This window comes from Taudactylus pleione, unplaced genomic scaffold, assembly GCF_031769625.1.
Source record: "Taudactylus pleione unplaced genomic scaffold, aTauple2 ptg000139l, whole genome shotgun sequence".
NCBI classification, from domain to species: Eukaryota; Metazoa; Chordata; class Amphibia; order Anura; family Myobatrachidae; genus Taudactylus; species Taudactylus pleione.
In genome coordinates this window covers 5,686,980-5,831,158 of record NW_028284541.1, presented here as the reverse complement: position 1 = coordinate 5,831,158, position 144,179 = coordinate 5,686,980, and the positions used below count along the sequence as shown (strand labels likewise).

At 43.8% G+C, this 144,179-nt stretch overlaps 2 protein-coding genes across 4 annotated transcripts; one reads left to right on the top strand and one right to left on the bottom strand.

The window, feature by feature from the left end:
- Positions 1-52,295: 52,295 nt before the first annotated feature.
- On the bottom strand, positions 52,296-118,441 carry SLC38A6 (solute carrier family 38 member 6). 2 transcript variants are annotated; one of them, XM_088473734.1, is made up of 16 exons: positions 118,119-118,441; positions 101,822-101,952; positions 91,814-91,887; positions 85,988-86,040; positions 85,549-85,588; positions 69,548-69,626; positions 67,535-67,617; positions 67,036-67,094; positions 63,658-63,723; positions 62,526-62,576; positions 60,728-60,807; positions 60,020-60,120; positions 58,160-58,284; positions 57,908-58,052; positions 56,553-56,647; positions 52,296-52,676 (listed from the first exon to the last, which is right to left on the bottom strand). In XM_088473734.1, exons 1-16 carry the CDS (start codon positions 118,200-118,202, stop codon positions 52,593-52,595), a joined length of 1,350 nt encoding a protein of 449 aa, XP_088329860.1. In that variant the 5' UTR covers positions 118,203-118,441; the 3' UTR covers positions 52,296-52,592. The 2 variants fall into 2 exon arrangements, with proteins under 2 accessions (XP_088329860.1, XP_088329861.1); XM_088473735.1 differs by lacking the exon at positions 118,119-118,441 and adding an exon at positions 96,557-96,803 and having other exon boundaries at positions 101,822-101,910.
- Positions 118,413-141,442, top strand: TRMT5 (tRNA methyltransferase 5). Of its 2 annotated transcripts, none has more exons than XM_088473732.1 (5): positions 118,413-118,518; positions 120,735-121,342; positions 128,199-128,323; positions 130,638-131,289; positions 141,274-141,442. In XM_088473732.1, the coding sequence occupies exons 1-5, from the start codon at positions 118,511-118,513 to the stop codon at positions 141,336-141,338; spliced, it is 1,458 nt and encodes a 485-aa protein (XP_088329858.1). In that variant the 5' UTR covers positions 118,413-118,510; the 3' UTR covers positions 141,339-141,442. The 2 variants fall into 2 exon arrangements, with proteins under 2 accessions (XP_088329858.1, XP_088329859.1); XM_088473733.1 differs by lacking the exon at positions 118,413-118,518 and adding an exon at positions 118,563-118,873.
- Positions 141,443-144,179: the final 2,737 nt, after the last annotated feature.

Here is a 144,179-nt window from a genome sequence, read left to right as displayed (position 1 = left end):
CATTCATACTAACACATTCATACACACACTAACACATACATACACATATATACACACACTAACATACATTCAGACTAACACATTCATACACATATATAATATACACACACTAACACATACATACACATATATACACACAAACACATACGGTATGTACACACTAACACACAAACTAAAACATTCATACCCATTTATACACACACTAAAATATACATACACATATATACACACACTAAAATATACATACACATATATACACACTAGATAATTACACATACATACTTACACTTTTAATGCAGCAGCTGCAGGTTGCTAATGGGGACAGGCACCTTGCATCAATAGGCCTCCGCCCCCTCGCAACATAATAATGCAATTTGTGGTGATATTTGGGACAGAGCTTGTCAGATTGGCTCCGTCCCCACTGCAGCCAGTTTAGGAGGAAATCGGTCTGTCAGGGGGGGGTTTCACATACACAGAAACCCCCCTACATGCGCTAGTGCAGAGAGTATCAATGTAGGACAAAATGTCACCCCAAAATGGCTGCCAGTAGCTGGGCATCCTTTACATAGGGCTGTGACCTGCACTGTGACATCACAATGCATGCGGGCAGCAGCTGGAGATGGCTGTAGCTTAGATCACCTCTGGGCCCAGATGCCCTGCAGCAGCAGTCTGGTGAGTATAGAAAAGCCAGGGCTCAGCAGATGGCAGTGTAGGGAGAGGGCTGGGCCCTAGAGGCGGCCTGGGCCCCGTAGTAGCCCCATTCTCTGCACGTACTTTAGCAATGCCCTTGCCTGTGGGTAGCAGTTGGTCTGCTCGTCTCAGCAGGAAGGGGGGACACAGAGTCTGGCAGCTGTAGCTCTGCGGAGGATGGGGGGGTGGTTTGGGCTGGACAGAGTCACCAGCGGGGTTGGTGGGTGGGCGTGCAGGAAGATAGGTGGGGGGAAGGAGTGTCTCTTTTCTCTAGTTGCAGCTCAGTCTCTTCTCAGCTTGTCTTGTGATAGTTTAGGGCAGGGGGCATGATGAATGCCTCTTAAACTTTATTTGAACTTGCAGTGAGTTCAAACCATAATTATCACAAGTGATAATTATGTTTTAATGAATGGGCTCCATAGTCCTTACCTGTAGATGTTATTCCATACCTCCCAACATGACCCTCTCCAGGAGGGACACAATGCTCTGGTCCTGGACTTCCCTGGTAAGAGGTGGGGCTGCAGCACAGTTCAAGAGTCAAATGGGGGAGCCACCCCAACTGTCATTTCACACACTGCCAAACATCACTGGCTGGGACTCACTGGCAGTTGGTGTGACTCCCCTATTTGAATTTTGGACTGTGCTGTAGCCTCCCCTCTGGAGCCTCCACCAATCATAAATTACCAGGGAAGTCCAGGACCAGAGCATCGTGTCCCTCCTGGAGAGGGTCATGTTGGGAGGTATGTTATTCAGATACATTTCCTGAAGATGTTGCTGTTTAAGACATTATTGGAAGATGTAATCTAAATTCCATATCAGTAGCCGTTACCCAATGTCACTTAAATAAAGCAGGAACTACTCAGAGAGTATCAATGTAGGACTAAATGTCACCTCAAAATTGCTGCCAGTAGCTGGGCATCCTTTATATAGGGCTGTGACCAGCATTGTGACATCACAATGCATGCAGGCAGCAGCTGGAGATGGCTGTAGCTTAGATCAGCTCTGGGCCCAGATGTACCGCAGCAGCACTCTGGTGAGAACAGAAAAAGTTGTGGGCTCAGGAGATAACAGTGTAACTCGGTGCAGGGAGAGGGTCAAGAGATTGGAAAACTGTGTATAGTGACACAATTTTTTCATGAGATTGTGTCAGCAGATGCAGATCTGAGATCGGATGCAAAATTGCACAGGTGTGGAGGCATATATAGGGTGTTAAATCTGCATCTAGAGGTGGGTACACATCTTTACAATCCTCGCCCTGTTCTTCCGATATTTGGAGAACGGACTGTCCTTTGTATAGGTGTGTACGCTGTGCTGACTCATTACCTTCGATCAACTAATGGCTTAAAATTATGTGCAACAGTCGGCCTCTGCCGGTCACATCTCATATTCTGATTAACTTTCAGGCATCTTTACATGGCCATATCAGAACAAAGTGCAGTGTGTAGGCACCTTCATCCATTCTTACAACCGTTCTTATGAGTGCCTTTTCGACTGCAGACAATAGCAGGGGCATCCCTGTGGGTGTGCCTGTCAGATGGCCTGCTATGTAGTCTTGTGTAAACGTTCGTACATCACTACACAAATTACAATAATCCTCTTTTTTTCTGTTGTCACACCTGTATGCTGTCAACCACATGTTTCTACCCTACCCTTCAGCTCCGCAGTGCAGATATATGCTGCATAAATAGTTATGTGATCATCATCATTACATCTATTTACCTTAATAAATAGAAATTGTTTAAAAAAAGTTCTCTTGTGTTTTTGTTCTCTAATCACGCCCCTTTCCAACCATTTATGGTCATTGTGTTTACATTATCCATGACTGTAACCTGAATCGGGAGGGAGTGTACAGTGGTATAATCATTTACTTTCGATATTTTGAACAAAAGGTAATTGAAGGTGGCAAGTAAAATTCTATAGGTGTGTATGCATGTATTAGCAATGTTTTTTGGATGAAATGCCGGGAGTGAAGTCGATCGAAACATCACTTCGAAAGGCTGATTGTATATATATATATATATATATATATATGTGTGTATATACCCACTTTCGGTCTCCAGTAGGATTGTGCCAACAGTCTGGTCTGGAGTTGGATCCCCAGAGACTGGACAAGCGACTGTGTAGCTACAGTATCTTAAGTCATGCAGTATCATATCAGATGAATAAGTCATACTTGCCTACCCTCCCGATTCGGCTGGGAGTCGGAAAAATCGGGTGCCTCTCCCGGCCCCACGGAAAGGCAGGCAAGCCTCCCTGCGGCCATCGTCCCATCCAGCCCCCCCCTCGCAGTTACAATATAACCCCCGCAGCAGTGGGTGCTGTGACGTGAATCTCGCTGAATTGAGTCATTGTGGCCCCGTCCCCTGCTTCGCAATGCTGAAAATCTCTACATTTTGTAGAGGGGGCGGGGTCAAAATGACAATTTTGTGTCCACGCCCCCCCCACTCCGCCCCCATTGCTAGGTAGTATCCCCGGCCATGCCCCCTCTGCCGCGTCATGCCCCCCTGTCCCCCTGTTTGTCCGACCTGGCTGCCCTCTCCCAAAGGGGGCTACCAGAATGTCAGCAAGCCTGGAATAAGTTGCTTTATCCATTGTTTCTAAATGAAAAACTGCAGATAAAATGAGGGAAGGTGTTTGAATGGGTAACAGTGACACTTGATATGTACAAAAGCAGGTGAAAATTAACATTTTCACCTGCAATTGTAGAAATTAAGTTATCAGGCCTTTCATCATGAGGGTAAAGCAGGAGATATCACAGATAGCTCCTGCTTACCTTGCTCTCGCTGAATGGCCCGCTGTCCCCATGCACTAGTATCACAGATATCTCCTGCCTACTTTCCTCTCCCGGAATGGCCCGCTGTTCCCATACACTAGTATCACAGATGTCGAAGCTGGATAATTGGCTGAGACAGAATCAGTTTAAAATTAGATTGGAACTACGCCATCTTGCGAATGGCCACAAGACACCATCTTAGAAAAGGAGATCTGCACGACGCCATTTTGCGAATGGCCGCCCAGCGCCATTTTAGAGAAACTCACACTTAAGTACATACGGTGACGCTATTATTAGCATCATGCGATCGCATAGTTCACCATAACCCATACACAAAAATTTAATTCATACAGTTGCGCTGTTAACATGACGCACATTAGCGAATGCATAAAATCCTGCAGGCGAACACTGTTTATTAGCTCCATGCGTATGCATCTTCCCTAAGTTACATATAACTAACTAGCGTCTTTTCCCAAACCCCTCATACTTACACACTGCACACTCACATAAAAGGTTCCATAGCTCCAAAGTGTAATATTCAAGGGTTATTCATTTATTACTAATGTTGTGAAATAAAGATTATTTGATATCTAAGGTATGGTGCATGATAAGTAAACCGTGTTTAGTGTTGTACTGATCTACTCTGTCTCAACAGCTTTCCTGTATCATCGGTGAGAAGATCGCAACATGCATTCTCAACATGCATTATGGACTGTAGAGAGTTAAAACACTAAATTGTACTTTGTAATATTAGCAGCTTAGATTTGCATGCGGCGGGAAAAAGGAGACAAAAGGCTGTCGGAGGCTGATCTGTGTCCATTTGAATCAACCTGTTAAATGTCCTGTAACAGATGCACGCGTACTGGGAACCAATGGAACCATGCCAAACTTTTGTATTGTGTTGCTTATCCCTGTAAGGGTATAAACGTGCGTACTGACTTCAATCCGGAGTCTTCTTGCTGATGCTATTGACGGAGGTCTCTTGTTGATGCCGGTAACTGCTTCCAGTGCGTGTACGTATGTATAACTGTACCTTGGGCCTGTATGATTTCTTTGCGCTAAATTGTCTTTAGATCACAGCGTGTAACTATCTGTACTTTTCTTGAATAATAACTTTTGTGCGTTGGAAACACATTTCTCAAAGTCTGAAGGCATTTATTTACTGTATGACTGTGTACGCAAATAGCGACAATTTTAGAAGGTATAGGCAGGATTTAGAAGGCATAGGCAGGATTTAGAAGGTATAGGCAGGAACGTGTAGAGGTTTAAATCCAGTATCGTTACAGATATCTCCTGCTTACCTTCCTCTCGCGGAATGGTCTGCTGTCCCCATACACTAGTATCACAGATATCTCCTGCTTACCTTCCTCTCGCGGAATGCCCCGCTGTCCCCATACACTAGTATCACAGATATCTCCTGCTTACCTTCCTCTCGCGGAATGGTCTGCTGTCCCTAGACACTAGTATCACAGATATCTCCTGTTTACCTTCCTCTGGTGGAATGGCCCGCTGTTCCCATACACTAATATCACAGATATCTCCTGCTTACCTTCCTCTGGTGGAATGGCCCGCTGTTCCCATACACTAATATCACAGATGTCTCCTGCTTACCTTCCTCTGGTGGAATCGCCCGCTGTTCCCATACACTAGTATCACAGATATCTCCTGCTTATCTCCCTCTTGCGGAATGACCCGCTGTCCCCATACACTAGTATCACAGATATCTCCTGCTTACCTTTCTCTGGCGGAATGGCCTGCTGTCCCCATACACTAGTATCACAGATATCTCCTGCTTACCTTTCTCTGTCGGAATGGCCCGCTGTCCCCATACACTAGTATCACAGATATCTCCTTCTTACCTTCCTCTCGCGGAATGCCCCGATGTCCCCATACACTAGTATCACAGATATCTCCTTCTTACCTTCCTCTCGTGGAATGCCCTGCTGTCCTCATACACTAGTATGGAGACAGAGTTCATTAAGCTCCGAAACTACAATATTTTTGGAGCTTTGATCGCGGGAGCATTCGCCATCTTCAGATGGTGAGTGCTCCTGCTACCCACTCCTTCCCTATGGGATGGAGTCCCGGGTCACGAAAAGGTATCTTTTTGGATCCCTCCGCCCCTGTCCGGCTCCTTCCACCAGACGTCGGGGCTCTTGTGAGCATGCCTGACCTGTAGGTCACGCATGCGCACTGTCTCACTGCTCCAAAAGGAGTAGTGAAAAGATTCACTGCTCCGAAAGGAGCAGTGAAGCCACTCGCAGAGACAGCTGATTTTCGGATCAGCTGTCTTTGCGCCGGAGCAATGATGAATAGCTCCAGTGCTCACGGCAAGTTAGTATGTTACTTATCAGTGTCCGTTCAGATCCCGATAATTAACATAATGAATAGACCCCCATAGTCCTTACCTGCAGATGTTATTCAGATTCTTTTTTTGAAGATGTTGCTGTTTAAGACCTTATTCAAAGATGTAATCCAAATACCATATCAGTAGTTGTTATCCAAAGTAACTTAAATAAAGCAGGAACTACTCAAAGAGTATCAGTGTAGAACAAAATGTCACCACAAAATGGCTGCCAGTAGCTGGGAATCCTTTATATAGAGCTGTGACCTGCATTGTGACATCACAAAGCATGCAGGCAGCAGCTAGAGGTGGCTGTAGCTTAGATCAGCTCTGGGCCCAGGTGCCCTACAGAAGCACTCTGGTGACTATAGTCATACATGCCTACTCTCCCGATTTGGTCGGGGGCCTCCCAAAAAATCGGGTGCTTCTCCGGGCACCCTGGAAAAGTAGGGATGCCTCCCGGCCCCTCCAGTCCCCCCTCGCAATACCTACCCAAACAACCACAGCAGGGGGGGGGCAAATGACGCGATTCTCGCTGAGGGTGGGGGGGATGAGTGGGTACTAATTACCTGGGCCCGGGTTTGCTGGAGAGGCTGGCGGGGGCCTGGACCCGGCGCAGCTCCTCCTTCCTCTTACATCACAGCAGCCCAGCACATGCTGCTGTGTGCTGGGCTGCACTGGGAGACTACTCGTGGCTGCTAAGCTGCAGCCACAGTAGTCTCCTATGCCTGTGGGGGAGCGATCACACTGATCGCGCCCCCCACTGGCTATGCGCTGGGATGAGGGGCTCACAGCGCCCCCTCCCCAGTGCGCATCGACCCTTTGTGACAATTACAAATAATTATTTATTTTTTCTCCTAAGGGGGTGTGGCCACACCTCCCGCAATTAGGTCACGCCCCCTTTACCCGAGCCCGCCGTGGCTATCGACTCGCCTGCCTGTAGGTGCCCCATTCACTGCACCTACTGTAGCAATGCCCTTGCCTGTGAGTGGCAGCTGGTCTGCCAAAGATTGGAAGAGTGTGTACGGTGACATAATCCTTTCAGTAGATTGTTTCAGTAGATGCAGATCTGAGACCTGCTGCAAAATTGGACAGGTGTGGAGGCATATATTGGGTGTTAAATCTGCGTCTAAGTGTCCAGTAGGATTGTGTCAACAGTCTGGTCTGGAGGTGGATTACTGGAGGATTGGACAAGTGTGTACCAACCTTATATCATGCAGCTTCATATCAGATGAATAATTTGCTTTATCCATTGTTTCTAAATAAAAAACTGCAGATAAAATGAGGGAACGTGGCTGAAAGGGTAAGGGTGACCAGAGGTGTAGCATGTGGCCAGGGTGCCCAGAGCACGAGCGTGCCACCGCCCCCCCCCCCCAAAAAAAAAAGTGTATGTGCTATATAATATAACTGCTACATATATACACATACATACAAACATATACACATACAGGAATGGTCACATACATACACATGCAGGGTCACACATTCATACATACATAGACACATACATACAGGCAGGGCCACATACAAACATACACACACATACATATATATACTGTATATACACACACACACAGAGGCAGGAAGGGTCACACATACAGTACATACACACACATACATACAGGCAGGAAGGGACACATACAGGCAGGAAGGGTCACACATACAGAACATACAGGCAGGAAGGGTCACACATACATACACGCATACAGACACATACATACACACATACAGAACATACAGGCAGGAAGGTTCACACATACATACACACATACAGACACATACATACACGCATACAGACACATACATACACACATACAGAACATACAGGCAGGAAGGGTCACACATACAGTGCATACAGGCAGGAAGGGTCACACATACAGTACATACAGGCAGGGAGGGTCACACATACATACACACATACAGAACATACAGGCAGGGAGGGTCACACTTACATATACACATACAGTACATGCAGGCAGGAAGGATCACACATACACACATACAGTACACACAGGGTGATAGACATAACCGGGGTATAACCAGGGCCGGTTCTCCCGTTACGCATGGTACGCAGCTGCGTAAGGCGCCACATAGTGAAGGGCTCCTCAGCTGCGTACCATGCGGGCCGCGGTGCAGACTGTGTCTCTGTGACACAGACTGCACCGCGTGTGTAGCGCTGACCGGACGGAGTTCAGTCAGCGCTACACGGCACAAACACACAGCCGCCGGCGCCGGCAGCTGTGTGTTTGCTTTAGCAGCTGATGAGAGTCAGACAGACTCATCGGCTGCTGCTCCCACTGCCAGAGCCGGACATCTTCCGGCTCCCGCAGTGGGTAATGGGAGTGATGTCATGACGTGACGTCACTCCCATAATGCAAAGCGGCGGACGGAGGAGCTGATATCGGCGGTGGGACCAGGAGCAGGAGCGGGTTTCAGGTAAGTGGGTTTTTTACATTTTTATTACGTCTCTACTGGGTGGTGGGGGGGAGGTGGATTACTACTGGGGGCACTACAAGGGGGGATTACTACTGGGGGCACCACAAGGGGGGCTACTACTGGGAGCACTACAGGGGGGGCTACTACTGGGGGCACTACAAGGGGGGGGAATACTACTGGGGCACTACAGGGAGATTACTACTGGGGCAACTACAGGGGGGGAATACTACTGGGGGCACTACAGGGAGGGAATACTACTGGGGGCACTACAGGGAGGGAATACTACTGGGGCACTACAAGGAGGGAATACTACTGGGGCACTACAGGGGGGAAACACTACTGGGGGCACTACAAGAGGGGGGACTACTACTAGGGGCACTACAAGGGGGGTGGCACCACTACTGGGGCACTATATAAAGGGCACTGCATAGGGGGTACCACTGCTTGTGGCACTGCATGGGGGGGAGTACTACTGGGGCACAAGGGGCACTGCACAGGGGGGATCACTACCGAGGGTACTGTAAAAGGGGCACTGCATAGGGGGGGGGCGCCAAAAAATGTACTCGCTTACTTAAAAACTTGGGCTAGGGCCGGCCCTGGGTATAACTTCTCTTACTTTAATGTGGATTCTGCAGCTGCTTCCTCGACATGCTGCTGTAGTCCCGCCCCTTGCTGGGGTTAGATGAACATGTGCTGAGCTCCACCAATCAGGGCTCAGCACAAGCTCCTCTAGTGACCAGGAGTCTCTCACTAGAGCAGGAAGGCAGGACAGGAGTTGCTGTTGCTGCTGCGGACCCGGCACAGGCTGTCAGCTACTTGACAGCTGCTCCGGAGTCCGACTGCAGGGCGCCCTCTGGTAAGTAAGGCGCCTGGAGCTCGCGCTCCAGTGGAACCGCCCTCCCTACGCCCCTGAGGGTGACAAGGACTATATAACAAATTTTGGCCTAACTAAAGATGTTATTCAGGGGCCTATTCATCATAACTAAAAATTCTCTGGATGTAATTAGGTGTAGAACTCGCATGGAGTTCTACCTAATTACCAGAGGAATTCATCATTCCTCCTCTCCATAACTATCTATTCCGAAAAGCTGTCATTTTTGCGATGACAGCTTTTCGGGAAATAGATATTTTTCCTTGTCTACACTACCTTGCTGCAGCTTTAATCAGTGCTGAGCATGCACCGTTACATCTGTAAGAGCAGCACATGCACAGCACTGCCTACAGCTGCGGTACTTCTGTCCCCCCCAACCCCCTCCGGTCACCTCCCCCCTGTCCCCCACTTACCTGGCCACTGCAGCCGCCTCAGGCTCCGTCTGCTGTGCTGACACTGTGTTCTCCCGGCAGAACACAGTAAAGTTTAGAAAAACCTGGCGCTTCTGATCGTGTTTATGGGCAATATTTAAAAGGGCAACGCTCTTACTAGCCATGTTAGTAAAAACATTGCCCGTTTTAAATATCTGGCATAAGCACGATCAGAAGCACGTGTGTTGTAAGGGTGCACAAAACAGACTGCAGATGTATATCTATCTATATATTTAATAGCGTTATTGGATGCAGCTTAAATTTGTTTTTATACTAGCGTTTTTATACTGTCTGACCTAAAATATGTCTCCACAGGGCATGATCCAGAGTCACACGCAGTGCCGATTCTCAGGGTGGTGAGTGATTTTCTGCTACTGCGCATGTGCAAAAAACTCTAAAAACTGGTACGGTACGTGCGTTACACAGTGTGTCCACACAGAGGCGCAGTAGCGATTCAGATGGGCGGTATTGGAAAATGAGGGCATGGTATGGGAGTGTGGCAGGCGTGTTGATGAAGTGGTTGTATACATAAGCCTTGGATGGAGATAAAGTGAACGGAGGTAAAGTACCAGCCAATCAGCTCCTAACTGCCATGTCACAGGCTGTGTTTGAAAAATGACAGGAGCTGATTGGTTGGTACTTTATCTCAGTCAACTTTATCTCCATCCAAGGCTTCGTATATAGACCCCCCGCAGACACTTAATCAGGTGGAAACTCTGCACCTAACATGGGAGTGGTGCAAGTTTTGATGGTGCAACTGATGGTGATGCTTAAAGACGCATCCTGCAGTATTGCCTACCCCCCAACATGACCCATTCCATTAGGTACAAGACACTCTGCTCCTGGACTTCCCACCTAATGTATGATTGCAGTCACCTGTGTTGAACTAGGTAATTGATGAGACAAGTGTTACATTTTGTACCTAATGGAACGGGTCATGTTGGAGGGTATGGTATTAGCGTCTGAACATCCTGAAAGTGGGCACCTCAGCCCATCAGGGAGGCCTGGCGGCAGGGTGGCACAAAGGGTATTCCTGCCCCAGGCACCAAAGTTTAGAGGGGCTCCCAAGATTCAAGGGCACAAAACGGGGCTACAGTGCCACCGGTCAGGGTACCCCTCCCGGTCTGGATGGAAAGGACACTGGCTTGAGCACGCGATGGGATATGACAACACTACCGTGTATCTGCTGTTGCCGCTGTGTGATGTGACTCTCCCCTCCTTACCATAGTCTGAGCTGCCCGATCCCCACTGTGCATGTTTGAGAGGAGGGGAGCCATGTATGCCTGCACACTGCCGGTTGCTGCTGTTGGGATGAAGAGCCAGGAGATGGTGAGCAGATGGGTTTCCCTGTGATTTTAGGCTATGTCCTCTCACACTCGACCTTCACACACACACCAGTGTCTTATATTTGTTGTTCCATATATTAGCTGCACATGCAGGGGAGGGATGTGTTGTTGCGGGGGGCCGAGGGTGGTGGGGTGTCTCCAGAGACATCAGTGTATGGGCCCCAAGATTTTTGCTGCCAGCCCTGCATTCAGGTGCACACTTGTACACCATATGAACATAGCAATAATCAATCAGCGAAGGATTTCAGTGTCCCTTTTCATTTTGCATACTAGTTCAACAACATTCAAATGTCTAAATGTCTGAATACAATTACATAGTCAAAAAGTTACATGTAGTCTACTAGTTCTATGCCATTATTACCTAATGTTCACATAAGTTCTCCGGGAGACGCAGAAGGCACATAATGGAGGTAGACGTGACTTAGTGACTCCATTCATGTTATCAAGTGGGCAGGGCAATGTGTATGATGACGCTGGTTGCATTGCATCCCTCTGCCCACTCAGTGTTCACTGAGGTGGTCCTGGCTGGCGGATGCAATTTGCATTATTACGGCAAGTACCTGGGCTGGCCACCTTGCAGACGAGCGGTGAAATTCCTGCTGGCTCTGGAGGAGGTCGCTACAAACTATGGGAGTCTCCCAGACATTCCAGGAAAGTAGCAACTATAATTAAAACACGTCCTGAGGGTGTAATGTTTAGTATTACTGGCTCGCAGCACTGAGTTTGTGGGTTCGATTTCCTAATTGTGTGGAGTTTGTATATTCTCCCTGTGCTTGCGTGGGTATCCTCCGGGTACTCCGGGTTTCCTCCCACACTCGAAAATGATACTGGTAGTTTAATTGGCTCCCACGAAAATTAACCCTAGTGTGTATGTGGTTAGAAATATAGATTGTAAGCTCCACTGGGACAGGGACTGATGTGAATGGCCAAATGTGCTCTGTAAAGCGCTGCGGAATATGTGTGCGCTATATAAATAGCTGGTAATAATAATAATAATAATAATAATAAATATTGGTCTATGTGGTCTTTGGAGTGCCACAGTCACCAGCAGGTCATGTATACCGAACTCCGGACTCTTAAATAATTATTTTCTCTAAATACAGTATAAGAGGAGATGGTCACAAGTAGAATTGTCCCAGTCCCTTCTCTATATTCAGCCTCTGTATTCTCCTAAACTCTATAATGGTGCTTATATGTAAAATATAACTTACACTTTTAAATATCAACCAAACTTTTTTCCATCATTTATATTTGGAAAGCAGTAATGAATAGACCATTTAAATTATGGAGTACAAATGAATCCTGCTGCCATTAAGTGCTCATATTATTTTTTTCCTTCCATCCAATAATCTTACTTTAAGCATGAATGCTTATCCCAGCAGGAGATGTTCTTGCAGGCATAACATGAGAGCTGCCAAAAGAAAATGCAAAGCATCTGACATTTTGGCTACTTGCTGTTAAACACACATATATGCACACTGGTATATAAATCAGGCCTACATCCATAATGCTAAGAAAAGCCAATAAAAATGCCAGGGTTGAAAGGTCTGTAAATAAGCATCATTTTAGTAGCAACTCAATCTACTCACTTGAATAAATTCTCTGTAGTGGAAAAATAAATGATGCCCTGGGCAATATTATTTTTACTGTAATTCACTCATTTTTTTTTTTTTAAATTTAGTGCTATTTACAAACAAAAATTAAAAATGTTGTACTTGTTAAAATGCAATGCACCCCATGTTTTGCTATTAAAAACACTGATCTTGTGCATTTTGGGCTTACGCACACCAGGAACCAGCGGCTTTTACAAGCCGCCACTTTGTAGTTAAACCTATAACCGTAAGGATCATTTATAAAGTACAATAAAGGCGGCCTGTACCACTGATCGCCTATTTGTCCGCGTCACAACATTTAAGGTACATTTGCAGGTTCCAAGTCCATATAGAAAGTGCATGGCGGAAAAAGTACCAGCGTAATTTGAAAGTCCAACCCACCACCACTTTAGGACCAGCCCCTCCCCTCTCATTCAGGGGAACAGAGAGTGGAGGGGGCTGGGAACAATTCCCTATGCCTATATGGGGGCCAGAGTCGGCCATCCCCTTCGGCAGAGCCGTAACTAGACTTTTTGGTGCCCTGTGCCAGAAAGAGCATTGGCGCCCCCTCATTTTTCAAAGGGACATAATGCACCGAAAAAAGGGCCATGGCTTCATGGGGAAGGGCCAGGGAAGAGATGGGGAGGCCAGGAGATGCTGGGGATGAAATAAGAGGAAGCTACAAGCAAGAATGATAATAAACAGAAATTTTACAGGCCCAAACAGCGCCCCCTGACCTGTGGTGCCCTGTGCCATGGCACCAGCCGCACTACCCTAGCTACGGCCCTGCCCTTCGGTGTTACAGCATGTACAACAGTTTTCAGTATTCACACCTATCTATAGTGGCACCAAAGATTTCATGGCAGCCCTGCCTTCAGTAGCATACAAATTATGTTTACTCCTAAAACTTTGGTTAGTCTCAAAGAGCCAGTCAGCTAGCATTTGACATGCATACAGAGCAGTAACTAAGCATTTCAGCACACCCAGGCGCAGATATATCAAAGCTAAAGGCTCATACCCACTAGCAGATAAATTGAACAATATGGATGATAACGATATTGTTTTCGTTCATAGCGTTCAATATCGTCCAGTGTATGCACAATATCGTTAACGATGCGCGCTCCTGCGGATGGTTAATGATTTCTTTCATCACCCGAACTTGCAGGACAACCTGACGATATCGTCAGACACTGCAAGTTCCTGGATGTGGCAGATGATGTCACTGAATGATATCGTTAACGATATCGTTCAGTGGGCCTGATTCACTATGGATCGCTATTCTGCTTATACGCAGGCACCGCAGTTGCTAATATCAGTGGTGATATTTAAATGTTTGCATTCACATTGCGATCACATCCTGACATAAGGACGCCCACTTCCCCTTACTCACATCCGTATACTAGGGGAACATAGCGAAACCATCGGTAACATCGGCCCCATATGCACACTTGCACAAGCCCTGACCTTACTCAGAAATTACTCACATCCACGCATGCTATCAGTGCTATGGCTGCTTATAGCCACGCAGTGGATAATTTATGCACACCCCTGCAACAGCGTTGAAACACACTGGCACGCCTGCGTTTGCCGATAACCCCCCGTCACCACCCACAAATGGCGCTTCCTGTCAATCACACAGCTTTGGGTCTACGTAGCCTCTGCAAATGCATTTCCCATCGCAATGGCTAGTTCTCGCACACGCAGTGCGATGCATACGCATGTGCAGTACGCAACAATCGACCGTGTGTATAAGCAACTGTGTGCCTTGGTGAATCAGGCCCAGTGTGTATGCTCCATGTCCTTCCCGACATTGAGCCCGGCAGTTCAATTTCAAACACTTAATGATATGCTCCATGAGCGATACCGTTAAGTCTGTATGAGCCTTTAGAGAAAGATAAAGTACCAACCAATCAGCTTCTAACTCTCATTTTAGAGGTTGTGTTTACAAATTACAGAAGGGGATTGGTTGGTATTTCATCTCTCTCCACGGTTTGATACATCTTCCCCTGAGTGAGAGAGCACTGGCGGGCTGGGGCAGCAGCCATGCCATGCCAGGGCATTGTGTTCTGGGGGGCAGCACAAATCTGTAGTGAAATTTTGGGGTAATGCTGGACAATTTATTTTACCATCATGGTCCACATCTGTACATTTAAGTTTTAGGGTTTACTGATCTTTCATCATTGTAAATTTCAATGTTTTATTACCTGATTGAGGTGTGCCTAAATATACACGGTCCTTATAAAGTGCACCTGGAAAGGTGCAAAGTACATCCCATTGAATTATTATATGATGGGGTCCAATATTTCCCACCTTTCTATGGCATGGGCGAATCAAGTCCTATCGAAGGGAGAAAAAGTCTGTGTAATCATCTGAGAACCCTCTCTACTCTCTGAATCTCAATTAAATACGTATTTAAAGGGATACGGTCAATATCCCGACTGCGGGGATTCCAGTGCTCAGAATGCCAGAACCAGAATCTCAATGCTTGTCAGAATCCCAGCGCTGGCATGCCGATCGCTTGAATCCCAAAGGTAAGTAACGGGTTGGGGGAAGGGTTAGCGTTAGGGGTTAGAGTTAGGCACTAGGGGGAGAGTTAGGCAGTAGGGGGGTTAGGCACTAGGGGGGAGGTTTAGGGTGCAGGGAGGGGCAGGTTAGGTTTAGGCACTAGGGGAAGAGGTTAGGGAGGGATACGGTTAGAGTAGGGAGAGGGGTAGAATACTGACCAACAAGTGTCTGTATTCTTTCTAACCCTGTTGGGATGCCAGCGTTGGAATTCTGACCGTCAAGATACTGAGCGCCAGCATCCCGTACCCGCCCCGTATTTATATAATCCCATCACCCAAACAGAATGGTGTGCATGAGGGCCTAACTCGTATTCACAAAGAATGTTCTGGCCTGCCCAACTACATTTTACACCCTGAGACTGCACCATTTCCACATGAACACTGCAGGGTCCACACTTCTGTACATGACCTTTGTTTTTTGCTTAGGAAAGCTTCGAGACATTAACTTCACCAACAAAAAACATATTTATGAGAAATTAGGGCATGATTAAAAAAATAATAATCTATAAACAAAATAAGCAAAATAAGAAAAAGTGTTGTAAGGAAGCATATATATTTTAGGTGACATTTATAATGACCGGTTGCTATTTATTTATTTCGCAGCTATCTGTGCATTGCTAAAATTCCAAAAGTCATTTTGCAAGTACAGTTTCAAAAATTATAGAAAAGATCTGCTAGATTATTTTATTTAAATTTTTTTTACAGTGACCTCTACAACAGATCTCCTAAATGTCCCCCACTGTTTTTATTATTAACAATGTATTTATTATTATGAAATAAAAATTTTAAATAAAGAAGCTGAGCAATAAGGGACCAGCCGAGAATATTGCAAAAACAAAAATACTAATTCATCCTGTCAACACGTCTATCTTTAGTATGATGCTTTAATGAACTCATCCCTCATGCGACAGGCTGTTTTAGCAAAACATGTTTGTAATCTTGCTCCTCAGCTGCGCCAATCAATCACCCATTTTTGTAATCCACCATTCAACATCTGTGGAATTTAATACATTTTCATCAGATCGAAAACAGGTTTTGGCAACGTCACAAGAATATGGTCTCCGAGAAAAGAAAAGAAAAAAAAAGAGAGAATTGCTTAAAATTCCTAATTTTTCTCCCAGATGGAGCGGATGAAACTTTGATGCACCAATTACAAAACAAATCTGTCAGCAGCGGGTTAGGGACACCATAGAGAGACCTTCTACCAAGTCCCATTCCACCCATTAATAAGGAACCCTGGACTCAAATTTTCCACTTATATTCCTATTGAAGTTACCCAGACTGGATTCATTCATTTATGAGAAGGATGTTTTAAAACCATCAATTACTTAAGTCAGGTTAATACAAATGGAATGGAAGTTTGGGAGGAGAGCATTTTGTACCAGGTGAAATGGATTATGCCGAATGGTCAGACGTTGCTGATTCCAGTAAAATTGAGTAAACCTTTTATTTCTGAACAAGGGAATTGGTTGTAATGGTGAGTTTGTCTCTCCTTCGCAGCTGTGGACGTGACAAACCAATTAGGCAAGCTCTAAGTTTGTGGAATGTCATCTCTATTACTGGAGAGGTTAACCATTTGTAACTAAAGCTCAGTTGTTTTTAAGTTCACATATTTAGGAATACTGTTCACCCTTTAAGATGCAGGTCTACTGTGCAAAGGATATTAATCAAACTCCAAAATTGTTACAAGATGTTTATGTTACCATAATAAAAAAAATAATTCTAATAACCGCAATGCACTGAAAAGAATAACAATTGTATGAATGTTTCATGCTAGCTGATATTTTTTTCATGGTCTCCAGGAGATCCAGTGGACGGTTATAGGTGGGACGCATGAGGCCCTACTGCTCAATTCCATGATTTGAGGCATCAAGCAGCAAGTCTTGAGTCCATGATGAAACAATTCACAGCCCCCAGACCGCCCACTTCACTGGGAAACCGAACCAATCCGGTGAGTAGATCTACTCTCTCGGGAGTCAGGGAGAGCTCATCAAAATAAAAGTCTCAGAGAAGGCAAGTATGGGATGTTTACATATTTGTAATTTAATATTGTGTGTTTGTCCTATATCCACTCTTTAACAAAAGGTCAAAAAGGGTATTTGCCCTGGGCCTACCATGTCAGGGTCGCACATCAGACATTGCTAATCTGATTGTAGGTCCCCAACTGATTAATAGTTTATTGATTTTCAGAGGCTCCTAAAGACTTCTGTCAATCAGTGGTGAGCCAATAAGACAGCAGCCCCCCCCCTTATTGTAAAGAGAAGTGTCTGAAAACATTAATTTGTACATTGCTTAGAGTCTCCTAAGATATTTTTGGTCAAATAGAAATATGTAAGGTAATGTTTTTCTTCTGCTCCATGCCTAAATCCCAATGGTAAAACCTTTATGAAGTTTGAAATAGAGTCGAGATCTTTCCTCCCAAACATGCAGGAAAGTCCACAACATCATTTGCACAAACAGTTTATATATATTTCCTACATCTGAAATCTAAAAGTAGATTTAATGTGATCTACTCAAATAAAGGTAGTTGTCACCTGTTGTACAAAGTCTGTGGGGCCACTATACTATGCCTGGAGGCAATTTATATCTTACAGTAACCCTTTGTCATTTGCATAGACTCTGGAAATAGGTCCATCCAATTATGTGACATCACTTGTTTTGAAATGGTTTCAAGAATTTGGGGTATGGTTGTTGAACTATAAGTATCAGCATGGCTTGCTACTCTACACTGGTGCGTCAAAGGTGTACTAGATGAGATAGCTGCCACTTCAGTTGACACCTCAGACAGGATAGGCAAAATCCCACCATGGCATAACACATAGCTATGATTTATAGCAAAGCTCATATACAGTATGTAACTTGTTTTTCCTCTTTCTTGCTTTCTTTTTTATTTTGTTATAATGTCTTACAGGTCGATAAAGCTCCTTCACCATATACAGGGGCCCATTTATCAGCGTGTTTCATCATACGCAATGAGTTTTAAAGCTCATTGCGTATAATAATGGTGCTCCAGCCAATCAGCTCCTAACGGTCATCTGTTTGAAAAAAAAAATTGTTACGTATGATAAAACGCGTCAGTAAAAATCACAGCAACACGATGTACACACATATACGCCAAAAGCTAAAAGATATTTTTATGCACCACAACAATACAAATATACAATAAATGATAGGAAGCATAAAAATAAAGTTGGTGAATGCTATTGTGAATTTGTAACATGAAAACTGATGTTTGGTTCGCCTACCAAAAGGTGAAAACTGGCGGTTCAAATCCCGACAGCGGCAGCCCGGCAAGGGTAAAGATCCCAATCGTCCCTAAGGTAAGTATCGCTAACCTAATTCTACCCCCTAAACCCTCCCTAGGGGTGCCTAACCCTAACCCCCACTTCCCTGCAGCCTAAACCCAAGTCACCCGGGGGGGGTGCCTAACCCTAACCTCCCCCGGGGGTGCCTAACCCTAACCCCCCCTTCCCCTAGCCTAGCCCTAAACTCCCGGGGGGGGTGCCTAATCCTAACTCCCCCCCAGGAACCCTAAACCTAACCCTCCGCCCCCCCGCGGCTGTCCACGCCGGGCTTACCTTCGACGTCTATCATTAGTACAACGCTGGGATTAGAGAGTCTGGAAGCCGGCGGTCGGCATTTAGACCGTCGGTTTCCAGACTACATCCCACTGGTAACTACCATGTACCAGGCAAATACAACGCTAATAAGGCTTCTGTTGTTGCATGGAGATTAATAGACACTCAAAGTTGGGAAACTAAAGAGCAGATATCAGAAGTAAGGACGGGCAGGACAAGATAGCAATAATTTGCCGGTAAAGCACTGCCCCAGTCATACTAATATTTACATCTTATTTATAGGACACCACAAGTGTTTCACAGCGCCGTACAGAGAGCCAAACAATAAGACAATACAGGGTAAAAACGGAATGGGATTGTATTGCCAGTGGCTGTATAGCCACCGGTTCGAATCCCGTCAGCGGCTGGCCGAAGGGAGAAAATCCCGACAGTGGAGGTAAGTACAGCTAACCCTCCCCCCCCCCCCCTAACCCTCCTTTAGGGGTGCCTAACCCTAACCTCCCCCTAGTGCCTAACTCTGACCTCCCCCCGTTAGTGCCTAAACCTTACTCCCCCTCCCTGCACCCTAAACCTAACCCTCCCGGGGGGTGCCTAACCCTAACCTCCCCCCGGGGTGCCTTAAACCTAACCCTCCCCCCCCGCGTGGCTAAGAGGACGAGTGCCCGTACTTACCTCATTCAGACCCGCGTTGTTCTGCATTCCCGCGTCGGGATTATGATAGGCGTCGGTATCTTGATGCCTGTCATAAATCCCTAGCCGGCATTCCGGCGTCGGGATTGTGACCGGCGGCCGCAACATAACCACATCCCAGTAAAAACAAGACAGTACAAATCTCCACACAGCCACTGATTAAATGTGTGCAAATGAAAAGTGCAGCACCAGCTGAAACCAGTAGCGGTCATACCACAAGAACCCACATAATGATCACTGTGGATTATAATGGTCAGAGAAGCACAGGTTAGCAATGTGTACACATAATAACAGAGGTGCAAATGTAATAGTTTTCGAGTTACGGGCCCAGGCAAGTGAGTAGATGAGCTTATAAAGAGGATCGATGCATGCTTGTGTCATTACACCATGCAGTCATGGGAATCTGCACAGCCATGGGCCTGATCCAGAGAAGTATGCTGATGCCATTGCATCTGCAATCTCGTTACAGCTGCTGTGTGCAAATATGCAAATGTAGTAGTCACCAGCATTTGTATTGGGACACCCACCGGCGGCTTTGCAAATCCAAGCATCTGCATACATGGACGCAGCATCGATTACAGATCATTTGATTATCACAGTTCTGAGTAACCTTGTTGTTACTCAGTACACCTGTGGGAACTGAGACGCTGGAGACATTGTTCTTGTGTGCAGACGCAGGCTATCACACACATGTGTTTTTTGCTGCCATGTCCCACAAACACACTGTCAATCACACTGCGAGAAAAAAGTCACTGTGCACACTACGGTAATGACCCTTGACACATTCGCAGTGTGCAGGGACATCTTAAGAGAGTGTGCATTCCCCGTCCTCTCTCCCCGGCGGACAGCAGCAGAACAACGTGGCTGGCCGGCCACTTCAGCATCAGTAGACTCTGCCAAGCGTCTACTGTGCATGCAAAGATCGCTAGTGAAATGGCGCGGCCGTAATTTTCCCGGCGATTTCCTATCTGCGCATGATGCTGGAAAAATGGTCGCGGCACCCATTTTCCGGCGTTTTGAGCAGTGCTAAAACACCCGGCGCAGGACCTCGGAGAGGTAAGTTTTAGATAATATGGGTGCAGGGTGTGCACCCATTATAGATACGTCCCTGGCAGTGTGACCTCGATACAGTGTCACTAATCACTCAACTGCATAAATATCTGTATAGTGTACAACTCTGGGGATGCTGTCAAAATGCCGACAGCCGGGAAGCCGTCTGACTTAATCCCTGCGTCAAAATCCCGACGCGGGACCAAAGACGGGTGTCAAAATCCCAACGCCCCTCTAGAACCCGACGCCGGAATCTAGACAGACAGCTTCCCGAACGAAGGTAAGTCAGGCAGTGTTGGCGCTTAGCTGCGGGGTGGGGGGGGGTTAGGTTAGGGAACCCCTGGGGGGACTTAGAGTTAGGCACCACCCCAGGAGGGTTAGGTTTAGGGTGCGAGGGTTAGGTTTAGGCATCACCGGCATTACATGCTGATTCCCAACTCTGAATCAGGCACCATGTGTAGATAAACTTGAGCACATCTCTGACGGAGAAGAGAGCGCTCCTTATTGGCTGGTCATCTATTTGTTTGTAGAACATCTGGACATTAACTCATTTCACGCCTGAGAACTTTGTCCAACAGTTCATTTTTTTTTTTTTAATCAACGAATTATGTCAGATCAAAACAAGGAGAACAGTGCAGGTAATTCATAATGCCACTACACTACAGAAAAATGAAGGACCATTATAATTATTATAACAATATGGGGACCATTATAATCTAAATATAAATAGGGAGCATTACAAGAATGATAAAATATATGGGGGCATTATAAATATAAAAAAAATATAGTATTCAATTTTATTACAATTTTACATTACTGTGGGTACTTATTTTATTTCAATCAAATACAGAATACAGTGAGGAGTAGCTTTTTAAAATTAATTAATTTATTTTTACACAGGCAAAATAACTGCTTGCGGGTTAAGTTATCTTGTCTGTCCCAAGCAATTTTTTTTTTTTTGCTGAGGTTTTCCAGTGTCTTGCCAAACCACAGACTGATACATTTTGAAGCTTGGGTTTTTATTATGAAAAAAAAAAATTGATGCGATTTTTAAAGAGATGATTTGTAAAATAACGATTTTTATGCATTGTCTAGTGGTTTAACATATCTAATGCGAAAAAAAGATATAGGATGAAATAAAAGTGCACACAATGAGAAAAACACCTCTTAAATGCATCTCTATAAATACCATGGAAGTCCACAAAACCTTGAAATAAACAGCATATAAAACAAAAGATGGGTATTATTTTTTGAGTGCAAACAATGTTCTCACAAATGTTCTTTTCACCACTGGTAAACAGTAGAATCCAAATCTTGTAATATTTCCTCAATCGCAGGGATAAAGACATAAGAAACATGTCAGAGTAATATGTTTTAAATACATTCTTTCACAACCCTCATGTCACGTTAAAAATGACTACTACAGTGCAAAGCCCATATCTCAGTAGTGCCTTTACAGTGAATAGAAAAATTACTTGCCTGTTAGTATAGCCAACATACCAGGAAAAGACAGAGGTTCCAAAGTGTTTAATCGAGGTGACACTAGACAGCTTCACCTTTACTTTAAATGAGATAGGAAAAATATCAGAACATAAACTTCATTAGAAGAAAATAAGGGCATTTTTAATGTAATCATTTGTTATAGATGTACAAATCAGTGTTTTAAGACAAGAGTTACCCTTTGCACCTGCCAGCCACCTTAATGATATTGACATTTTTACAGATTGTAATAAATTTATCCAACGACTCATAACAAAAAGTAATTTTGCTAAACAGAATCTTACAGATTATCCACATCTAAATCTGGTTTAAAACTACAATCTAAATATTTTCCCTTAGAGTCTAAATGGTGGTCACAATGAAATATTTTATCAATTAGCTAAAGAAGATTTATGCCAAAATATATCCCATCATACGAGAACTAATTTGACCAAATCTGAAAAAGAATCCTTAGATAAATGATCAAATAATTCTGAAATAGTAATAAAACATACTGACAAATGGAGGGGAGGGGGTTAGTTAATATGAATAGAGTAAACTATATTGAACAATTAAAAAGACTCCTGGGAGATGCATATTGCCATAAGTTATTAGAAAAATACCTTTAAAGGAGGAAATAATTGTTAACAATGAATATGATATTTTGTACAAAATATTACCATTTTTATTTTCTCCCAAAAATGAATAAATACCCTCTGGATAGGCTTATTGTGGCTAGGATTAATTCTATGACTTTTCATCTCTCAGAGTATGTCAACATCTTTCTCAAGAAATATATAGAAAAGTTACCTTCCTACCTCAAAGATACAACTAAAAAACTTCTAGATAACTTTGTGCATTCAAAAGGGATTTTTGAACCAAATATATATAGGTATGGATCCTAGTCTAGATGATAGACATAAGGAATTTATTTGCACTTTAATATTATTCTACATCACAACTATTTTAAATGTTTAGATCAAATTTTTATCCAAATATTTAGGACCACCATGGGTACCATCTTTGCACCCAATTATATGAATTTGCATATGGGAGTTTTGGAACAAGAATCTATTTATAATAATAATAATCCATTTTACAAAATATAGCTTTTCACAAATGATACAAAGACAGTATTTCAATAATGGAGATAAATTATGGTATAACAGATGCTAAAGCCAAATAAAATTGAATACGTATACATAAATAAATGAGTTACATTACTTTCCTGTTTTACCCTTCAACACCAAAAACCAAGAAAACTTATTTGTAACTAATTGCAGTACGTATATGATAGTGAGGTGGTAATTCTCCTCCAGATGTTTCCCTCGTGCCTCAGTCTCAATAGCAGGATATGCAAATAAGATAGTGTAATACACATTTATTAAGACATAAATATAAGGTAAAGTCAAAATAGACACAGATGTCACAACATAGGGAATGTCCAAGACTAATACCAGATGTCTGATGGTTTTGCACATGTAAGAGTTATAATGAGATAATGGCCGCAGAATCTTCCTCAATGGATTCCTTTCTGGTAATGTGCAGTGAGTCCCCTGGTTCCTCCCTAAAGCCAGTACAAATTTTGTGCTGTGTTAAGTAGTGGTGCCAATGGTAAGGGAGCACTAGAGGCGCTTAAATCTATCTTTGTTTAGGGAAAAATCTTTTCGATAGAACACGGGTTCCCAACCACAGTTTTTAAGGCTAACAGTCCAGGTTTTAAGGGTAGCCAAACTTGAGCACAAATGTCTTAGTTAGTTCCCCAGTTATTTTGATTCAACCATCTGTGCTTATGCATGGATATCACTAAAACCTGGACTGTTAGTGTGCATTGAGGTAAAATCCATGCACATGCTCTATTTCCAGTTTTGGCACTCCTGCTCCATTACCAGAAGTGCTAAACTTCTGGTTATGATTGTGTGCCGAAATTATTTCCTAGAGATCAATAAACAACATGCAAGAAGTGGGGAAGTGTTTGAGTACTCTCCTGAATAAATAGAATTGAAAGTAGGTCCATTAGGGTACTGAAGATATATGTCAGTAGATAAAGTGCACAGTAAACATGTAGATGAGTACTTTCTTGAAGTGAAGGTTGTCGAAGGTTGGATAATTGGCTGAGACAAGATCAGTTTAAAATTGGATCGCAGCAACGCCATCTTGCAACTGGCCACAAGACGCCTTCTTGGAAATGAGATCGCAAGACGCCATTTTGCGAATGGCCGCCTAAGCGCCATTTTAGATAAACTCACACTTTAGTACATGTGGCGATATTACTATTAGCATCATGCGATTGCACCTTTCACCATTTCTCCTACACACATTAATACGCACCATTGCGCTGTTAACTAGTCACATATTAGCGAATGCATAAGATTCTGTATGAAAACGCTGAATATTAGCTTCATGCACACGCATCTGCCCCAAGTTAACTATCGTCTTTACATCAAACCCCACATACTCACACATTACATATTCACATACAAGGTTCCATAAGCTTTAAGGTATAAGATTCAAGTATGCACATTTATTATAATTGCTAGGAAATAAAGATTATTTCGTAACTAAGGTTTTATATGTGATAAGTAAGCCATGTTTGGTATTGTACTGATGCGTACTCTCTCAACAGTATTCCGGTAATATCGATGGAGAGATCGCAACATGCATTCTCAACTTATGGACCGCAGAGACTTCAAGCAACAAAATGTACATTATATGAACAACTGTTAGGATTTGCATGAGGCAGGAAACCAGAGACCACCAGTTGTTAGAGGCTGGACTGTGTCTATTTGAACCAACCTGTTAAATGCCTTGTAACATATGCCCTCTCCTGTAGGACCAATGGTATTAGCAACAAACTTCTCTATTGTGTTGTTTATTCCTGGGGGGTATAAATATGTGTGCTGACCCTGGGTTGCTGGCCTTCGTGCTGAATGCTGATTGATGAGGGGTTTCTTGCTGATGCCTACATCTGGACCAGAGAGCGCTGCGTATGTATAATTGTACTTGGGTCTGTATAATTTCTTTGCGCTAAGATTATATCATAGCGTGTAACTGCTGTACTTTTTACTTGAATAATACTTTGTGCTTTGGAACCACAGGTTCTAGGTCTGGAGTCTTTATTTACTGTATGACTGCGTACGCACAATAGCGTCATCCTTAGAGGTTTATAGGCAGGATATTAGAAGGTATAGGCAGGGGTATATAGAGGTTCAAAGGCAGTATCGTTGGTTGGGGGCTCGTAGTGAAGTCACTTATCCACTCACACGGCACTTACGGTTATCGATTTCTCACCAAAGGGTGGAGTGGCCACATGCAGGGTTTACCTGCAACCGCTCAATTCTGAGAGATAGCTACCCATTTACATGTGAGCCAGGGACGCTGACTAGAATCCAGGGACAAGAGAGGAAAAAGTTTGTTTTCCTTTGTTGATAGAACCTAACATTTAAAGGGGTGCCGCAGTATTGAAAACGCGGCTGAGTCGCAGTTTTGCACACAGTAAAGACGCACTTTTGTGTACGCAGCTAAAGGTTGTCATACGGTTGTGTGGTAGTCGCATTATTGTGTATGCGACTGGTCGCACAATAGCATATACGTACTTCCGGTTGTGCTGCCACGTGTTTAAACAAAGCCGTTGAGGTTTACATTATTTTCAATTGTTGTTAATATCTGGGTTAGCGTGTGTTTTTCTGCGCAGGAAAAAAGTGTGTAACAGTGAGGATTTGTTGGTAGGGGTAACTTGTTCCCTAAAGTTAGAGGTACCGTATGATCTTTAAGGGCTAAGTGCTAGCCGCTCGGTAAGCAGCATACCGTTCTATACACAGTAGCAGGTGTACATGTTGTCTTTGTTGTAGAGAGGTGCGTGGAAGTAGCCGGCTTAAACTTCCATAGGTGTGGAAGTTGCCTTCTTAAATCTTATCCGGGTGTGTGGAGTAGCCTTCCTCAAATCTTCACAGGTATGTGGGCGCTGCCGTTTAAATCGTCCACAGGTAAGTGAAAGTATTTTGACTGTCTTTCACCAGTTTAAATATTTATTGAAAAACGTAGGAGTTGTCTCAGAATGGGAGCCATGCAAACATTAGAGATGTTAGACAATGATGTGCTGCTAATGGAAGCGCCGTTTGGATCGGCGCGCCCTATTATTCATACTAAGTACGGTACTTATGCAATAAGGTATTGTGATGTATGGTTTAAAATGACGATGAAGAGTTTTAGACCGTTTCCCAGAATTGGTAGTTTTGATAAAGATGTAAAAGATAATGTCCGGGATCACATCAGTCTGATGCGCTCCCGAGAGAAAAAGGTCAAATATTATGAATGTTTAAAGTTGTGGCAGCATGAAGGGGATGCGTGGCTTAAAAATGCGCAAGCGACGCAAACCAGCGTTGCGAGCACATTGCCAGAGAATACATCTGCGACACTGAATTGCAATGCGGGCGAGCCGCAAAATGGCGCGCACGTGCAGCAGGGTAGCGTTGTGGAAGGTATTGGCAGCAGTTCATGCTAACCACCCCCACCTTAAACCCCCAGCCAGGTAACAAGGTCAAAGGTAGCAGCGCTACGAGGGAAGTGGTAATGCATTGTCCTTGGACAAGAGCAGAACTAAATTCCATCATAAATGATTTGCCCGATCCCAAAAAAGAACTAGCCAAATGTAAGAGATTTTTGAGGAATTTGGGTAGTTCTCATGAGCCAACTAATAAAGATTGGCGTGTGGTGTTAAGGGCCTGTCTACCACGCAATACCGACGTGACAAAATTTATCACAGATTATGTATTGGATGGTGACGTTCCCTTAACAGACCAAGTAAACCAAGGTAACATTTCCCGCATTATAACTCAATTGGGTATATATTTTCCGGTAGTAGTCAACTGGAACAGAATTTTCACCATAAAGCAAAAGGAGAGTGAATCTGCAGAAGAGTATTGCGACCGGGCTCTGCAGGCTATCACCGAGTACACTGGGATAGAAGATATTAAAGATAGCACTCACCACAGGGGAATGATAGTCACAGTACTCATGGATGGTCTTAAGGAAAACTTAAAGACTCGGGTTCAGACCTCACAACCTGGCAGAAGGGGAGTCACAATAGGTACACTCATAGAATCTGCCATAGAACATGATAAGAGCATCTCAAAGAAGAGAGAGACCCAGATCAAAAAACTAATTGCTGTCAGTATTCAAGCTCTTGAAGGAATTACGGTAACATCACAGCCAACAGACGCACTTGCATCTACACACACCTACACCTGAACAGTTATATGCCCTCATTAACCCTACCACAACCACAGGTCCCACACTACTCACAAACTTCAAATCCCCCACAATACCCTTATCCTCCATATCCCTACCCATATCCACCACCCTTTCCCCCTGCTCAAACCTCACAACAACCCGTGTCTTCATCCGATCCATGAATATGTTTTAATTGTAACCAGCCAGGACATTTAAGTAGAACCTGCAGAGTAAAAAGAGTAGGGTCCCCAAACCAGACAGTACCTGGATATCCACATAAGGGATATGCACAGAGACCAGCAAATATTCAGCAAGCACCAGCTCCAATTGTGGCCATTAATGCTTTATTGGAGAATGGTAGCCAACGCTAGGGGTCAGGTCATACCTGTAGTCTACAGTTAGTCAGGTAAACGGGAAGAACCGGTCATGATGGTTGATGTAGCTGGTACTGAATATCCTTTTCTTGTAGACACAGGGGCGACAAGGTCAGTGATAAAATCTCCCGTTAATTTACAGGTGACCAATGAGACAGTACCAACAATGGGTGTAACAGGTAAAGTGCAACATTATCCTTTAACAAAGTCCACAGAGGTTACTATTGGGCCGTTGCATACCAGGCATTCTTTTCTTTTGGCTGCTGCGGCTCCTACTAACCTGCTGGGCAGAGACTTGTTATGTAAAATGGGATGTGTTATATATTGCACCCCTGATGGTGTATATTTAGATATCCCCGAGAGAGTTGCGCACAAACTGCGGGATATGTTGGACACTCCCCAAAGGATAATGTATCACTCTACCAGTTTAAATGAAAATCCATCTCAGGTAGATCAAATGTTGTCCCAAATTCCAGATTCCCTTTGGACTAAGGATGGACAGGACACTGGATTAACGGCAAACGTAAGCCCCGTAATGGTAAATTTAAAAGGCGGTGGGCAAGCTCCAAAAATTCCCCAGTACCCACTAAAACAGGAGGTAGAATTAGGGGTTTTTCCAATAATTGAGCGATTATTGCAACAGGGAATTTTAGTTTGTACAGCTAGTGTAGCCAACAGTCCCATCTTTCCGGTGAAGAAGAGTGGTGGAAGGGGTTACAGGCTGGTATAGGACCTTAGAGGTATTAATAAGGTAGTAGAGAGCCAATTCCCTTTAGTGCCATATCCAGCTGTCATTCTTATGCAGATCCCTCCAAACGCAACCCATTTCACTGTCATTGACCTCTGTTCTGCTTTCTTCTCTGTGCCTCTCCACCCTGACTGTCAGTATCTATTTGCATTTACATACAGAGGTGTGCAATATACATGGACACGGTTGCCCCAAGGTTTCATAGACAGCCCCAGTATCTTTTCCCAGGCATTGCACGACTGTTTACAATCTTTTCAACCTGCAAATGGATCTGTTCTAATTCAATATGTGGATGATTTATTGCTGTGTTCTGATTCGTTTATGTCATGTTTGAAAGATACTAAACTTTTGTTGCTTCATCTCTCGCATACAGGACACAAGGTGGTTAAGGACAAACTACAACCGTTCCAATCCAGAGTAAAATATTTGGGACACTGCCTAACCCAGGGGTTAAGACATCTCACAAATGATAGAATCCAGGCCATACAGAACATGACACTGCCGCAGAATCAACAGCAAATTCGTACCTTCTTGGGAGTGTGTGGATACTGTAGAATGTGGATCCCAGGCTTTTCTATTTTGGCCTTGCCTTTGCAGGACTTAGTCTCTTCCTCAAAGCCCGATCGTGTCATACACACAGAGGAATCAAAGCAGGCTTTCCTTAATCTTAAGGATAGTCTGACAAAAGCTCCTGCATTGGGAATATCTGATTATGAAAAACCTTTTGATTTGTATTGTACGGAAGCCGATGGTTGTGCTGCAGGTGTCCTTACACAAAAACATGGTGATGCCAGTAGGCCCGTAGCATACTACAGTGCCCAATTGGACACTGTGGCAAGATCACTCCCCACCTGTTTGAGAAGTGTAGCAGCTACCACTTTATTGGTGAGTAAAAGTGAGGACGTAGTATTGGGTCATGATATGATTGTATACACTCCCCATGCTGTTTCTGCTCTGCTGAACTCTGCCCAAACCAGACACGTCTCTTCGGCTAGGTTTACCAAATTGGAACTAGCTCTAATAGCACCTGCAAACATCACTGTTAAACGATGCAATATGCTGAACCCAGCAACGTATTTACCATATGTACAACATGATGTACAAAGGGTGGAAGGAGACGAATTGCTGGCGGGAAGTGAGTTCAATTGACATAGTGATGCACATGATTGTATGGAATATCTGAATCAGACCTTTACTGCACGACCTGACATACGTGACACACCTTTAGAGAATGTGGATGTGACATTTTACATGGACGGGAGTTGTCATAGACAAACAGACACAGGTGAATTATGTACAGGTTATGCTGTTGTAAATGACACAGACATCATAGAAGCCAAACCTCTTGGTCCTCCTCATTCAGCCCAAGTGGCAGAGTTAGTAGCACTAACTAGAGCGTGTGAACTGGCAGCAGGCAAATCTGCTAACATTTACACTGACTCGAGGTATGCGTTCGGGGTGGTGCACGATTTCGGGGCTCTATGGCGTCTGAGAAATTTTATGACAGCAGCAGGCACACCAGTTGCACATTCCCGACACATAAAACATCTTTTAGAAGCAATCCAACTGCCCAAAGCGGTGGCAGTAATCAAGTGTAAAGCCCATACATGTGAGGATGACCCGGTGTCACTGGGCAACAACAGAGCCGATGAAGCTGCAAAATGGGCAGCAGGGTTAAAAATGTTTTCTCCCACTGAAAAAAGTATGTCTTTCCAAACAATTGATATGCTGAAATTAATTGAGATGCAAAATTTGTGTTCAATTCAGGAAAAGTCCATTTGGAAGTCCAAGGGATGTGGCCAAGAGTCCTCCGGGTAAGCCAGTAGCCCCCAAGGCATATTACCCCAGCCTGGCTGAGGCAGCACACGGTCTGACTCATCTGGGAAAGCAAGGTATGTGCAAGTTGGTGAGAGCATACTGGTGCGCACCAGGTTTTTCTTCACAAGCAGAAAAGATAGCAATGTCCTGTCTGACCTGCTTGAGGAAGAACATAGGGAAAGCGATCCCTACTGAACCGTCCCACATTCCACCGACTGATGGACCTTTCCAGGTGATACAAATAGATTTCATCCAATTACCACCCTGCAGGAATCTTAAGTATGTATTAGTGTGCACTGATTTATTTTCTAATTGGGTTGAGGCCTACCCAGCGTCCACTAATACTGCTGCGTTTACTGCCAAGAAAATAGTTCCGGAATTTGTATGCAGATACGGTATCCCTAAAATCATCGAGAGTGACAGGGGTACTCATTTCACAGGTGATGTTTTTCAAAATATGTGTAAGCTGATGGGTATTAATAGTCGACTTCACACCCCCTACCGACCGCAAACCAGTGCCAAGGTAGAGAGGATGAACTGGACTATTAAAAAGAAGTTAAGTAAAATCATGGCAGAGACTGGACTAGGTTGGCCAGAAGCATTACCGTTGGTCCTGCATAGTATAAGGACCACTCCCAGACCCCCTCTAAATCTGTCTCCCTTTGAAATACTGTTTGGTAGACAACCTCATTTGATTATAAGTCCACAGGAAGACTTGAAAGGTAACAACGAGGTAACTGTAAAGTATCTTATATCAATGAGTAAGCAGTTAAAACAACAGCAGCAGAAACTGAAATTGTTGTCCAATGATATGCCTGAAACTAACTGTCATGATGTTGAACCAGGAGAATATGTTATGATCAGAAATTTCTTGCGTTCAGGTTGTTTGACTGATCGGTGGGAAGGTCTGTACCAGGTGCTGCTGACAAGTACTACATCTTTGAAGGTGGCTGAGAGAGATACCTGGGTCCATTCCACTCACTGCAAAAAGGTCAACCAAACGGTGGAGAAATGAGTCGGAGACAAGGCTAATAGCGTGAACCTGTCGCTCGTGAGCTTGTTCCGGGAGGATTGAAAAGGTCGTAGTGAGATACCTGAACTAAAAGAAATCTGCAGGTCTTGTTGTGGCAATGGACGGGACTGCTGTGTTCATTTTCATATTCTCTTTTAGAGTGTTCACCATCCTGGTCGGTTCGGGAATGTCCGGTTTCTATGAAGATTGTGGAGAGGGGAGTTGATGGCAGTGCTGATGGAGTGGAGTCAGAAGGAGTGCAATGCCAATCGGGGGAGTGTCTGACCAATCTTAGTACTGTTATTGTTAAGAGAGCTGTTATTCCGGATACTCGGGGATGGTGTGGAGGTTTATCGTCTGAAGATTCCTGTATTTGTGAGCTTTGTGGGTCCCTAGTTGATGAGAATTATATCCAATGGTGCCAGCCTAAATATAACCCGTACTGGGGTGGGTATCCTTTAGAGGATTATCATAGCATGGTAGGCAGAGTGTTAAATCAAACTGATTGCTGGGTGTGTTCACATGTGCCACAGGGACAACATAATGTAGGGCTGGTGCCATTTCCACTGAATATCATGGAAGTTTTAGAATTACAGGAAGGGAAAACATTGGATGGAAAATTCCTCTCATCCAAACCACCTCATTTCAAACTCTATCATTTCCAAGTAGATAGATCACTTTTGTGTTTAAACATAACCAACCCCAATAAACCCGGGAGTTGGGAAGTGACAGGGAATAATCAGACGATGACCTTCTCACAAAGAGCTGATAATGAGTCCATAAATCATGATCTGTTATGCTCAATTAAATCTAGTGGGAGACATTTTAGGTACCGGTATGCATTGAGTTCCACCAAAGAAATTATTGGTAAGGTGCCAGATGGTTATTGTGCTAAAATAATACAGCCAGAAACTTGCATGTACCAGATGGAAGACCCAGAAATAGGATTGTTTGCAAGGGAAATGTGCTTAATGATAATGATGCATACCATTCCTTATGTTCTCCCTGATGATGTTTATTTTATATGTGGAAGAAAAGTGTATAAGTGGCTCTCCCTGAGTTCCGAAGGTTTGTGTTACCTGGGAAGAGTAGTCCCAGAAGTTATGACCCTCACACATGTTGAAATGCTTGGTATACATAAAAACACACCGTCACCATATCTTCACACACAATATGAACACAGAGGCAAACGAAATATGATACCTGGTGACGTGCACAAAGCCACTCAGTTAAATAGTGAGACAACTGGCTTTCAAGTTTTAGTCGCATTGGATCCCACCAGGATCGCTCGGGGTACATTAAATTTTAGATATATTCAGGAACTTGCTAAATTGATAGATAATATCACCAAGATGTACGATGACACATTCAGGTATACAAGGAGAGAATTGCAAGCGTACAAGAAAGAACTGGTGCAACACAGGCTAGTGTTAAATTATTTAACTGCTGTTACTGGAGGGTATTGCGTAATGTTGGCCACCCAATTTGGAGTAAAATGTTGCACCTATGTTACCAATGACCATCGACCCTAAGGAAGTGATAGACCGGAAGATGGATGAAATTCTGCAGCAAAAATGGGAATTTCGTAAGAACCATAATGCTTCAGTGGCTGAAGTAGGGGAGAAGATAGAAGGATGGGTTTCATGGCTGAACCCAGTGAAATGGTTCTCAGGTCTAGGGGAATGGGTCCAGGAAGTGATCGCCAGCATCGGCAAATTCTTAATCCTTATACTGATTGTCATCATAATAATTGGCATATGTGTCCGGTGTGTTCCTATTGTGTTGAAGTGTGGAAAATGTAAAAATAGAGTAAAACGAAAGAACGAAATTATGATGGTGGTCAGTATGAATACCAAGGTAAATACAGAACTGCATTACAACCCTGAACTAGGAAATACCATCATTTAATGTATTATATTTAGACCTGCGTAGAATGTATTATTGAAATGTTATTTTGAAACACCTCAGATAATGTAGTCTCAAATTTCCCCTTCAAGACTGCCTTTATAGGACTTTCACATGATCTTCCAAGATCCGCGGTGTGCGTATAATAGTAGTTTTATGTCCCCACTCAGAGACACTTTATTGATGGATTAAGAACCACCTTGTGCCATTCCATAATAACACTAAATAGTATATAAATGTAAGCCTATATTATATTTTAAAATCAGATTGTGATAGCATGTTGTTCGCTATCAAAGGGTGGACTGTCGAAGCTGGATAATTGGCTGAGACAAGATCAGTTTAAAATTGGATAGCAGCGACGCCATCTTGCGACTGGCCACAAGACGCCATCATGGAAATGAGATCGCAAGATGCCATTTTGTGAATGGCCGCCTAAGCGCCATTTTAGATAAACTCACACTTTAGTACATGTGGCGATATTACTATTAGCATCATGCGATTGCACCTTTCACCATTTCTCATACACACATTAATACGCACCATTGCGCTGTTAACTAGTCGCATATTAGCGAATGCATAAGATCCTGTATGAAAACGCTGAATATTAGCTTCATGCACACGCTTCATGCACACGCATCTGCCCCAAGTTAACTATCGTCTTTACATCAAACCCCACATACTCACACATTACATATTCACATACAAGGTTCCATAAGCTTTAAGGTATAAGATTCAAGTATGCACATTTATTATAATTGCTAGGAAATAAAGATTATTTCATAACTAAGGTTTTATATGTGATAAGTAAGCCATGTTTGGTATTGTACTGATGCGTACTCTCTCAACAGTATTCCGGTAATATCGATGGAGAGATCGCAACATGCATTCTCAACTTATGGACCGCAGAGACTTCAAGCAACAAAATGTACATTATATGAACAACTGTTAGGATTTGCATGAGGCGGGAAACCAGAGACCACCAGTTGTTAGAGGCTGGACTGTGTCTATTTGAACCAACCTGTTAAATGCCTTGTAACATATGCCCTCTCCTGTAGGACCAATGGTATTAGCAACAAACTTCTCTATTGTGTTGTTTATTCCTGGGGGGTATAAATATGTGTGCTGACCCTGGGTTGCTGGTCTTCGTGCTGAATGCTGATTGACGAGGGGTTTCTTGCTGATGCCTACATCTGGACCAGAGAGCGCTGCGTATGTATAATTGTACTTGGATCTGTATAATTTCTTTGCGCTAAGATTATATCATAGCGTGTAACTGCTGTACTTTTTACTTGAATAATACTTTGTGCTTTGGAACCACAGGTTCTAGGTCTGGAGTCTTTAATTACTGTATGACTGCGTACGCACAATAGCGTCATCCTTAGAGGTTTATAGGCAGGATATTAGACGGTATAAGCAGGAGTATATAGAGGTTCAAAGGCAGTATCGTTAAGGTAGACCCATTAGACTGACACAACCTTTATCAGACTTTCCCAGAGGAAAAGCTCAAACCATGGTTTTTCTTTGCCAGTGGTGGTCGCGCTACCGCGGTCTCATGCACTAGAATGCCTTTTGCAGAAGCGGGGGCCAAACACAGTCAGGCATCTTCTGTATCCTCACATGCACCACCTTCTTACTCTGAGTCTGAATGATGATATTAACAAACACTGATGAGGATGATAATGACATATTGGAACTGTCGAGATGATACTGTTAGCCATTGGTAAATGGTTTCTTTGGGCCCCAACAAAAAAAAGTTCTTCAGCCACAAAAGTAGCTGTCCCTGTCGCTGAAGTGCTTGGTTTGTTAAACTGTGCATGTCCTTTTTAGTATACATTTGTGGGTGTGTGGGAGGGCCCATGGACAATTGCATTTTGCACCACTTTTCATTATGGGCTTTGACAGGCAGTGTACTGTATATTACTGTACTATACAGGAGCATTCATGTTCTTTTGTATCTTGCAATGCCATCCATCACCAGCTTCTCATCCAGGTCTATAGACCCCATTACCTGCAGCTTCTCAGCATATACAGACTAGTATTATCAAATAAGAAAATCATACAGTTAATAATTAATTATTAAATTTGAGTAGGATGTTACTCTGCCTTGAATCCTGAGGAATCAATCTCATTGGGATTTTGGATGCTTGTTTTTTGATAGTGTTTTCCATATCTCTGATCTGTTTTCCTTTATAGTTATATACTGTAATCAATCAACCAAATCAATCAATCTTATTTGGATTCTTGTATTTTAATAGTTTGTTCCATTTCAATCATTTAATCAATCAATCAACCAATCCTTTACCTGACTTCCACTAATAGTACAACCTCCATTTACTTGTGCTGGCCTCGGGCTTCTGATCTAGTTATGATTAATGTAAAAAAATCTATGGCATCATATAATTTATATTAAACTGCCATCCTGTCTGCCACTACAGTAATACAATTTCCTAGATGTGCTATATTCTTTTTTAAACTGCCATTTGTTTGTGACGCTGCTCTGTCGCTTAGTTTAGCTAGTCAGCTTGCTGCAGCCTTTGGCCAATCTTGGATAAAACTGAAAACAATACTGTGAGCTGTGAGGTGGTCAAAACTGACTGGAAATTAATGTTATTGATGTTAATAATACTGTAGGAACAAAAGCAGGTCCCAAAAACATGATTTTAGCTGTGTTTATCAATTAAAAAAATATATCAAGATCTGAAACCAAAACACTTGAGGATGATTTTGTCAAAGCCAAAATGAATTAGAACCAAAACACAGGGGTCCAAGCACATCTCTAGTAAATACTGGCTGCGTTTGAATGTAGCCCACAAATCCTGGACAGGTTTATTTTTACACTGCAATTTAGATTTCATTGTGGACACGCCCCTCCTGCAGTTCAACATGGATTTGCCAATGTGCAAAGTTACTTGCTTGGTTTTACTTTGCTCCCAACTCATAAACAGCCCTAATACATGTCATAATAAAGACGTAACACCCTCCCCCCCCACTGTACAGTTTCACAGTTAATAGGAGTCCCCTTGGATTTTTTATATATATTATATATGATGATAATGGTGGTGTAAATATGTATTTTTCCTTTATTATATGTGTCTCACCAAATCACTAAAAAACAGTTTTACTTTATGGAATACAGCGTTCAGCTGTTCTGTTTGAGTTCTTAGTCCTTCGGACTCAGAGTTCATTAGTGATGTCATCTGCTACTTTTATATTTCAACAGCAGGAAACTTAAGATAGATTTATTGTGGTGGGCAAATGAAGGTTACAAATCACCTAAGGGGGGAAAAAAAAAAAAGATTGATTTAAAGAAAAAAAATTAAGTAACCGTAATGGAATTATCCACACACTGGGAACATTTATTTAAGGTACAGGAGCATTATAAAAATAAATTCAGCTCAAAGAGGCAAATCTCCTCACATAGAAAGCGAGTGGCTTCTGAGTTTACCGTGCCCTGGCTCCAGAATTAGGAGGACCAAATATAACAAGAGACGACAAGCACAGTTTAAGCATATGCCTCATACCATACGTGCAATTAAGTCTGCAAGACAAGTGATTACTATGTTCTTTATGCTGGAAAAATAGGATGAGAAGTTTTCCTCTGAAGCAAAACTCATCAACCTCTGTCTTAACCCTGGCAAAGCACAATCACTGCATTAAGCTGTCAACCCTTCTCTAAGTCTATAATTCTACGTCTTTCCTCTGAGTTCAGTAGAAACTTGTGCTGTAACCTTCCAAATTCTTCTCTCCCTAAGGAACCATAGACATAGAACATTTATTTAACTGGACTCTGCCAATGGAGAGTTTTGACCTTACTGAAAGGTTGTCCTCGTGAAAAAGAATTATTCCTTATACAGGCTTGTATATAAAGCATCATAAAAACCATCTTCAAAGGGCATTTAATGAACCTAGACCTTCTTGGACTCTAAGGAATACAGCGCAGCACAAATCCGGACTACTGTTTTCATGGCAAAGAGTAAAAAAAAAAAACCAGAAGAATCTTTCTAAGCAAAGACTGTTACATATGATTCGTACATTCTACAGAACACTACTTGTAACTCAAGAATGGAATGATCTGACTACAAAGAGAAAGTTCCTTGGGTTTTTAGAACTCCCCAGAGTCCATTTAAGAGCATATTCCAAGTTGCAGGTGGGACAAACGTTTCATGGACATTTATATGGTTGCTTTCAAAATTGCCTGATAGAGCCTAAGAGTTTTCTTTTTTTTACGCCCCCCCACCCCACCCCAAATCCTTTCGCCCCCGCCGGTAAAAACATAAGAGATATATAAAATTGAAAATGATTTATAGTCTGCTCTCTGATGGCTCAAAATGCATCGATGTGTAAGGTTGAACGTGCAATTAACTTTTTAAAGCTCTCTATTTTAGGCTATAACTTTTGAGATTTAGAACACAAGATCTCTGTCCAATCCCCTCCAGGCCCATAAAGCTGGTTATACTTTTGTAGTTTTGCTGAGGCAAAAAAGTGTTAAAAAATAAACATTCTCCCTATAGCTGTTTGCTGGAAAATGTGTGCTCACACCTACGGGTAAAATACAAGGTTGTGTTTCAAGGAGCTTGGCTGGGAGGGGGGCTTACAACCTAATGAGGTGCTTTAGATAGTTTGAAACTAAATATTAATTTCTGAGAAAGAAAAAACCTTTGATGAATGCATTGATGGTTCCAAATCAACACCACATATTTCTGCTCTGAGGTTTCTACACATTTTCCTACACCGAGCCATACTGTTTAGATTCACTTTTATAAGCAAGTGTTCCTCAGCAATCTCTGATTGGCCATTTGATCCACCAATTGGGCCTAGGTACGGAGAAAAGGACCAACTATAGATAACTGATATTTCACTTTGATGTATGAGTACAATTATAGTAACAACAATGAGCCAACTTGATATTAGGACAGGGATTCTAACAAAATCAGAAAAGTACTTTTGGAAATACCGGTTTTATCCTTTAAGGAAAGTTTCTAAAGTTAATAAATAGCCATCTGGCTTTTTTTTTTTTAAAAAGAGAGTTGTTTTTATTGAAGCATGCTGGAACGCTCCTGAATGTATATTCCTCCCTTTTTCCCTCTTGCCGGGCAGAGGTTCGATTCACCTAAACAGACTGCAACATGGTTTGCAGCACACAAAACACACAGAAAAATTCCTCCTGTCCATATTCCCGGTTACCGCACTCCCTGACTGCAGGAGGAAGAGCAAGTTTCCTTCATTCTCCTTTGCACTGCCTCTGCTAATGCTGTGTGGTGTCTGGGAAGGTATGGGAATGCAAGCAGGAATAGACTGGAGGATGAGATGGAATAATGGGACTTGGGATGACATTCCCATATCTCTTCTTGGGTTGAATAGCTTTGTTACAGGGTAATGCAGACACCGATACCCATTTGGAAAAACATCTGGGGAAACTTTCAAAGGAGACACAGAAGGCTGTACAACAAGGCCATATAATATATAGTTTTTACTTTTCTACTGGTACAAATCATTTGTATAAAAAAAAATTTTGTACAGAGTTTAGAATTTATGGAGCAAATTGTGGTCGATCAAAGTTAGAGTGAGGGTTTAAGGTTTGGAGTTCAGTTTTGGTTTATGTTAGGTTCATGGCAAAGCAAGTGTTTTTTTTCTTTTTACCAGCTATGAACTAGGCTGGTATCATTAGTTACAGTTGGCAGCACAAGCACAAGTATGAGGAGATAGTGGCTGAAGTCCCCATTACATATTAGACACAGGGGTGCAAAATTATATAGAGGTCAAATAGTGCTGTAACGTGCACTAGACTGAGCAAATCAAATATTTAATGAATTCTAAAGGTGCATAGAACCAGGCTAGTAAGAGGCCCAAAAGTGTTATTTTTTTAATTATTATTTTTATTCTTATTATTACAATGGTCAGATACATTTTTATTAATCTAGTCTAGACTTTTCACAACTTTTGAAAGAAATATACACCTTTTTTTTTTTTTTACTAACTTTAACGTATCTTTCCATTATCAATAGTAGAGCATCTGGGGGCTTCAATGCTGGGAAAATTTCAAAAGATGTGAAGCTCCCATCTCAGAAATCTGCAGTCAACAGCCCCCAATTACTGTAGATAGTGTATTGCAAAGTCAAAATATGGTGGGGGTTCCAATATCCAGTTAGGCATCTTAGTGCTTTTATTTAATGTTGTAACTACCATAGGTGCAGCTGCAATGGGGCCACAGCTGAGGGGGGGGGGGGGCATCTTCTCTGTTAAAGGTCCATGTGTTATACATTGATTTTTCACCATTGGGTTGTACATAAAGGACCTTACCAACAGATGCTATAAGGCCCACAAATATCTAGTTATGCCCCTGCCTTTGAAGACTATATTTAGGGACAGTTTTAGATGTTAGTACTTACTGCAAACATGATTAGTAAACGCTAATTGTATTATTTTCATGGAGCAATTTCAGAACCCAAATAAAACCTCTCAAAGGTGGTTGGGACATTAGATCTTTATTTATTACTGAAATCCACATCTTCAAATGTAGCTGCTTCATTTAGATACCCTCTGCTGCTTTGCCTTCACAAAAACACCCACCTCCCCCCATCCTCCCACTGGCAGCGAGCATTTACACCTACTGAAAAAAGCCTTTTAAAAAAATTCTTTGGCTTCTCCCTCTAGTATAAAAGCAGCGGTTCCCAACTTTGCCATTACAGTCCAGGTTTTAAGGAGTCCAGATGGTTAAATCAAAATAACTGAGGTACTAATTAAGGCACCTGTGCTCAAGCACGGGATGTAGTCAGGAAGCCGACGGTCTAAATTCCCACTGCCGGCTTCCTGACTGTCAAATCCCGTGAAGGTACATTTAATGACAGGCGTCGCAATCCCTGTAATTAGACCTATGCGGGGAGCCCGACGTTCAGCATACCGAACGAAGGTAAGCCAGGTGTGGACAGACGCGCGGGGGGGAGGGTTAGGGTTTAGGGCTCCCAGGGGGACTTAGGGCTAGGCACGGCCCCGGGAGGGTTAGTTTTAGGCTAAAGGAAGGGGGGGTTAGGCACCCCCGGGGTGAGGTTAGGGTTAGGCTGTGGGGAAGGGGGGGGGTTAGGGTTAGGCACTCCTAAGGGAGGGTTAGGGTTGGGGGGGGGGAAATAGGGTTAGTTATACTTACCTAATTAGCAATCAGGATCTTCACCTCTGCCGGGCTTCCGCTGTCGGGATTTGAACCGCCGGCCATGTGCCCGGCGGTAATACTACACCCTCAAGCACGGATATCCTTAAAACGTGGACTGTAATGGCGGAGTTTGGGATCCTCTGGTATAAAGTCTTGTTCAGTGTCCGTGGAGTAACATGAATTGTGCAACCTCTATTTGTTCTTCACAAAATTCATTATTCATTAAAGTGACTTAGAATCTGTAGATAGAAAAGAATAATATTTGTATTGGATTAAAAATGAGGCCATGATATACTCAGTAATAATTCTTGATGAGAAGATGTTGTCATTAATTCTCTTGGAAACTTATATTGCTTCATATTTCCAGAATGTACAAACCACACAATTTTTTTTTGTCTGCATAAAAGTCCCAAAACAAAGCTTTGTCTGGAATATATTATTTCATGGTATGGATGCAGGGAGAGGGGGTGATCTGAATGTGGAGTGGATCTGTAGATTGGATAGCCAAGAACTTGTCAAGGCTACGTAAATCGCCAAAACATAGAAATGTTTTATATATTACCACAGGCTCATCATGTGTCTATTGCACAGGAAAGTATGAGTGGTGATTCACAGGTGAGATTGCTCTCGACAGAAAGACATATGTAAGGACATACAAATAAGACAATTATAACTGTTACATGTATAAATACATTATTTCTACAGTAACAGCATATTAAAGTAATGGAATGTGTGTTGTCCCTGGTGGGTATGAGTGGGAGGGGAAAAAATATTTAAAGGTGTGGCTAAGCAGCCAATGATGGTGGACACGTTTTGTGGCAGGTCTGCTCCAGCTCATAGTAGGGAGAAGTCAAGTAATGTAAAGACAGGAGAAGTGAAAAAAGTACGAAGCTACCCATAACAACCAATCAGCTTCAAGGTAACATTTGTCAAGTACATTCTATAAAATGGCAGGTAAAACACATCCACTGGTCCACTTCTACATTCTTTATCCTGCTTGGTACGGGATGCTTTTATGATGCCGGCGGTCACTATGCCGACCGCCGGCATCTCCACTACAGAATCCCGGCGAGGGTTAGTTAACCTACGCCGGGAGACCGGCGCCCGGTATCCAGATCGAAGGGATGTCGGGCGCCGAGTGCGGACAGACGATTTAGGTTTAGGGTTTTGGGGGGGGGGGACTTAGGGTCAGGCACCCCCCCGGAGGTTAGGTTTAGGCTAGGGGGAGGGAGGGTTAGGGTTAGGCACCCCCGGGGGAGGTTATGGTTAGCCACCCCACCGGGGGACTTAGGTTTAGATGGCGGGGAAAGGGGGGGTTAGGTTTAGGCACTTAGAGGGGGGGGTTAGGTTTAGGCACAGGGGGGAGGTTAGGGTTAGGCACCCCTAAGGGTGGGTTAGGGGGTAGATTAGGTTAGATCATACTTACCTTATAGACGATCTGGATTTCCATACACGTCGGGCTGGCGCTGCAGGGCTTTGAATCGCCGGCCATGCAGCCACCGGTGAAACGTATGTATTCCGCTTGGTACATCCCCCCCCCCCTAAATGTCTGATCATTTGTATTCTCTGAGCTAAATTGGTAGCTAAAGTAATACCCCAGGAGTCCTGGGCTCTCAATATCTCCACCAAGGTGTTTATTTTGTGTACAGTCAGTCAAAGAGAGGCTGCATATCATCGGGCCTACTAGGAGAGGAAGGGTACCAGGCAGCCAAGTGGTACCTAACATTGATTGAGGAGGGAGCCTGCACAGTAACTAGAAGAAGATCTACTGTAGGAGTTAGCCCTTTTACACAAGGCCTCCTGTGGTCCTGCTGATCACACAGTTGCAGCACAGTAAATGCAGAGCAACCACTGGCCCATTAGCGCACTCAAGTCCTCCCTGGTCAACAAAAAACACAACTACCAAGTTCCCACAATGGGAGCTTTACTGAGAGGAAGAAGATAGAGATTGCTACTGAAGAGTCTCCCTTTTTAGGCCCGTCATTTTTTTTTTCTATAGCAGGCAATTTCAGGAACTTGGTAGACAACTATAGGAGCTGGGTAAGGCCACCTAAGTAAGCCTCTTGGCCCTATAGCAATGGTACTACCTCCCTCCCTCCCTCCCATAAATTAAATAGAGGAAATATTACACAGATAGTCCATGTCCAGAATTAATATTGCAGCCCGATATATCTAGCAGTGATCATACAATCGTTACAACATGATGGTAATCTCTTAAGGAGTAAAAACAATTTGTCTCCTTCAAGTAGGAACAGAACATTGTTTATGCTGTAGCTAAAAATAAAGAGGGATTCTGAGATAGTGAGAATAAGAGATAATGTAAGGAAAGAATTATACAAATACTGCAAAGTGCATCATACGTCAACAATGTTTAAGCAGAACCAGGTGGAGAGAGTACTCTAAAGTCTCATGTAACGTAAACTAGGTCTTGAAGTAGTAACAAAGTAAAAACAATCAAAACTAAAATACTAATAACACATGACCAATAAAAAAAATAAAACAAACATAAAAACAAACCATTTTGAGAAGACTTATGTTCTAAATTACAGTATAAAAATTTTTAATGAATAGGTTTTTAGAAATGCGCCATTATAGTGTATCCAGTTGCATATACAGTGTAGGCAGCCAATATTCATGAGGCTGCAGCTGATAAACTTTTTGGAGGTAAATTTTTTTGAGGTAAAGTTCCTACAATGGAAACATGGAGGCATTGCTCATGGCAGCCAATCAAATTTAAGCTAGCACGTTTTTTCAACTGTGATGCATAAGTGAAATCCGTAACGTATTTAGTTGCTATAGGCAACACATCCTCCTCTACTTTTTTTAGTAGTTTTAGTAAATTTTCCCAGGGGCAGTTTAAGAGAGGTGAGTGTCCGTGTGTAGATGGGCCCCCTCCTCTTTGGCAGCACTGTAGACTCTGGCTTGGTGGCAGAATCTACTGCAGAGAAGCTTGCGCCTTATTCCTTGGGACATCTCTACTGAGCATGTGCAAAGTACTGGGAAAATTGCTGCCGGCAGACGCAGGACTTCCGAGACTGTGGAGAGGTAAGTATAACACATATATATATATATATATATATATATAGATAGATAGAGGTGCAGGGTGTGCTGTGTTTACCCCGCTGGACCAAAGGGCCCGTCCGTGTGTACCGGACACCCTGCACCCATTATAGAAACGCCATTGAATCCACCCCTGGTCTGTGAATTTTAGTTTGGCCTACAAAATGGCTGCATCCACAGGACGTTGTCATCTCTTGCACTTTAATTCCGTTGAATAACATGGCATATTTATCTTTTTTTGTGCATCAACTTGTTTAGGTAAAAGGCCAAGAAACTAGACAGCGTGAATGGAAAATGTGAGATACACTGAACGAATCATGTCAAATGTTAACATTTAAGTTTTTTTTTTCCTCCTGGAAATATTTCTTCTCCAGCCACTGTCCCAACCACAAGGTCACTTATCTCTCTGCAGCACAATTAGTCATCTGCAGGCAAATAAACAAAGTTAAGACTTAACTTTGTTGTGGTTTATTTATAGAGCATCTGCGGCTCCCCACTGTATGAGAGCAATGTCCGGTGGTAGTGTAAGGGCAATCTATGGGAGGTACGGGGTTTATTTGAAGTCCTGAACATAAACCATATAGCATCAAAACATGCGGGCAAGTGTTTCTGTAAAGATCTCCCCATTTTTTCCCCAAAGTTGCAAAACCAAGAACATGTAGATCTAGCATGCTACTTCCATGGACAAAGCTAAATGCGATATCATCTAGAGGCACAGCGTACCTCATGTCTCAGTGATGTCACTAGTGAGTTGATAAAGTGCAGTGCACCCCACTAGCCAAATGCAAAGGCCGTAAGGCAGCGTAGGTGCCGCCCACAGAGCTCTGCGCGATGTCACCGCTCGCACACCATTAGTTACGGCCCTGGAAGTACCCATTATTATCGTACATGTAGGGTTCAGTATGATATGTCGACATTAGAATGTCAACATGGCCATAAGGTCAACATTCATGTTGACCGTGATGAAATGCCGACATATTGTCCCTGGTGGCTCAATGGTGAATTACCTGCTCCCAACATCTGCATTGGCGTTTTCTGGGTCCTAGCAGTCATGTGACTTCCAGGTCAGACCTCTGATCGCCCCAGCATTCGGGTATTTCTCCCTACCCTTTGTCTTACCCTAATGTTGGCATTCTGACAATGTAGACATTTCACCTGTCGACATCATAACTGTCAACCTTTTTACTACCTTCCATATATGTACAGTGCATGGCCACAGCATCCAAAAAATCGGGTACCTTCAACACCTTGAGAAGTCACAGCATGCATTCCACATATCTCCAATTGTTATGCCTAGTCCAGAGGTTCCCAAATGCGGTCCTCAAGGCTCCGCAACAGTTCATGTTTTAGAGATATCCATGGTTGAGCACAGGTGACTTAATTAGTACCTCAGTCAATTTGATTTAACCACCTGTGCTCAACCATGGCTATCTGTAAAACCTGAATTGTTGGGAGCCTTGAGGACCACATTTGAGAACCTCTGGCCTAGTCTACACTATGACAAGTGACTGTCATAATGGCGACAGTTTCAGAGTACAGATCTGCAATGTAGTACTAATGGTGGTAAGGGTTCTGCTTATTTATTTTTTCAGACACATAGCAGAAGCTTGAATCTTTTAGGCTGAGCTAGTGTTTGGGTAGCATGGTTGGCACAGTGGTTAGCAATACTGCATCACAGCCCTGAGGTTGAGTTCTATTGTTGACCAAGGCAGTATCTGTGTATAGTTTGAATGTTGTCTCCATGGTTGTGTGGGTTTACGCCAATTTACTCCTACACTGTAAACACCAAAGTGTAGGTTATCTGACTTCTGGCAAAAAATTAACCTTAGTGTGTATGTGTTTCCATGGGGCAGATGTACTAAGTTCTGGAAAGTGATAAACTACCAACCAATCAGCTCCTGTCATTTTTTCAAACACAGCCTGTGACATGACAGTTAGGAGGTGACTTCTGGTAGTTTACCACTTTCTAGAGCTTAGTACATCTCCACCAGGCAATATAGATTGTAAGATCCACTGGGGAGGGGACTGATGTGAATTACTGTCATATTCTCTTTAAAGAGCTGTGTATTATGTGTGTGCTATATAATTGAATAAATAAATAAATATTATTTAGCCTGTCGATTTTCTCGGTACCAGTGACATCACTGAGGATCTGCCTGACTGGTTCCTAGTGAATTGATTGAACTATTATGAGAACACAGTCTATCAGTCAGAAAATTGACACCTCCACTAGGTGATACACCCACACCAGAACAGTGGTTAGCATTGCTGCCTCACAACCACTGGGGGCATGTTTAATTCCCTCCAAAGTACTATATGTGTGGAGTTTGTATGTCATCCCTGTTTTTTTGTGGGTTAACTCCCGTTTCCTCCCACAAAGGTCCTGATTCAGAATTGAGGATTGAGTAAGATAGAGCAAGTAACTGTACCTGGACAAACCATGTACAATGCAAGGGGTGCAGATCCATAAAAACAATTTGCATGCAGGGAAATACTGGCTGCTTTTGCATGTAGCCCACAAATGCTGGTCACTGAAATTTAGATTTCAGCTTGAATAAAATCTAAATCTTTCTGCATGTCTTACATCTGCCCCACCTGCAGCATAGTTTTACCAAGGTGCTCAGTTACTTGCCCTTTCTAAAGCTACCTACAAACTATACAATTATTGGGGCGATTTGTGAATAATTGGGTGATGGTCCTGATTTATTGTATAGTGTGTATGAACAATCGTTTCAGTGTTTCACCGACAAAATGGTTAGAAAACATCCACAAACGCATTCCTTCCATTAGCTGATCTGTCGGTCAAGAACGAAAATCTCCGATATTGAGCAGAGTGTGTTTGTGTGTTTTCAATAACATGCCCATAGTCACTGTGTCATCATCCTTGTGGGTGAATATATGCAGTGTCAGTGTGGTGAAAAATCGGTAGCGTCTATGGAAGAATAGGGTAATGTGTAGCACAGATATTGGGGCATTCAATTTTCCAATGAAACGTCCCATTCCTCGTCCCAATTAAAAATATCTGACAGTGTGTGACTAGCTTTACTCTATTTCCAATGCAGAATCAGGCCCAAAGTCCAAAATACAAACTGAATTGACTTTAAATACAAATGATCCTAGAACAGTGATAAGCATTTAATGGGCTGCATTGTGTGGCTCTCTAACCTTCAACAAGGGCTGCACATTGCTCCTAATCTCAATAGTACGTAAGTTATTTTAATGTATTTAACCAAGGAAAGAGACCTAATCGTAATAATATAATCAACAGGCCTTTGAAACGTCTTTTACAATCTATAACAACCAAGTATCACAACAAAGCAGGAAGGAGCTGGGAAGTGAAGGCTTACAGGCCATGAACCACTTGTTGCCCATCATCGCCTTAGCATGTTGCATGTGGTTGGTAATTCAGAGGGTGATTTATCACACCACCCAAAGAGGAGGAGTGGAGATGTTGGTCAAAAGGTCAATATGCAAATGGTCAACACGGAAAAGGCGACATGGTTTTTCATGATTTTTTGGGGTTAAGTTTAGGCACTTGGCGGAGAGCTAGGGTTCGGCTGCTGAACGGGACGGTTAGGGTTAAAATAACAAGAAAAAAGTGTCGACATTTTATATGTCGAGCATTTGCATGACAACTATTTGACCCTGTCGACTATTAACCTGTCGACCTTTTGACCGAAGTACATGTCAACCATTCCCTTTCTACCGTCTGGTGTCTGTCTAGTTACGGTTATCAATCCACACCTGACGCCACTATAACACGCCCATAAGGCGGTACCATCTCCTCGCATCTGTATAGCCCCCTTCCAGTCTCCGTGCGGCTCTAACTGTTCTGCGACTGTGTGCGCACTGTGTGAAGCCTGCGCCGTTCCACTCTTTAGGGATTTAGTCGCGGTCGTGGTCTCCAAAAAACGCCAGCAACGTGAGCATGGCAATCACATCCAGCTCACATTCAGCCTTTTATACTCTTTCAAAGCATTTGTTACCATAACTCTCACCTAAACTAGAGATTTGCTCAGGTTATTATGTGATTAGTGCTGGGATGTCATCTTTTTATGCTTATATTTATTGCAGGACTTGGGGGGAGGGGTATAAATAAAGGAATGGATGGTAACAATGATATATTGATAATAAGGGGGGGTGGGACTACTGTAGGTTGATATAATGTATGAGGAGAGTGGTGATTGGGCATGTGTTATATATAATGCCGGACTTAGTCATGTGATGCAGATCTACTCAAAGAATCAATTTAGTTGTACAGTGTGGCTAAGTGGGTTTAAATGTATAATAAATGAAATATGATGATGAATAGTATGATATACTGGATACAATTACTACAGATTGATCAGTAAGTAGATAATAAATGGTAAATGATAGTATATAAAATTGGGGGAAGGGGAGTATGATATTGAAAATTAGCTGAGTGAATGAGAGAATGATCTATTGACGTGTGAGTGTTATGGATTATTAGTCCTCCTGGTCAGAAATTTAGTAGGTCTCCTTGCAGTTTGGAGTTAATTGTATTCAAGTCTAAAGCTTACATGTGTCCCAAAAATTTTGGGACTTGGTTCCGAACCCCTTGGACACCCCCCCCCCCCCCAAATGACTAATTAGGCAAAAAGATTTTTTTCTATTTAGCTTAAATCGGCCAATAACGATATGTCATTTTTGGGGTGAAAAAGTAACAAAAAGTGTTGGGAAATGGGTAAGTAGTGGGATTGGTATTTGGGGGGAGGGGGGGGGGTGTCTATGGATGGGACGGGTGTTATTATAGGATTGCAGGTGCATGTAGCAGGAGTACTTTCACAAGTTTTCAAAAATGCATTTTTGACACAGACATACTAGCACCCACTTTAATGTACCCCCAATTTAACATTTATTTAATATATATTGCTAGCATTTTTTCACTCTTAGAGAAACATGCATATAACAGCTATTTGACACAATTTGAGAAAACCATTTGATTATGGCCCCTGAAAGTCTTCTATAATGTTACCCTATCTTAGTAACCTTTTTTTTAGGGCACAGGCAAATTTCCCCATTTTCTGCTGTACTTTTCACAGCTAACACCAAGGTATTTTTTAGGGCGAATGCCGCATCACGTCTTTTACAATACGATTGCGCAAATAACGTCAGACACGAAAAGTGACACATTCGGATGAACAGTGCACAAAGTGTTTGCGTCAAATTGTATACAGCCCTATGACGTTAAAACTTTATGGCTGATTGTTGTGATGTGGTTTTGTGTTTGTTAATGCTTATTAATCATGTGTTCCAGCACTGCATTTTATTATTTATGTCACATTTTAGGCATTTACATGGGATGCTTTTTCATATTTCGACCAATTTTCCATTTTGATGGTTATACATTTGAAATATCTTCTGGTTGTGTTGTATTTACAAGCTTTGCAGTCCCTTCTGAGGATTCACGGTATTATTGTAATAAGTGGTAATGTAGTACAGGTGTTATACTGTAACCGACAGATAGTTAGCCTCTCGTCTTTCTGGGTGTTAATGAGGTTTATCAGGTAAAGTGTCATCAGTCATATACATACAGATCCAATCTCCAGCAGATGTTTTTAGTAAATGACACATACTTTCTAGAAATGGAATTTTATTTACAATATTACATACACAAAAATACAACATTATACTTTCTTTAGCAGCAAATATTTTTTTTCTTTTGTTCATCTATTATTAGTATATATATATATATTTTTTATTTTTTTTTAGAAAAGTCCTTGAATAAACGGATATAGATGTATGTGTGTCTGTCTATCATATATATATATATGGAGGTATGTATAAAGTAAAGAACATAATTTTCAGAATTAAGCTGTATATAAAAGTGTATGGACTCTGTAAAGTCGGTTCATATCAGTACAACTGAATTCTGCACAAACAGTGTGGCCAAACCTCCAACCGGTATGTCGACAGACAAACATAAAAAGTCATTATAACCACTTCCTCATTGCAGACACTAAGAATTTAAGTGATTTTAAATATACTTTAAAACAACTAAATGTTTGTTAGAGGCATAGTTGGATTTGCAAAATAAAACCAATCAAGCGTTTAAAATTAGGCTTAAAAATGAAGATAAACAAAAACGAAAAAAACAAACAAAAAAACAAACAAATATATCACTTAGGTATTAAGTTACCTAGTGGTGAGATTGAATAGAAAAAAATGTCAGACTACCTTATTGAATTCCAGAAGCTTTACACATGGTGAATGATTTGTGCTTTGTGCAAGGATTGGAGACAAACACAATAATGAAAAACACATAGACAGTTTACTTTGACCAGAGTACTCACAACATGTGATGTTCACATAGCACCAAGAAGAATTCTCTCTCTCAAGGTCAAATGGACAGTTCTCAGCTGGCCTTGGTATGGCGGTATATGTAATCCAAAGTAAGTCATCAGAGATTTGCCTTACTTAAAAGGGATAGGTGATTGGTTGCTATTAGTTACATCACATGTGGGGTATTTTTGCACCACATAATTAGGGGTCTATTTACTAAGTAGTGTTAGGAGGCAGAGTGAAAAGTGATAAGGTGCCAGCCAATCAGCTCCCAACTGTCATTTTTCAAACAACCTGTGAGATGGCAGTTTGGAGCTGATTGGCTGGCACCTTATCACTTTTTACTCTTAGTAAATAGACCCCTTAGGAGACAGAGTGAAAAGTGATAAGAAAGTGATAAGGTGCCAGGCAATCAGCTCCCAACTGTCATCTCACAGGCTGTTTGAAAAGTGACAGTTGGGAGCTGATTGGCTGGCACCTTATCACTTTTCACTCTGCCTCCTAACACTGCTTAGTAACTAGACCCCTTTAAACTGGGTACACACTGACAGATATATCTGTCCAATCTGTCTGGTGGAAAGGAAAATCTGGTCTCCTTTCAGGGTTTTGGAGCAAATTTTCTATTGGTATTTGCTCCGATACATTACCAGATTTTCCTTCCCACAAGACAGATTGGACAGATATATATCTGTCAGTGTGTACCCAGCTTTAATAAAGTTTTGTATACAAAGCTTGTGATTTGTAGACCAGTTGCAAATAGGAGATTTGCAGATGCAGCTATCACCCTGTATGCAGTCACACTGCCTAAATGGTTATTGTAATGTAAATACAGCAACAGTTATCCCAAGAGATCTCAAAATGAAATTAGTCTAAAAAAAATAAGAGTTATTTTGAATGGATTTCTCAGACTATCCAGCTCTACTCTAAGTGTGAGCTAAATTCAGATGTCTCAGTATAAACTGATAATATTTGTGATGACTATTGCGCTCACATTACGATTTGAATGTAGCACTGTCTATCTTAGCCAAAACTTAGGGGTCAATCCAATTAGGTGCGGGTTTGTTTCATGAAACTCGCAGTCTTTGCACAAATGCGTGCACCCAAGAATTTTCCAATCCAAGTCCTATTAGGCATTCAAGTACTGGAGCTTTTTAAATGGTGTTAAATGGCTGATTAAAATGAAATAAAAAATGCATAAAGTAAAAAAAAAATGTAAAAAGGAAAAAAAACTTTTTTGTTAACTTTCATACGAAAAAACGAAAATGCAAAAAAGTAGGAAAACTTGTGCTTTCGGGGTATTCTGAGGTAACATTTATTTAAAGAAAAAAAAAATACTCTTAATTAAATTTGGATTACATAAAGCAACGAAAAAAGTAGATTTTTGGGGCAATTTGAGGCCAATATCTTAACCCCCCCCCCCAAAAAAAATAAAAATCACATGTAATTAGTAAACTAATTAAACCAATTAGAAACTTCCAATTAGCTAATTAGTCATTAGGGGATTCTGCACAGTGTCCCCACATTTTAACCTTAAAATAAAGATTTTCCCTTCCATCTCTCACCCCCAAGGAGGTGCGAAAGGAAAAATGTGAGTTTATTCTGACTGGTTCAATGAGTGTTACTAATTGGATTGCAAAATGATTTCACAATGCAAATTTCAGAAAACGGCAACTTGCACCTAATTGGATGGACCCCTTCGTGTTGTCTTTGCAGGCGGGAAAAACAAATACAGTTTTATTTTACTGGCACACCAGGGCTGAAGCCAGGGTATAAAGGACTCTTAACTTTGGCCCATTCCTTGATCTACTATAATCACAACAGGTCTAAAAATAATACGTCTCTCTGTATAGTATAGATTTGCTGTAGGCAGGTATGCGAGTAAGTGCATGCAAGTAAAATGTCCCATCAAACTCATTTTAACTTGAATACACAGATAAAATCAGAGAGGTAGAATACTTTGAGCACCAATCAAGTGAATTTGAACCCACAGAATAATCTCTACTGGGTGTGCGATATGTTCATGGTTTTAAAACATTTTAAACAAAAAGAGAGGGCTATTAAAGAACCTGTTATCATTCAGCAATCATGTGACAAGTGTGTCATTTCATTTGTAAACTGAGTGGTTTTTTTTTTTTGGTACTACAAATCCCAGAATGCATTGCTAGACTCTAGCTACAGAGCCTCCTGCAGACCATCAAACGGTCTAGAAGTCATAGATATATCTGTAATAAAGCAGATAAAGATTGGCTTTGAGAGTAGCTGGCTACACACCTGGCCAACGGGTCAGCTGACCTATCTAATGACAGGTAAGTGCATACACACTTACCAATCATCCACCAGATGGCTCTGCTGGCCTCAGACACACATTTGAATATGCCCGCCCACTTGTGATGTCATATTCAATGGCTGCTGCTGCTGCCGACATATCGCTCGGTTGGCCGTACAGACAGCTAGATGAAACAACATATCTCTTCAACAGCTGTGCTGCAGGGCCGACCAGATATGTCTGTGAACAACGCCGTTTACAGACATATCGGGTGTACACACCCGCCGATGCACCATCAATTTATCGTCCCTTGCTCGAACGCATGATATATCGTTAAGGTGTGTACCCAGCTTAAGACAATTACCAAAACAATGATGAAGGGGTACTTTCCTCTACCACCCCGTGTTCCTTTTATTTTAACTAATTAGTCAATTTAAATTAAGACATAAAAACAAACAAACAATAAAACAACTGGAAAAAACAATAACTGTGATTTAGTATATTAAAAAGGCATTTTTGCAGTTATTCCCCTATCCGGAGCTAAAAGAACTAAAATATTAATAATTAAAGCATCTACTTTTGATGATGAAAAAAAAGGCTCACCCATTTTATTACTGACATAAAGGGGCGAGCAGTCACTGTAAATTTTGGTCATGTAATAAAAATAAATTGCACTCGACTTTTTTCCCTTCAAAAAACATTGTTACTCGTCTCCCCCCATTTTAACCAGTGACCAGTTTTGTTTTTCCAGAGGACCCAAAGGGCGAAAGAGTAGTGTGTTCTTAACACAAACTATTTCTCAACCAATTTCCCCTGAAACTGGATATCCTTGGCTGTAAATCGTTGCACATTCTGTTCAAATGTAAACTCCAGCGTGTTTCTCTCATTCATTGTAAGCCCAGTTCACGGTAATTAGTGTTAAACTGCAGGCACCAATACAAATACCGAGAACAAGCAGCATACAGGCCTGGGAACACAAGAGAAAACAAACAGAAATTAGTACTTGTGGAAGGAATCAATTTTCACTGTGTGAGAACAGCCAATCATTCAGGAATCAGGTCAAATCATTTCCCCATTGTTGGTTTGGAAAAAACAGGTTGATGGTGGCAATTAAGAGGGATTGTGTACTAAACGCTATGGGTTATCAAAGTAGAACAAGTTTATGCAGGTTGTTGGGAGAACATTTCGGTAGATGAACTACACTGGGTCATGAAACGGGTCATATGAGCAATGCTTCAGCTACTTTACAACAGATTAATAGAAAGGTATAATTGCTCTACTCACTTCATCTGCCAGCCAGACGAACAGCAATAATTTGCATGATCACAGAACACATCCCCTATTATTAGGAATGACTGGGCACCTTGGAACGAATCAGTGTGATCGGGCACATCAATAATCACACATTTTAAAATAGAAAAACAATTTGCAAGTTCAAACTGGCACAAAATAATGGATATTCTATAGCCGTGGTTCACAAATCCAGTCCTCAAGTATGACTAACAGGTCATGTTTTGTGGATTTCTTTATTCATGAACAGGTGAGTTACTCAATTCTGCTGAGCCAGTAATTATCCCACCTTGAAGTTGATAACCATTGCTCTATAGCAGTGGTTCTCAAACACTGTCCTCAGGACCCCACACAGGTCACGTTTTACAGGTTACCTAGTAGGAGCACAGGTGTATTCATTACTCACTGGCACATTTTAAAAGATCCACCGGTGAAGCTAATTATTTCACTTGTGATTCTGTGAGGAGAACCGGGGGGCCGAATTTGAGAACCTGTGCTCTATCGTATACAAATGTATCCGCATACATCTATCCTCCATGCGCTACAAGTCACGCCACACATACCGGTGAGTTCCGTGTGCCTCGGTAGAGCAGAGCTCCTTTTGTGTGACTTTTCACCTTCAAAAGCGTCTTATTCACACAGTGATGCAAATAACTAGCACAAGCAGCTTCTGCTGATTAAAATGATATGCAGCATGTCTATGTTCTCTGTGCGTTTGCGGGTGTAGCATTTCACATGCAGATACGTTACAGTGTCAGCGGCTGTAACACTGTGACGTAGCGTTTTGCATGCAGATACACCCACAGACACACAGAACATAGGCATGCTGCATATCATTTTAATCAGCAGAAGCTGCTTGTGCTATCTTTTCACATCACTGTATGAATAAGACGCATTTGAAGGCAAAAAGTCGCACAAAAGACACTCAGCACTACCGAGTCACACAACGGCATGGTGCGATTAGAAGGGCTGTTTAACGCGCAAGTTGGCTAGATGTATGAGGATACATCTGTATGCTACACTGTATGGCGCGAGTTGTGCACTGAGAACCCATGGGATTGAATGGTGTGAATGCAGCACAGGGCAGGCATACCGTGGCGCATGCAGACTTGGCAAATCGCATGGAGCAATGCGTGCGGACGTTTGCAGCGCGAGCAGCAAGGATGCAAGAGGACAGATCTGTATGTAGACTCACTATGGTTGTGGATATAAAATAAAAAGTAGGAAAAGTATTAACTCCCAACCTCCTCACAAACATGGTAGAAGCTGGGGTTGGGGCTGTTTACACCGAGACAGTATGACTGTTATTACAGAATAAATTAGGGGAAAACAAATCAGGGAGGTACAGATGTGTCCACAGACCCCTATCCTCAGATTGCTCCAGATAGCTCCATTTATCGCGCCACAAACTTTGCTACTTAGCTGCGCCAAAACACTGATCCTAAGTACCTAGTACACTATTTGTGATCTAAGAAGCAAAACTGTGGAAAAAGTAGCAAAGTTGGCGAAAACGGGCCGTCGCCATACATCATTATGCTTAATCTGCGACTTTATACCTCCTTAGCCATCTGCGACAAAAAACCTAGTACACCATTTGTGATCTAAGAAGCAAAACTGTGGAAAAAGTAGCAAAGTTGGCGAAAACGGACCGTTGCCATACATCATTATGCTTAATCTGCGACTTTATACCTCTTTAGTCATCTGCAACAAAAAACCTAGTACACCATTTGTGATCTAAGAAGCAAAACTGTGGAAAAAGTAGCAAAGTTGGCGAAAAAGGACCGTCGCCATACATCATTATGCTTAATCTGCGACTTTATACCTCTTTAGTCATCTGCAACAAAAAACCTAGTACAGTATTTGTGAACTAAGACACAAGACTGAGAAAAGAAACTGACAGGAATAAGTAGCAAAGTTGTGGAAAAAGTAGCAAAGTTGAGGAAATATTCAGCATGGGAATCATATGGCTGAAAAGGGATAGGTCTATGAGAACATAACATAAGTTCGGTCACCATCCACTGTAGGCTCCAGAGACAATCCGGAACTGAATTTAATACGGTTTCTAAGTTGAAGAGGAGAACTGGCTTCAAAATATTATAAGATATAATAAAGATCATCATGATTCTAAATTTGCTTCAATGACATAAACAAAAGAGCTGAAACAAGAATAATATATAAATAATAGTGACAATACTGGGACTAAGGCCCTCATTCAGACCCACTCGCGAGCGGCTGTCCGCTCGCAAGTGGGTCGATGGTCTGCACTGCGCATGCGCACGATGGAGGGAGCTCCGTCGTGCGCATGCGCGAGACGCGACGAGCGAAGGACTTTCCTTCGCTCGGAGTGTCTCATCAAAGGGGGCGTGCTGTCGATGTTGACTGACAGCACGCCCCCTTTGGTGGGCGTGCTGGGGGCGTGCCTGCCAGACGGAGGCGTTCCCAAGGGAACGCCTACCGTCTGAAGCCGGCCCCACTGACATCACTAGTGATGTCAGTGGGAGTGATTTTGGCTCTGATAGAGAGAGCGGGGCCCCAGGTGGCAGCGGTGCAGATATGCACCTGCAGCCAGGGAGAAACAAACTGATGCAGCCGGCACTTTTCAGTGTGACCGCTCCTGATTGGCTGCTGGTCCGCAAGCTGTACTTGCTCGCAGACCAGCATCCAATCAGGAGTGGTCGCTCCTGATTGGCTGCCGATCCGCAAGCTGTGATTGGCTTGAGGCCGGCACCGTATATCTGAAAAGTGCCGGCGGCAGCGCTGTTTGCTTCTCCATGGCTGCCGATGCATACTGCATATCTGCCCTCCCAGTCCAGCCAAGTTGCCCTTGTTGCAGTGTCCGGTGTCACGGTGGAGTACTGGGAGAGCCCCCTGAGCAGCCGGCCCGATACTTTGAGCAGACTCCGGAGCAGCAGCGGCTGCAGGAGCAGAGACTTGTGCTCAGGTCCCGGACCAAGAGGGAATTCCAGCTCAAGCTCAACGACCTCTATAGGATGGGCCTGATGGTGAAGAGGGGGCCACACTGGAAGGGTAACACTGAGGGGAAGGAGGGGACCACACTCATACTGAGGGGAAGAGGTACGGGTCACACTGAGAGGAAGAGGAGGGGCATCACCAGGGCCGGCTCCAGGCACCCTCAGAGCGTGCAGCTGCACAAGGGCGCCGGGGTCCGGGTGTAAAAGATCCCCGCTCACCCCCCATCCACTGCCGTAATTATTAATCTCAGTGGGTGGGCGCAGTGAAGGAAGGGGCGGAGGGAGAGCGCGGGACGGCGGTGGGTGCCGAGACACATAGTGCCGGCACTGGGCATCACAGTTAGGGGGGGGTGGAAGGTAGAGGGAAAGGACTGGGGGGGGGGTGCCTGCCCTGCTTGTTTTGGCAGTACTGGGCCCCACAATTTCTGGTGACAGCCCTGGGTGTAGCCTACACTGGTAACGCCAGTAGCACCAATGCAATAGATACAGACACTCCAGGGGGCGCTGCAAAAATATTCAGTGTAGGAATAGAACCATAAACAAGTTACAGCTCTCAGAGGAAGCAGTCAAACAGCACATACCCCGAGTTTCTGGCGGGATACCAAGTCTTCATAGCTAACCTTCAGGTAAAACAGCCCGGGAAACACAAACAGCAGACACGTTGAAGTGGTGGCTCCTAAACAGACAAGGAAAACAGAATTTGAAAAGTGCTTTTTCCCTACTGACTTACACAAAGTGGACCTGTCAGAACACATCTTAATGTGACTGCCCTCAAAGCCAAAATTAAATTAGGTTTTAAAAGAAAACCTCTAAGTTATCTAACTGGTGACTTCCACATCTCCATACCAAATACCACCACCAGACAACGCCGCTCTACATTATTACATCTCTGACCTCATCTACCTTCACACTCCCGCCCGCCCACTTAGCTCCACAAATACACGCCGCCTCTCCTGCCAAAGGATTACTTCCTCCCGCCTCCAAGAATTTTCCCATGCTGCTCCCTACAACTGGAACTCTCTCCCTCTCCACCTCTCTACTAAACTTCAAACCGGCTCTCAAAATTCACTTCTTCATCAAAGCCATCCAGCTCTCATCCTAACCCACTGCTCCTTGCTCCCTTCCTCTCGGTCTATCCAGTCTGTATCACCCCTGCCTGCCTGCTAATTCCCTTTAGATTGTAAGCTCTCACGAGCAGGGCCCTCTTCCCTCATGTGCGTCTCCTTCCCTTACTTACACTATCTTATACTCCATACAATGTCACCTAACCTTTGGTTATTGCTGCCCTGCTGCTTATTTCAGTGTTATGATCGCTATTGCAACAATGTATATAAACCATGTCCTTGTCCTGCATTGTTTTGTCCTGTTAAGTCACCGTTTTCTTGTTTTGCTCAATTGTAAGGCGCTGTGGAACCCTCGTGGTGCCACAATAAATAAAGGATAATAATAATATTCACCTGGCAGCAACACTGCCTGCTGCTCGTCTGATCTGGCAACCAGTGGGATTTAAGAGAGGAGCTGGACACCTGTAGAGTACACTAGTACTTTCTGAGCAAATGCTACAGAATAATTATTATTATTGTGAAGCTTTTTTTTAATCGTCAGAAAAAAACCCCCCCAAATACTGTTATCTAGATAAGGCCACATAAGAAGTTTATCTTTGTAACCACAATTATTATAATACTGCTCTGTGTCACCAAACCTGGCAATTATAGAATGTACGCCAATAGCTGGTTACCGTGACAGGATAGCGATCTTTCCTTAGAAGAGGAAATATAATAAAAATTGGTCTAATAATGGTATTTAAAAATATTTGCACCCGAATACAAAAGTCTGTCGGATACGGCAAAGTCTGTAAAGTGAGCTTTATATTTTGGAGGACAAAGTAAGAAAATTGCAGCTTTGTCTGCAAACAATGCTTATGGCAAATGCTTACCAACCACACCAAACACATTCCTTATATCTGGCACATATATGGCAAGGAGAACGATGATTATATTGAGGGTCAATGTCACCAATATATGATGGAGGTATGAGAACGGATAGCTGGAGAAGAACAACATCATGAAAGCCTTTCTTGCCTAAAATAATGGGAGGGGAAAACAGGGTGAGAAAAATAACCACTATTCTGTATACTCTTCCCCCCCATTGCCCAATGTAAGAAAAGTAAGAACCTCCCATTACTTACAGGAAAATGGATAAGTGGAACAGTCAGAAGTACAGCAAGTAGAATAGCCAGTCTGACCGTCATGATGAGATTATCGTTAGGCAGGAATCTGCTGTAACCCTGCAGCAGCTCAGACTGCACCTTATCTAGAATAACAGAGGATCATTATGGTAACGCTGTATAACAAACATACGAATACTTCAACCTTCACAGACGACCCAGATAACCAGTGACATCGCTGAGGCACAATGGAGACGTACAGAGGTGTCCTCACCAGTCTTTGCTGCAGTCGCGCCAAACAGCCCCACTTGTTGCGCAAGACTGTGCTAGCAACGGACGGATTATTTTTTTTTTGCCGAAAATGTGCGTAGGACGCACCAGGAGACTGTGCCGATTACTTTTATATGTGACACTTGTATATCTGTGCACCACCGAGTCTTTCAATCAGCATAAGAGGTGCTACCATGCAACGGCCACAGCTGTTCCACACCAAGTGCCATTTCCATTCTCAGGTGCACACAGACACACATATCACATTAATCAGCACAGGCTCCTGGGGTGTCCTAGACACATCGCATTGCAACTTAGAATCATTATCTCCAAACAAAGACACCCGGCGCTAGCAGAGTTGCACAGGACCTGGCGACTCACTCAGGCTTGGCATATCGCGCTACATGGCGCACGGAGGCTAAATGAGCAAGGACACCTCTGTACCATTAGTGGCCATGATAACTGGGATGTAGCATGAAAAGGTCAACATTCAGAATGTCAACAGTCTGAATGTCGATATGAACAAAATCGACATTCCCAAAATGTCGACATTCCCAAATCTCAATATGTTCATAATATCAAAATTAGCATGTCGGCATCAAAATGTCAACTTACTGTTTCTTTGTTTTTTGTATATTTCAGCCTAACCCCAAAAATACTGGTGTTAACATGTTAAATGTTGACATTATTTGCATGTCATATATAATAACTATGTTGACATTTGTGAAAGTCAACATTTGGCTTGCCGACCTTAGAGCCTGATTCAGAGCCGGACGCTTTTTAAGAGCGCTCGCTCTGAATCAGGGCGTTTTTTTCTTGTTTTTTTGCGGCCTCCTGGCCGCTCGCTAAGCTGTGGGTGACCACTCACAGCTTTTGCAGGTGGCCAGGTGATGGTCGCAACCATTGGGGCTTGTGACGAGACCCTTGTGGTAGGGTCTCGATCATCGCAAGCCCCAGAGAGCAGGAAGCTCTCCATTGACATCACGTGTGATGTCAGTGGTGCCTCCCACAAACGGCAGGCGTTCCTTTGGGAACGCCTCCGTTTGTGTAGCCACTCCCCCCTCCCCGCCTACAAAACGGGGCGAGTTGTCCATCAATATCGCCAGCCGCCCCTTTTGTAGCGAGAGAAGTTCTCTCTCGCTCCGTGGGTTGCACGTGGCGCGTGCGCAGTACCCCCCCATCGACCCGCGTGCGAGCGCGTCTGAATCAGGCTCTTAGGTCCATATTGACAATCTGCACCTATGGACACTCTGGCCGGGTACCATGATAATGCAGCCTTAGTGATGTCCCAGGTTACTAGTGAATATTAAGGCTGTAGTCTCATAACTATGGGATCAGGATGCAGAACGGCTGCCTCCACAATGTATACACAAAAGGTGCACTTTAAAATAAAAAAATATTCAGAAATGAGTTTTTGTTGGGCAGTTTTAGTATTTACAGAAAAGAAAGAAAAAATAACTCAAAATTAACAACACAGATATTTGTTTAATTTAAATGCTATAAAGTAATTCCATAAAAAAAAACAAAAAACAATATAACGATTTCGGAGCAGTTTATTGAAAACCTGGAACTACAAAGATGGTGAGGAGATTAATTTCAGTAAATATATACCATAAAAACTGAGATATCCAAACAATGCAGAAATAAAATAGATGAGGAAACTCAGGGATATCCCGAGGTTTGCAATATTCTGCATCCGGCTCTTTGATGGGCTGCAAATCAAACAGGCACAACATGAGAAATAGTAATATCAATGACAGAATAGGTCAAGGGCAAAAATATGGGCCCTGGGACATAACATGGGCAAATAACCAGAGTATATACAAGCCAACCTCACACCCTGCACAGTGTTAATCTTCTTATAGGAGTTGGCAAGGCTTCAGTATAAGGAGTCTGCTGGTTGCTGGATTGTCCAGCTACAGGCCGGGGCTAAAGTACAATGTGATATAATCTGGAAGATACCATTGGAATATACCAACAGGGGTGTGAGCAATTAAAAAAAAAAAAAATACAGGACGAATCAGGTATTAAATTAAATAACTGCCCCAAACGGACTTATTTCAGGAACAGACTAAACAGGTCAGCAATACAGAATGTACATTTTGCCGCAAAAGGGCGGCTTGTTTCAAATCTATAAATATACATTTCACATTGATTAAATTAAATGTGTACTTTTCCATTTCGATAACCACTTACCTAAATTAACATAACAAGAACACTGACGAAATGTCACTGAGCGATCTAAAGATTAATGTAATGAAAGCAAAAGGTTCAGCTGTTTCAATGTATGTTTTCCAGCCTTGCGTGTGACTGACTTACCTTTTAAGCTCACAGTAGATTGGTAAAACGGATGTGTGGCAAAGAAATGAGAAGGCCATAGTGGGCAATGCAAACGCACTCTAAAGAAAAGAGAGTAAGGAAGGTAAATATGAAAAAGTCACACTGGAAACTAAACATGGCTGCAATACACAGGACTCAGAGATAAGATATGGGGTACCCGTCGCCTGGGATGGTGCACCCTTCCAGCGTATTGCTACATGCCATGTTGGTTTAGCCGACAACATGGTCGCAAGATTTAACTAAAAATGTACCACCCCTTATAGCTGAAAAAGCCGTTTGGTATTTAAGGCACTTCTATGTTAGCATGAAGTGAGCTTTCAAACATTCTTTTGAAATCATTGTTAATATTGGGAACGGGGGACTGGGGTTGATATGAATCACAATGATTAGAAATGCAAGCGAACCTCTAGTTCATTGTCAAATGCATTTGGAACTCGAGTGAGGTAACTTTATCAAGAACTGTGCAGCTTCCTACGTAGGAATTATAATATTCAAGGTGATTGTTGGTGAGAAAGAAAGAATTGCTGTTTCTTTTTCCCACATAGGAAACCCACAAACATATGGTGCTCGAGCTACTGTTGAACTCCCAGCATACCCTGCACAATATGACTGGCAATTCACCAAAGATCATAGATCAGCTTTATAACATTTATGTAAATTTTGCTTTTCGACAAATCCAACAGAACCTAAACGGTTTAAAATTGAGATTTTTAACATTCCTTTGTGTAATTTTTTTTGGACAGATTATTTTAACACTAATTACAATGGACATTCAGTGGACTTGTGTTTTGAACACTGTATTCTGAGACATTAAACCAAGAATAAAAATGACTGGAAGAGCGAACACAATTCCTGTGCCTGGGCAAACGGCTACTTTAACAATAAGCGTTTAAGACAACAAAATAGCGTGAACACAACCAACAGAGGGAAAGAAAACAAGCAATTTCACACTCAACCTATCTTGATGTGATGTGATCTTAGCAGTTGCCATGCACAGGTAGCTAAATCCCATACAATAACCTAGGAGAGACACTTCACTCTGTTGTGTTTGTAAGCCGATACGGCTATAAAATGACCATGGTTAAATCAAGCTTGACAAGAACAAGCATCCTCGGATTACATTTTTAAATGTCCCCAATATATTACGCCAAACCATTGGTCAACCTTGGTGAAACCCTAGCCTCCCTTGGGACCTATTATCCCTCTAGGATGGTGCCAGCTTTTGAAGTTCAGAAGATCAGAGGGTCTCTCAGCCATGTGATTCCATATCAGTACATCATCGTTATGCCAAGGACCTCTTAAAATGATCTATTAGTGGGAGATACACTGATTATTTTTCCACATCCACCAATGTCTTTACTGGGCAACCTACTGCATCAATGTTACAGACCGGAAAGTTAACTCAAGTGCTGTATATTAAAAATAAACACATTCAGTTGTCTAGCACTCTTTGGACAAAAAAACAAAACAAAACAAACAAAAACAAAACAAAACACTACTTTGCTAAGAAAGATCCAATAACAAAATTCTATACACAGTAATAGGTTATACACAGTAACCAGCAATTTGTAAGTAAAGATATTAAAAACATCTTCCGGTTTGGCGTCACTAGCCAGAATATCTAGATGCGTGGAAGTAACCAGCGGCTTTAACACATATAAATTCTTTGCAAAACAAAAGATCATTAGGAGTAAATGAAAAAAAGAGCAAAAAAGAAGATTTTCCACATTGTTGATATGACAAAATAGCATTTTACACAACTCTTCTAAAAACTCACCTCTTTTGAAAATTCAAAAAGTTTTGCTTTACATTCAGAACTATTGGAAATCTGAAGGAAATAAAAAGAATAAAAGGATTACATTTTTGACTATGAAATGCTCCGAGCATTGCTGTAATCACCGGCGATTGTGGCCCCGCCCCATGTGACACATGGAGGGGAGTGACCTGCACCAGGCCCGCAAATAATATTATATATATCAAAATGGACCTTGGCAGAAAAAAGGTTCCCCATCCCACCATTAAGAAATTGTGAAAAGGGGCATCCATCCAGAGACCTTCTGCCCTAATACTCGCTCTGTTCTTTGTATCATTCCTTTCATGTACAGTAGTTTTCAAGTTCTCCAGATAGAGGTGACTGTAATATATATTATGGCACATCCTGCAGCAGGTTGTGATACACAACGACGGCATTTTGTTGGTCCAACCCATATGATGCGTATCAATTTTCCTAGGACCGAGTAACATCACTGAGGCATTGCCAAAATGATCTTTAGGAGGCCCTGACTTATATTAATGAGGTAGTGATGGGCTCGCAAACTGGATGCCTACACAGTGTGCAAGTGATAGATCCAATGTATTAAACAAACTATGGGAACAAATGAAATAAGTACAACAGTGATAAAAAAAAATTAAAAACATGTAACTGTAATATCATACAACTATTTGTAGCACACCAATGCCAACAATGCACAGCTTGTGCCCTAACCAACATAACACTTTATACAGCCTGATAATAAGCATAATAACCTAATGCCCAGCGTACGTAACTTTAGCACATAGACCCTATCTCTTACCCCACCCCCAACTTCCCCACATTACCCCAGTGTTCATATGTTCATACCCGTTTTATCTGTCTCTGGGTAGTGAGCATTCCCACCACAATGACAGAGATGAGACTACCCTGGTAATGCATAGAGCCAATAATAAAAAGTGAAACCGCTGCACTTTCAAATTTAATAACCATCCACAGCACTTTATTTCTACCTTTTTTGGCATTGGATCCAATTTGTAGTATTACAATATGAATCAATTTACTATACTATATTGACAATGGATTTGGAACATGTTAATAGATTAATTTCACCAGCATTTCATTCTGCAGTTCCCAAGTCCATAGTAAACGCGGTTACCTCCATGTATGTCAGCGTGTGATTCAGCGGCAGCGGGCAAGGAATGGACCATTTTTTTATCACAATCTGGAAACAGAAAACAGATGAGGGATCTAGTTAGTGATGGAAACAGTAGTATAAATACTAGTGCAAGTTACTGGGGGCAGCTCCGCGGGGTGCGGTATGAAAAGTCGTCATGCAGAATGTCGACAGTGAAAATTTTAACAGGTTCTGACTGTCGACAGTCAAAATGTCGACATGGAAAAATGTCTGCATTTTCATAATGTTGCCAATTGCCATGTCGACACCAGAATGTTGACATACAGTTGTTTGCTTTTCCTTTAGCCTAACCTTAACAATATCACAAAAATGTACAGTCGTTTGTTGGGTGTCGTCATTTTGACCATGTCGACATTCTGAATGGAACCCGCTCTGCAAATGTACAGCTGAGCAGTTAGAATGAGATAGCATCAATCACTGTACACAGACAGAGATGGAGGAATACATATAAAGAAAGAGATTTTTAGATTAGATGTACAGTATTTGTAATAAGATTAGAGAGAGATTACATAGAGATAGATAAGATTGTATTTTAGAGAAATAAAAACCAGAAGATAAAAAGTGGACAATGCACAATAAATAAGCTCAGGGTTAAAAAGATCTTATGCCGGAACATTTCTCTAGTAAAAAAAAATAAATAGCTCATGTACCCTGAACACATCTGTACCCATACAGTCTGAGAGTCCAGTGCACGGGCATCTTGTGCAATATATGTACCATACCATGTCATGGTCTATGGCTGTAATCTCCTTCTATGTACCCGTTGAGAAGATCTTGTGGATTTCTGTATATTTCACCACAACCGTAATTAGGGGTGTGCGAGCAGTGCAGCCGCTCAGGGCGCAAGGCCGAGTTGCGGCGCCATTGATGTCCCTTGTATTTGGCTTGCCAGGTGCCTGGAATGGCACCTTGCAGCCTGGAGAGCGCCCCCACTTTGTGGCATCATAGAGTCACATGTGCGGGGAGAAGGGGCCGGCCAGGGCGCATTAGAGACCTGGGTCTGTACTGTATATCACTGCTGTAGTATTAGGATACATAAATATAGCCATCTCCATTTCTGACAAAGGCCCGTATTCAATTAGTTTCACGTCCGCTATAAAGTTTCACCTGCCCGACTTTCCGCCGACATAGCGTGTTTTGGACGCAGAAACTTATTGTGCGCGCCCCTGCTTTTCGCCATATTCAATTCTAAACCACGGAAAAACGGCAGGCGGCGAAGTCAGAAGAGGCGGAAAGTGGTGTCAGAAATGGGGAAATCAGCGTGAACCCCCCAAAGAGATGCAGTAACATTGGGGATCAGTGTAGATGTGCCCGAAAAGCCCTAATAAAGCTATTTGGGGTCAGTAGCTTCTTATTAGCGTCCTCGCACAAGTGGTGAAGAATGGCATTAAGCAGTATTTTTTGGTGAAAATAAGTAATCCAGGCAAATTTGGGGTACATGAAAAGGGGTGCTAGCATATTTTATGTCTCTAAAGTGATGTTTAAAAAAAAAAAATTTGAAAAACACACCTGCAATCTTAAAAACACCTGACCCATCCTTGCAGACCCCCAAGAAGTCTATTTCGCTAGTTTTTATGCTTGTCCCCCCCACTTTTAACTTTTTCACCCCCCAAAATAAAATTACTTTTTTGGGGTGTTCTTAAGTTTTTTGGGGGGATTTTTTTTGACACAGTTGCCCTTTGGGGGGGCTGTCCCAAGGGTTCTGAGTGGTTTCCCCACCTTTGCACCCCCAAAATAAATATGCGCACTTTTTTTCTCCTGCTATTCAGAGGCGAATCTTATTAGCCTATTACATTGCATTGACTTTCCGCGTACGCGAAAAGCGTCTAGAAGTGAATACGGAGAGAAGTTTCCGTCACGCGAAAAGCAGAGATCGGCGATACTTTTCTACAGATCTCGGCTTTTCGAGTCTAATTGAATACGGCCCTAAAAGTGAAAAAAATATTTAGATCCTACATTTGCAGCCACACCAAGACTAATTCTTCTCTCATCGATAATCACCAGGGAAGTAACAGTGTAATGCCGGCCATAGACTAGTACGACCAGCATAAGATGAGATTCATCTTACCATTTCCCTTGAACTCCCCGGTATCTCCCTGGCAGTCCCGGCCGCATGATTGACACACGATGTACATATAATCTCACGATACGATCGATCTGCAGTTTAGGATGGAAGGCCATTGAAAGAACACAAACTTCTTCAAATTGTAACTCAAATGACGCCGGTCGGATGTACGATGCATCGCATGCACAAATACACGGCACGATCTGCATACGATTACGATAGATAATATGGGCTGCACATCTGATCATACGATACGTTTTAAGAGAAGCGGGAGCGTGCATCGGATCGTAACCTACCTAAATACTACACGATTTTGACATAATTCATTGTACGACGCGTCTAAAATCGGGCAATCGGCCCGAAATCGTGCTAGTGTATGGCCAGCATTAGAGCAAATGATCTCTCTACCATCCTATGTACATTGTCCGCAGTAATAGCATGAATTTAGGCCGCAGGAAGCTGATGCAGACACCATTGTCTCAGTGTCTTATAATACAGAGGTATTATACTATCTATTATCCCTAATTAGGTGTAATCTGTCGCCTACATACACCAAGCCTGGCCAACTGAGAAAAAAAATGGAGCAGTAGCCGTCACCTGGACCTGGCTGCTGTGCATGACTCTTGTAGAGAAACAAAAAATGATTTCTTAGTAATTCTTGAAATCTTAAAAATGTTATCCAAGCATGAAGACAAAGGTGTGGTAGCGAAGTATTCAAAAAGAAAGCACAGGAGAGGAAGGACCACCACCTCCCAGTCAGGACCTGAGGGGTCTACACTAAACCAACACTTCGGACATTTACTTGACAGTAGTAGAAAAAGTTGGGTTTGGTAACATATATAAAAAGGTAAATGCATTGGTAAAAACATGTAAAGCCACAACTTTGACAATATTGTGGACACAAATACAATTTTACAGATTTTGAAGTTCTGGACGCAATAGTGCATAGAAGTCTACTAGACAACTGGGTGCTGCACCACTTACATTAAAAAGGTGAAAGACTTGGGTGTAGACCAAGTTAGAACTTTCTCTTTATATTTATACAAGGTATAAAATAATATTTGTTCTCTAAGGGTATATTAAACTCTAAAGACTTCCTAAAAGTGGATTATGAAAATTCATTTGTGCACAATATTTCTCTCCTGTAACCACCGTGACTTAAAACACAGGACGTTCCGTTCAGCAAGGACCCATTAAAACTAAAAAAAGTGAAAAAGGAGTAAAAGTCATTTTGGCCACTTAAGCCCCCCGAAATAGTTATTTTAAGAACTTACCACAATAGCAAAGTAGACCATAAAGAAAAATGACAAACTACTTGTGTAGCCAAGAAAGCCTGTAAAATAACAGTGAAATAAAAAGCTATTTATATGGAACCTGATCTTAATGCAAAGTTAAGGGTTTACATTTCTGGTATATTTTATTTTACAGTGCTTGGTACCTGGAGCTTAAAGCTCAGAATAACACAGAATAACAGTGCCTGTCACAGATCATTCATGTCGTTTTGTAGGACCGAATTAGGACGGGCTTTACCACTAATGGAATACTTTAAGTAAGAGCTGCCCTTTAATGTTCTCCTGTAAAGATTTTATTTTTGTATAACAGACAACACACTACTGCAACCCAAGTAATGGCTTAACAAGCCAGGCCCCCTGGCTGAAGCAAATTAAAATATCCCAAATAAAAAGGTCCCTTTAACTTCCACTAAGGCCCCTTTACTTTGCCACCCCAATAACAGGGATTTAAAAAGGTTTTTGTTCTCTCTTTGTTCCTTACCTATTCTGGTAAGCATCGCCAGTGGAAGCACAATGCATACAGATGTCATTATTAATAGCAATCTACCATCAAGGTACCAGGCCCTGAGAAAGCATACACATAGGTTTGCATCACTTCATTTGCAGGTTATTGGATACAAACACAAATCAAGAAAGAGTACGTAATTCACAATTAGGTAGAGTACAGTTTGTGCACCCCATCCTGCTCCACTGCAAATTGCCCTGCGGTTCCATGCAAGCTGGAGAGACGCATTCGGCCTTCCTGTGGTGCAACATGTAAAGTGCTTCAAACACGGCCCATCGCAAGCAATTTAAACTAAACTTGGCATGTAATACAATTGCTTTTATATAACACAAGCAGTGCCGGATTAACAACAGGGTGGCAGGGCAGTCGCCCAGGCGCCCCCCCCTCCCTCACATAGCTACATCACCAGTGTGGGGGCAAATGTGGACTTGGGCTTCTGTGTGGTATAATATGAGGCATTACATTGGGCTTAGTACATTATGGGCCTAATTCAGTGTCGGATGGCGCACACCGGTGGGCGATGTTGTAAGTCTGCACGAGCGTCCCGATGGTTAGCGCAGGGAGATGAAAATTTATTTCGCACGCAAGAGTCGTGGATTTAAGTGGACGTGTCTGTGAAGTAATATGGCATCTATTCACTGCTGCTTAGCTAAGCAGAGCAGTGTGTGAGAGTCTCCAAAACCCCCCCTCCCAACCACACTCCGGCCCACGACTGGGACCGCGGGACAGTGTCCAAACATCTGGACAATCCCGCCAAAATCGGGACGGTTGGGATGTATGTATTAGTAACATTAGCAACCAATCAGAAGTTTCTTTTCATTTCCAAAAATCACACTAGTGAAAAAAGATAATAGCTGATTGGTTGCTATGGGTAACATTATTTATTTTACTTTACACCTGTTCTTAGAAATGTCCATAGACAAGACTGGGTGCCCATCAGAGAGGCGGCTGGGCTACCCTACAGACTTTTCCCTTCTTATGGGCCTGACTCAGAGATGGGTGCAATGCCCTACGCTGCTGTGATTCCGTATGAAGTGGACGTGCGAAAATATGCGAATGACTCAGTCGCCATCATGTGCGCAGATAATGCCATCTCCGGTGTCTCACACCAGCCGCTTACTTAGAACAGCGAGAACATCTGAGACATCGGTCGTACACCGAAAGGAAAAACAATGGTCCGCGATTGTCCTTATCGTTAGATAGACTACAATCGCTCCCGCTTTATACCACAACATTCATTTTCCGACAGGCTTTTTTTTCTTAACAAAAGTACACTAAATCTATTCCTATTATAATGGAAAAATTCTATACAGGTTGAGTCTCTCATATCCAAAATGCTTGGGACCAGAGGTATTTTGGATAACGGAATATTCTGTATTTTGGAACAATTGCATATCATAATGAATATCTTGGGAATGAGACCCAAATATATACACAGAAAGTAAAGTTTGTTTACAGAAATGAAATTCATTTATGTTTCATATATACCTTATACACACAGCCTGAAGGTAATTTTATACAATATCTTTAACAATTTGTGCCTTAGACAAAGTTTGTGTACATTGAACCATCAATAATCAAAGGTTTCATTATCTCAGTCAGGGCAAAATTATTCTGTATTTCGGAATATTTGGATATGGGAGACTCAACCTGTAATGTGACAATTAACAAAAACAATAGTTTTGGTCTGTGTCCTAAGCAGGCCTGTTAGTGGGAGGGAAGATTATGTAATAAAAATACAAGGCAGTTAAATGATGTCAACTTACCCTGCACAAAAATCAACAAAAAGTTGATTTTATACCACAAGCCAACAACAATATAGATGCCGGCTGGATAAAACAAGGTTAGGAAATGCAGATTTCGCATGGATGAAATACCTGGAGGACACAGGATTTTCTGGATTGGGCGAAGAACATATGCAAAGGAAGAAACAAATCCCTACGATTCAGAGCGACATGTTATTAGTGTCCTGGAAAGGCTGACGCTTACCCGCTGTGGTCACCAGACAAGAACCCGGATACAGCGGCTGGTAACTCAGACTTGATAATGAAAAGATAGGACGCCATTGCTGCAAGAAAGAAAGAAAAACAAAACATAGGTTATTTCAAACTTTGTCCAGAAGAGATTATAGAAATGATCATCAAAGCCGAATTATAACGCACCGTAAAATTCCGCAGCGCCAGGCAGGCACAGGATAAACCAAAAAACTTACAAGTCAAAGACCCATGAACGTACAAGTCACATGACAACGTTTTGCGACGCCAATATGTGTGTGAGTTCTTAGAGCTGGTGTAATTATACGATTCAGAAAAAGTGCAAATCGTACAAGTCATATAACGATCATACATCTCAAAGGATGGAAAGGGAGCCAATGTGTAGACACAGAGGAACAGACGGGAGACATAAGGTTCAGGGGTAGCTCCCCGTGAAAGGAATACTCTGAGAAGACGTGCAGTCAAGCTGCAACTAGATATTGGATATGCCTGACACACACACACCATAAACTATAGCTCCAAATAATACACGCTACACAACTAAACCAAACTACAGAGAAACTATGGATTGTTTATGCATTTGTGTTGTGTTTTGCATTTCATAGATTTTTTTTTTTTTTTTTTTAAATAACCAAAAATGTTGATGTTTATATAGAAAGGAGGAGACAGAAGGGGACTAGGAGCATGGAGGTAAAGCAGTAAGGAGAGGGAGATGGGGTGGTAAAGGGAAGGAAGAACATAGATCAGAATTAAACAATGCAAAATGCAGAAACTGAATTAGATCACAACAAACCTAAAACCACAGCATGTCTAGACATTGCCATCCAAGGGACCAAGACCTCTACTCATCCAGCCAAAATAGTCCCTTAGGAGGGAGAGAGGAAGAGCAAGAGAGAGAACTAGAGAGACGAGGAGGGGGGAGGGTGATTATTACCATGTAGTAGTGTAAATATTTGCACGGCAGCAAACACTAGGTAAAGTTCCTATAGGCAAAGTGAGCAAAGCTATCCAGGGGAGGGGTGGTGGGATCATGTCTAATGCCTTTAATGTTATGTTGCTAAACTTTGGCTAGTTCTACAGCATCTTTTGGTATCTATCTTCCTCACCATTTTATCTGTGTATACCCCCCCTCACCTTCCCTATTTTCATCAGAAGAACAGTATGCAGTGATCTGCAATGGTGCTGAGAGGAGGCAGGGATTTGCAGCCATTCCCAGTCAGCGGCAGCCTGGTGACTTGTGTGAATATAGAAGTAGAGATAGCGCTGGCGGAGACAGAAACAGCGCCGTGATTTATATGGAGGTATTGAGCAAAAAACAGACTGGTAGTTACATACTGGAAGGAGCAGGGTCCCCAGGAAGGACAAGGAACGTTTTCTTGCACATGTCAGAAAAGCAGCAGACACAAGTGGCTACGCAGCTGTGCGCGATTCCGGCACTTACACTCATCAGTGATTTGGGAGGGCGGAATACAGTAAAGACGCGTATGTACAATAAGGGGCGCCGAGAGGGGGGGAGCGGGTACAGATTACCCGGGCCCGGGCTTCCTGAGAGGCCCGGGTCCGGCGCCACTCCCCCCCCCTCACAGCAGACCAGCACACAGCGTGTGCTGAGCTGCAGTTGGAGACTGCTCGTGGCTACTGAGTAGCAGCCACAGCAGTCTACTATGCCTGTGCGGGGGAGCGATCACACTGAAAAAAAAAAGATTTCACGCTGGGGAGGGGGGGCGCTCTGAGCCCCCTCAGCCCGGCGCAAAGCCAGTGGGGCTTTGCGCCGGGCTGAGGGGGCTCAGAGAGCCCCCCCCTCCCCGCACAAAATCTTTTTTTTTTCTCGGCAAGGGGGCGTGGCCACGCCTCCCGCGATTAGGCCATGCCCCCTATTACCGGGGCCCGCCACGGCTCTTGGCAGGCCTGCGTACAATTACGGACAGATGCCAATCGGCACAAAGATGCTTACATGCTGGTGAAAGCTGTATCTTTGGTTGCTAGTCATGGGCAGGTGCAGATACACAGTGATCATTACTAGACGGAGGACACACTGCTGACCCGGAGAGGTGCTCTCTTCTTAGCTGGTCCATATATTATTTTTGTGTGCACATCTAAGCTATTTTTATATTATTTTCTTGCTGCTATACAAGACTGAGGGGTAAATTTACTACAGTGAAGTTTTAGAAGTGGAGATGTTGCCCATAGCAACCAATCGGATTCTAGCTATCACCTTCTAGAAGGTGCTAGTTAAATGTTAAGTAGAATCTGATTGGTTGCTATGGGCAACATTTCCACTTCTAAAAACTCTCACGTTAGAAAATATACCCTAGAGTTGTTCCTACAATATTAAAAAAAGGATTTTTAAGTTCTAATCGAAGCGTAATAGTGAGTGCAGAATGGTTACAAAAATGGGTTTGAGTGTATATGAAGTAAACTGGTGCCAACCTGCGCTAGTTGCAGCTTTACATGTGCACCAACATCTGGACCAACGTGTTTAAATAAAATAGGACTATTATCCTCATGTAAAACCACATTCACTTTATAAATCACACAATATTTTTATTTTATTTTTTTTAAACTACATCTCCATTCCGTATCTAAAATCTACCCATGGAGTAACCAACATCCTTACTCTTCCGGGACAATAGGACAGTGTTAGAATGTGCTCTACACTCATTTGCATAGAATTCCGCTGGTCACCAAAGGAAGAGAGATACCTAAAGAGTGCAGCAGCTCTGCAGCAAGAACATGCATGTAGTTTATGTGTCAATAAGCCGTACTATGTTTGTGTTGACAGCACCACTTTAAATGTGTGTCCTTATCCTTAAAGGCCTCTGTTTTATTTACACGACTTAACCCTTCTCCTGTTGCAGGGCCCTGGAATTCAGCCTTTCCATCCTCCTTCAGAGTACAACAGGGCTAGACAAAGGGATATTTTTATGTTGCTCCGCAAAGTGAGAGTATATTAATTATGTTTTCACAAAACCAATATTCATTAGTCAAAAAAAAAATGGTTCATAGAATGAAAGAGAAGCCCAAGGATGTTATTCCATAGGAAACGTGAAATATTTGAATGTTAAGTGTCCGATATCTAACAGAAGGTTAAATAGAAGCAGTTGCTGGGTCAAGAAAAAGAACGGAGATATCCCCGCTTTGTGTGGAATATTTTACACTAGGAAATCCCTCAGCCATTTGCTGCCAGGCTAACACAGCTGCTGCCTAGTGCTCGGCAAGACATCTATCCCTGTCCTTACCTCCCTTGTTATGGGGAGAACAGCAGGTCTGCAAAGATGAGATTGGGTTACATGAGATTATGCACAGGCTTAACCACTTCAATGCTGGCCTCTAAATCGCAATGCAACTTTTTTTTTTTTTTATCCTTGCTCCAACTTTGTATTGTACTTTGGTTGATCTTGCTAAGGCGGCACAAGGGTACTCTGTTATTATAGCGTAGAATAGCTCAGTGACCGGCTGCTGGAGGGGACTGCTGGAGACCACTCTGCGCCTCTTCCTGACTTTGTTAACGTTCTTTCCAGAGCAGCAAAAGATTTTTTATACTAGAACATAGAAGTGCAGCTCATAGCTTCCCCACAGAGCTCAATTTGAGAACGGTCAGCCTACGTTAAATAATACACAATCAATCTAAAGAACAATATTCAAGCACAAGGGAACCAGTCCCTGAGACATTAGTACAATGCTCAGGGTCATTTTTAATATATGAAACATTTTTAATATTATTTTTATTTTATTTTTTTTTAGCAATTTATCCGATATACTTTTATAAGCTGTCACTTCTCTGCTGGTTTCAGGTGAAAATTTAAGTGGCACTCACATTAAGTATAAAGAAAGCCGGGGTTTACACTTAATATGAGTGCTGATTTAAATTTTCAGCTTCGTAAATGTAGCCTTACAACTTGTATTAAACTTGGCTTTGGTTGAGAACTTCAAAAAAACCCTATTGACCAAGAACCTATTATCTAGAACCATTATTTCAATTTCCTGGATACTGATCTGCTCCAATGATTTGAAATCTGCCATTGGGACATCTCATTAACTACGCTTAAATTGGGCGTCCTGAGCAGTTAATGACTTACTCGTTACAAAAAAAAAAAAAGGAGAAGTTGGACGTGTTTTATGGAATTCATAGTTTAACGTAAGCTGTAGATTACTGGATCTGGGATCACAGGTCTGTAATAAATCTGCTGTGCCCCAGTTACATAAACCTTACCCTCTATATTGTATATACCGATAGAATGGTTTGTGGAAATAATATTTTAATAATATTTTGCTTTACAGCTGCTCATATTAATGCTTTATCTTACATTGTGCATCATTTCTCATTCTCACATTTTACACTAAATCATGCTTAGGAGGTCTCACGGCTTCCCATTTATATTTTATTATATTTCACAGATTGCGTTTATAAACCCCATTTTTTCTACAGTGGACAATCATTTAGTAATTTTACTTTTTCGCTACTTTATTATTTTATTATTAATGTGTGCCCATCTGGTTCACAATGGCGATTACTTTTTTTTTAATCAAATTCCAATAGTGTATACTTTGGTAATGGATGGGTTTAGCGCTTGTAACCTTGCAACTCCTTTTTTTGCTTAGTCTGCACCTATAAAAACAAAATATTATTTATTAACAGTCATCTATATAGCGCACACATATTCCGCAGGGCTTTACAGAGAACATTTAATAATTCACATTGGTCCTTGCCCCAGTGGAGCTTACAATCTATATTGCCTACCGCATGTACACACATATATACACCAGTGTAATTTTCTTTTGCCAGAAACCAACTAACCTACCTCTATGTTTTTGTATTGTGGAAGAAAACTGGAATACCCACTCAATCACATGGAGAACAGACAAACTCCACATATATAGCCCTCCCCTCCAGACTGTAAGCTATCAAAAGCAGGGCCCTCTTTCCTTTTGGGGTCCTCCCCTGCTCACATAGGCACCAAACCTTCAGGCTCAACAGGCAGCTCTACCTCTGTGGGTACTGTGACTTCATACGAAACAATGTTTATATAAAGTAGCTTGTATCACGTGTTCTGCAATGTTTAGTATGGTAAGCCTTTTGCAATTGTTTTTGTTTTGTTTGCACGGTGTATGCTTACAGAAGGTGCTGTGGAACCCTTATTGCGCAATATTCAGCACTCATCCTAACCCACCTCATGCTCTTTCCTTCCTATCTTCCCCTTCTGTGTCACACTTGTCTGTCTGCCTCTCCCCGTTAGAATGTAAGCTCTCCTGAGCAGGGACCTCTTCCCTCATGTGCTTCTCTTTACATTTTCTTCTACTCTTTACTCCCCATTAGGGCACCTAACACATGACTGCCAACTTCCGGCTGCTTATTGTGAGTTCTTTAATCGCTATTGCAGCAATGTATATAAATCATGTCCTTGTCCTGCACTGTAATGTACTGTAAGTTACTTGTTTCTTGTTCACCTATTAGTTCTATGTACTATGTAAGGCACTGCAGAACACTTGTGGCGCCATATAAATAATGGATAATAATAATAATAATAATAATAAAGAACAAATAATAATAAAAATACTAGGTCCCTGATGGGAATCAAACTCAAGACCTCAGTTCTGTAAGGCAGCCAGCTAATTATTGCGCCACCGTGATTGTAATCTCGGGTACAGACTATAGTCTGTAGTGAACAAAAATCCCAGCTGATAAATAGATTATATTTCACATTTAATCCGTCACATTTCTACTTCAGAAAGAACATAAAGTGTTTACACTGAATTAATAAGACAATCAGACTTTCAACACTTGGGGGAAGACTGTCAACTACTTAAAGGATTAATTAGCCATCACTAAACAAACTGATGTATGAAGGGAGGAAGTTGCCTGTTTATCCTGCAGCTTTGAGATTCTTTCATTTATATAATAAATGTTTGGAGGGCATGACTGGTGATGACAGAATGTGTCAAATTCCTTCCCTGCCTGCAAAATAATGGACTTCCTATACCCAATATATATGATGTGTGAGAGGGTCTCGCAGGAAAAGGGAATAAAATAATGTTGCCAAATATTAGGCTTTCGGCAATGTCACCGTCACATAGCGGGGGCAGCCATTTTGCTGGCCGAGCCAAATATTTATTGGAATGCTGACCATCAATTCACTAGAAACTGGTGACATCACTGAGGCACAAATCATTGTCACCAGCTGCTTGAGAATCAACAGGCTCAATAGTAATCACTGTAAGGTACACTTTAAATAATATAGGTAAATAAAATATAAAAGTATATAGTGTAATATATATATCTATCTGTCTATCTATCTGTCTATCTATCTGTCTATCTATCTGTCTATCTATCTGTCTATCTATCTGTCTATCTATCTATCTGTCTATCTATCTATCTGTCTATCTATCTGTCTGTCTGTCTATCTGTCTGTCTGTCTATCTGTCTGTCTGTCTATCTGTCTGTCTATCTATCTATCTATCTGTCTGTCTATCTATCTATCGCCTTATTCACGATCTGGTCACTCAATTTCGCACATTGCCCTGGTGGAATGTGACCCTAACTGTTCCCAGCCCTACTCAGAGTAAAACACACAGCAGAATTAAATGGCTTATATTGTCCCAGCTCTATTTATAAAATATAAAGTGAAATGCAAATATACAATTACAGTGCAGAACGGCTATCTCAGTAGAATAGTAAAGCAAAAGCAGAACTCAAAAAGATTGTATCACTGACACTTTGCATTTCTACAAAATGTTCTCTTACACTGTGAAACATGCTTTGCAAGTGGTTTCGTTGCAATATTCATATCTACTTGAAAGACACTCTAGAGGGCTGACCTGTGGCCAACTTGCCAGCAGATGGCGCTGTGGCTTCACATCTACTGTAGAGTTCACGGACAGTAGTCTGTCATCATAGACTGGAGTGAATTTCCAATGTAAAGCATCAAGTTTCTTTGGCTTGAGTTTATGTATATGAAACAGTGACAATACGGGTGATTTACTGACACAAGTGTAGTATACCAATAACTAATCACACATTAGCATTCGGACTCATTTAGTTACATAGTTAAATCCCACTGATCCGCAACTGGAACATGAAGAAAACTATGATAAAATTTAAATACACACATCTCTCTCTCTCTTATGGCGTTATGGACTCCACAAGGCCTCTGAAGGTGTTCTGTTGGGATGTAGTTTAAATCCTGGCTGTCAGGATGCAGGCACTCAGAATGCCGGCGCCGGAACCCGACACCAATGAGAATTCTGGTGCCAGCTTCCAGGCGGTAAGTAGCAGGGTTAGGGGGAGGGTTAGGTGTTAGGCACTAGGGGAGGAGAGTTAGATTTAGGTTGCGAGGGGAGGGGAGTTAGGTTTAGGCTGTGGGGAGGGCAGGTTAGGTTTAGGGGTAGGGTTGGGATACTTACCGGCAAGTGTCGGTATCCAAACCCTGTCGGGACTCTGACCACTGGGGTCCCTAGTGCCGGCATCCCGTACCCAACCCATCGTGTTATCTGGCACCAATATGTTATCAGCAGATCCTTCAAGTCCAAGGCTCGGACTTCTTTTTCAGCACATCCCACAAATGCTCGATTGTATTGAGGTCTGGGGAATTTGGAGGACAAGTCAATACCTTGAGCCATGCACCAATGAGCCTTGGGCGCCCATGGCCCTAACGCAGGTACTCCGGTTTTCCTTCCATGGACCACGTTTGGTAGGTACTGACCACTGCATACTGGGAACACCCCACAAGACCTGCCATTTTGGAGATTCTCTGACCCAGTCATCTACATCACTATTTGGCCCTTGTCAAAGCGGCTCAGAGCCTTACACTGGCCCACATTTCCTGCTTCCACTTAAAGCACTGACTGTTCACTTGCTGCCTAATATATCCCACCCCTTGACAGGTACCATTGTAGAGAAAGAGTATCTGCACCAATATATGACGAGTTATGGTCATGGATAAGGCCCCATAGTAATTAGCAACCAGTAATGTTCAATTTATGGGGGTGCAGCCCTAATCCAACCAAGTTAGACTATATTAAACAAAAAGAGGCTAGGGGTTGTTAGAGATGGGCACCCACCTCTAGCCTCTTATTGTTTAATACAGGTACCGTTGTAACAAGATAATCAATGTAATTCGCTTCACCTGTCAGTGGTTCAATGTTATGGCTCAACAGTAATACATAAACAGCACTGTGTAACATATTGGAGTTAAATAAAACTAAGGTAATAATAAGAATTACATTCTGAGCACCAAATAGATCAGTCATGTGCACTATTGGTTTCATACTATTGGCCAAACACACATAACAATGGAAACTAAAATTTTTGTAGTCCAAACCAAACCAAGTTGTTAAAACAAAAAATACAGACACACCCAAAAACATAATACAGTTTTAGTGGTCAACGCAGACAGATGGAGAAAGCCAAGAGTCTCGGGTTTCTCACACACACAGGCTGTGGGGGGAAGGAGAGGTCTGCAAGATTTTAAACAAATTTAGCAAGGAAGGTGTTAATTAGGTGCTAGAGATTTTGTGAGGAAAGATAATTAACCCTGTTCATTGAACAAGAGATGTGTATTACAGAACAAGATCAGTTATTTACAAAGAGGAAAACACAAAGACAAAAAAAGGTTCTTAAAATTTTGTGACATAACGTCACCGACAAATCGGAGGCAGAAATATGGAGCTAACCGAGCTGCTTACAGGCGTGCTGTGATGCCACAGGAAAGGGACTTCTGCTCAGAGCAGAAAAAGCCAATTTTAAAACGAAAGAGTCACGGCAGCTAGCAGCATGCAGACTGTATATCTGTCATTAAGCAGCAATCAAAGCCAATGAGCAGGAACATATAATCCTCGGTGGGGGTAGTAACTCAACAGATTTGCTAGTGGGGTTAGAAACTTCAACGCTACTCAGAAATAAACAAACATGTTGCGTAGTAATAGCTGTAGACTAGTAATGGCAATGAGCGATATGACCAATCATGCATGCGGCATTGTGACGGGACGTAGTCAAAACGCTGACAGTAACCATGTCGACAGGCAACTGGTCGGCAGATGAAACGTCGACAGATGAAATACATGCATTGTCAGAATTTCGACATTATGGTTAGGCTGCCGACGGGATGGTTAGGCTGTGGGAGGATTCAGGATTAGGCACTAGAGGGAGGGTTAGGGTAGCGTTTGTTATAACGGAGAAATAATTACCGGAACACTGGAGAATCGGAGGTCTGACCTGGAAGTCACAGTCACATGATTGCCGGTCACTGCTGGAGCTGCTGCGGCCGTCAGGAGCAGGTACGTCACTGCTAGGCCTCCAGGACAAAATGTGTTTTTAACATGTCGACATTTCATCATTGTCTACATGATGAACGTCAACAAAATTAACGTCGACATTTCGTACCCAACTCTGTTCTGACAGTGTAACTGCTATGGTGTTACAGGGACCAGCAATAATACATTTTACATTATTGGGGAAGTTTAATTAGGGACAATAGCCACAAATAGCTGGGAAATTGGTGGGAACATAGGCACCTTGCGGCCACCATATGTGCCCCCGCACAGAACAGAGGTGCGCAGGTAAATGGGCGCAGAACGCAGAGAAGGGGCATTCCGCTTTACAATTCCTCTTTAGATTTCTGCAGATTCTTGGTCAGAAAATCGCGGCATTGTGATCTGACGTTCCTCCAATAATTGTACATTAAAAATTAGAACTTAAGGCCGGGTACACATCAGAACGATGTGTTCCCAGACGATCTGGCGGTCGACAGATGGCACAGTGCGTACACACTGCACGGCGCAGTGGTACGTCGGCGGAATGTACAATGCCATGCAGCATGGCACTGTGCACAATATCTTCTGAGTAAACGTGCAGCATGGCCAACCAGAAGATATCGGAAACGACCCGCAGTAGCGCACAATTGCTGAACGATCTTCACGATTTGCCATTTCAATTTGCCTGGAAACAACAAATCGTGAAGATATCGTTCTAGCATGTACCCGGCCTAAGCGTGGCTCAAACATGTGATTGTCAAATGTGACTAATTATTTGCCTGACCAGTGGCTGCTATTCCCATAGTTTCCACAAGGAGAAGAACAAGTAGCGAATAATTGCAGCTATAGGAGCAAAATAACGCTGCCATCTTTCCAACACAGAACCAAGGAATAGAAGTGCCATGGAATTGTGGGCAGAGACACAGAACCTCATTGTTTACAGCACATTGGCTTAGCTCGATGTAGACTAGTGAAACTTTGCAGCCATTTACGCGAGATACAGGGGTCTCTCCATTAAGCACTTCAGTGCGAATTTACTATCCAACTCGCAGCAGCAGTGAATACTAAAATCCTGGAAGAATTTAACACTGCTGCAGTGCGGGGACAGCGGATCGCACACCCGTCTTTCCCCACGATGCATATCACCGTTACTTCCGTAGTAGTGAAGTCTGAACTGGATTCACACCTGCATACGGTGTTGCCCAACAGACTGCAGAGAGATTTGAACGGGGGTGGATGGATCCGTTAGGATCCCTTTTCGCAACCAGGACCTCCTCCCCATAGGAAGTAGCGGCGGTACAAGAATGGTCGCCATATAAAGCTGGTGTCAATTAACGCGGTTGAGCACCAAAAATGTAGCATTTGCGGAGCTTGATGGATAAACAGTCAGGTGCATAAATATTGGGACATTGACAGAATTTTCATATTTTGGCCTCTATTCACCACCACAATGGCTTTGAAATGAAACAAACAAGATGTGCTTTAACTGCAGACTTTCAGATTTAATTTGGGGGTAATTACATCCAAATCAGGTCAACGGTGTAGGAATTACAACTGTTTCTATATGTGCCTCCCACTTTTTAAGGGGCCAAATGTAATGGGACAAACTAAACAATCTTAAATCTAACTTTCACTTTTTAATACTTTGTTGCAAATCCTTTGCAGGCAATTACAGCCTGAAGTCTGGAACGCATAGACCCAATATTTATGCACCTGACTGTAGGTCCCCATAATACTGTATGGGGACATTGGGCCACATCGGCACTGAAAGGTAAGCAGGAGATATATCCGTAATATCTCCTGCATTACCTTTGGATTGCATTGCCCCATCTACCAAAGTAGGTTTCAAATTTTAACACGCATGGGTCCGTATTCAATTTAAAGCGTTAAGTTCGGATCCGCGTTAAGTTACCACCGATGACGTCATTATCGCCTGTTTTGATTTTACCCTGTATTCAATTTGAAAGACTTTCCGCCTAGGCGGAAAGTCAATGCAATGTAATAGGCTGTAAAGTATCGCCTATTAATGGGAGGCGGAAAAAAGTGCAGAATTGGGGTTTTGGGGTGCAACGTTGCGGGAACCCCCGGACAGCCTTCACACAGTCCCCCAAAGGTAATCTGTATAAAAAAAATAAATAAATAAAAAACTTAAGGACACCCCAAAAATTGACTTTGAAAAAGGGGGCAAAAAAAAAAAAAAAATGTTGGGGTACAAAGTTAAAAACTAGTGAATTTGACTCTGGGGGGGGTTCCCCAAGTATACCCAAAGTGTTTTATGGGTTGCAGGTGTTTGCGGCAGGTGGATTTTTCAACGTCACTTTTTCAACTTTAAATATGCTGACCCCCATTTTCAAGTACCCCAAATTTGCTGGGATAAGTTATTTTTGGGAAAAAATACTCCTAAATACTATTCTGCATCAGGTATAGAAAAACGCTATTTAGTAGCTATTGAGCCCATTTAAAAACACCAAATACCTTCAGTAAGCCATATCGGGGGGTACCATAGTGAACCCCCATGTCAGAGCATCATTTGGGGGGTGACAGGCTGATTTCCCCACAAATTACAGTACTTTCCACTTGTTACAGTATCGCCGGGTCCCGTTTGCGCGTACTTTGAAATTGAATACGGGGTAAAGCGGGCACACGCGCGATACTTTAACGCCTACAAAACAGGCAAAGTCGGCGTTAAGTCCAGGCCGCGTTAACTTAATGCGGCTCGGCTCAAACTGAATACGGCTCATGGTTGTTCAGAGATCGATAGTAATGTCTAGCAGAGGAGAAGATAATTTAAAAAATCGTTCAATCGTTCATAGCTGAAGGAAAATCTGACCTATCCGACATGTTTGAACGATGAACGATGCGCATTCCCGTTGGTCAGATAACGATATCTGACACCTGATGTGTTTGCAGTCAGATTTGGACGATGCCATTCATTTTAATGCAGTCAAAAATTCATAGTTCAAATCGTTGGTCAAATCGTTCAGATCGTTCATTTGACACATCTGACAAATCTGACAGTGTGTATGCTCCATAACGCATTTTACAATCGCATCCATGGAGTATCATAAAGGAGGTCTACAGACTAGTACAGTTTGCAAGAGCTCGATGATCATTTAAGGGATAGTGGCCGTAACTCTCTATTCAGAGCCAAAGCAGACACCCCTTTGCTTTTGTTAATGAACCAACATCTAGTCATATAACACTAAGAACATTTTTATTAGAACGTTTTATTTTCAACTTCATCTTCCTTTAAATCTTCAGTAAGGCATAAGGACAGAAAGGGTTAAGTACATACAAACTCTCATTTCGCCACATCTGTGCACTTCATTACTGGAGTTGCCCATTGGCAGAACACACTAGCAGCAGTCAGTGACGTTCCACTAAGTACGACTGGTGGCACTGCTATCAGGACTAAGGTGACTAATGAACTGGACACTGCGGTATTTCATACCGATCCCCGGCGTGGGATGCAGTCAGGAAGCAGACGGTGAAAATGCCGACCACCAGCTTCCCGACTGTCTAAGCCCGGCACTCAGAATGGTTGGGGTACCCGAGACACAGGAGCTTTGTTCTCTGCGTACGCAGACGCTGGCTAATACACGCCCAGGAAACAGCCCCGACGTGCCCGCGTTTTGGTCAGAACTCCCTGTAACCACCCACAAGACGGTCTCTTCCCGTCAATCAATTGCGAGTAAATCCTCAAAGCGAGCGCGATTCATTCACAGCGGGTGCGCAATGCGGCTGTGATGCATGCGCAAGCCGCCAATAATCGCTCAACTGCGTGAACCATGGAATAGCGTCCAACTCCATCAGGCCCTATGTCGACGGGAGAATGCCAACACAGTAGTAGTGCTATAAAAAGCATTGTAACTGTGTCGGCGTTATAACTTAAAACATGATCGTAAAAGCATCACATTTAAAGTTATTAAATCTAAACGGTTAAAATGCTTTAAATAACATTATAACCGTGTTGGCATTTTCCAGTCAACATAATGCTGTCAACATTTTGACTGTTGACAGCATTACTGTCGACCAAACGACTACTTCCCATAGAATGCAGTATCATGAACATTGGCTCAATCATTGGTCCCTAGTCCACTGATCATTCGCTTGCATACGGGCTTGTCTCCACTGTAGAAAACTATAATATTAAGCATATCAGGTGGAAGGGAAAAGTCTACTAACGTTGCCACTGTAATGTAAAACTGCAACTATCCTTGTCAGACCTTTACCACCCAGATTACTGGGACTTGCCTTTTTCAGACACACATGATTCTAGTTAAAGTAGCTTATGTATGAATGGAATATTGGGTGGCTATACCCAAGACACGATCTAAGGTTTTCTGAGGATAGTGCTGAGAAACCACTGTAAACAATGAGTTTCAGAACATGCGTTTATAAAGTGTAACTAATGGAATGGTTCAGTCTGGGGGCTTGACTTGTTCTGTTTCCGTCTAAAAGGGAGCCAGTAACTAAAACTTGGGCTAGCCAGCCGTAAAGGTGTTGGCTTCATTTTCGCTTGAAAATGTTCATAAAAAGAATTACATGGTCTACTGAGTTTGCATTTAGAGCCTCAGAATTTCACAAATTAATCTAAAAGGAGACGTTTAATGGAACACATACAGGATCGCGAAAAGAACATAGTTTTAGAGAACAAAAAAAAAGTTTCCCAATTAAATTAAATTGGGAAATGTTATATCTATATTTAATTTATTATTAATATTAATAGCTCAAACATAAACATCTCTAAGATTAATTAACAAACATTGCAAAAGGGCCTCAATTAGAGATAAGCACAAATCCATTTGTTCCATGTAAAAACTTGATTTGCATAAAATGTTGAATTTGCGCTTATGTAACTTGCGTGCATTTTGACTGTATCTTATGCATGGTCTCAGTTCAGTATAGTAACAGCTTGCGCCTTAGATAGGCGTCAGATTTTGACTTGCAGTACATGTGTCTTGAAAACGCGCTCAACCCGCTGCTGCAGAACACGTTTCCACGTGGATGACGGACGCATTTTTGCGAAGGGCACTATTCGTGTAACTCAAAATATATCCGCGGAAATGTGTTTCCGTAGATTTACATGGAAGCTAAAGTCACAACTTTACATTTTATTTTAATGTTGACGCAAGCTGTGCACCAAACTATTGTAACCAAGTAGTTACTTGTGCTACAAAGATAAAAGCTAATTACAGTTTGATTTGTGTTAAAATTGTGCTTCTAAAAGTAATGTTTGTAAAGGTTACCATCTAAGCAAAACAAAGAGGTGAACAATCAGATATTAGAACAAAATTAAATTTTAAATAATATTTTAAATAATATCCATATAATTTTAATAATATCAGTATAACAGAATAATACCAGTATAATTTAATTTTAAATATCAGTATAATTTAAATATTATCAGTATAATTTTATGTGTGGAATTGCAGAACGAATGAGAAATAAATAGGAAGGAATAAGTTAGTAGAACACTGGAACTGAAATAATGTATCTGTCAGTGGTGGATAAGTTCCAATAACAGATCTTATATTAATTCTGAGTATATGTAATCCACAAAGCCCGGCACTCAAGCTAACTCCCTATTCTGTCTTTGTGCCTTTTCTGAGTAAGAATACAAATGGTTGGAAAAGGACTTCATCAATTGTGAGAAATGAAACGCGCCAGGTGGATTTCCGCAATACAAGTAGATCAAGGTCTATTTAGATATTGTGCTCCCGATGGGCAATACAAAGAGAGGCTCATATACATTGGGACACAGAGGAGACCTCGACTGAGATATCAGATGAGCGCTAATAAGTGTCTATGCTTTGGCTGCGACTTATATGTAATTCTAAAGTACCATATTGATACACTAGTTAACTATGGCAAAAGGCAACATTTGTATTATACTGCATTGAGGTTTAACAGGGGGTTGGTTGGGCTCTTTGCCATTGCTTCAAATTTCTACTGTGTCACGGAATCCATTTTGTTCCTCAGGTCCACCCCCTTTTAAACAGCAGCATATTAAGCCCACTTCCTGCCTCGTCATTATGTCTTCCAACAGGCCGATACAGGTCATAGTGTTGGCTGGTTGAACGATTATAACATGGCAAGAGGAAAGACCTAAGATTGTGCATCCCACTCTGCAGAATGTACCTCCCTTGTATAAGCAGGCTTTCATCAGGGATCCCACTGTGCAGAATGTACGTCCCTTGTATAAGCAGGCTTTCATCGGGGATCCCACTCTGCAGAATGTACCTCCCTTGTATAAGCAGGCTTTCATCAGGGATCCCACTCTGCAGAATGTACCTCCCTTGTATAAGCAGGCTTTCATCAGGGATCCCACTCTGCAGAATGTACCTCCCTTGTATAAGCAGGCTTTCATCAGGGATCCCACTCTGCAGAATGTACCTCCCTTGTATAAGCAGGCTTTCATCGGGGATCCCACTCTGCAGAATGTACCTCCCTTGTATAAGCAGGCTTTCATCAGGGATCCCACTCTGCAGAATGTACCTCCCTTGTATAAGCAGGCTTTCATCAAGGATCCCACTCTGCAGAATGTACCTCCCTTGTATAAGTAGGCTTTCATCAGGGATCCCACTCAGCAGAATGTACCTCCCTTGTATAAGCAGGCTTTCATCAGGGATCCCACTCTGCAGAATGTACCTCCCTTGTATAAGCAGGCTTTCATCAGGGATCCCACTGATCAAGAGGCTCCAGAAGTCCATTTTTCTAAAAACTGATTATAGCTGAAGCTCTTACCTCCAATGTTCTGTATGAGGATTGTGCTTGCCACAAGGATCTGTACAGAAAATAACAAATAATATGTAATATGAGAAATGAGTAATTAAGTCTGGCTAAACTGGAAGGCTGATGGCAATAACTGCAAATAAATGACTGTGGTTATTTCCTCTACAGTGTAACACAAATGATCATGCATTCTCAGAGCACAAATTACATGTGGTTACTGTGGTTCTTACTGGAAATAACATTATAATATATGTTCTACTTTAGCAAATATTTGGAATCATCAATATAAATGTAGAGAACAATTGTGTATTTGTTTTTGTGATGTGAAATAGTCTAACTAGAATTTACATCTGTTTTTGTCAAATAAAATGGAGTTTAAGACCAACATAAGAAAAAAAAAATGTAATACTAATAATAATACAAATAATAATAATAATAAAAATAATAATACCTTTCCAACGGAACCAAAAGCAAAGAGACCAAGGTCCTCGTAGGATGTCACAGCTGTAGACAGAAGGAAATGTTTTAAGTGATTTGACGGCTACAAAGTACACATTGTTATATTCATAATATAGTATTAGCTCATCTAATACTCTATCCAAAAAGTAAAAAAAAAAAAAAAAAACCCATCATGATGGATTTTTTGTTTTCTGGCATCTAACTAAAACACAGAAGCTGTGATGTCACGTCAGGTCTCTCTGCACTTAAAGCCAAATCACAAACCATAACCTGGTCTTGCTTAATACAGGGCAAAGCATATTCTAGACATAACATTTGTTTTCTGTAACCTTTTTGCCTGTTCAGTCATTTTTGAAAGACTCACGCCAAGTGATGTCATCCCACATACCAATCAGGTCCGACTGATTCCCTGCCCTTTGTACCACACACACAAAAGGGGTTGTACTGCTAAAAGATTATTACATATCGGTAAGACTGTCAGGAGGATTTTGGGAGGCATTAGCACAAAGACAATGCTTCTGCTCTGTAACCAAGTTAAAGCACAGGATGGAAACACTAATATAATACAACCATTTTTTAAGAATTCCATTAGACACATAAATAACAAGAAAAACAAGATGAGTAACTTCAATACTAAAGAGTAAGCGTAGGCAATGACAAAGCAAATGAGGGGAGGAGGAAGTTTACTAGTGACCTCTGGCCAGATTGATCTGACAGCCTACATCTCAGCCCCTGTGTCACTTCCCTGCTAAATGTCATGCACATAGAATATGCAATGTCAGCGTACAATAGATTGTAGGAGCCTGTGATGTCACCACACTCAGACAAATAATGCTGTAGGTGGAGAGGGGAGGATACTGCTTTGTCGGTCTGTTATTACAAAAGGAGAATAGGAATATTGTAGTGGTCAGTACCCTAAAAATGAATACATGCAATTTTATCTGCCCATGCCGCGTTCCAGTTTTTGGCTGGTACATGGAGAAGAGACCAGTGAGATGAGAATTATGTACAAGTATCCACCTATACAGACCGTAGCTCTGGTGTGCAGGCACCTGCCTTTTATTTACCAGGAAGGAAAAATACATTATGCAGGTAGATTAAAGTCACCTGTTTGCACCTATTCTAAATGTTTTAGCAATGATTTCTGGTGCCACTTGGCAGGCTGACATGAACGGTTTCCTCTCCTGTGAACGAGCGGACAGCCGCACGGGGGGGAAAGGTTAGGTTTAGGGCACCTGAGGGGGGACTTAGGGTTAGGCACCCCCCCGAGAGGGTTAGGGTTAGGCTAGGGGGAGGGAGGGTTAGGCACCCCCGGGGGGGGCTTAGGGTTAGACACCCCCCGGGGGACTTAGGTTTAGGCTAGGGGAAGGGGGGGTGGTTAGGGTTAGGCACTTGGGGGGGAGGTTAGGGTTAGGCACCACTAAGGAGGGTTAGGGGGTTAGGTTAGTTTATACTTACCTTAGCGACGATCGGGATTTCCAGCGCTGTTGGTCTTCCGCTGCCAGGAACTCTGCTTTTGGCGGCCAGGCGCTGCCGGGAAACGAACCGTAGGCCATGAAACAGTCTGTATTTCATACCGATTCCGTTGAATGGATCCCGTATCTGCATAAGGAATCCATTCAGGAGGGAGGATGTAATAACTACAAACATTAGACTTTTCTGGCCACTGGCTAGGCCACAAACTGGATGTCTCTGGCCACTGGCTAGGCCACAAACTGGATGTCTCTGGCCACTGGCTAGGCCACAAACTGGATGTCTCTGGCCACTGGCTAGGCCACAAACTGGATGTCTCTGGCCACTGGCTAGGCCACAAACTGGATGTCTCTGGCCACTGGCTAGGCCACAAACTGGATGTCTCTGGCCACTGGCTAGGCCACAAACTGGATGTCTCTGGCCACTGGCTAGGCCACAAACTGGATGTCTCTGGCCACTGGCTAGGCCACAAACTGGATGTCTCTGGCCACTGGCTAGGCCACAAACTGGATGTCTCTGGCCACTGGCTAGGCCACAAACTGGATGTCTCTGGCCACTGGCTAGGCCACAAACTGGATGTCTCTGGCCACTGGCTAGGCCACAAACTGGATGTCTCTGGCCACTGGCTAGGCCACAAACTGGATGTCTCTGGCCACTGGCTAGGCCACAAACTGGATGTCTCTGGCCACTGGCTAGGCCACAAACTGGATGTCTCTGGCCACTGGCTAGGCCACAAACTGGATGTCTCTGGCCACTGGCTAGGCCACAAACTGGATGTCTCTGGCCACTGGCTAGGCCACAAACTGGATGTCTCTGGCCACTGGCTAGGCCACAAACTGGATGTCTCTGGCCACTGGCTAGGCCACAAACTGGATGTCTCTGGCCACTGGCTAGGCCACAAACTGGATGTCTCTGGCCACTGGCTAGGCCACAAACTGGATGTCTCTGGCCACTGGCTAGGCCACAAACTGGATGTCTCTGGCCACTGGCTAGGCCACAAACTGGATGTCTCTGGCCACTGGCTAGGCCACAAACTGGATGTCTCTGGCCACTGGCTAGGCCACAAACTGGATGTCTCTGGCCACTGGCTAGGCCACAAACTGGATGTCTCTGGCCACTGGCTAGGCCACAAACTGGATGTCTCTGGCCACTGGCTAGGCCACAAACTGGATGTCTCTGGCCACTGGCTAGGCCACAAACTGGATGTCTCTGGCCACTGGCTAGGCCACAAACTGGATGTCTCTGGCCACTGGCTAGGCCACAAACTGGATGTCTCTGGCCACTGGCTAGGCCACAAACTGGATGTCTCTGGCCACTGGCTAGGCCACAAACTGGATGTCTCTGGCCACTGGCTAGGCCACAAACTGGATGTCTCTGGCCACTGGCTAGGCCACAAACTGGATGTCTCTGGCCACTGGCTAGGCCACAAACTGGATGTCTCTGGCCACTGGCTAGGCCACAAACTGGATGTCTCTGGCCACTGGCTAGGCCACAAACTGGATGTCTCTGGCCACTGGCTAGGCCACAAACTGGATGTCTCTGGCCACTGGCTAGGCCACAAACTGGATGTCTCTGGCCACTGGCTAGGCCACAAACTGGATGTCTCTGGCCACTGGCTAGGCCACAAACTGGATGTCTCTGGCCACTGGCTAGGCCACAAACTGGATGTCTCTGGCCACTGGCTAGGCCACAAACTGGATGTCTCTGGCCACTGGCTAGGCCACAAACTGGATGTCTCTGGCCACTGGCTAGGCCACAAACTGGATGTCTCTGGCCACTGGCTAGGCCACAAACTGGATGTCTCTGGCCACTGGCTAGGCCACAAACTGGATGTCTCTGGCCACTGGCTAGGCCACAAACTGGATGTCTCTGGCCACTGGCTAGGCCACAAACTGGATGTCTCTGGCCACTGGCTAGGCCACAAACTGGATGTCTCTGGCCACTGGCTAGGCCACAAACTGGATGTCTCTGGCCACTGGCTAGGCCACAAACTGGATGTCTCTGGCCACTGGCTAGGCCACAAACTGGATGTCTCTGGCCACTGGCTAGGCCACAAACTGGATGTCTCTGGCCACTGGCTAGGCCACAAACTGGATGTCTCTGGCCACTGGCTAGGCCACAAACTGGATGTCTCTGGCCACTGGCTAGGCCACAAACTGGATGTCTCTGGCCACTGGCTAGGCCACAAACTGGATGTCTCTGGCCACTGGCTAGGCCACAAACTGGATGTCTCTGGCCACTGGCTAGGCCACAAACTGGATGTCTCTGGCCACTGGCTAGGCCACAAACTGGATGTCTCTGGCCACTGGCTAGGCCACAAACTGGATGTCTCTGGCCACTGGCTAGGCCACAAACTGGATGTCTCTGGCCACTGGCTAGGCCACAAACTGGATGTCTCTGGCCACTGGCTAGGCCACAAACTGGATGTCTCTGGCCACTGGCTAGGCCACAAACTGGATGTCTCTGGCCACTGGCTAGGCCACAAACTGGATGTCTCTGGCCACTGGCTAGGCCACAAACTGGATGTCTCTGGCCACTGGCTAGGCCACAAACTGGATGTCTCTGGCCACTGGCTAGGCCACAAACTGGATGTCTCTGGCCACTGGCTAGGCCACAAACTGGATGTCTCTGGCCACTGGCTAGGCCACAAACTGGATGTCTCTGGCCACTGGCTAGGCCACAAACTGGATGTCTCTGGCCACTGGCTAGGCCACAAACTGGATGTCTCTGGCCACTGGCTAGGCCACAAACTGGATGTCTCTGGCCACTGGCTAGGCCACAAACTGGATGTCTCTGGCCACTGGCTAGGCCACAAACTGGATGTCTCTGGCCACTGGCTAGGCCACAAACTGGATGTCTCTGGCCACTGGCTAGGCCACAAACTGGATGTCTCTGGCCACTGGCTAGGCCACAAACTGGATGTCTCTGGCCACTGGCTAGGCCACAAACTGTCCCTAGTTACTGGCTAAGGCACAAATTGGATGTCTCCGGCAACTGGCTAAGCCACGAACTGAATGTCTCTGGCCACTGGCTAAGCCACGAACTGAATGTCTCTGGCCACTGGCTAAGCCACGAACTGAATGTCTCTAGCCACTGGCTAAGCCATGAATTGGATGTCTCTAGCCACTGGTTAAGCCACAGATTGAAACGCATGATACTTTCTTAACTACCAGTTGTTGAATTACAGTTCTGGACACGGATAGGGAGATACTACTTTCTGGTCCAAACGTGTTAGTCAAGGTGTCGGTGACTTTACAACTTGGCAATATCACAGGTAACTTGCCATGGGTCATTGCCCCATTAGAGTCCAATAATAATATTACAATTCATTAGCGACTTTTTCCCCACTTATATTAATAAATACACATTTGTGAATGATTATAGTTTGTAGTGTTGTACAACCGTTCTTTATAGGTTTTACTAGTGCACAAGTGAAAAAGGAAAGTTATATACACAGTAACTTTCACAAAAAACAAATTACAGTATATTAATGGGAGCATGCAAAAAAATATGTACGTGACCTGCTATTAAATTCAAATGTTTTGGCAAGTTTAGCAGGAAGGGGAGATATACAGTAAGAGCATGCCATAGAGACTACATAAGGAACAGGTCACGTAGTAACCATGGCAACACCTGCTTCCATGCTCATGTCTGATAAGTGTGAATGTCCCACTATGGGCCTGATTCAGAGATGTACACAATGCGATTGAGTGATTATGGCTAAACCGTGCATACGTAAAAGTCACACTGCGCATGCATCAAGGTCCATCACCGTAGTCGTTCGGAGCAACTTTTTACTCGCAGTGTGATTGACAGGGAATGTGTGTGGGAGGTTAAGCGGAGTGGCGGCAAAAAACACAGAGGTGTTGCGACCATTTACGGGGGGTGTCACAGCTTGCATCTGCGATCCTGTATGCAATAAAAATGTCTCCAGAGTCTCAGTTCCGGCTGCCATTCTGAGTAGCCACCCCCTTTACCTCCTAGGGACACACACCCACTATAATTTCCAGACCCTGCATCCGAGCTGTAAAGATATCTTTAACGACTTGCGGGAGCACGCATCGTTTGTCGTTCACTGCATACGCACTGGACGAGATTGAACGCGATGAACAATAACTATATCGTTATGGTCCATATCGTCTAGTGTGTACGCGGCTCTAGCTTAGATCATTGGGATGCATGAGCAATAGGAAAAAAAATATCAGCTCTGAATCAGCCCCATATCCTTTGCTTGGAGCAGGTTAGAGCATCTATGTGACATCGGCATTAAATGCTCCTTAAAGAGTTTCATACTTTATACTAAGCTACATTCTTCATATACTAAGTGAGATTCTAATCAACTTACCGGTCTGAATGCATAATCGAAGCAAGAGGTGTATAGAGTAAGCAGCCAGAAGTGCGACTATTAACAGCAGGACACTAAAGGATAAATAGGAAAACAAATCAGCATTTTTTATTTTTTTATTTTTTTTTATTAAAGCTTGTTAATTTAGTCATTAAACAAACCATCATGATGAAAACAGACATTTTTGAAGCGAGAAGACTAAAACAGTGCAGCGAAACTCAAAGAACATTTATGCATAGTTTATGTGAGGGATGGACAGTAGGACATAGTTTGTGTAAGGGATGGACAGTAGGACAGTGTGTGTGAGGGATGGACAGTAGGACAGTGTGTGTGAGGGATGGACAGTAGGACATAGGACCTTATTCAGAGGCGGCCGTACGGTCTACGACTGCACGGCCGCCTTGATGTTTGCCCAGTGCGCATGCGCACGAGGGAGCCGGCTCCCTCGTGCGCATGAGTGAGCCCGCTACGACCGACAGCGCTGGTCGTAGGGGGTGTCTTTCCAAAGGGGGCGAGCTGTCAATGTTGATTGACAGCTCGCCCCGTTTGGAAGACAGGCCGGGGGGGTGGCAGCCCAAACGGAGGCGTTCCCATGGGAACGCCTGCCGTTTGGGGGAGGGCCCCACTGACATCACTAGTGATGTCAGTGGAGAGCTTCCGGCTCTGACAGAGCCAGAAGCTCTCCGGGGCTTACGACAAGTGAGACCCTACCCTAGGGTCTCGTCGTAAGCCCCGATGGTCGCGATGGTCTCTGACCATAACGACCATCACCCGAGCGGTCGTTAGAGCTGTGGGTGTAAACCCACAGCCTAACGACCGCAACAGAGGCGGGCGGTCAGGATGCAAGTGGTCGCCCAGTTTCTGAGCGACCGCTTGCATCCTCCGACCGTCTCTGAATGAGGTCCATAGTGTGTGTGAGGGATGGACAGTAGGACATAGTTTGTGTGAGGGATGGACAGTAGGACATAGTTTGTGTGAGGGATGGACAGTAGGACAGAGTGTGTGTGAGGGATGGACAGTAGGACAGAGTGTGTGTGAGGGATGGACAGTAGGACAGAGTGTGTGTGTGAGGGATGGACAGTAGGACAGAGTGTGTGTGAGGGATGGACAGTAGGACAGAGTGTGTGTGAGGGATGGACAGTAGGACAGTGTGTGTGTGAGGGATGGACAGTAGGACAGTGTGTGTGTGAGGGATGGACAGTAGGACAGTGTGTGTGTGAGGGATGGACAGTAGGACAGTGTGTGTGAGGGATGGACAGTAGGACATAGTGTGTGTGAGGGATGGACAATAGGACATAGTATGTGTGAGGGATGGACAATAGGACATAGTGTGTGTGAGGGATGGACAATAGGACATAGTGTGTGTGAGGGATGGACAATAGGACATAGTGTGTGTGAGGGATGGACAATAGGACATAGTGTGTGTGAGGGATGGACAATAGGACATAGTGTGTGTGAGGGATGGACAATAGGACATAGTGTGTGTGAGGGATGGACAATAGGACAGTGTGTGTGAGGAATTGATTGACAGTAGGATTTATGAAAGAGCAACTCACAAAGTTATGGAAAATGTCACACACAAACTGCTGACCAACTTCCTCTTCCATTATAGTTGCAGACACCCTTTTTGCAATGATTAATTTATTAAACTGAAGCACAAAATCTAAGTCAGTGTTATTAGAGTGGATACTACCTATTCAGCATTATACTGAACACTCTATTATCATCATGATGCCAAGAGAGACTTGACAAACACAGGTAACATGTGAGATCACTTTGTATTGTTCTTTATCTATATAATAATGGAGAATGGCAGCTCCCTGCAGAGCATCCCGCCAGAGAGCCCGTTACACTAGTGATGGGTAGTATACTAATAACATAATATAATCGGCAAGCAGAGGGATTGTTAACATGTTGTTTTTTGCTGACAAATCGTTGATCATTGTAGTCCACCGATCAGCGGAGCGGGGAATCAGCATTTAGATGTAAGGCCTGCAATAGACACAGTGAGACAGAGAATGACAGCTACAACAGCCTCACTCACTGTCTCACTCCCACTTGCCTTTTAGTTCTTGAAGCTGGAAAAAGAGAGCAAAAACCACAACACAGCCCAGCAAATACAGATCTAATAATCCTAATCTGCCTATACACAGCCCATGTGCGAGTGAGAGTATCTGTGTCTGTGCGTGTGTTCATGCCTCTCACGCTTTTTGTGATAAAATCACTGTCCTGTCAGTCCAGCGGAACAAACTCGTGGCCCCCTCGCCCCCATCCAGCTGTGATAAATATGCTACTAGGTTGTAGGTGCTACTGCAGCTGCACTGCTATTCAGCTCTCTCATACATTCCTCATGAGTCACACAGGGAATATGTCTGTTGCAATCAGACATATGCACTGCATGGAACTGATTGAACTAAATTGTCATGAGTCATTCTCCTGGCATATTAGCTGATTAGTTCACAAGTCACATGATACAGAATGAATGACAAACAGAAATAGACTCTGAATGTAAACCTCCCACAGACGCAGTAAGAGGAATGGTCTTGAACCTAAGTGGCCCTCCGGTGAGGAAATTGTCCAACGACACAATGGAGAAAGATGCCTATTCGTGCTACTCGCAGCAAGTGTGTGCCAATTTTCTAGAACATGTGACTTGGGAGAAGCTCATGAGAAAGTGGGGAGACCATCCAGGACCATAAAAGTGTGACATGGTTGTTAGCAGAATCATACAGAACAGTGGCATAACTAGGGTCTTTGGAGCCCAGGACAAGATGAAAAAAGGAGCCCTCTCCCCCCCCAACTCGTGCCAAAAGGTGGGTGTGGCCACATGTCACAAGGGGTGTGGTCACTAAAAAATGGGGGCGTGTCAACATGACACCACCATTTCTTGTAACTCTGGGAACATTCCTTTCCATTCCATATGCACCTTAATGCCCCCAGTAGTAATGCCTCTTATGCAATGCCCCCACAATAGCAGTGCCCCTTATGCAGTGTCACCAGTAGTTCCCTTTATGCAGTGCCCCTTATGCAGTGCCCCAGTAGTGTCCCTTATGCAGTGCCCCTTGTGCAGTGCTACCCATTAGTGCCCCTTAAGCAGTGCTCCCAGTAGTGCCCCTTAAGCAGTGCCTCCAGTAGTGCCCTTTATACAGTGCCTGCAGTAGTAGTGGCCATTATACAGTGCCCCCCAGTAGTAGTGCCCCTTATACAGTGCCACCAAATCAGTTTCCCCAGTAGCCAAGCCTGCTGCCTCCTTGGCATCACCCTGGCTTCCAGTCCCTCACTCTATCCTGCTGAACGTCTTCTTTGCAACACTAGGAAAAAAAACACCCCTTCTGGTCACAGAATGTGGCCGAAATGCTAATTCACTTCTTCATCATCTCCTGCATAGATTACTGTAACCTGCCATGAGCTGGCCTTCCCCACTACTGGTGTCCCCTTCCTACATACTGCAGCAACATTCATCTTTCTCTCTTGTCGCTGCACCACTCTGGCTCCCCTTCTACACCAGATAGTCATATCATTACAATGACTTGTACTTTCAATGTCTCTCTTGCTTGATTCTGTTGTTTCCTTCGATGTCCTGCACTGCGGAACTTGTTGCTCCTTATAAATGTACTTTGATGATATTTTCTTATTATTCTTGATTCTACCAACTGTTTATGCAAATGTCATAAATGATTGAAAATAGCATAATTAGCCAATTCTGCTGAATATGAAAAGGAAAGAGCTTAAGCCCGTAAAACAGTGATAATTAGTGTCTCAATCTGGCAACTACATGTGTTGAATACATAGATAAATATTGGAAATTTGGGGATACTGTAGGATTGTCTTTCTAAATCATTTAATTGATACAATGTTTACACAAAAAATATCATGTGGGCAATTAGTACTCTGTACTACTGGAAAATCCCCTGAAATATGGAGACGAGAAAAGGATCTTCTATGTTATAAGACCATCTGGATCTTTGATCAGGCAACGCTGGGCAGGGAAGCAGTCACAATAGTGGGATCAATGGAAGAGTAGTCTAGAAGGACAGAGCGATAATGTGATAGAACTAAAATCATAAAGCAACAGAACAGACATAGGGCCTGATTCAGAGCCGGACGCTATTTGCGCTCGCTCGTTCAGAAAAAAGGGGCTGGCTATTTAAATTAACCGTTCGCTCTTTGCGGTCTGTTCACGCCTCTATGTCTGAACGAGCGAACAAAACATGCGAACGTAATTTTGAAAAAAACGCCCCCTGGCCACTCGCATCATACGTCATGTCCGCTATTTATTAGATTAATCGAGTACATCGGACGGCGTATGAAATGCTCGCTATTCTTGAGGTTGATTTTTCCAGTTCTGACTATAAAACAACCAAGTGACGTGGTCGATGACGCTGCTTTAGTAATTATGCACACCCTTAAAACGCCCGTTTTGACCTTTAGGCACGCCTGCGTTCGGATCACCACTCCCCGTTTTCAAGCACCTTCCCCTGTTACCACCCACATACGCCTCACTCTTGTCACTCAAAATAGCAGGCCCTCGCTATTTAGCGAGCACACGATTTTCGGCCGCACTGACTTGTGCGCGCATGCGTATTACAATCCGTACGCATGCGCAGTTGTGCGAACATCGCTCGGAACGAACGAGCGGCTCTGAATCAGGCCCATAGTACAATCAAGAGGTCAGTACAGTTGATAGATGGACAATAACAAGAAGTAAAAACAATTGTGTATAGCTTTAATATAGCCACACACCTTGGATCAAGCAAGAACACATAAAAAGGAGATAGGTTGAAATAGGTTCTGACAGCATCCAATGTCACCGCTGAAAGACAGAAGCCATCCCGAAAACCAAGATGGCCACTGAGAACAGAAGACCACAGAAAGGAGGTTGATAAATAGCAGCCATTTAGGGAGGGCATAGAAACAGAGGAGCAATGTTAGTGTCTGCAGGTGTAGATAGCGATGTGCAGAGACCCGAGTGGAGACAGGAGAATGGACTCTGGAAACAGAAAGTGAAAATATGACAATTAGATTCTATATAGGACAGATGGAATTACAGCATGTGCAGGAAATGTAAGTAAAAGATAAAGCACAATAACAAAATGCAGTATGCTAGTGATCACCACTCACTGCACTGGACTCCGGTTCTATTTTATGAAACTGCGCCTGCCTCAGAGCGAGCGCAAAAAGCACTCGCTCCGCCGCTCGCATCCAAAAGGGACGGCTATCGATGTTGATCGACAGCTCGCCCCGTTTGGAAGGCGGGGAGGGGGGGGGGGGGGGTGGCTGGGCAAACTGAGGAATTCCTGCAGGAACACCTGCCGTTTGTGGGCGGCCCTACTGACATCACTCGTGATGTCAGTAGGTGGACTTCTTGCTCTATTAGAGCAGGAAGTCCACTGGGGCTTGCGGCCACGAGACCCTACCGTAAGGCTCTCGTCGCAAGCCCGATGGTTGCGATGGTCTTGACCATCGCGACCATCACCTGGCTGCACGCATAAGCTGTGGGTGGTCACCCACAGCTATGCGAGCGGCCAGGAGGCTGCAACTTAAAAAAACAAGACCCCACCCTGATTCAGAGCGAGCACTCGCTTTTTGCAAGCGGCTCTGAATCAGGCCCACAGTATCGCAGTCAGTAACTCGCCATGGCCAGCTGCAGGTAACACAGTATCACAGTCAGTAACTCGCCATGGCAAGCTGCAGGTAGCACAGTGTCACAGTCAGTAACTCACCATGGTCAGCTGCAGGTAGCACAGTATCACAGTCAGTAACTCGCCATGGCCAGCTGCAGGTAGCACAGTATCACAGTCAGTAACTCACCATGGTCAGCTGCAGGTAGCACAGTATCACAGTCAGTAACTCACCATGGTCAGCTGCAGGTAGCACAGTATCACAGTCAGTAACTCGCCATGGCCAGCTGCAGGTAGCACAGTATCACAGTCAGTAACTCACCATGGTCAGCTGCAGGTAGCACAGTATCACAGTCAGTAGCTCGCCATGGCCAGCTGCAGGTAGCACACAGTGTTACAGTCAGTAGCTCGCCATGGCCAGCTGCAGGTAGCACAGTGTCACAGTCAGTAGCTCGCCATGGCCAGCTGCAGGTAGCACAGTGTCACATTCAGTAACTCGCCATGGCCAGCTGCAGGTAGCACACAGTGTTACAGTCAGTAACTCGCCATGGCCAGCTGCAGGTAACACAGTATCACAATCAGTAACTCGCCATGGCCAGCTGCAGGTAGCACACAGTATCACAGTCAGGAACTCGCCATGGCCAGCTGCAGGTAACACAGTATCACAGTCAGTAACTCGCCATGGCTAGCTGCAGGTAGCACAGTGTCACAGTCAGTAACTCGCCATGGCCAGCTGCAGGTAGCACAGTATCACAGTCAGTAACTCGCCATGGCCAGCTGCAGGTAACACAGTATCACAGTCAGTAACTCGCCATGGCCAGCTGCAGGTAGCACAGTATCACAGTCAGTAACTCGCCATGGTCAGCTGCAGGTAGCACAGTATCACAGTCAGTAGCTCGCCATGGCCAGCTGCAGGTAGCACAGTATCACAGTCAGTAACTCACCATGGTCAGCTGCAGGTAGCACAGTATCACAGTCAGTAGCTCACCATGGCCAGCTGCAGGTAGCACAGTATCACAGTCAGTAACTCACCATGGTCAGCTGCAGGTAGCACAGTATCACAGTCAGTAACTCGCCATGGCCAGCTGCAGGTAGCACAGTATCACAGTCAGTAACTCACCATGGTCAGCTGCAGGTAGCACAGTATCACAGTCAGTAACTCACCATGGTCAGCTGCAGGTAGCACAGTATCACAGTCAGTAACTCGCCATGGCCAGCTGCAGGTAGCACAGTATCACAGTCAGTAACTCACCATGGTCAGCTGCAGGTAGCACAGTATCACAGTCAGTAGCTCGCCATGGCCAGCTGCAGGTAGCACACAGTGTTACAGTCAGTAACTCGCCATGGCCAGCTGCAGGTAGCACAGTGTCACAGTCAGTAGCTCGCCATGGCCAGCTGCAGGTAGCACAGTGTCACAGTCAGTAGCTCGCCATGGCCAGCTGCAGGTAGCACAGTGTCACATTCAGTAACTCGCCATGGCCAGCTGCAGGTAGCACACAGTGTTACAGTCAGTAACTCGCCATGGCCAGCTGCAGGTAACACAGTATCACAGTCAGTAACTCGCCATGGCCAGCTGCAGGTAGCACACAGTATCACAGTCAGTAACTCGCCATGGCCAGCTGCAGGTAACACAGTATCACACAGTAACTCGCCATGGCCAGCTGCAGGTAGCACAGTATCACAGTCAGTAACTCGCCATGGTCAGGGCTAGGCTGTACAGTGTCACAGTCAGGAACTCACCAATATCAGGGGAAGGCCGCACAGATTCATAAATCAGGCTGGAGTCAAGGTAACACACAGGAAAAAAATGGCCCTCATTCAGAGCCACTCGCTATTTGCGGTCGCTCGTTCTAAAACAAGGGGTGGCTATTCAAATGAACTGTTCGCTAATTGCGGTCTTTTCATGCCTCTAAGTCTGAACGAGCGAGCAAAACTTGCGGTTGTAATTTTGAAAAATACGCCCCCTTGCCGCTCGCACCATACGTCATGTCCGCTATTTATTAGATTAATCGAGTACATCGAACAGCGTATGAAATGCTCGCTATTCTTGTGGCTGGTTTTTTCAACCGCTATTTTGCGAGCAGTTCGGAGTAAAAAAAAACCAAGTGACGTGGTCAATGACGCTGCTGTAGTAATTATGCACTACCTTAAAACGCCCGTTTTGACCTTTAAGCACGCCTGCGTTCGGATCTCCACTTCCCGTTCTCAAACACCTTCCCCTGTTACCACCCACATACGCCTCCTTCTGTCACTCAAAATAGCAGGCATTCGCTATATAGCGAACAAACGATTTTCGTCCGGACTGACTGGTTCGCGCATGCGTATTAAAATCCGTACGCATGCGCAGATGTGCGAACATCGGTCAGAACGAACGAGCGGCCGCTTACGAGCGGCTCTGAATCAGGGCCAATGTCCACAAAAGCCTGGTTGGTACACAGTAATGGTGCATACACACGGTCAGATTTTCTGTCAGATCTGAACGATAACGATTTTAAAAATCATTCAATCGTTCATATCTGAAAGAAAATCGGACATGTGAGCCAGAAACGATGAACGATGCGCGTTCCCGATTGTCAGATAACTATGTCTGACATCTGATGCGTTTGCAGTCATATTTGGTCGATTTCATTCATTTTAATACAGGCTGAAATCGTTCAAATCGTTTGTAAAATCGTTCAATTGTTCATCTGACCGTGTGTATGCACCATAAGTCAGACAACAAATAGAAGGAAATGATCATACAACAATAAGAAATGTGTTTCTCATTCCCAGGCCAGATAATACAGGATTTACTATATGGGTTAGTGATGCCATGTGTATGCACCTAAACTAGCACTTCTGCCTCACAAGATTTACATAGGTTCAGGCATCTATAAATAATGGGAGTCTCCTGACAAACGCACCTACAGAGAGGGGTGCTCAGTGTCAGACTGGGGCATGACGGGATCACCCAGGGAATGCAGTGATAGGGGCACATGCATAAGGGGTGTGGCCAGCCACAACAGGGACCTTGGCCATAGAGAAGACACAGCCTACAGACAACATGAATACTACAGTGCATGGTCTGGGCACCTTTATAAATATATAGTATATACACTGGTAGTTCATGCACTGTACAAATACACTATAGTCCTGGGAATGCAGTATAATACCCTGGGCTTAGTCACGGTAATCTGCATCTCCCGGGATAAGTGCCGGGCCCCATGTAGTCAACTGAATAGTTCCAGAAGCTACATCCCACAATGCTAAAGTAATCTTTCCCATCCAGTTTTAGACACGGATTGTGTGTACGGCGATCCTCTATCATATGTAGGTTCACCATCATGTGTTTTACTATTACACATATGTTACATTATATCGCATTCCCAAGACAATAGTGTATTAATTGGGATGCAGTCGGAGTGCCGACGGTTTAAATGCCGACCATCGGCATCCCAACTGTTTAATCCCGGCAACTGTCTAATGACCAGCGTTGAAATCCCGACGCCGGTCATTAGACCTGATCGAAGATAAGCCATGCACGGACAGCCGCAGGGGGAGAGGGTTAGGTTAGAGGCTCCCAGGGGGGGGGGACTTAAGGTTATGCACCCCACTGGGAGGTTAGGGTTAGGCACCCCCCCAGGAGACTTGGGGTTAGGCTGCAGTGAAGGGGGGGGGTTAGGGTTAGGCACCCCTGGGGGGGAGGGAGGTTAGGGTTCGGCACCCCCCCAGGAGACTTGGCGTTAGGCTGTGGGGAAGGGGGGGGGTTAGGCACTTGGGGTGAGGTTAGGGTTAGCCACCCCTAAGGGAGGGCTGGGGGGGGGGGGGGGAGGTTGGGTTAGTAAATAGAAAAAAATACTTACCTGTCAGGATCTCACTGCCGGGCTTCCGCTGTCGGGATTTGAACCGCCAGCCATGCAGCCATCGGTAAATCATACTGATCCCGTATTCATTACAGTGCAAAATCTGGTGTATTATACTGCATGAAGTACCAGTTTTTACTATATATTTATAGTAACGCGGTAAGCTTGCGACTAGCCCAGAGGCACTAGTTAACGTGGATCTCTGCTCGTACTCTCAGAAGAGTGTAAGCAGAAATCCGCTAGTCGCAGTCTTACCACGGGAGCAATCAGGCGCTACATCCCCACGCTGCTAAGTGAATCTCCTCCAATGAGAACTGCACTAGGACTAGTAAAGGCCAAATACATGCCGGGACATTCAGTATAAATCATTGCAGTGACAATTACAGAGAATCTGTCACTTACTGTGACCAAGCCATTAACCAGAGAAAGAGAAGTCATTAAATATCTGCTTGCCATATAAACATAATACCATATCACAACTAAACTAAAACAGCAATAGCTCACAAATAATTATGAATTAAAATATGCTACATAAAGAAATATACCTAAACCCAATTATTCCGGTGTTGGCCATGGCGAATGATAAGCCGAGGATGCCACTTCCCATGATAGCATTCATTAAATTGAACACGGAGAACCCAAAAGATGCGCCAGGGGATGTCCTCCTCGGTGCCCTCTGCAAAGAAGTAATGAGAAACAGATTCACCGAAATCAACATATTTTATAAATTCTATGTATTTTAATTTTTTTTCATTTGAAGGAAAACAGTCTTTATTCTAGATCAGGGCTGGGCAATAGGTGTGTGTGTGTGTGTGTGGGGGGGGGGGGGGCGCTAATTGCCCACCTTTATTCTAGATGATAAACCAGTACAATGACTCCTATGAGGACATTAAGAAAATCCATCTTACCCAACAGGCGTGCTACTGCCAACAAACATGCGACCAGGAGGGTTACATTCCCATCAGCGTGGGACTATTCTCCAAACCAGATGTATAGTTTTGCATATTTTAGGGCCCAGGATGGGTAGGGTAGTGAATATCCAGTGCCAGCTATTGGTAGCTTCCCGTTGTCAGCGCATATACCATTGCTGGGTATTACGTTTCAACAAATACAATTTAGGATGGGGAAATATATTACGCCTGTATAAATGCACCTCAAAATAAAACCAATGATAGCCCACTGTACCCTTCTAATATACAGTACAAAACAAAATAAAAGTGTTACATGGGGCGACATTGGGAATTCCAAGGGGTTTCTCACTCTACTTCTATTCTGAATACTTAACGGTCCTCATAAATTTTCACATATTATAGTGAAGAAAACATATAGGGGTATATTTACTAAAGTGAGAGTATTTAGAAGTGGAGATGTTGCCTATAGCAACCAATCAGATTCTAGCTATTATCTTCTAAGTGCTAGATAAATGTTACGTAGAATCTGATTGATGGCTATGGGCATAATCTCCACTTCCAAAAAACCTGCACCTTAGTAAATAAACCCCATAGAGAACATTTCATAGTGTAGTAAGGTAAACACAATTAATTTTCTAAAGTGTGCACCCATGTGTTCTCCTACAGAAAGAAGAAATAATGTGTGTGACCTGCAGAGAAGGAAGAGAGGGTGCCCTCTATTTGCACACAATTGTGGGTACATTCACACACTTCATAAACTCCACTATGATTCCCTTACTCGTAGGAAGACGGAGCGGATGCATTCACATAAATCTTACGGCAGCCTTTTCATGTTACTCAAAAAGAAACCTTGTAAAATGACTCTAACATGAAGAAAAAAAAAAGAAGGAATACCGTTCAAGGCTCAGAGGGGGGAATTCAATTGTTTTACTGTGGCCGCAGCTGCTGTCACAATATCCTAATGTTGTACCACTGGGTACGGGTGCCGCAGGCTAACGCTCCCCTCCCCCTCCCTTAGGGGTGCCTAACCCTAACATCCCCCCTAGTGCCTAACCCTAACCTCCCCCCCATGGGTGCCTAAACCTAACCCCCCAAGGGGGAGTACCTAACCTTAACCTCCCCCCTAGTGCCTAACCCCCCTTCCGCTACCCTAACCTTCACTGGGGGGTTCCTAACCCAAGTCCCCCCGGGGGTCCCTAAAAATAACCCCCCATCCCCAGGCTAAGTGTATATTTACCCGGCAGAGAGGACGATCAGTCCGACGTCGGTATTTTGACGCCCATGTTAAATCCCTTGCCGAGATTGACACTGGCGGATCCCCTATATATTTATTACTGATATAAACATACACAGGATTTTGATTAATCAAGTTCTATGGGTAGGACAATCTGAGGGATAAAATGGAAGGCCGTGATGGTAGATGTGGAGAGCCTCCATCTTTGTAGCATCCTATTTGTAATAAAATAATAAAATACAGACCTCTATCAGCATCGCTAATGGCAGACAATGCAGTTTCAGAGCTGGTGATGGCAAGCAAGCATCACCTGCAAATAAGAAAATGTTATATGATACTTCATGAATGGAAGAACCCACTAAAGGCTATTAGGTCCCATCACAAAAGCAAAAATAAAGACAGGCATACCTGCCTGGTGCCGTTAGAGACTGGAAGAGCGTTTGATTGAAAATCTTGATGACACTAGCTGAGAGAGAGAGAGTGAGGTGAAGAGATCCAGGATAGCTTGGAGAAAATGCCCCCAAATCAAATACCTGCCTCATGTACTACTGATAGCGGTAGACAAATGTCTGCTCAAGGTTCTTGGTCAGAAGACAGGAAATAAAGTTGAGAAATTACTGGGTGCCACCTGTTGCCTGCTTTCCTTGTATAAGTCAGCCTGATCATTCTTAAATCAGCAGGTGGATGATACGGTTTTATCCAGTTGCAAGCAATTTAAGAAGTCTGAATATATAAAGGCTACAAGCAGATAAACAATTTGCATTTTTCCAGTATCTAGACAGAGAATACCTTGTAGAGTATGTACAGTTGGGTAAGAAGTGTGGCTAGAACTTTCAGGAATGTAATGACAAATTCAGTAGGTTGGAAAAAACTTATCAGAGCCTTGAGCTTTGCTGTTTGCAAAGATCTAATGGCTGTAAGAACCCCTTACTCTGATCAAGAACTATTAAAATATTGTCTGGAATGGGATGTTAGGCAATTTGATAAAGCATTGGGGAGTTTGCATAGAGTCTTGGAAAGTAGCCATATGGTCTTTGAAATAGGTATATGGAGGATTATAAAAAAACAAAACAAAACCCCTATTTTTCCCCCCTTAAAATTAAACGTTATGTTGCCTTGGGTGCTGGTTTCAATTGTGGTGTGCTTGTACTGCAGTCTAGCTAATAAGAAGCTTGGGTGTTTATGTATCATCATGACCAAGCTCATAGCAAAAGAAAATCAGCTTTGAAGTAGCATTCATCAAGTACAGTCTATAAAATAATAGGTAGGAGCTGATTGGTTGCTATGGGCAACTTCTTCACTGTTTTCACTGCTTGATACATAAACCCCATGGTTACCCAGCTCAGTGCGGATTGGCTATCATTGTTGTTTTCCAAAGGTGACTGCTAGGCCCAGTTTTCTGGTGTCCTTTTAGTGTGGTGAATTTCTGATGTTTGTTGAAAGTGGTGCAATATGAAATCTATAATGAAAAAGTACTTACGCGTTTCACTGCAGCTTCCTCAGTGTGCTAAGCAGTATGGGCTTGGGAAAGAATTTAGTTTTGTTTTTAGCCTTTAGGATTTCTGCTGACTTTCCCACCAGAAGGTCTGTTGTATCAGGCAATTTACAGATTAAAATAAATCAATTAATAGACAAAAAAAAAGTTCCTTTGTGGGCCATTCTGGTTAGAATGCGAAGGTGGGTGGTGATGGAGCCCATGGTAAATTAATCCCATGTTGCTTTTGGTTTTAATGGATCCTAGCTTAGGGCCCGATTCAAAGTTGTACAAAATCCTAATGGTTTGTGTACAGTTCCGATGGTGGCTGATCGGCGCATGTGTAGGATCTGTACTGTGCATGCGCCGATCAGAGTCTGAGAGATCGCTCAAAGTGTCCCCTAAACCTCGGCGCAGTTTCGGGGGTGGCAACGGTGACTGTTTGTTGAACCAGGTGTGTGTCATCCCTGGTTTTGTCCAACGCATATTTCCTGGCCCCGGCAGAGGAGTTCCGGCGGCCATTCTGAGCAGGCTTACTCGGATGGCCGATGGCTGCCAGATGGTGATCAGATGTGTCTTCGGACACAGCACTCGCATCTGCAATGCCGACAGTGGGCGCCTTTAGCCTTCAAATGCTTCCGGCGCCATCATCATGTTTTTCCAAAGACGCAGCAGCAATAGAAATAGCGTACAACGCAGGCACTTAGCTAGTAGGAATTCCACAAATCCTCTCTTGTTGATCCTTTTTGGACATCTATTCCCATCTGGCTATTGTGTACACTTCTGAAGTGTGTGTTTATTGTTCTGTATCATATTTGTGATTTTAAGTATCATCATTTTTTAGTGTTCTAGCTGTTCTTCCCAATACTGTAATGCACAGGGGGCACATAATCAGATAATGCATGGTATGGGCTTGTTGATTTTAATTCTTCTCCTGTTGTTGTTAAATAAATTACATTTAGACTTTTTGGGGTCAATTTAATTAGCCTACATGCGATCTTCCATTGCATGTGCCGGCACACGGTATGGGTGATGTGCTGCGCACTGCACATGTCCCGTAAATATAGTAGCCTTAATAGACTAACATTGTGCATTTTCTTGTGCAACCCTATGGGGGTGTGAGGTAAACTGTGTGATGTAGTGACAATGTAAGGTGCCATTGCTGGCATTCACACACTGTCCCAACAGCACATCGCCTGCATTACCCCTCCATAGCACTTCATTTAATCGCCACTTTGTGTTGCTGGCTTTACAGCTATAAAAGCCTTATCCTTATACCTCTTGCCTTATATCCTTATACTGCTTACCTTATGTCACAACCCTGTCTAGTTTTCACCTTTTGCCTGTAGACTTAAGCTGGCCACACACTAGACCAACTTACATCCAACCAACCAACTTGTTGATTGGTTGGAATGAAAATGTGGTAAGGAATGAAAGCAAATGACAATCAGCAATTTGCTCCCAAACGCCGGTAAATGGACAAAAACTGTTGTTTGAACAAATTGTTTAGATCAAACATTTAACAAACTTGTCTGACGACCATTTTCATCTGTTTTTTGGCATTTAGGAACAAATTACTGATCATCATTTACTCCCATAAATTACCAGATTTTCATCCCAACCAATCACCAAGTTGGCTGGTTGGATGCAAGTTGGTCTAGTGTGTGGCCAGTTTTACCCCTGCCAACTGTTTCCATGGATTTGTATGTGTAATTTGCCTGGAGGACTTGCTCTAATCATGCTGGCTGCAGCACTTCTCTGTATGCATTCTTCCACACTGATTGTTCACCTGGGCTCTCCTCTGTCTGTGAGCATTGCAAGTCTTGATTGGAATCGCAGGTGTGGTTCTGATTCTCAGTGCTGCAGAGATAAGTACTCCCTCTGCATGCTGTGCCCTCCACCACTCAGAATGCTACTGCCAGACCACCTGTCCATATCCACCAATTGCAGCCAGACCCAGTGTGTATGTGTGTATATATATATATATACTCCCCTGATAGCATTCTGGGCCTGAACATATCATTACTTCCCGTGGTGTATGGTTCGTGCTTGTTTCTGTGTACAAGTGTTTCCCTGTCTCCTGCTGACAGCAACCCCTGGTGCATCCAGAAAACCTGCTACAGCAATACCTGGCAATCCAGAAAACCTGCTACAGCAATATCTGGCAATCCAGAAAACCTGCTACAGCAATATCTGGCAATCCAGAAAACCTGCTACAGCAATACCTGGCAATCCAGATGTCCTGCTACAGCAATACCTGGCAATCCAGTAATCCTGCTAGTTCTCAACCCAGTGCAACTCTTGTGTTTTCAGCATCAGCTATAAGTGAGTTCCTGTGCTCCTGACCTTAGTCTTGTGTCCTGCTGCTTGCCCTACTCCTGGTTGGTCCCTGGCACCCTGCAAACCTGCACCGTGTTACTCTGCCTTGCTTCCTGCTGTGGATCAACTCCTGCTCCTTCTACCCTGAACCTAAAATTCCCAGACCTACATATTCCATCCTGAACCTATTATTCCCTATTACCCAATCCAACCTACACCTGTTCCAGCCTTTGTCACTGCATTTCCGGATTACCCTGTTTAGCCCTCGTCTCAGCATTACCTGATTTCCCTTCAGCCATTGTCACGTTATTCCAGTCCAGAGTCAAGTTCCAAGTTCTTTAGATCAATCCACATTATTCCAGTCCATAGTAAAGTTCCAAGTTCCTGTAATTTATCATCAAAGGTAGTTATCATTGCCACATAAATCTTGCAATAGAGCTATCTACGTCATCTGTGGTTCCAGTTATGCTGGTCTCCGTTGAATCCCGCTCATCACCTGAGACAGGTAACTCACAGACACCAATCGTGACAGAATGCTCAGGTCCAACGATGGTGGCGGATCAAGCACCTAATAAGGGACTAAATGCTTTCCCTAACCTGGTCGCTCGCTTGGATTCACAAAAGGCCGTACAGCATCAAGTGCTACAGCTTTTGCAAATCCTGAATAATCGGCTAGATGGTACTCAAATCACACCTGAACCTCTACCTTCCATCAACTGCTGGAGCAGCTACAGACTTTACACACCAAAATTTTTCAGATCATTCCCGAGTGTCAACGTGTCACTGCCCGTTCCGGTCCCAGCCCGGATTCTGCCCGTTCCGGTCCCTGCCCGGATTCTGCTTGTCCCAACAGGAGACTCCAGCAGCCCCAGGAGGGGGTCTCAACTCCCCGCGCCCCAGTAGGGGGTCCCAAGTTCCAGTTACCAGGGAGAAGTGTCTTGTACTACAAAATGTGATCATGGTTCCTGTTCAGCGTCTCCTGCAAATATCGTTCCAGGAGATGACAATCTCTGTAGTCTGTTCTCAGCTTTGATTGTTGATGCTACTGTCTCTAGCTCCCCAGGACTCCTTCCAGTTCCATCAATTGGTCCGAATTCCGAACATCTGTCAGCTTCAGTTATTTAAACTCCTCATCATTCGGAGCATCCTCAAGTTTCCTCCAGCCCTGCTCCGCAATCCTCGAATACACAGGATTCGTCGGATACTCCAGCATGTATTTATTTTGATGGGGACTTATCTCAATACTATGCTTTATTGAAAATTCTTCGCTATGATGAATTTTTCTTTGCCATGTGGAGTCAAGCCTACTAATATTGTAGAGTTTATTATCCCATCTTTTCAAGGTAAAACTTGGGACTGGGTTGCCCCTATTTACGACTCCAATGATCCAATGCTTCTAGATATAAAGACTTTCAGTGTAACTGTTGTCAAATAATTTGGTCCTTACCCTGTAAACCAATATTCTAGCGAAGTTCCCAGTTCCAAAATATTGTCCAAGCAGTCTGTTTGTGCTACCAATAATTCATCCACCACTCCTCTGAAATCCGAACAAGGTCAAGTTTGCAAGGGCCAGCGTGCTGAATTCCAGGCATCCCAAGGATGCATGCACTACAGAATCTATATCCCTGAACATGAGATGTGCGCCCACCTCCTTGTCCTCTTCATACTGCGGTACCTCCCAAAACACCATCAAAATTGGTCATGTTTCGCTTAGTTCCTCCCAGGAGTCCTATCAATGTTCAAGTCCTACTAAGCCTTCCGTTTTACCTTTAGATACTGACTCAGAATCTGAATTCGTTCATGCACACAATAAACCTCTATTCCCTGAAGACCATCTGTCGTTTGACCCTGTCCTTCCCAGTCACGTATTTCCTTAGGAGTTGCCCGAGAGAGCTACGGCTTTCCGGGGGAGACGATCATCTTCCCACCAAATATACCAGCGAAATAATGCCGGTTCTACATCTTCTCATACCAAATCTTTGTGTACTACATTTCCAGAAGAGTGTCCTCATTTTGGGATTACTAAAGACTTCCTAGGTGATGAAGGTTCCACCTGTAGTGAGGAAGACTGGTCTACTTTCTCTGAGGATGAAGATGTCTGAAGAGATGTTTTCAGAGTTATGGTGTCCCTGTGTTTGAAGCTCCTGGAATGTCATGTTTGAAAGAAAGTTGTTTTTTTTTTTCTCTGTGTCCGAGGTCCACCCATAAATAGGGGGGTACTGTCACGACCCTGTCTAATTTTCACCTTTTGCCTGTAGACTTACCCCTGCCAACTGTCTCCATAGATTTGTATGTGTAATTTGCCTGGAGGACCTGCTCTGATCATGCTGGCTGCAGCACTTCTCTGTATGCATTCCCTTCCACACTGATTGTTCACCTGGGCTCTCCTCTGTCTGTGAGCATTGCTTTTATAGTACATTTGCAGGATGGATCACATTACATGATCTGGCTACAGCTCTAACCACGGTCTACATGCTGATGTTACCCTCATTATTGCACATATTATATACACTATACCGTCTATAGGACTTCACAGATGAGTTCGGTGTTGTATCTGATCGGCATGATGCTTCTTCTCTGTAAGAGTATTTGTCTGTGATTGCAATCCTCCTGTGTCTACTAATTTAATCTTTGGAAACCACTTCCCTTTAATCTTCTCTGCACCTATTCTCAAGATTTATTTTTTTTTATCAATTTTAATAGCTTTTCAAAGGCTCTGATATACTTTTCTAGATGACTAATGGCAATTGGCCAATGGAGAAAACATTTTGATTGTGCTAAGGGCAAAGAAAACAGTCAGGACGGCGGCATAGTTTTACTACAGCTTTGGATCTGGTAGTGGTGTATGGACATAAGCAGGTATTCCCATTATTACATCTAAATCACACTCTGAATACTGCTAATATCCCCAGGAGGGAGCACCCTGAGAGCAAGACCTACATCAAAGAGACAAGTTGTTTGAATCTAGTTTAATTGAAGAATATGTTATTAATTTGCAAGAATATCAATGCTCTAATAAGACATTTACTTGGGACTGGTTTTGTTCCTACTAACATGCTCACCAATATCCTGCATATTACATATGGTCTATGGTCTAATTAGAAAATTATATTGATTAGTACCTCCCAACATTGGGGGCAGACAAGAAAAAGGAGCGCGACCTTGTGGTCTGGCTTTTGTCTCGGAGGGGGCATGCCCAGCACTTCCTGAGCCTCTCGGCTGTCCCCAGTCCCACTTCAAAATGTATATATGCCGTGCAGCATGTATTTACTCACTGCTCCGCTATGCGGTAGAAGAGAGGGTGGTGTCAGATGAGGGGTTACATATCATCAGAAAGTCACTGTGGGAATATCGTTTATCTTATAAGCAATAGTCCTTAAAGAAAAAATATTTTCTTGTGAACAAATACAGTATGTTCCATGGAGGCAGGTTATTTTTTTTATAGTCTAGCAAACACTTCTTAAAACATTATATTTAATAAGCATGCCATGAAAAAGAATAAAACCTTATATAAAAACATCACATAACAAAACAAAACTATTAACGCTGAGAGGGCTCTGTAATTAACAACTTGATCTAAAAGCAATTCTGACCTCTAAAAAGATCAACAATGCCACAACTACACTATGAACACAGGACCAAAAGTCCCACAACACAAATGCACACGTACAGTTTGGGTAAGAATAAATACATATTAAAACGATGTGTACCCAGCGATCCGACGGGTGACTGCACGGGCGACGGGATGACATATCGGGCTGCCAGTACACATTAGGCGACCTGGTGCCCGACATTTCGGCCCCTGTCTTCAGTCGGTTCGTCAGATTGTAGGGCCGACCAGACGATGCGATTGACGACCAAACAGGAGTGCGACACAGAGACGATATTGACAATATGTCGGATCGGCCGAAATATGATCTAATGTATACCCAGCTGAAGGCAAACAAAATCACAGACCGTTCTCTGTAAGTATTTCCATGTAATCTGGTTTCGGCACTGAATACAAGGAGCAAATGTCCCAATGTTTTAATTTAGTCTCTTTAATGTAGTCTCCAAGAACACAGGGAGGGGGTATTAATCTCCGTTCACATAGGGTCTGATTCATAGATGGACGGATCTGGGATCACTATCACAACCGATAAACTTTGAATATGTAAAAGGCCATACACATAAATTTAGGCCCATTTATACTATCAGTGAACAGGACAATTGGGGGATAAGGAACCTATTTCTACAGTATTCCTGACTTTATCTGCTGACGTATTTAACTTTAGGGCCTACATCTAATTGTTTTATAGCCATTTTATCTTACCTATTGTTTTTTTAATAAATGCTATTTGTGTATTTCATCTGCTTAGTAACGGATTAATGTTTACAGGCCTTGAGGCCACTGGTGTGCTGTTTATCTTGTTTGTATCATTGTAATCCTTAACAGAATAAACCTGTAAATGATGTGTTACTGGCCGATTCGCACCCAGTGAATCAAACAGGCAAAAGTGGATCACTAACCGCCAATTATCAGCTGTCTAGTCCGATTATTGCAGAGGTTCCCAAACTCAGCCATTACAGTCCAGGTTTTAAGGATATCCATACGGATGGTTAAATCAAACGGGTTGGGTATGAAATCCGGGCAGTCGGGATGCCTGCTGTCAAAATGCCGACAATGGCATGCCAACGCTGGGAATCCCGGGTAAGTATGTCAACCTTCCCTTCTTGCACCCTAATGCTAACCCTCCCCACCCCGCACCCTAACCCTCCTAGTTAGTGCCTAACCCTCCCCCTTGGCACCTAAACCTAACCCTCTCCCCTTGGTGCCTAACCCTCACCCCCCCCCCGGTGCCTAAAGCTAACCCCCCAAGGCTAACAGCTAAGGGTGCCCCGGCTTACCTTCGATTGGGATGCCGTCATTCGGGATTCCAGCGTTGGTCTGTGGGCTGGTGTCGGGATTTAGCTGCCTATGTTAAATCCCAGGTTGGGATTCAGATGCCGGGATTTCAACAAACAGCGTCCCGGCCGTCTGTATTTTAACTACATCCCAAATCAAACTGAGGTACTAATTAAGTCACCTGTGCTCAAGCATAGATTTTCTTAAAAGTAATGGCAGAGTTTGGGAACTACGGGATTATTGCACAGTGTATATACAGCACCCAAGGCAGATGGTCGTACTAAGGCCAGTTGGATCTACTTCCGACATCTGGAGTGCTGAGCGATGTTAGTTAGTCACGATGAGCCAATATTGAACTGCAAATGTAGTGTGTACAGAGATCGTCTGATAAAGCGCATTCAATAAGGTCACTTCAATGATCTTTAGGGACATTTATTGGCTAGATAGGAATTATAATGGAGTAGTGTGTACATTAGAAATCAGATGTCCGTAGAATTGTTTCAGCTCTCAGAAAAAGAGAATTGTGGATCATTTCTGTGATCTGCCAGGTGTGGACCTAGCTTTAGCCACCCAGCTCTGTATATGTGCAGATATAAAACAAAACTACAAGTACCAGCATGCCCTACCACAATTTTAGCATTCCCGAATAGCAAAACTGTGGCAGGGCATGCTGGGACTTGTAGTTTCACAACAGTAGGAGAGCACAGGTTGGCCAGGCCTGCGCTGCATCATGCACTTTATGAGAAGTGTTTGAGTTCTTAGACACGGTTCCACACTTGTTATAGTAAGTAGTAGGAACCTTTCTGCATAAAGATCATGTGAAGTCAGAGTGTATATATAAAAATCATTCCTTATGCATTTTCATATAAAAAAACAACTTATTCCTCTGTTTCCTAAACATCGTTTTTAAAAATCAAGAATGAAATCTATTGCTGGCCATACACCTACACGATGAGTACCGATGCGACTCACCGTGCGTTTTCCCTTCAATTCCCTGGCAGTCCCGGCCACACAATTGACACACAATGTACATACAATCTCACTATACGATGCATCGTGTGCCTGTCATGTGAACGGCTTCATTTGTTAACAAAAAAAACTGATGCACGCATAGGCAGATCCGTGATGCATGCATCGGTCTGTAATAAAATAAGCACAGATGCAGGCATGGTTCAGTGAGCCTGGGGTGCCCTGGAGGGGGGGATAACCCCTTTATTGGGGGGTGCCCAGCTCTCCAGGGATCCCACGACCTGGGCTGACTAGAGGTCAGGGCTGATGCTGCGGCTGGGGGGCCCGGTGAAAGGGCGCCCCTGGCTGTGGCATCAGCCCCCCGCTAGAAAAAGTCTGATGCTGGTTCTGGAAAATACAGGGGAAGCCTACTAATTTTCTCCCCCTGTATTTCCAGAACCAGGACCGGATCAGAGCCCAGTGCTGGTTGCGCAGAATACGGGGGAACCCTACGTCATTTGTCTCCCATATTTTGGCAACCAGAGCTTGTTCTGACTAGACCGGTGCTGGTTGTGCTTACAAACGGGGGATCCCTACGTCATTTGTCCCCTGTGTGTTCCCCAACCAGCACTGGGTCCCTAAAAGCCCGGGGCTGGTTCCTCTTTGGAGGGGGGGGAGGGGGAGCACGCCATTTTTTTTTTTTCATCACAGATGCACGGATGGTTCTCACTGAACCATCCCTGCATCTGTGCTTACTTTATTACAGAGAGATGCATGCATCACGGATCTACCAGTGCGTGCATCAGTCTTTTTTTTTTTTAATTTAAACAAATGAAGGCACTCTGACGCACGATGCATCGCATGCTGAAATAAACGGCACGATCAGCATATGAACTCGACGGAGAAGATGGACTGCACATCTGATCACACGATACATTTTGAAGGCTGCGGGAGCGTGTATCGCATCGTATCCTACCTAAAAAAACCACAAGATTTCCACACGATCCATCGTACGGCGCGTCAAAAATCGGGAATCGGCCCAAAATCACGTAGGTGTATGGCTAGCATATGAAATATCCTATAAATTCAATATGATATCCTACGCTTTAAAAGCAAAATAAAGAATGAATTTACCAGGTCATACAGTGAACCTTTATGAAATCTATTTGGGAATTGCAACCATTTATAAATAGCTATTTGCATTGCTGAATTACATGAGGTTGGGAATCTACAGTTTTCTGTTTCTCTAATACCCCTTTAACAGATAGGTTTTCTGCTGTGCACCCACATCGACCTGGGTACTGCCTATGTCTGAAAAGAGTAAGCCTGGTTGACAGTCCCGGGTCCGCGAGCCTGCAACCAACCAGGGTCTTTCCTGGGACTTGTAACCTGGGTCAGTGCCCCGGTTCATGTTTGAAAGGTTTGAAAAACCTACCCTTGATCCTAACATACTCTCTTCAACTACCGACCCATCTCTCTCCTCCCTTTTGCTTCCAAACTTCTTGAGTGTATTGTTTACAACCACCTTACCACCTTTCTTTCCTCCCACTCCCTCCTTGACTCATTTCAATCTGGCTTCCGTTCTCTCCGGTCCATTGAAACTGCCCTCACGAAAGTATGCAATGACCTCCTTGCTGCCAAATCCAAGGGCCACTTCTCTCTACTCATTCTCCTTGACCTCTCTGCTGCATTTGACACTGTAGACCACCGTCTCCTCCTGCAAATCCTTCACTCTCTTGGTTTACGTGGCACTGCCCTCTCCTGTCTGTCCTCCTACCTCTGATCATTCCTTCTCGGTCTCCTCGAAAGACTCCTCTTATCCCCCCACTTCCACTAACAGTAGGAGTTCCCTAAAGGTTTTGTTCTTGGACCACTCCTACTCCTCTATACGTCCTCTCTAGGTGAACTCATCAACTCTTTTGACTCCAATATCATCTCTATGCTGACGATACAAAAATCTACCTTTCCACCCCTGACCTCTCCCCCTCGCTCCACACCCTTATCTCCAACTGTCTATCTCTTCCTGGATGTCCCAGCGCTTTCTTAAGCTTAACATGTCTAAGACTGAGCTGATCATCTTCCCACCCTCTTCCATTACCTCACTTCCCACAATTTAATTATCTATTGATGGCACAACTATCTCCTCTAGCCCCAAAGTGTGCTGTCTTCGAGTTATCCTAGACTCCTCCCTCTCCTTTAAACCACACATTCAGCACCTCTCGCAGTCCTGCCGTTTCCATCTCAAAAATATTTCCAGGATTAGACCCTTCCTCACCCTAGATGCTACTAAAACCCTCATCCACTCGCTGGTCATCTCCAGATTGGACTACTGTAACCTTATCCTAGCTGGCCTCCCAGTCTCCCACCTCTCTCCACTACAATCAGTCCTCAATGCTGCTGCTCAGCTCATCTTCCTATGCAGACATTCTACATCTGCTTCCCCTTTCCCCTTCAGATGCCAATTCAAGGTTCTTACACTCGCCTACAAAGCCCTCACCAAATTCTCTCCCACTTCTCTGGCCTCATCTCCATTCACACTCCCGCCAGTCCACTTCGCTCAACAAATGCATGCCGCCGCTCTTGCCAACTGATTACTTCCTCCCACTTCCGCCTCCAAGATTTGCCCGTGCTACTCCCAACCTTTGGAACTCTCTCCCTAACAGACTCTCCACCCTTCTACAAATTTTCAAACAGGCTCTGAAGAACCACTACTTCATCAAGGCCTTCCAGCTCTCATCCTAACCCACTTCATGCTCTTTCCTCCCTATCTAAACCATCTGTGTCACACATGTCTGACTGCTCCTCCCCTTCAGAATGTAAGCTCTCATGAGCAGGGACCTCTTCCCTCATGTGCTTCTCCTTATACTTTCTTCTACTCCTTACTCCCACAAGGGCACCTAAAACTTGACTGCCAACTCCCTGCTGCTTATTGTGAGTGCTTTAATCGCTATTGCAGCAATGTATATAAAACATGTCCTTGTCCTGCACTGTAATGTACTGTAAGTTACTCGTTTCTTGTTCACTTATTAGTTCTATGTACTCTGTAAAGCGCTGCGGAACACTTGTGGCGCCATATAAATAAAGTATAATAATAATAATAATAATAATAAAAAGGTATGACCTGGGTCATGTTTAAAAGGACTTGATTTGAGCATACAGTGGACATGGGTCTTGTATAAAGGGTGACTACCAGGGAATAACTCGGGTTCTCACCCAGATGTTAACGGGGCAAGTACAAAAATCCCGGCATTCGACTCGTGTCCTTTAACCTGGGTCAGAGCCGGGTTAAAGCCAGGATTTAGATCTGAAAAGGGTATTAGGCTTACCACACACAGCCGGATATATTGTGCCAGGATCAGTCACCAATATGGAAAAGATTCTGACTCTCAGGCCAACAGCCAGATAACTTCCAGCAAACTAGATCCTATTATCGCAGCTGCACACACAGGTAGAGAGCAATCATCTCCAAACTGCACTTACCTGGTACTGATCTGATTGATTTCAAACAGATACTCACCAGGCTCAGGCCAATTGGTACATACTAGATAATATCTTTGCCGATCCGATGGATCGGTCCAACATATCATCAAGATCGACTAATGTGTACGCTCTGTCAGGCCATGCACGCTACCGTTTGGTCGTCAGTCGCATCGTCAGGTCGGCCCTACATGCAGCCTTATCTGACAATGCGACTGGTGCCAACATATCGGCAGTCGGGCACCGGATCATGTAAAGTATACCAGTCACCCGATAAGTCGACCCGCCGCCCATCCGTCGTATCGCTGGGTACACACATCATTGAGTGTGTACCCAGCTTAAGACTAGTCAGAATGGCCATCTCAGCTCTGTAGCCGAGGCCAGTAAATATGCGTCAGAAGGCGCAGACACTGGCCTCGCCACTCCCACAATGGGGCCACCGCTGCCCGTTTCCAGGAACGCCCGTTTCCAGGAACGCCATGAGCTCAATGCACTTCCTTTCCAGTTTCTGCAATAGAATTACAGGGATCTACATTTTTTACATGTTGTGAGCTGCAGTATCGAAAAGGAGCAGCCTGAAGTGGGCAGGATGCCTCATTTGATACATGGACAGGCTGTAATAAGGTGGGGTTGTCTGAAAGCGTGCAACCAATTTAAATAGATTATACAGAATATAAAGCAATTTATACAACATGAATTACAATTCCCTACAGAATCTAATAATCCCTACATAATAATAATAATAATAATAATAATAATAATAATAATAATAATAGTTGATTAACCATTTTTCAGTGAAATAAAGTCTCAAAAAACTAAAAGTGTCACAAATGAGAAGTGGAGGTTTCAGGTTTACTATATAGCAGACAGACAAACCCATATTGGAAATGGTTTTAAGGGCAAAAAAAAAAAGTAACTGTTTGAAGACAGAATGCCAAACTATTCCCTCTATGGCTATCCAGCACAATCTGCAGAGGCTGCAATTTCTTTATATCCTGAAAACAAAGTCATAGTTTCAACAGATAAAAATACAGACCAAGCAGCCAACACCCAGCTGTACAGTTATTACTTCCCAACATTGTAAAACAGAACAGACACAGAGGTACAAAGACAATTTGTTATACACTGATAGTAACTCGCGTCACCACAGACACTTCAGTTTTGGGTAGAAGTAGAAATGAGAGACAAACACTTTTGTGATGAAGAACGGATTTATGCAGGAGAGACACCAAAAGGGCAATTTGGTAGTAAATAGTGAGTGATGTAAAGGGCTTTGGGTGGGACAGAGGGACTGTTGGAGAGTGTGTGGAGGACAATGGTATTATAGTATATGAATGCCATCTGACCTGGAATAATCCTCTATGGAACTTTTATTATAAAAAGAAAAAACAATTGCATTCCTCAAAAGAGGAAGTGTGATAAAAGTATTACTGGATATAGTAGATATGCATCATGTACAATACAGAATAACCTGGATCTAATGAATTCCTAGTACTCAGGATGATTCCTCCAGGTCTGAGTATGGGGGGTAGAGGTACTAGACAGACAATGCAGCACAGGAGCTGTCACACATAAACACTGAAGGAGCACTTACATTTCCCAGCAGAGGAGCAGATTCATCCTGAGCAGACACACGGTGCCCATAATCCGAATTAATGCTGCTTTGTGCATGCGGCATGGTGGGCTGTAGTACTGCCAGCCCAGGGCTGCAGCTTCTTCGGTTAAAAAAATATATATATTAATTTATGAATCGAGTCAAACGTATCTGGCCATCCCCAACCTCACACTGTCACTGAGCAGCAGAGGGTGAGTGTGAGGAGGAGCAGCAGCTACAACAACAGCTGAGCGAGCACTGAACAGCCCCTGGCCGCCGCCGCTTCCTGTTTACTATCGCATCACGTGAGCCACTCACACCGCTGCCCTCTCTGCCCACACTGTCGCGGCGTGATGACGTGACCACTAGCATGGCGGCTGAGGCTGAGCAGCATGAGGAGGTGAGGGTGCCAGCAGTAGGTCAGATGCAGCAGTGGTGGGTTGGTGTAGCGCCACTTGCCAGTCAGTGCACAGGGGCTGCCTTTATTTAGGGCCATAGACTATATTCTTTGGTACTGCACGCTCTGTGCAGATGCAGGCTGGCAGGACATTCTGGGCTTTGTAGTGCCACAACAGCTGGAAATACAACTTTCCGCTCCCTGTGTGTGCATCTGTGCCCCACACTTTGAAAAAGTTCCAGCATGATTAGGTGCCCTCTCATTTAGTGATTCCCTTTTTTTATTGTATTTAGGTGAAGAAATACTTCCTAACCCCATCAGGACTGGATGGTAATTGTCCCTACGTGGCCATATAATGGTATCCACATGTTGATGATATTTAGTTTCATAAGGAATAACTTTATTAGATTTTTTTTTTGGTCTACAGACATTATATAGACGAGTGGAACAAACCTCTTTTAAATGTATTGTCTTTGTAGGGAGATTGCATTTCGCGGTGACCTCTGTGTTTAGGGGTGACCTTTTGTGCTGTGTGATACACGGTTTGTGTTTAGGAGTGACCTTCATTCCGTGTCTGCCTGCTTTGAGAATGACACAAGTATAGGTTTTCACAAAGTTTGCGGCTTCAGTGTTTTTAGACCTTTTTGTCAGATGTTACTATGGTATACTGAAGTAAAATTACAATAATTTCATAAGTGTCAAAGGCTTTTATTGGCAATTACATTAAGTTTATGCGAAGAGTCAATATTTGCAGTGTTGACCCTTTCAAGACCACTGCAATTCGCCCTGGCATGCTGTCACTCATCTTCTGGGCCACATACTGACTGATGGCCGCCCATTCTTGCCTAATCAATGCTTGGAGTTTGTCAGAATTTGTGGGTTTTTGTTTGTCCACCCGCCTCTTGAGGATTGACTACTAGTTCTCAATGGGATTAAGGTCTGGGGAGTCTCCTGGCCATGGACCCAAAATTTTGATGTTGTGTTCCCCGAGCCACCTAGTTTTCACTTTTGCCTTATGGCAAGGTGCTCCATCATGCTGGTAAAGGCATTGTTCGTCACAGGCATGCCAACAGTAAAGCATCCTGAGACCATTCATGTGTGGGGATGCTTCTCAGCCAAGGGAGTGGGCTCTCTCTCAATTTTGCCTTAGAACTCAGCCATGAATAAAGAATGGTACCAAAACATCCTCCAAGAGCAACTTCTCCCAACCATCCAAGAACAGTTTGACGAACAATGCCTTTTCCACACTGAAGCAGCAAACTTTGTGAAAACCAATACTTGTGTCATTCGCAACTTTTGGCCATGGCTGTAGTTCTCACCTGAGCTCTCACTGGATTCCGCACACTTTGAGGAACCCTGATAATATAACTAGTCCACCACCATCTCTCTTGTGTTCATCAGCCTTTCTCCCATTTAGTCAAATTTACATTAACAAACTAGGAAATAAAACATCTCTGAAATGTAACAAACACCACCAAGACATAAAAATACTTCTTTTAAAGCTCCTTACGAGTTACACTAATTCATACGGATATCTTAGGTTCCTAATTGGAAGTTGTGAGAATGATCTCTGTAAAAATGCATGAGATGGTGCTTTATATAATGGGCTCGATTCAATTGAACGCAAATTAAATAATGCTGGGAAGGAGCTCCCTGAGCTATTCAATTCTGTGCTCTAAGGATTTCTTCTTGCATCCCTCCAGGGGTGTGAGCAGAAATCCGACAAAAGTACAGGCGCGATGCTGCTTTCTGTCCTTAGCGCCGCAGAAACACCCATCTCGCCGGGCAGTTTAGTGGAAAAATGTCAGTTCTCACAACTAAACACCATATTTAAGGTGCGAGAATGGGTATTCTTCAACCTAACAGCCCGAAGAATTGAATAGCTCCGGGAACTCCTTCACGGCGCTATTTAATACGCGTTCATTTGAATCGAGCCCAATGAGAGCAAAGAAAAGTCTGTGTTCATAACAAAGTTTTGTTTAATCGTAGTAAACAGTCAACCGTAATGGAGGTCAAAACTACTGTAACATACACGACCATGCAGTTATGTATTATTGTAAGTCAGTGACATAGGATACAGGAACGAAATTAGGGAAAATATCTGTTTTATTGACATTTATCTTTAAATCAGTGCAGTAATTTAGCAATTTGCAGAAATCCATTTTTTCAAGGTTAGGTTTGTTGTATGTGATAATTTTTATTTACATTTTTTCCTGCAGGATTCTTAAACGGCTTTGCTGCTCAACAACTCTCCTGAACTCTTGTGGCATAATCACCCTAAATAAATTAATCCCTATAATTCCAATCAGTGTATTCCAGAGGCAGCACAGCTCTGTGACAGTAACAGAAATGCAGGAAAGTGAGGACGCAGGACTCTTCTCTCCTAATCCCAAAGTGCGCGGGATGACCAGTCTGGATCGTGAGGCCTTCACTAAAACTATACGAGTTCCTGTTCTTAAAGTTAAGAAAGAAATTATTAACAAAGTCATGAAAAGTCTCAAACACAGGCTTATCTGCAGGCCACACCTAAAGAGAGTCATCGATGACCCGAAGGATGGTGATAACAAAAGTGTAATACTGGACCCTTTTATAGTTACGTCAGAGGACGCGTTTGACGAACGTGATCGTGAAGTTTTCAAACAGTTTGAGATCAGCCCCCAGGTATCTCACATTGATCTGCAGCTTACTTATGAACAGTTTAAGACTGATGAGATCTTGCAGGCAGTCTTACCTCAGGGTCAAGACGTCACCTCTAGTTTCAGCCGCGTCGGACATATCGCTCACATGAATCTCCGGGATCACCAACTTCCTTACAAGAATTTGATTGGTATGTATTGTTTTATGATGATTTGTTATTACACGGTTTAGTGACCTTAATGTCAATTTGTCCACTACAGCCACGCCATCGTGTCTGAGTAACATGACTGCAATCGTATCTGGAAGTAAGATGTGAGATAATAGTTGGGTCACAACTGTTGCAAAACCTGTGCTGTTCCCATATGTGTGTAAGTAGCACTGCTGCAGGTGGAATTGTTAGCCCATATCAATAAAAGCACCCATATTATAAGACCAATTGAATATTCCAAGTTGGGTCGTTCTACCCTTAATCTTACCTGCCGTTTGAATACAGGATTCTCTCTTACATCACAAATTGTATGGCTGTAGAGTGTCATCCCTTATTCAGGTGTCTGATATATTCTCCTCGGACCATGTGTAATAAAGTGCATAAATCTTCTTAATGCTCGTTACATTAGAAATATTTCTCCAGCTCCAGTGATCAGCTATTTGGATGCAGGAACATTGTGCAAAGGTTTTTAAGAAAATACGTGATGGCAAAAAGCTGTATGTAATGGATTATTGATCCGTGGTACTTTGTGTACTGTGTTATTGCTTAGGGCTTGATTCAGCGTGCACCGCTGAACGCAGATTTCCGATTATCGGCAATCTGCTTGTGCGCAGGATGGGTCCTGCTCAATCGCACACAAGCCCTTGAATGCCTCTGGCTGATTGACAGGCAGAGGCATTTTAGGGGGCGGGGCTGGCCGGCGTTCCCGGAAACGGGGTGTTTTTGCCCCGTTTTCCGGGAGTGTCCAGCCCAGAGTCTGCATGGATGTACGCAGTCTTCTGGGCTCGCAAGCCGGCCAGCCTGAGTAAGCTTAGGCTTACTCAGCTGGCCGGCCGCCCGGCACTGTCCACCATCGCGACCATTGACCACCGATGGTTGCGATGGTGATACCAGCCTGTGACCTCCGTCGCAGTGCTGGTATCGCAAATGCAACAGGGGGTGTCATACACCTCTTGCTGCATTTGCATTATTGCAATTGTAAAGCTGCCCTTAGTTGTGCATTTTGCACATAAAAAATGTCAGATTATAGGGACTTGTGCAGATGGAGTACTAACCCGGTAAAGTAAAGTACGGCAAGCAAAGTTAGGGCGTGTGAACTCCTGCAGACAGGAACACAGACCCATATGCAACTGAGAAAGCCATATCATATGCTGGTGGTCAGGGGCACGTGCAGACACAGTGGTGATTTCCACCTGCGATTCACCAATGTATGCTCCTGCTATTTTCTGCAACTTGCCCCACCCCGACTCCTGTTATCTGCCGTACCTAGTATGTAATGTTTCTGTGTTTACCCTGTATGGGGCAGTGATCACTCTGTGATGCCTTATAAATTAAAGGGGATGTAGTTGACAATCCCGGCGGTCGGGATGCCGGAGCCAGAGTCCTGACAGCAGTCGGAATCCCAGCGCCAGGATCCCGACCGCAGACACTCCCACAGTAAGTATTAGGGTTAGGCACTAGAGGAGGGTCAGGGTGTGGGCGGGGAGGGATAGGGTTAGGGTTAGGCTTCGGGGGGGGGGGGGGGGGGGAGTCTGCGGGAAAGGTGGGCTGGGGTTAGTGAGAGGGTTAGGCAACTTACCTTTGGGAATTGAGATTCTGACTGTCGGGATGCCACTGTTGGTATTCTGGCAGCCAGCATCCCACCCGCAAGCTTCCCGTACCCAACACAATGAAAGATAGTAATAATAATCCTGGATGATGATTATGGTCACCAGCACTAGCAAACTGCTTGTGATTGCTTTTTTGGAATGCACTCCTGACTGTGATTGGTGCTTACTTTTAATTCATATATTATGCTTCTAATTGCATAGTATAGCAACATAAACGATGATAAGTCTCTGCTGTAATTACAGAGGTTTTTGAAGTCTTACTGTTGCCTAAAAAAGAGAGTGTATTTTGCAAGGTGAAAACAAATGGTAATAAACACACGTATAAGTGTATATGACTTCGGGCCGTTGTAAACCTCCTCCAGTCATAGTATATATATACTAAATTACCCCGCGGCTAATTGCCGCACTGGACCTATTCAATTAGCGGGGATTCCTCACGCGGGAGTCTCCGAGACCCCACGCACAAGTCCCCGCAGTCTGACTTTACCTCGCACCTCATGTAGGTGCGAGGTAAAATCCGTGTCAAACCGACTTCGCGTGCGAGGAAACAAACGCATCGATTCCGCAGTTTACATGGAATCAGTGTTTCCGCATGCGTGTCCTGATTTTTACTGCACTGGAAAAAGGCTATTTAATTGAATAACTTTTCCCTGCGCCGCAGGAATTTAGGCCGGCAATTAGTCACGTGGTAAATCCAGCGGCTAATTGAATCTGCCCCAAGGTCTGATCTTGGAAATATTTTTAAGATGGAAATGACAGAACTGTGAGCGGTGCTGAATGAATATGTGGTTTGAAGGAGAGGGATGAGTCCAGGATATCTCCAAGACAGCGCACTTTGGGGCTAGATGAGATAGTTATGCCATCAATTGATAAAGAAATAGTGGGAAGTGAGGTTATGTGAGAGGGTGGGAAGACGACTATCTTAGACATGTTAAGTTTAAGAGATAGCAGAGAGACAGTTGGAGATACGAGTCAGAAGAGAGGGGAAGAGGTCAGGGGAGGAAAGGTAGATCTGAGTATCATCAGCATAGAGATGATAGTGGGGGTCACAGGAGCTGATAACTTCACCTAGAGAGGACGTATAGAGGAAGAATAGGAGAGTTCCAAGAACAGAACCTTGGGGAACACATACTGTAAGAGGCTGTGGGGGGGGAAGAGGAGTCATGAGAGGAGACGGAGAAGGATCAGACAGAGAGGTAGGAGGACAGCCAGGAGAGGGTAGTGTCACGTAGACCAAGGGAGTGAAGAAGTTGCAGCAGGATAGGGTGGTCCACAGTGTCGAAAGCAGCAGAGAGGTCAAGGAGAATGAGCAGAGAGTAGTGGCCTTTGGATTTGTCAGCAAGGAGATCGTTGCTGACTTTCGTGAGGGCAGTTTCAGTGGAGTGGAGAGAACGGAAGCCAGACTGAAAGGGTCAAAGAGGGAGTGGGAGGAAAGTAAGGCTCAAGGAGTTGGGAGGCAAAAGGGTCGGTAGTTGTTAGGATCAAGGGTAGATTTTTTAAGAATGGGGGAGACAAGGACATGCGTGAATGCAGAAGGGATCGTGCCCGATGAGAGAGAGAGATTAAGGAGGTGGGCAAGATGGGAGCAGGCAGAAAGAGAGAGGTAGCGGAGGCAGGTGGGGATAGGGTCGAGGGGGAAGGGCCATGACTTCCTCTCCAGATACAGGGGAGAAGGATGTCAGAGTTAGTAAAATGGATGGGGAGAGGTGATCCGGGAAAGGAGGAGTTGGAGAGCTGGGGCACTGGTGGGAGATGATGTCCTGACATATGGAATCAATTTTAGATGTAAAATAGGTAGCAAGGGCAGAGAGCAAGGAGGTGGGTGGGCAGAGGAAGAAGTTGAAGGTGGTGAAGAGACATTGGGGATTAGAGGACTGGGAGGAGATGAGGTTCTTAAAATATGACTGTTTAGACAGGGAAAGGGCGGCACTGTAGGATGAGAGCATACATTTTAAATGGAGAAAATCTGCCTAAGAACATGGTCTCCTCCACTGTCGCTCGGCGGTTCGTGTACACATTGCAGGTCTCTGGTGCATTGGACTGCCAGGGTTGAGGTGTGAATCTGCGTGGGTGAATAGTGATCGCCGGAGCAAGAGAGTCAAGAGCAGAAGTAAGGGAGGCATTGTATAAGGAAGCAGCTTGTTGAGAGCAGGGGGGGAGAGAGGATAGGGAAGAGAAGTGAGTCAAGCAGGGAAGAAAAGGAAACTCTGTTGATAGCCTCAATGTTACGCTTAGTGATGGTGGCTTTTGGAGGTAGAGGAGGGAAAGGAGAGAGGGACAGGTTAAAAGAGAGAAGGTGATGGTCAGAGAGGGGGAATGGGGAGTTGGAGTAATCAGAAATATCACAACGGTGAGTGAAGAGCAGATCAAGCACATGGTCACTCACATGGGAGGGTGAGAATGTCCATTGGGAGAGGTCAATTGACATGGTCAAGGATCCATTTGTTGTCCAGACCAAACACCAGAATGGGGAAGATATTTGATCTAATTAACTCTGGGCCTGATTCATCAACTAGAAAAGTGTGCACAGATTGGTCAATGGTCCGTACTGCTCATGAATCGCAGATACAAAGCCATCTCAGACCGAGGGGCGCGACGTCAGCGTTTGGGGGGTGGTGACGGGGGGAGTGGTAGGAGAAACGCAGTTTGATCTCCGTTGCATGGGTATGCATAAATTAGCCACTGCGACAACATACGCAGCTTGAGTAGTCACTGTGTGCAATGAGGTTAGCAATTTCTGAGTAAGGTCAGACCTGTTGTAATTGTGTGTGAGGGGCCGATGTTACTCGATGTTCCTGATGTATATGCAGGACTGGAAGGTATTACGGATGTGAGATAGCGGTAGTGGGTATCTATGCTGGCTGTGCGACGGCTTTGTGTTTGTATTCATTAGCATGTTTTTCGCAGCAGACTTGCGTGCGTAATCATAGCCGCAATAGCGATCTGTAGTGAATGAGGCCCTCTGATCATGGAATGATTGTTGTTGCAAGACAACAGGATTTGATTTAGGTGATTTGAGTATCCCAACAAATGCTGATTTCCTGGGTTGTCAGGCACAACAGTCTCCAGCACTTACAGAAAATTGTGCGCTAAACAAAAAACATCCATTGAGCGGCAGATCTGTGGAGGAAAACTCCTTGCTAATGGGAATTACATAGTAGACTGGTTCCAACTGGCAGCAAGCTGACCAGTGTTCTCCCCAGAAATTTTTTCCAGCCGGGTGGCATCCAAAAGTAGCCGGGTGGGGGCCTTCGCAATTATGCGCGCGCCGGGAAAAAGGGTATCTCCCTTACCAATCCAGCCCGACAGGTCTCAGGCTGCTCCCCCACTGGCTTTCAGTCACAAGTGCCCATTTTGCAGTGCCCCCTGTAGGTTTCCCCTTTATGCATTGCCCCCTGTAGTTTTGCTTTGCTCTTATGTAGTGCCCCCAGACTGGCCCCTTATGCAGTGCCCCCAGGCTTAAGTAGTGCCCCCAGACTGGCCCCTTATGCAGTGCCCCCAGGCTTAAGTAGTGCCCCCAGACTGGCCCCTTATACAGTGCTCCCAGGCTTAAATAGTGTCCCTTATGCTGTGTCTAAAGGTTCCAGAGGCAGTGAGATGCATAGGAGACAGCAGCAGGGGCCAGTAAACCAAGTCCCCAGGGGCACCACTAAGCCTAGCCCAGCAAATGACAGCAGCGGAACCAGAGGACGGGAACAGAAAATGGCGGTGAGCGGGAGACTTTCAGCCCGGCTGAATGTGATCAGAGCAGCTGGGAGCCCTCTGGAGAAGACACAGTCAGGCAAGCTCAGCACAGAAGACAGGCAGCAGTGTCACAGGGGAGTGCAGCACCACGGGGCAGAACTTACCTTTACTTGTTCGCCACTCCCGCTGCCTCGCTCTGACTGGATCTAAGTAGATCCAGCGGGTGCACGGGGCAGGCTCCTCATGTTGCGGGTGACGTCTCCCGCGCACTGCATCACTGGGAACGCTTGCCTCTGAAGCGATCGGAGGCTTCTTTAGACTCCGGTCACTTCAGAGGCCAGCTTTCCACAGCGGGGGAAAGTGCCGGGCGGTAGGCTGTTTCTGCCAGGCGATGCGCCCGCAGAAAACAGCCTGTGGAGAACACTGCTGACAGTGTCTCACATAAGCATGTATACACAGAATAGCATTTCCGAACGCACAGCACATCGGCCCTTGCAGTTAAAGAGCTACAGCAGCAGAAGACCACACCAGGTTCCTCTCCAGTCAGCTAAGAACAGGAAACTGAGGCAGACCACGTGCAGCCCTTTATGGCCACTGGCCCTGATTCAGAGCCGGACGCTCTGAATCAGGGCGTTTTTTTGGGTTTTTTTGGAGCCATCTCCTGGCCGCTCGCATAGGGAGCGGCCAGGATGATGGTCGCGATGGTCAAGACCATTGCGACCATCGGGCTTGCAATGAGACCCTTGTGGTAGCGTCTCATGGCCGCAAGCCCCAGAGAGCTTCTGGCTCTAATAGAGCCGGATGCTCTCCCACTGACATCACTGGTGATGTCAGTGGGGCCGCCCACAAACGGCAGGCGTTCGCATGGGAACACCTCCGTTTGTGAAGCCACCCCCACGCCACGCCCCCTTTTGGTGCGAGACCTGGAGCGACAAAGCGCCTGTCGTTAGCCGGGTCTCGCGCATGCGCACGTCGGCTCCGGCGTGCGCAGTGGCCTAACCTCTTCTGAATCGGGCCCACAGTCTCTCCATCTTCCAGTGGCTACTTCCAGCAGGATAACACGTCATGTCACAAAGCACACAACCTCTCAAGCTGGTTCCACAAACCTAACAATGAGCTCAATGTGATACAATGGCCTCCACCTTCACCAGATCTATATCCAATTAAGCACCTTTGGGTTTTGCAGCGTTAATGTGCAGGTGTCAGATCTGCTTGATGGCATCCGGTCACCATAGGCCAGAATCTCTAAGGAATGTTTCCAGCACCTTGTTGAATCCATTCCACAGAGAATTCAGGCAAAGGGGGGGTCCAACCCCATAATAGAAATGTATAAGTTGCAACTGAATCTATATACAAATAGTTCCCTATATTCAATTAGAAAAAGATTAATTATAAGGGCACGCAGTTAAATATCCATCTTTAGGTGTCTAAGTACCAAAGCCAGACCGATGAGCCAAAAATAAATAAAACAACTATAGAAATGTAGGAAATAGCGAATTGATGAATGTATAGAGTGCTCAAAATCACTATTTTTCTTTTGACAGGTCAAGTTCTATTGGATAAAAATCCAGGCCTTACTTCTGTTGTCAATAAAACAAACATAATTGATACAACCTATAGAAACTTTCAGATGGAAGTGCTGGCTGGGGAAGAGAACATGGTGACGAAGGTTTGTGCAATGTATGACACTTGTATAAATTACTAAATCTGTAAACATAGTGTATACGGTCACTGCGGGGGAATGAGGCCACTTTTTGGCATTGGTATACATCACAGGCTGTGTATTACCGGACTTCATGATGAACAGAATGATTATATATCCCCTTTTCCCTCTACAGGTGACTGCCACGTTTGGGGGAGGGACATTGTGGATTGGTGGCCAGCAAATGTGTCTCAGCTTTTTGTATGAGATCTTAGTGGTACTCTGATTGTAGAATGAGCTGACGGTGTGTGTAGTGTATATATTACTTTCTATCAGAGCTGCAACAGATGTTGCGTTAAGTCTGAGCAAAATGTATTTTATCATCATGGTTCATATCTGAAAACTTCATTGGGTCATTACATATGTTTTATCTGGTAGTCTTCATGGAATAAAATAACCTGATAATCCAACAGCTATGTTTAAAGGGAATACTTATGGGATGCCGGCAGTCATAACCGCTATACCGGCATCCTGACACGGTTAGAGTACCGACACTTTATTTATTTATTAACAGTTTCTTATATAGCGCAGCATATTCCGTTGCGCTTTACAATTGTAAACATTAATAGAACTAAACTGGGTAATAACAGACAGATATATAGGTAGGAAGGCCCTGCTCGCAAGCTTACAATCTATAGGGAAATAGGCATTGATACACAAGGATAGGTGCTATATATTACAATTTGGTCCAGCCAGAATGCAGAGTTTCTTGATCGGCTGCATGATCCAGTCACACAGGAATGTCGGCCAAATGTCAGGCGGATGTGAGAGTAAGACGATGTGTGAGGTTATGTGTGGACTGTGAGAGGGGATGTAATTACACATGGAGGCTATGAAGGTTATGTGGGTGGTTCTGGGACACTTTATTGATCAGCATCCTAACCCTAACCATGCCCCCGCCCCCCTAGTGCCTAAACCTAACCCAGTGGTCGCCAACCTTAATTGGGGTGTGAGCTACTGGAGACAAATTATACCTCCTGAAGAGCTACTAAAATGATGGAAAAATGAAATCTGGCTAATAACCGAACAATTGAAGGTCATTTAATGAAAATGAAAACAACTATGCATTTAATTAATACAGTGATATCGTTGCAATTTGTAAATAACGTTTAAGAACAGGCACATTTCACTGTTATTTACTAGCTCCAAGGAGGTAAGTGCAGTAGAGGAGCAAAAGATTTAGGCAGGGCTGCTGTGTGATTTTCCCAGAGGGCTGGGCAGGAGTCACTTATTGTGCTGCTCCACCGTGGTGTAGACGCTGTGGGTGGAAACACGGGGAAGCACGCCAGTTGATCGTAGCGGCTATGGCAATAGACTTGCTTCCCCGTGGCTTCACCCACAGCGTCTATGTCGCAGGGGAGCATGTATCGGAGGTAATTTCCACCTAGTGGGCTCCTATCTGACTCGGCAGTACTGCAGCTAGGTGAGCTACCAAAATTAAGACTGTGAGCTACCAGTAGCTCCCGAGCTACGGGTTGGAGACCACTGGCCTAACCCTCCCCACCCCCTAGTGCCTAAACCTAACCTCCCCCTAGTGCCTACCCCTAGCCCTAGTACTTACCTTCGGGATCCTGGTGGTCAGGATGCCGGCACCATTATTCTGACTAGAAATTCAACGCTAGGGTTATTGGCCGCATCCCGTTTATCGATATTACTTCCCCCACTTATGGGGTCTTCTGATACAGGTAAAAAAGCTGAGACTGCAGTTATGTGAGTTACTGGGCCTGATTATCAGAAGGGAGTAAAGCGAAGAGGAGCAAGTAACTGCGGATTGGCAATACCATATTGCACTGCAGGTGGGGCAGAGGGGCGTGTCCAAAGGCAAATCTAAATTGCAGTGTAAAAATAAAGCTGTCCAGCATTTGTGGGCTACATGCCTGTATTTACCCTACATGCAAAATGAAATAAATGTGTTTGCACCCCTTGCATTGCAACATGGTTTGCTCCATATTTGTTGGTATCATGGCACTCTGCTGCAGAGCAGTAAGATAGAGTATGGTGGGTTTATTTGGTTATAAGTATATTATCCCTTCGTAACCGGGACATTCATGAATTACACAGGTTCTGTGGCTGATTAAAACCAGACTTGACGTCAGCTGGCCACAGAACCTGTGTAATTCATGAGTGTCCCGGATAAAAGGGATCGTATGGTAAGCCTAGTTCTAAGTCCAGTTCTCTTGTTAAGGTCAGTAATAATCCTTGGATATACATGAATCGTAAATAGTGGATAATTTTCCTTTTGAAACCTTCTGTCCAGTTGGTTAAAAATGTCTTCTTCCAGGTGAGGGAAAACGGCATCGCTTATGAATTTGATTTTTCCAAAGTCTATTGGAATTCCCGGCTCAGCACAGAACACGATCGTATTACTGGGACCTTGAAGAGCGGAGATGTGGTCTTTGATGTATTCGCAGGAGTGGGACCCTTTGCCATCCCCGCTGCTAAAAAAAACTGCATCGTTTTTGCCAATGATTTGAACCCAGAATCCTACAAATGGCTCCTCCACAACTGCAAACTGAATAAAGTGGACAAAAAAATCCAAGGATTTAACTTAGACGGCCGAGAATTTATCAGGACCGTGGTAAAGAAGGAGCTGTCGCAGTACATAAAGTCCTTTTCTGCGAGCAGGAAAAACTGCATTCACATTGTAATGAACCTGCCCGCGTTGGCCCTTGAATTCCTCGATGCCTTCAGACATCTTCTGGAGGAGGAACCTTGCGATGAGGCCGTCCTGCCGACTTTACACTGTTACGGCTTCTCAAAGGACAGCAGCCCGGAGAAAGAAATGAAGGACAGGGCGGAGGCGATATTGGGAACCATGTTGGAAAGTTACTCTGTTCACCTTGTGAGGAAGGTTGCACCTAACAAGGAGATGATGTGCATAAGCTTTGAGCTGAAAGCTGATGTTCTGTTTACAAACCATTCAAATAATATTGGTAAGTACAACTGCTGGTTTAGCTCATTGGTATAGTTGAGTGTTTTAGATATACTACTTTTAGTGTGTATATTTTATTATCATTTTATGGGTAAAAAGTAAGTTATTTTTTTCCTTTGACAAATCCATCAGTTGCAGATGACCTGATCTTACATAATAAGAGCCCTTATGATATTTCACTAAATACTGTAAGAAAACAGGAACAGGTGCAGCCGTACCTATTGTTGCTTAAAATATTTTTAAGTACTGAGTCACCGATTATTAAAACTTTTAATAGCAAGTGGAATCTTAGTACCGTTGCATTTATTGAAATGACTACAGATTGCAGATCTCTCAAGGATAATTCGTACATGACCACCATACTCAGACCGTGGAAGCAGCCATTTTGTGACCGCAATGGGGCCCGATTGAAGGAAGGAGTTCCCGGATCCATTCAGTTCACCGCGCTGTTAGTTCCGACTAAAGGATTTCTTCTTGTACCCTCCTGAGGTGCGAGTAAAAATCCGACTAAAGTGGCGCCCACAAGGCTGTTTATCAGCTTAGCACGGTGCTAACAACATCACCTCTGGCACTTTCGTTGGAAAATGCCGGTTAACGCGCCTAAACACCCGGCTTAATGCGCGCTAACTGGCAGTGGCGGACAAGGGGAATCAATGGAATAGCTCTGGGAATTCGTTCTTGGCGTCTTCACATCGCGTTCCCTTGAATTGTCCCCATTGATATTTCCATCTTACTAAATGGATAGCATAAATGTTGATTCATCCTACACGATGGCTGCCTCTTCTGGGTGTGGGGGATTGGCTGCACATTATCTAGCTTTCCGCTCTATACAAGAAGCCACATCCCAATTGATGGAAATAGGTGAATGTGGTCTTTTCCATCAGATTATATACATTCTCTAACGCCTGTGACTGATCTGAATGTAGAGCAGTGGAGACCACAGGCCACTCTCCTGCCCAGCAGGGATTTCCACCGCTGTTGGTGCTTTGAGGTCATAAGGGCTGACTCTGGGTTGCACGCAATACGATATTCCTGCAAATGGTGTTTCAACTGCACATTCGTCTAAGTGACTAAAAAGCTGCACAGCGCACACGTCCTGCAGCGTGTACACAGAGGCACAGTAACGATTGAGACGCACGGTATCCGAAGTGTATTGTAAATGTACTGGGCAGTGAGTGGGAGGGTGTTATTTAAATGCACGGATATGGTCCGTGCTATGGGGATGTCTCTGAACTGGTTGCAAACTCGTATGCTTAATCGCTCACATTGGAGGCTATATTCTTATTAAGAATCTGCACTTAGTATAGGGCTGGTGCAAGTATCTATGGTGCATCTGATGGAGGCGTCTAAAGATGCTGAAAGTGGCCATCTCAGTACTTGCACATGCAGACGGACGGCTGTACTCGGGGGAAAGGGCTTGTATCAGTATTAGCATAGTCACATAAGCCACACCAGAAGAAGCCGCGCACACACGGGTGCTGTAGTGCCTGACTCACAACCAGTTCCATAAGTGAGAAGGGCCAGTTCTGGAAGTGGTATATAGGGCCGAATTCAATTAGAGGCGAAAAGCGCAATTCATATGCCTGTTTGGACGCAATGATTTCGTCATTCGTGTCCCCGCTTTTCTCCCGATTCAGTTCCAAAACAGGCGAAAACACGGATAGGTGATTGTAGTGAATAGGGAAAACGACATTAAATTTTGGGGAAATCTGTCTGTACCCCATAAAAAGCCTCACTGACCCTGGGAATCAATATAGAAGAGTATTAATAGCCTTAATAAAAGGATTTAGTGATCTGCTATTGAGTCAAAGGACTGTTATGCAAATATACATATAAGTGTGAAAAAATTATATAAAGTATTGTTTTTTTTTAGAAAAATAAGTACTGCAGATAAATTTGGGGTACATATAAATGGATACTAGTATATTTTGGTGTCTCTAAAGTGAAGATTTAAAAAATACAGATGATGCAGCCTCCTGCAATCCTAAAAACACCTGTCTCAACCTTATAGCCCCCTACTTTTTACCCCATTTCCAACACTTTTTACATTCTTCGCCCAAAAATGACATGTATTTTTTGGGGTGAATTAAGATATTTTTTTTTTGCATACTTAGTCATTAGGGGGTATTCAAAAGATTCTGAACCAAGTCCCCACATTTGTACCCCAAAATATGGATTTTGCTGGAGAAACTTTTTCGCCTGTTTTTGCCTAGGCGAAAACGTCCTGGAATTGTATACGGAGATACTTTGAAAACAGGCCTCTAATTGAATAGTAGGAACACTGTAGGTGCCCGAGGCTCATAAGTTCAGAACCGCCCTGGAAGCTTGCAGAATGAGATGTGTAGATGACCGATTAGCCAAGACCAGCTTTCTGATGTTCTGGACGAACAGTTCCCTCTAAGCTCTACCAATGTCTGATCATAGCACAAACATGATATGGTAAGCCCACACTGAAGATTAACAGTTAAAAATGAAATGCTACGCTGGGGGCATGGCCTGACTAGCAAGTGGAGAGGCTGTGTTTCTTTGGAGCTCCTCAGAATCCACCTCAAAATTACCCCATTATTGTTGCCCCGGCTATCTCAGCAGACCCCTTTATCTCTCCTGACCTCCTGCCACCCCGCTGCACCCCTACCTGAACTCCGGGAGTGATCTCCGGCTCCAGCAGCGTCGCAGCCTGCATCTCCTCCAGAAGCCGGGGGCTCAATTTTGGAGCTCCGCAGGTCGGCGGCGCCGCGGCCAAATCAGACAGTCGCCGATACCTCCCGGTCCCCCCCTGGTGGTGTGGGGATCTGCGGAGAGGTGTTCCATAACCCGGTGGTCCCCTAAAAGCAATCGCGGCCGGAGACGCGAATCGCTGGAGGCCACCATTTTGAAAACGGCCCTGGAGACTAGCCTGCATCTCAGACCACGCCAGTCCTCTCACAGCATCCCCTGGTCACCTTCTCACTCCTGAGCCATCTCCCCCCTGCCGGATCTGCTCCTCTGACTTAGCAGCGTGTGGGTCCCCAATTGTCTCACCTTCTCTGCTGGATCTTCCCTCCACTGTAATACTCTCCCCCTGTGTGTTGGCTACTTTGGATCAATAACTTATAACACTGGAAGTCCCTTTTGCAGTCTGTGGCCCACCAACTACATCAACCTACACAGAGATCTAACATCAAGGGTTGCCCTCACCCCGGTTACACTGTTTTGTTGCCTGCTACTAACTAGAAGGGTGAGTGCACTCACAATATACTGGACATTTGATTATATAAAAAGTAATTTTATGGGGGCCGTGGTTTAGCAGGTATACCATGCAGACGTGGATAAATGTAGATCCTGTCTTGCCGACATTTTACATCACACGACTGTACCCTCTCTTATGAAGACCACATCTGACTGAGGTCCCTAAACCCTTTCATTCTCCGATACCGCTGGCCAGGGTGAAAAGCAGCTCTGAAGCGAGCACACACATCTGACTCCAGCAGAACCTCACTGCCGCCTATAAACCGCTCTGTGACACTGAATTAATTGTGTATAAAATCTGAGGCAATGACCCCCTGAGAGTGTTGGGGCATCGCCCTCTTGTGGTTCTTTTCTAGACAAAAGCCGCACAACTCCACTCTGTGCATATCTGCAGACGTCCACTATCTCGAGTCCTCTGTCACTGTTCAACTAGGTCCACAGAGTTCTCCCAGTCATCATACTTACCCCTCTCTGCCGACCCCTCTACCGCCACTATGAACAGGTCAAATACCAATACCAGAAAACGTGGTGATATCTCCCAACATTTTTCTAAAGGAGACAAGTCCTTGGCGGCTGCCGTCCCTCCTTCCCCTAGTCTACCCCATAAAGAAGGAGAGGATACACCTTCTTCAGCTCTATCCACAAAAGAAGACATTATGGCACTGCGATCCCTTATCACAGATTTCAAAGAATCTCTAGAGTTCAAACTGGATAAGGCAGTTTCCTCGATTATATCAGATCTATCCTCACTTTCTACAAGAACCTCTAAATTAGAATCCCGCCAAGACACCCTTCAAAAATTCCAAAATGAGACTCATAGGGACATCGATCACATTGTCAAGGATCTCACTGATCTCCGCACCAAGAATGAGGATCTGGAGAATCGAGAACGACGAAACAATCTCCGCATACGAAACATCCCAGAAATGGTGTCCCCGGATAATTTAGAGACTTATCTACACAACGTGTTCTCCTCCATTCTCCCTGACCTAAGCCATCATGAGCTGCCCCTTGAAAGAGCCCATCGAGCCCTCAGACCTAAACCCAGAGATGGTGAACCCCCAAGAGATGTAGTCATACGCTTCTTAAGCTTTAAGGATAAAGAAAGTGTCTTGGCCCTGACACGTAGAAAACCCCATATTCTCTATGATAACATCAAATTACAATTCTTCCAAGATCTAGCCCCCATTACAATTTTGAAACGTAGAGAACGTCAAGATCTAACGAGGGCACTACGAGCACGGGGGATTCGTTATCGATGGGGTTTCCCCTTCAAACTTATGGTTGACTTCAACGGTAAAACAATTATCAACAGGGACCCTAAAGAAGGCAAAGACTTTCTTTCCCATCTGGAAGACTCCGGCCCCCCTCCAACCGCTTCAGAGGACATATAATATGATTAAGGTTACATACTACTCCTCCTTCCCATTTGGGTTTACCCACGACAACTGGACACTCTTCTGAGAAACATTCTACTTTATAGCAGAGACTACCCTCCTCCGTCATGGGACCCTCATCTTGGCCCTGAGTCCCTGCATAGACGGCCATTTCATATCCTTTTTCTCAGTCATATTACTATGTGTTATGATATTTGTAATTGTTTCATCTGTTCTACTGGTTTACAGTAGTATGCTATGGCTATATGTTTACTTTATTTTATGTAGCTGTATTTTTAGTAGTTTATGACTCCATCAGGGCTTCCGGAATGCTCTGCCTATCAGGACACCGCATGTGGGTCCCACGCGAGTACTATTACCCTACTCTTCATGTGTTCCTAGAAATATCTGACGAACATATTTGAACCATTTCAGCATGTTATATATTTAGTTATAATTGACCTTGTAATTTGTAATTGATAAGTATACCCTTATTTGGGCCCTCATACTATATGCTTTCTCTCCCCCCCTCTGACAACTCACATTGACATCTCTGCAATGTTTACTAGGTCTTCATTTACCTCTACTACACAACCACAAACAGAGGGCTAAGGCTCTCTGACACTCTCACTTCTTTCCTCAATACAAACTCAGTACTTTTCGGTATATACAATGCAATTATTTGTTTTCTAATCTATTTTAACTAGTTACCTAAAGGTAGTTCGGATTCTCCTCCCTTCTACCTTTCTGGACTGCTTAGTCCCACTTGCCGAGTGTGTTTTCCCCTGCTGGACACAGGGAATTCCCACCCGGCTCTCTCCCCCTTATTTCCCACACTTTTAACCCTCTTCCATTTCTTCTCTCTTATCTTTCTCTCTCTAATTTCCCTCTTTCTTTATTTTCTTCCTCCCTCTTCCCCTTAGTGAGTCAGGAACTTTCCACCTACATTATTATCTACATTGAGTATTGCATCCAAGCCAAATGTCGCTAACTTTTGCCTCCCTTAACTCCAAGGGTTTAAATACCCCTCAGAAGCGCTCATCACTCTTCCGAACTATCAGAGATCTCAAGGGTGGGATTATCCTGATCTAGGAAACCCACTTTAAAGCGCAGTCACATCCCTCACTACATACTAAGAGTTTCCCCACCGCGTACTACTCTTCTAGTCGGTCTAAACACAATGGAGTAGCAATACTGATCAATAGCAAAATCCCCTTCTCCTTACACACAGTACATACAGACTCAGATGGAAGATATATTATCTTGACAGGCAAATTAGGCAGTTTAGAATGCACAATTGCTAATATGTATGCTCCCAACTCAGATCAATCATCATTCTTCAATTCCGTTTTTTCTAAAATTAATAAATATAGGATAGGCAGCCTCATTGTCGGAGGAGACTTCAATGCAGTTCTTAGCCACGAGCTTGACAAAGGTCCTACCCCCACCAAAACACGACCCTGCCCAGCAACTCGCTCCCTAAACAAGCATCTCCGTGAATCGGGTCTATTTGATACATGGCGGGCTCTCAACCCCTCATCCAAGGATTTTACTTTCTTCTCAATACCCCACCAGTCCTATTCGAGAATAGATCTTATTTTATGTAGCACACCAGCTTGCGAACACCTTGTTGATTCCTCTATTTTGTCTAATGCTTGGTCAGACCACTCTATCGTCACCGCGTCCTTCGATATTTTTTTTGATGTTCCACCCTCACGACCCCCGTGGCGTTTAAATGAAACTTTACTTACCATTCCAAATTTTCAGGAACGGGTGAGGTCCGCCCTCGAAGACTATTTCTCTTTAAATAATAATCCTACTTGCACCCCTTTGGTGTGGGAAGCGCATAAAGCTGTTATCCGTGGGCACATCATTAATTATGCCTCCTTTAGAAATAAAGAACGTAGGTCCCAAATAAAGTCCCTGACCGCAGAGGTTCAACGTCTTGAAACCACTCAGAAATGTACTCCCTCCCCTTCACAATACGCCCAGCTGATTTCCTCCAGGACGGCCCTACGCTGGCTCAACCAAAAATTCTATGAAAAGAGCAACAAAGCTGATTCCCTACTAGCCAATAGATTGAAAGCTCGGAAAGCCAGGACTGCTATTCCAGCATTAAATGACAACCGCGGCACCAGCCACTATAGTCCATCCACCATCAATTCTTTATTTAAAAATTATTACGAACGCCTTTACAATCTTCCCCCAACAAATTATATCAACGCGGACACCTCAACTGCGGACTATTTGGCCTACTGTAATCTCCCCCGAATCGATACCACCACCTCTTCCACGCTAAATGACCCTATCTCTGCAGAAGAAATTGTTTCAGCTCTCAAAATACAAAAACTTCAAAGGCACCCGGTCCCGACGAACTTCCAATGTCCTACTATAAAACTTTTCAAACTTCCTTGATACCTCGCCTTATGGAGCATACACACTGTCAGATATGTCAGATGAACGATTTTACCAAAGTTTTGAACGGTTGAACGATTTTTGACTGCATTAAAATGAATGGAATCGTCCAAGTCTGACTGCAAACACATCAGATGTCAGATATCGTTATCTGACAAACGGGAATGCGCATCGTTCATCGTCCAGGCATGTCAGATATGTCAGATATTCCTTCAGATATGAACGACTGAACGATTTTTAAATAGTTATCGTTCAGATCTGACCGTGTGTATGCACCATTACTGTGGCTTTCAACTGTATTTTAGAAGGCTCCTCATTCCACCCACACACAACTAGAGCTACCATAACCGTCATCCCGAAACCTAATAAGGATCCCCTTTTAGTGTCTAATTACTGTCCTATCTCACTACTCAATACTGAACTAAAGCTCTTTGCTAAGGTAATTGCAATTAGGCTCAACCCCCTCTTCCCTCATTAATCCATCCCGACCAGGTGGGCTTTGTCCCATCCAGACAAGCACTGGACAATACTAGACGCACAATCAACCTAGTTCACTATATAAATACCCACAAACTCCCCTCTCTGGTGCTTGCTCTGGACACAGAGAAGGTCTTCGACAGGGTGTCCTGGCCTTTTCTTTTCCAAACATTGCGCCAATTCGGGTTCCGAGGACAGTTTTTACAAGCTATCCAAGCCCTCTACACCAATCCCTCTGCTACGGTCGCAGGAGGCCTGCTCTCCGGCTCCTTTTCAATAACAAATGGAACCAGACAGGGATGCCCTTTATCGCCACTCATATTTGCCCTTATTATTGAACCACTTGCTTCTCGTGTACGGGCCAATCCTGACATTAATGGAGTCAAGGTTAAACATTCTCAATATACCCTGTCCCTATTCGCAGACGATATACTTTTTACGCTAACAAAACCACTCACCTCTCTTCCCAATCTGTTTCGAGAACTCTCTATGTATGGCTCCCTGTCTGGTTACAAAGTTAATCATACCAAATCCGAAGCTCTTCCTATACATCTACCCGGCAATATGAAGTAGTTATTGCAATCAAATTTTAATTTCATATGGAAAAAAGATTCCCTCAAATATCTAGGGGTATTCATTACTAAATCCTATGAATCTCTATATAAAGCCAACTACCCTTCCCTCATCAGCTCAATCCAGACAGACCTACAACAGTGGCAAACACATTTTCTCTCATGGGTAGGCCGCATCAATGCCATGAAAATGAACATTCTCCCCAAACTATTATACCTATTCCAAACTCTCCCTATTCCTATTCCCTCCCACACCCTCAACACACTTCAAACTGTACTCTGTAAATTCATTTGGAACTACCGAAAACCCCGGATTCGTCGAGATATACTCACTAAGCGTTCTTGGGACGGAGGCTTGGGGTTACCCTCACTGCACCGCTACTATAATGCAACCCGATTGAGTCAGATGGCCGCCTGGCACTCAACCCGCCATGTTAAGAGATGGGTTGATCTGGAGAGCGACTTAGTGGATGTACACTCAGTCTCTTATCTACCCTGGATGCCCCGTAAACATAGACCTAGATCTGCTCTTCTATTTCCCACTATAGCACTGACACTTAGTAACTGGGACTCCCTTAATAAAAAACTGGATCTCTCTCCACACCCTTCCCCTCTAATCCCCATTTGGAACAACCCTGCATTCCCCCCTGGTCTATCTCAAACAGTGGCTTGCCCCTAGATATCAGCAGGCATCACTAGGCTTCACCATGTAGTTGAAGTATCCTCCCCTAGATCTTTCTCAGATATTCAAGACAATCATAAAATTCCCAATAAACTCCACTATCAATATTTACAAATCCGCCACTTCGCCAGCTCAAATCCCTCCACTCGCTCCTCTCCTAACCCCACACCCATAGAGAGATTATGCATGTATAGACCTAATGACAAAAGGAGCTATTTCGCACCTTTATCACTTCATACTGGCGTTGATGCCTCCTCCGCTTGAAACACACGAACAGGCTTGGCAATCGGATCTTGGCCTCTCTCTTGGGGAAGAAGCATGGGACACTATACGCTTGACCATTTCTAAATGCTCCATCAATGTGGCTATCCACGAGAACTCATATAAGGTGTACACCAGATGGTACTTAGTGCCAGAACGTCTACATCAGATCTACCCTAGCATCTCTAATCTCTGCTGGAGAGGGTGCGGCCAACACGGAACTTATTTTCATACGTGGTGGTCATGCCCCTTGATTGTCCCATTCTGGAACATGGTCCGTACCCTACTTTCCCAAATTGTTACTATTCCGATCTCTCCTACCCCAGCTACTCTTCTACTTTGTGCTCCGATCGACTCCATCCCCAACACTACAAATAAACTAATCCTTCATATCTCCTGCGCAGCCAACTTTCAAATCGCCCGTAATTGGAAAGTACAACACACTCCTAGCCGCCAAGAGCTACTGAACAGAATTTGGTTCATAGCAAATATGGAATATATCACCAGTCTACAATACAATGCTGTCCGGAAGTTTCATGACGTGTGGAATTCCTGGTATACCTTTCAAAACTCACCGCTCCCAGGCCTTGGTTAGTCTCGGCCTGACGTTCCTCATATAACTATATATAAATACACTGTATACTTGTGGCTCACTCTCTTACACTTCTCTCCCCTTTTTTTTTTTCTTTTTTTGTTTGTCCCCTTCCTCCCTCTCACATAAATCTTTTCTAATCTACCATACTTACATTATAAATGGTTTTTGATTGTTAAATATTCATACATTCTGTGGCAAGTGTCGTTATCTGACTGTTGTTATGCTATTGAATAATATTGTCCAATACGTCACTTGTACAAATTATTGTGGTATCATTTATATTCAATAAACGAATACAAAAAAAAAAAAATGAAATGCTACATTTCATATGAATACTATTCCAGAAATAGGTGTAACATCACTTTTTGTTTTTTTCTAGGTGAACCAGAAGCTAAACGCTGCCGGACGGATCAGGAGAGCGGCACAGAGAGCTGTAATCTATAAAGGAAATTATTTCTACTTAAGTTTTTGTTGTTATTCACATTGAAATACTGGCACGTTGCTTCATTCATTTCCAGTATTGTCTTTTAATAAATGACTGAATGTCAGTGTGTCCATATGGCCCATGTTATTACTAGTACATGCTGCATATCTGCTGATGTGATTCTATTTATCATAATAAAGCAAACGGAATGGTCTGCAATATACTCTGTAGCTAGGACTGTACAATTCCACAACCAAACTTTCCAGCCTGGAGCTTTTGGATTTTCATACGGATTTTGTTTACAGTCTCACAAATTATACTCCTAAAACTGTCCAGATGGGATGTAGTCAGCATGCCGGTGTGCGGGATGCCGATGGTCTAAATACCGTCACCGGAATCCCAGCTCCAGTATCCCGACCGCCGGCATCCCAAAGGTAAGTATTGGGGGTTAGGCACTAAGGGGGGAGGTTTAGATTTAGGCACCGGGGATGGGTTGAGGTTAGCTTTAGCAGTACTTACCTATGGGTGTCAGTATTCTGACCAGCAACATCCCAACTGCCAGGATCCCATACCCAGCCCACCCAGATATAATAGAAGACCTCAATCTCTGTACGTTTTGTGCACATATTGCCGTTTACCGCACGCAGTGTATCACAAATGTTTAGCACTATATTTTGTCGAAATGGGTATGAAGTCCCGGCGGCTGAATAGCCACTGGTTCATATCCTGACGCCGGCAGCCCAAAGGGAGAGGATGCTGACCTCTCCCCTAACCTTTCCTTAGTGGTGCCTAACCCTACTCTGCAACGCTCCTTAAATCTAACCCTATCCCTGCCCCCCGCTAAGGGTGCCCGGACTTCGTTCGGTCCGGCGTCGAGTTTAAGATAGGCGTCGAAATACCCATCTTAAATCCCTTGTCGGGATTCGGATGTCGGTATTGAGACTGTCGGCCTTTATAACTACATCCCGTTTTGTCAAGGTAAAGACTAAATAGATGGTGTAATCTCTGTCCAATAACGCACAGGCTCTTCCCATCCTCATAGCATCACTCATATGCTCTATAGTATTTCATTAAGCCAGTACAATGTGCTGACTTATAAAAACAAAAATACCATGTCCTTGTGTTAGAGATAATGCAATTTTATTCATAAGTTACGCTGGGCATCTATCAGGGCAATTACCTGTTCTGCCGATACCTGGGTCAGGTGATCTGCAAAATCCAACATGTTGGACAGATCATAAAAATCCAGAGACCTATTGTGTGTATATGTATATATATATATATATATATATATATATATATATATATATAATAGTTCTTCCAAGGTCTGGCACCCCCCACTCAAAAACAACGCAGCTGCTGACCTCACAATAAAACAGGTAAATTCTGCAGGATGCGGCACTCGTAGCTAATGTTATGCAAATAAAGGCTGGGGACAGCGTATCACTAATCAACGTTTCTATATGTTATCATCCTGATGACAATATGATTTAATATATAGAAACGTTGATAAGTGATACTCTGTCCCCTGCATGTTTTTTTTGGATAACATTAGCTACGAGTACCGCACCCTGCAGGATATTTTTATATATATATATATATATATATTTTTTTTTTAATATATTTATTTATATATATATATATATATATATACACGACAGGCTCAATCCACGGCACTCGACCATCTGGGGTGCCCTTGGTATGTGACCACACCATCTACATAAAAAATATCATACAAACTCGGCACTCACATGCTTTTCAAACTGCAACTCCTTTGAACATAGGGAATGTTGGTTCCAAAATATTGCAATAATTTGTTAAGCTGGCCACCGCTTCACGGTCATTCCCATCTAGCCAGTCCCTACACTAATTCTCAGACAAATTTACTTGATCTGCCATCTTGGCCTCAAGCTTGCATACATTTTAAACATGAAACTGGGTCTTTAAGGCAGGACCCAGTTTCATGTTTAAAATGTATGCAAGCTTGAGGCCAAGATGGCAGATCAAGTTAATTTGTCTGAGAATCAGTGTAGGGACTGGCTAGATGGGAATGACCGTGAAGCGGTGGCCAGCTTAACAAATGATTGCAATATTTTGGAACCAACATTCCCTATGTTCAAAGGAGTTGCAGTTTGAAAAGCATGTGAGTGCCGAGTTTGTAGGATATTTTTTATATATATATATATATATTTATTTAGGTAGCCAGGTGCATGATACAAAAAATATTTTTATACCTGATTACAGTGTGCTATGCTGTCATAATGACACAGCGTAAACACACTGTAAGCAGGTATAAATATAATATTTTTTGTATCATGCACCTGGCTACCTATACATATGACTATATAGGTTTATCTAATAGATTTATATATATATAGCTATAAATACCCTCTGTCTTTTTGGAGACAGAGAGGGATCTTAGGGGACAATGGGGCCACGTTGGTGGATAGTGGGGTTCATTGGTGGTCAGGAGAGACACATTGGTGGACAGTGGGGCCCTTTTTTAAACACTGCTTACCTTTAAAATGGTTCTTGTTCGGCTCTGTCCCCTCGTCTCCGTCTGCACAGCTCCGCAGTCAGCCAGGGATGAAACAAAATGGTGGCTAGGGAGTGGCTACAAGGCATTTTATCGTTCACAAATCGTTCAAGTATTTTACTTGAACGATCTATGAACGATAACGATACGAGAACGATAAATTGGATAGAAAACCAGCACGACGCACAATTCAGTAAAAGAAGAACGGGAGCGCGCATCGCTCATCGTTTACGACATTTCAACGAACGATTTGTAAACGATAAATGAACGATTACGATATTGTTCAATTGCTCACTTTTATCGTCTAGTGGATGTGTGCCTTTAC

What these genes read in the sequence shown, in the direction of transcription:
- SLC38A6 (XM_088473734.1), bottom strand. Translation starts at nt 118,202, where the DNA reads ATGCCGCATGCACAAAGCAGCATTAATTCGGATTATGGGCACCGTGTG. An exon ending in TGGATATCTCAGTTTTTATG is followed by an intron (nt 58,285 to 60,019) that starts GTATATATTTAC and finishes CTGTTATTCTAG; the next exon opens with ATAAGGTGCAGTCTGAGCTG. An exon ending in TATCCCGCCAGAAACTCGGG is followed by an intron (nt 52,677 to 56,552) that starts GTATGTGCTGTT and finishes TTGTGTTCCCAG; the next exon opens with GCCTGTATGCTGCTTGTTCT.
- TRMT5 (XM_088473732.1), top strand. An exon ending in AAGAGAACATGGTGACGAAG is followed by an intron (nt 128,324 to 130,637) that starts GTTTGTGCAATG and finishes GTCTTCTTCCAG; the next exon opens with GTGAGGGAAAACGGCATCGC. An exon ending in AAACCATTCAAATAATATTG is followed by an intron (nt 131,290 to 141,273) that starts GTAAGTACAACT and finishes GTTTTTTTCTAG; the next exon opens with GTGAACCAGAAGCTAAACGC.